This window comes from Hemitrygon akajei, chromosome 2 (genome assembly GCF_048418815.1).
Source record: "Hemitrygon akajei chromosome 2, sHemAka1.3, whole genome shotgun sequence".
NCBI lineage: Eukaryota > Metazoa > Chordata > Chondrichthyes > Myliobatiformes > Dasyatidae > Hemitrygon > Hemitrygon akajei.
Window position 1 is genome coordinate 58259832 of NC_133125.1, and position 144179 is coordinate 58404010.

Sequence of the window (144179 nt, forward strand, 5' to 3'; positions counted from 1 at the left end):
CAGTTACACTCCACGGAGCCCAACGGTCTCGAAACTCCTCTAAGGTTGCCGTGGACTGCGCGTGTTCTTTTTCTATATTTACCTGGGCACGAACATACCCTCTAAACATTGCCAGGCAGTCTGCCCGGGGAGATCCTCCCGCCACCCATTTCCAAGACCCTCGGATGGTGGATTTCGCCAGCCCCAGGAGCAAGTTGACTAGGACATCCTCATCCCTCCATGCCCCCTTCCTTACTGGATGACCATATATAAATAGGGTGGGGCTAAAATGCAGCCAGAAGGCGAGAAGCAGCCCACGCAAATATGCAAAAAGAGGCTGCAGCCTCGTGTACATGTGGTACACAGTCTCCTCCAGCCCGCAGAAGTGGCATGCGGTGGGAGATCCGTATACAAACTAAAAAACTTATTGCAGGGCACCACTCTATGCAGCACCCTCCAGCCGAGATCCCCCAGGTGTCTCCTGTGTCTTAGTAGCATGTAGTGGTAATTATTGTAATATAATAAGTAAGCATCTGGAATATGGGAGCCATGTATCTGTTCTCTATCTGTTTTGTATTCTGTGTTGTTCGTTATAGTAACTAGTCACATTAGTGGGGGCAAGGTAAAAGCAAAGCAAATAAGTTACGTATTCTTGCTTATTTCACGATAGTCTGTGGCCTGGGACTGGTGGAGGTCATATCTTTGCTGACCAATTGATATCGCTTAAAGATTGTATGTTTGCTAATTGCTAATAAAAGATCAAAATAAGGAATTTGACTGTTTGGAACACTTATATCATTGGAGCTGAGGAAGTATCATGCATGTGTAACAAACCCATGGCTGTCGTAGGCTAGCAGCAATAGCTTTGCTTTGATTTTGGATTAGTCACTCATAGCAGCCTGATCAAAAATGTAATGGTGAGTGAGGTGTAAGGAAGTGTTACCATTTTTTTGAGTTTATCGGTAACAGAAGGCTATAACCAGTGGAATTCCACAAAATTCACTCAGCTTTTCAAAATATAAACCAAATATTTACAGTTAAGCTTACAGTTGATAGGGAAATTAGGATGTGGTTGACAGATGGGACGAAAGCTTTTGGCTTCAGAAAGATGTTGAGGGTCTTAGCAGCTGACCAGAAAAATGGCCAATAGAAATTATTCCAGAGAAGTGTGAGGTAATGTAATTGGCAAAAGGCAACAGGCAATAAATGGGATATTATTGACAAGTGTGGAGAAACAAAATGACTTGGGAGCAGTGAAGGTAGATAAAGTGCTTATAACATTATATAGGGTGCTTTCCCTTTATCATATTATAGCATAAGATATACAAGCAAGGAGGTTATGCTTGAATTGTACACAATGCTTGTTAGGTCACAACTTAAGTACAGTATTGTGTATATTGCTGGCTACTACATTTCAACAAAATTATTCCTTCTGTTTAATAATTGATGACTCCTCTGCTGGCCTTTGGTGTCTATTGTGTATTTGCTTTGCCATTGCAAAGATTAGAGGTTGAGATAGTCTGGAAATGACTGCAAAATTTGATTTTGCTTTTGTGAAGGCTCCATTCTGATCACTCTTTCAAGTGCAGGTAATGATGCAAACTCTTTACATGATAGGAAGTTTCTTGCAGGAAAATGGCAATGGTTTGAAAGGGGTTGGTCGCTGTGAGATGTCTTGGCTTGCAGTGACTGGCAGATACAACCATGATTTATAATTGACAATGATACTTCTATATGATTCTGGAACCTCTAATTACCTGGCCACCTCTTTACATCTCAGAGCATATCATAAAACAATACTTTGTCTGGTTCTGTAAAAAGTAAAGCCATAAGAATTGCATTTTATGTTGAAATTTAGAATATGTTTATTTAATACCTAATTTTTGAAAAAGTCTTGTCATACACTTAAATGCAACTCCCACTTTATGTTTTTATTTAAGAGGATCAATACCCCAATGTGACTTCCTATATTGTTTTTAAATATTGGAAATTCCACAGGATCAATGACAGGAATAAAATAATACATTCATACCAAGGGATCGTCCAGCTTCTCAAAGCAACAGTTGCATCGTGCACTAAATTCACATAAACAACAGTCCCCTTCTCACAGGGGAAAGTAAATTAATATCAAATTTATAAGGAGAATTTTAATAGTTTAATTAAAGCTTCATTCAATAGATTGGAACCAGCCTGCTTCTCTGTGCTCCGTGGGGGTGAATAGTGATCTGTGGTAATATGATGATATAAAATGGAAGCGACATGAAGAAGTAGTATAGTGAAAAGATAATAGTTGCTTCTGCAGCAATCAGATGACCAAGACATTAGGAGGGTCCAACAATGAAAAATCATTTGTGCTTTTCACAGATGTGAAATGCTGCCACAATGGAATTTCTGATCATGCATCCCTGCATCATTTCACTAACTGCTGTAATTGATTAATTTATATCTTAAGAGCTTTGTATTGCCTAGCAATAGGTATATGCAAACAGCCATTAACCCTTGAGCTAGTTCCTAAATTCAATTAAGTACATAGTGGTCTATACTTGAGCTTAATTTATCCATGTTCTAGGTCCTTTGGTAACTTGTCATTTTTTCTTAAATTGTGATATGTTGATTTATTTAAATCTCAATTGTTCACATTCTCTTTTGTAAAGGCCATCATATTTTGCCATGTACTTTTAAAACTTTGGTCCAAAACAGCCTACCTTTAATTTTAAGCTTTTCTAAATTGTTCAACTGAGGGAAGAAATGTTCTGTTTCCAAATTAGAGAAAATATTCAAGCTTAAGGCCTTCATTTACAATTAGCCCCCAAACGCTGGATCTATCCAAAACATTGCACTTGCTCAAGTGGCTCACACCCTTGTTAAAGCAATCATCATGACAATTGATTGCATCGGATTACTTGGCTCAAGATTACAACAACAGTTCTCCCAATTAACTTAATCTATGCAATCTGAAAACAATTGTCAGCAGAGTTTTCTTCACTCTAAATAAATATGCTGCAGGTGTGATTAGTGTTTTAGACTGCAGTGACAATATATTGACTGTATCTTGCAGTTTCTAATTTTATGCTTTGCCATGGTGATTTACTAATAAGCAGATGAAATAACCTCAGGTTGATAGCAGCTGTATTTTGTTCTCTTACAGAAGTATGTGGATCTCCAAATGAACCTGTGAAAGGAAAGTTGTGAAGCCAAGCATTTTATTGGAGTTGCTTAATGAATGCCCCCACCCACTCATTCCAACTTCTTCTGTTTCCCTCCTTCTGGATACTAAATTTGAATAGTCAAAGGTTTGTATAGGAAGTCTATGACTACTCTTGTGGAATGTTACCTCAATCTGATTTACCAACACTTTCAATCTGGGCAAGATACATTGGAATCTATATCTAAAACTCCATCATCAAAACATGGATAGAATTATTCCCATCTAATATATCTCAGCAAAGATATGTTCTGTTGCTAACATATTGAATATATGGACCCATATACCCAGTACCTTTTGTTTCACAGGAAAAAATATTTTTTTAATACTATGAAACAGTATAACACTATGATCAAAAATGTGTATCATTACAATGAAGGAAATTATGGGACAAAATCTGAAGGGACAAGCTCTTTCTGGTGGTTAATAGGTGTAGAATAAACTAACAGAAAATAATTGTAATATTGAAGATGGGAGCAGGGGAATCTATTTTACCAAAGATTATGCTATAGAGTATAATTGTTTGACTTAATGTCCATTTGATGGTTAATCAGCATATCTAATCCAAGGACTGTGAAAGAATATAGAATTTTAGGTCAATAGGATTAGGGCTGTGGTTTACACAGAACATTATCTTTAATGCAGACTGAATCAAAAGGACTGTTTTGATTGTATAAATCAATTAAAGAAGCTAAACCCCTGAACAAAAAGTGCAATATATGAATGTTTCCGGAAATGTTAAAATCACATATGCAAGTAAGTAATCATACCCAGATGCAGAAGTTCAAAAGATGAAATTGAAAACAATGATAAGAAGAATACATTTTACTTTAAGTACAATAAGAACTTGTTTTACCTGCATTTTAGGTTAGAAGTAATATTGCATATTTGTCAAAAACAGAATGTATGCTATTTATACACACACAATAGGAATGCCTGTTCAATGTTGATTATACATTTACAAAGGTTGTTTATAATTTTGAGAATATGCAACATTTGAAAATGTTCTGGGTCATGGAAATTCTTGATGTGGGAAGATTCATATGGGGGAGAAAATTTGAACATGGACTGATTTTTTTCAGACTAGAATGAAGATAAAACTAACTAGTTTATCATTTGTTCTCAATACAGCTACAGAATTATTCCGTGCAATATTTACTTGGCCTGGTCCAAAAGGCCAGTAGATTGCTGTAACAGAATGACAGAAAAGTCTTTGTTGAAAGATCAGCATTCATCTTGCATCTGTCGTATTACTTGCTTTGTTGTTGCAGACTTTACTTGGGACAGAATACTTCGGAGAGAATCTGTGGAAAACCAAGGAAAAAAGGTTTGGGTTCTTCCCATTTTTTGGATGTGTACTTGAGATTTAGTGCATAAACTACATAAGTTTGAGACTTATCTGTTTCCCTCACCTGAAATTGAATATCTCTTCTAACATGTCTGAATTTGTATCGACTTATGAAGAGATGGATGAAGACTACCCATCTGTTAATACTTTAGATCATATTCCATTAATGGCTTTCAAATAGCATTTACTGGAAAAGCTAAAATATTGATACAGATAATGGAGAAGCCCACATGTACTTTTAAGCAGGTGCACTTTTGCTTTGCAGTGTTATATTGTGAAAATCCCAGTGTTTTGAAGATGACTCAGACTTTGAATTGGAGCCCACTAAATGAAGTTTGGGAAACACTGCTTACTTAGCACTTGTGAAAATTTGTAATGTATTAGAAATGTTTCATCTATCCTTGAATATGCTAATCTTTAAGAAACATTTTCTTAACATTTATTTCAGAGGTTGACTACGTTGTTTCCTTCCTATCTCCTACAGGAAGTTGGTCTTCGTGACCACTTTCATATCCCAAGGATTGACAAAACCTTCTACTTTGCTTTCTTTATTGAAACTGAATTCACACAAATTTCAAAACCACAAAGTTTTCCCATACCATTAATTCTAAATTTGGTGGCTGCGATGAAGTAACAACATCTCATATAGCAAAGTTCTTTCTTTTATTATCACATAATGAAAAATATTTAATAACTTTTATACAGGTTTTAAAACTATAAAGTTAAAGCAACTTTAAGTCTTTCCTTGGGCTAGAGCCAGATGGGATGAGTAGGCTTTATTATTCTGGCATAGCTATCGGAAATACCCAAATAGATATGTAAGAATTTGAGTTTGTATTTTGGATGCATAATATCTGTTCTCTTCTGGTAAAGTTTCTGCCATATAGTTAATAGGAAAATTATCCCTCAGCTAATATCATTTGAAGTGACCACTGAAATATCAGTCTTTAAAGGCCCAGATTTTATGAGTGAAAGAACATGCAGGCTGAATGCTGCAATCATTTATTGTCACTGGCACTGTCGACCCATGGTGTGAATCGATATCAGGTGAACTTGCATCAGAGCTGATTAAAGAATGATGTTCTCACATTGACCAATAGTCTAAGAGACTTCACTATGGCTAATATCCTCATGGTACAGTTTGTTGACTGAAACACTTATCCAAATTCAATTTAATCCTGGCTGGTCTCCTGTATTTGTGAAATTTTGTAAACTTTATTATCCGAAAGTCTCATCTCAATTCTGAGTCCCTCTTTAAACTATTATTGATTGTTGCCCTACGTTGCAACCCCTGGTTGAATACACCTTAAAATAAACATCACTTATTTAGAAGTCTCTCCATTATTTTGCACTTCCCTATTTAAAAAAAAATTTTCATCTAGTTCAGCAATCTTCAAGGATAGGGGCTTCTGTAAATCTAACCTCATGAGCATGGTAGCATAGCAGTTAGCATAATGCTTTACAACGTTGGTGACATAAATTTAAAACCTCCTCACTTGCTAATGAGGAGTTTGTATTTACTCCCCGTGACAGTGTGGGTTTCCTTTCGCTGCTCCAGTTTCCTCCACGTTCCAAAGGCATATGGGTTAGTAGGTTAATTGAACAGATGGGTATATTGGATGATATGGGCTCATTGCGTCAGAGGGTCCTGTTACTGTGCTATATCTCTAAATAATTTTTTTCTAAATAAAAATTTGATTGTTCCACCGTTGCTCAGCTGCTTATGCCCTGAGTTCTGAAATATAATCTTTCAATCTCACTCTCTACCTCATCTAAAACCTTCTTTGACCAAGCTATTTTGATATCTACTGCAACCTTATTTGATAACATTTGAGAGGAATACCTGTTGGAATGTTTTTCCTGTTAAAGGTGCTCTGTAAATTTGTTTTTATCCCTCAACATACACAAAGCATCATGATCATAAAGAAATCCAGCTTAATAGTCAATCAGCTCCTCAAACTTTGTATCATTAGGGCTATTATCAGAATATCTGAGGATCTGTAGGCCCTGATGCACTCATCATTTGTCAGAATGAGTTCTGATTACATCTATGTAATGAGGCAGTAACAAATCTACCAGTGAATAGACAAAGTGCATGACATGGATTCAATCAAGAGAACTCATTTCTGCCTTGTATTTTAAAGAATCAAAATTCTACTTCATATTAAATGAGCAGTAGAGAAATATTTTGGATATAATTCTGTAACAGAAAAATAAAACAATGTGTTAAATTGGGGAAAACGGAAGAAGCTGAGAATGGACTTAAGTTGCTGAAAGTTGTATGTTGACATCAAATTGATTCACATGGCCTGTTAGATAGATAGATAGATAGATAGATACTTTATTCATCCCCATGGGGAAATTCAACTTTTTTTCCAATGTCCCATACACCCATCCAATAATTGCAATGGTGATTAACTTTAATGACTCAAGAGCAGCTGAAATGACACAAATATAATAAACAAATTAACAATGCCCCACCCCACCCTCGTCAGTTAACGATAAAAAGAGAAATCCTACCAGATTTCTTGCATCTGTGTTTAGCCTGCTAGAAATACATCAGCTATGTATAAGATGCAACTTTTCCATTCTCCGATCCAGGAAATAGGGTGCATACAAGAGAGTAGCTGGAAAGAAAAAAATCAATAAATTATAGAATTGTGATTAAATCATGGAATTGTAGAAACATAAGAACACAGCAGGGTGCTATTCACCCCATTATGCATATATGGCTAAAAAAGACTTCTTTTGTCCAATTCTTCATTCCCAGGACTTCATCTGAAGCCCTACATACCCAAGGAAATATCCATATTTCTGCTTCTAAAACCCTATCAGACAGTAGGCTCCACAACCTTAGTAAGTAGGGGTGGGTGGGGATCTGTTTTCTAATTCAACAATTACTTCAAATCCAAGCCTATTGTTTTTAACCTCTTAAAAGAAAAGTAATCCCCCCCATTGTTTGCATCCTCATCATTTTTTTTCATTAGGTCTCAAGTTCCTCCACAAACTCTTCTATTCTGATCCATTTTTTTCTCTCATTGCTACATTTTTTTAGTACTTCTACACCCTTTCTGGAGGAATCATGTCTTTCTTGCAAAGTGATCAGTCTTCCCTACAATATTTGTATGCATCAACAAATGTTAACATGAGCTTACTGTAGTATCTGGGATAACTCTATTTACATGGACTATTCCCTCCAGTTCTTCCATCACTTATAAATGTGAGTAGGGGTTTTGAACAGAACAGTACCTACCCAAGGAGCAGCTAAATCTGTAAAGGCTATTGATCCTATTAGAAACTAATCATCAAGAATATGAGACAAGTAGAGAAAATGTAATCTAATTTAATGGCTATGTACTAACAATAACAATGGTTCTCACATCTCAAAGGCAACCAATCCTGATCAGTAAAGCAATATATTGTATTGCTATGTACAAGGACAATGGTAATTGATTATTGACTTGTAGGTTAAATGATTGGAAGAATCCTCCCCCTTTGTTATGTTGCATCTTGGTAAATAACTAGGATACCAGAGTAAATGATTGCTTTCTTTAAGGTATATCACTGCATATTCTTACAATGATTCCAATCAGAGTTGTCTAGGATTGTTTTAATCTGACACACTTTTAGTTTATATGTAATGTTTTCATTCCATTGACTTCCGTAGAGCATGTTTCTTCATCCAATCTGTAACAACAGATGAAACATTTTGGATAGTAAGGTGAGAAACGTTTTTCATTTTAATCAAAAAATAACTTCTCACGTCTTGCCACGTATGTCGAATTTCCTGGTTCAGCATCCTGATATCCAGAAGGAGACAGAGGTCAAACAAATTGCTAGCGCTCAGCATTATTTACAAATTAATTCAGCGTGATTTGACTTCACTTTGCCTTTAACCAATCAAATGAAAGAATGTTGTAACTTTGGTGGCACGTTTAATTATTCACAAGAATATTGACTGATTTCTAAATAGAATTTTACACAACTTTTAAAATTTAATATCATACATTCGTGTTTACAATGCTGCTAAATTCTAATTTGAAACGATTAAGTGCAGTATATCCGTGCCAGTTAACGCGGTTTTTACACCGTTGGATTGAGATTTCGTACATTTTGTACAACATTGCAATTGATCATGTTAACGATTTCGACTCTTTGCTGCAGGACAGTGCAGAATTTCCTTGAACTAATTTTTGATGCTGCTCTGAAATTGCAAATTCTGGTATATCATGAGCCTTTGGCAATGAATGTAAAAAGCGCAACTTCCGTGCCTTCGGTCATTTGTATTCACAAGCATATTTGCTTAAAAAGGCCATTGGAGAACTAACATTCTTACTGCGTAATTGTATTGCAATCTAGGCTTTGTTAGCTAGGTGTCAAAACAAACAGCAAAAGCTATGGAATAAATCATTTTTATTGTATTTTAACTGAGAAACAGGTAAGCCAGTCTACAATTCAACTGTGCCCTTTTATGTTGTCAAGAAAGTCTCCTTCTAATCTTCTGCTGCTGTGAAGAGGTGCCAAGAAGGATGTGTAAATCCTTGATTTCTTATTTTATCTGCGCACAGCTAAATCGATCCACCGCGCTTCTGCACCTGCTCCCTCGCTTTTTCCACAAATAATGGTGCCATCCAACTCCCCTCTAATCAGACCATTTAAACCAAGCTATTACAAAGGAAAATGAAATTCCTGCTGTAGAGTGATGTTCGCCCTCTGGAAAGAAAAGCTAATAAATTTCCCAAACATGGCATGTTTAACGGAGAGTCTGTGCCCTTTTTTGCTTTATAACTAACTGCTTTACCCACTGAACTGCTGGATCTGGACTTCACGATGGACTCACTGGCCAGGTCATTGGCTCCATCCGATTACCACGCACATTCAGAGTATTCGAAGGTAGTCACTGTTACTTGAGGTAAATAGTGGCTTGCTGTTGATAGAGTTTAGAACATTTAAAGTTTTTAATTGCTAGTGGAAATTAAAATACTATTAATTACTTCCAAAAGATCTTCAGTTCCACAGAGTATACTAAACTACCTTGCAGAAAGTCGCAGGTACAGATATTCCGTCCATACACAGCGCCTACATCATAGACTAGTTTAGAAGTTGACTCAGTTGGTTTAAATTCTACTGAAAATCTAACATCTGTCTTTAAGTTGATAAGAAATTGTACTGAGAATTCAAAGCAAGGCTTGATTAAATGCATTTCAATAACGCTAACTAATTTTTACGACATGAAAGCTTTCCTAGCGAAAACAAAAATAATGTGAAATGAACCGGACCAAGACTCGAAACGCAATTTTCTGTAATAGCATTGACGTTCTTGGTGTAGCAGTAATGAAAGTCCATTGTATCGCCGCATAAACTTAAAGGGTCATTAGGAAAATGACACTTGTCAGCTGTATCCCGGAGATTGCAAATTATTAGCCATAATCCGCTCGTTTTGCCAGTTTCCATAGATTGACTCTGCTAGCGAGGTGAAAATGGGGCAAAATGTTATTTTAGCACATTTACAAGTTAAACAAGATTTCCACTTGTCTCTGCCAAACAGTTCAGAGGCAAAAAAAAAGGACAGTATGTTTTCAGGGCCTTTTATGACATTAAGGATCGATGTTCTATTTTAATCAGTAATGCAGCTCAACATCGTTAGTTTTTACTCCAGAACTTTTGATGGTATTCTTTAAAAAGTGAACTATTAGCATAAGATTTTGTGAAATATTAATTGTGTAATGGGGATTCACCTTAGGTTAAAGGTTAAATTATTTCTGCATTCTAGTAGTATAAACTGATTAAATTGAACCATAATGATAAATGGCCGCGTTTTTTCTAGTCGCAGTATCATTTTACAATTCAAACGGGAAAATTAACTTTACAGAAAACGTGAATTGTGCATCTTCTGGTTAAACTAACTAGTTGCTAATTATTTCACCCAGCTAGTTTGTACTTAAGGACATGTTAACCATTTGCAGTTAAGCATGATTCTCCAACTTGGTACAACTCTCGTTTTGTTTCAAACATCCCAATGTCTAATGTTCGTTAAAACGATAATCTAAAATCGTTGTCTCGATCTTGGTACAACTCAATTTACAAAAAAGAAATGGAAGCATTGTGGGAGTTGAAGTTTCTGCTTTGTGGTTTTAGGTACAGTGAATGAATAGAAGCATCGGCGTGAGTAGGAAAGGAAATATCCTATCATTTTCGGAACTTCCAAAATAAATTGATTACAAATTGTTTTACATTTAGGCAGGCGAACTTAGATTCTGTAAAACGTTACTTTGTAATTCCATTTTGCGAACGTTAGAACATTATAAACAGAGGGAAATGCGCCAGCAAAATCCTAAACGTGAGCGTACCGAAAACCTTTATATTTCAGTACTATGGACAGCTCCGGTTGAAAGAAGTGACGACTGGTTTTAACTAACAAAGCAACCCCTTAAAATAATTTCAAAATTTAAAACTGCCATCTATTCTATAGAAGAAAATGTACGTATGTTAGAGGTAGTGGGAAACTATCTGTTAAAAGTTCTGCCACCATCAATCATTATAAACTAAAGCTAACACCCCTTTCCAACTATTAAATGCATTTCTCTTCCCTGTGAGGTGACCCCAAAATTGACTGTATTTGACTAAGTGAAATGGTTATAATAGCTAAGTCACATCCTATCCGTCAGATGTTCAAGAAAATATTTTGTTGGCTTAATATCTAAAGCTGCGTTAGCCAAGTGAATGAATACGTTGAGTACTTGGGGCTTTCGAGAGGCAGTTTACAATAATTATTCCCATTATCTCCCATCCGCCAGTCTTCAATCACAGTCTCTTTGGGAAATATTTCAGAACGAGGCTACACATTGCTCAGTGACAGTACTTCAATTGCCAAAATGCAATTTAGATGTGATTGAAATGTGAAAACTTAAACAAAAACAAGAACATGCTAATATCTGAAAACAACTATACTTGACTTTTTGAACTCAATTTCTGTGACACTGTTCTTTAATGGATTTTCTCAATTGTGCCCAGCAAACCTGTACCTTGTAAGCAGAGAATTATCGGAGATTAAATTTCATGGGGGAGCTTGCAATTTTTCCACCTTCTCCCAATAGTTTTGACAGAGGCTGGTGTAACAGTTTCTAATAAGAGTCACGTTTTAGCAGAGGCTCTGGAAGAGCTGCGGTAATCAACGTTGACTACAAATTCATCCAAGCTGAATGTAGTTTCACCATTTTAACACAACAGGTGCTCGAATGATTGTAATTATTGAGGCTTAAGGGCTCCATATAAACGTTGATTGCTGCTTTGTGGAAAACACCAGAACAACATTAAACGAAGCAGTGTATCTGCTTCATTATTTCCATATTCATTAGACTAACATACAACTCGTGCATCCGCTATATGCAGAGTAATTTGTAGTAAATTGCCGAAGTACTTTTAGCCAAGCGCGAAAAGTTAGCAAGCGATATAGGTGTGTCCTTTTTTTTCCATATCCATGTACAAAATATCGCTTAGAAGAAAATCATATGGCATACATTTTGGTTTTATCTAATGTTAATATATTTGAAAATAAACAATTTGCCTATAAATTGTGAAATATGTATTGCAAGTTGAAATGTACAGAAATAGTTTTCATTAAGCTATTTAAATCCGGCAATGATGACAAAGTTCAAATCTAATTTCGAATGACAACGAGACACATTCTGTTTTGAGGTGGCAATGTACACTTGAAAACCGTGATGATAATATTGAATTGTCAGGAAAAAAGATGCGGTAGCAACGAAATAGGACTGGTCCAAGCCCTTGATCACAAAGTGTTCTGCAGCCAGTAGGGCGGTAGTAATAGCCGACCTTGAAAATCTGTGTTATCTAAAGCAAACACGATGGTTGGTTTGTTTTCGTAGACCGCCTGAACAGTTTGCTAGTGCTTCGCGCCCCCTACATCAAATGTCATCGTACAGGTAAAGTAAAATCCATTCTAATTTCTTGAGGAATATGCTGTAACTGGCGACACAAATAAATTCTGCAGATGTTCTTCCGAAGAGAGAGGCAAAGTTTTCAATTCTAACTATTGAAAAGCTGTACATATGTAAAAGTAAACTGCCGTTGCATCAGCGAACAGTGCGTTTCCAAGCATAATATTGAAAGAAACCACGTTAGATGAACTGAAACAGAGTAAAAATACCAGTTATATGCCGACCATATGGTTCCACAACTGTAACACGCGTGTATGAAAACACATGTAAACGCATTGACGAATTGGTGGGGTCATAAGACAAACAACATCTCCCCAACAGTAAGAGACAGTGAATTCTACATAGAGAATTTGTAATGGTACAGGTGAAAAAGAAATTAGTGGCTTTTTGGGGGGATAAAATGTAAAACTGGCGCTGATATCTCGATTATAGCCATCAATTATGAAAGCAATTGTTTCTGTATGTCGTTCCCACCCACTAGAATATCAGTTATATGAACCTAATTCGTTTGTTTCAATACGTTTTTGCGTGTAATTTATTTGGAAATCCTATCCTATTGCCACATGAATTTCAATTCTTTATTTACAGTGGTGATAAAGTAGAAAAGAGCTGGATTGGTGCTGTTGTTACCATGGGCAGGTCTTATCAAGCGTGAAGTTGGGTGCATTGCAAACCTATTTAAGTGATTATCTGTGGAGCACCTCTTGAGTCATCTCCATCGCTGCAGTCTGGTGATAAGACAGCTGCTCCTATGGCTGCTGCCTCTCACTGGACCCTAGTCGGCTTTTGATATAGTGTAGCTTTGTTATTGCACCCCAGCGCTATCACTTGCTCTCTTCTGAAAGCATTTGATCTAAAGACAAAAAGAATGATTGATTGATTGATGGATGCTAAACACTGCACTACAACGAGAGCACATATCTTGCGCGAAAATGTGTTAATCTAAATGCAAAATCGGAAAATTAATTAAATCTGTCGATACCAATCTCTGGGAAGTCAGAAAGACCAGGGCGTTCTACAAAGGTGTAATCAGTCTACAATTGTAAAAGCTTAAAATAGAAATACTAATTTTAGTTATTAAAGTATGTCTCTGAACTGCCATGATCGAGTTTATTTTCCTTATCAACAGGCACGGGAGGAGGGGGGAGGGCGTGGAAAAAATCTTAGACAATTACTTCGTGTATAAAATACACATAACGCTTCCCTTCCTCGGCATGCTGGAACTTTCCACAAAACGTGCATACGTCTCGTCAGACAGTGAAATGTCAAAACTAATGACCCTAAACTGGGAGCAGGTTGAAATGTTTGCAGTATTTATGTAACACACTACAATATTTAACATTTTCTGAACTAATGTGTTGCGTGCATCTCTCTAAGCAATACATATTCATCACGTCTATAAGCAGAACCTACGAACACCGAGATTGCATTTCTCATTGATTCGACGTAGGGCGCTTTTCCACAAACGAAACGCTGGTATTATTACTTAAAGTAAGCATTTAACAGTCGGGCGAAATGTCACGATTGGTAATCAATACATCTTAAATATCTATACGGGTAACAAACAAAGTCAAGTGACAGCCTAAATGCAATTCCTCGGGGTTGCAATTTGTCACGAAGGCAAAACTGTAAACATATCATATTCTTTACAAGATCCCTTATTTTTGTGGCGAGCTGTTAGTGCAGGGAATTACAGCTGGATGTTATGGCCAGGGTTAAACAGCAGAGGCATAAAATCCCACTGATCCCCAAGTACAAGTGGTAAAGTGCATAAACTAAATGTCCAATGCAAGGCTTCTTAGCCGTTGATCGTGGCCTTGAATACTAATCACGTTCGAATCCTACAAATTCTTCGCTGTGCCACATCCTGTATGTATGATTTACGTCTCGAGGCATGTACGTTCTTTTAGAAAACTGATTAGGAGTAAGGTGTTGGCTTGATGCACCGTAAATACGTGTTATGCCATTTACATTAATACAAAATTCTGTTAATATTTTGGTTCAGATATCGGAATAGCTTGCTTCAACCAGGAAGCGCTATGAAGAGTTGTGAATAACTGCTAGAACGTTCGAACAGTCAGTTCTTTTTTTACATTATCTGTCTGTGGGTCGTATTTACTATTCCTAGAGCTTTGACGGCTGCTGATTTAGTTTCGATAACAATTATTTATTATGACTGGAAGTCACAGGACCAGACCGGTGGTTCCATCCTAAATGAAATAGCCTGTTTTTCTAAGCTGCCGCCATTTTACACCAGCTCTAAGCAGATCACAAAAGCTACACAGAGCCAACGAATTGAAAGTTGTTAACCTTGATAATTCGTTATGCATTTATTTATTTGTTTCATCGATTAGCTTGTACTAAATGGAGGTAGAGATTTTTTTTCATACTCAACTGCGTATGTAGTTCCACGATATGACTTTGAAATATGTACCAGTTGTTTAAGCACGTCCTCTCATCCGAGTGTCCTAGGACACATGAATTCACCAGAAGCTACAAAAGTTTATTTAATACTCCTTGAATACTTGAAACTTTAATACAATCCTTTCAGGACCGGATCCATTCTCCAAGTAGTAAAAACCAAGTGATAAATCCATTCAGTTACTGAAAATCCGGTAATGCTTTTAGGAAATGCTTATGGAATTTAATGTGTCTTTAAGGCGAGTTACATATATTGTCAGTATTCCAGCAAAGTAAAATGAAATTAATTGGCATTGGTCACTGAACAGGAGACCCACCTGACAGTAGATGTGATTTCGAAATGGATAATATTCTGGTTATACTAATACACTTGTTGGGACATCCGTGACTGTACAATCACAAATTCTTCAATAAAATTTCCGAGTACAATGATTAATATAGTTCAAGTTGTTCATGGCTTTTAGCTATCCGAGTCACTGTTACTGTTTTCATGTTTTCAACAGTGGAAAAGAAATCCGTTACAAATTGGTAAATTGAGCTATACTGAAGAGTTATCGAAATTTGAAAGTTATCTTGGAGAGTTAGAATTGCACTAAACATATGCGGGGGCGGGGGAGTAATTTCATGTGGACTCGCATCTTGGAGGGATAGAGTTACGTTCATGCATTATCATGTCTTGAAAGTTTGTGTCTTATTTATTGTTCACATTGGAAATGGGAAAAAATGCATTTTGATGAAGTTTTCGTTTCCGTTTCTCATCTCTAGTGATTGGAATCTTTTCGCACAGGCGACAGTTTAAAAAGTTGTAAGATTTCTCTCTCACAACAGAATGACATCTTAAATTGAGATATCATTTGTGTATCAGCTCGTAAGTAGTAGGACGTGGAAAAGGATTCATCCGTCAAATAAATGCTTGAAGCGCACCTACCTTGTCCGATGTTATTAATAGCAATGACTTACCGTTTGAGTGTCATTTTTATGCAGACCATTTTGCTTTGATGAGAGTAAAAGTAGTTCCATTATGGACTGCAAGATAAGAAAACTGTTATAAGTATATCACATTATTATATATTTTTGTTTTGATTACTTCGCAGACGTATTCCCACCAATCTGATACAAGGACTATTCTTTGTCGCTAAAGGCGTTTCTTATATTTTACCTGGATAACTAACCGCTCAATACTAAAATCGGAATATCATTCAAACTCTAGTTGTTAATAATTTCTACTTGAAACAAAGTCAAGCAAGGGCTGCTAATCATGAAGTGATAGCGATAGTGGAAAAGTACAGGATCGCGGGGCTCAGTTGAGGATTTGTGTTTTGTTTAAAGCGCGATTGACGGTGCAATACATATTTTAATTTGACTGGTACTCTCGATCAATTGTAACACATTCAAGGGTTGGTTTTACTCAAGTTCCTCTGCGCTATGGAAGTGAACGTCTGGTTGACAAGCTGTTGTGATTTGGTACCCATGATCAAATGTACTCCTTCAAGCTTGTCCATCTCCTTCTACCTCCATTGTTTCGTATAAGATCCCGCAAATTACCCGTGTTAGCAAGACGTGATTTCCTCCTCCCCCCTCCCCATTTGTTTCGTTATTAATCTAGAACTCCAAATTCGAGAACGCAAACGATCCAGGTCTGTTTAAAACAGCTCGGCGTGTAACGACTGTTTTCTCTGAGCAAATGTAGTATACCATAGTATTACCCAACAGTATTGTTCATTTCCTCTTTATGGCAAGAGCTTATTTCGTCCCAACGTTAGAGGAATAGGCATACCCCACTGATATCAACAGCAGTTAACCAGAAGTCTTTTTCATATCCATCATGATTTAATGGGATTTCTTTGAGATGATCTAACGTACCATAAAAGCAGCGGGAGGACGTTGCTGTGCACCATCAATTAAGAAATAGAATTGTACATGGGCGCGGGGCTGCTTCAATGACCCTGTTAGCATGAGTGCACACAGGAAATGTTGCTTTGTTTGAGGATTTGGGTTCAATTAAATATATATATATATTTAAAAATTCCAGTTACCTGAACACATCTGTCTGCAGTTACATCAATAAAGCCTGAAACTTTTAGTATTTTGTAAAATTACTACCGTGAGGTTATTGGCATCAGTCAAATATGCTTTATCAAATTTACTTAACATTGTTGGCATGAATCTTTTGAAAACGTGCTTTGTCTCCGTCAAAGTATAACCGAGATCGATGCTACTCGCTGGAATGGATTTCAATATTGGTAAGATTACTTCGAGGAAAGAAATTTGTAGTGATAAATTAAGGGAAGCAATTCTCTATAGTATTCTATTGTTTTCGGGCGCTGTCCTCAGGATAGTGCTAATCTTTTTAGATAAATGTAATTACATATTTACCAATAAAACGCATTGCACTTTTTGTTGGTTTCTACATTAACTTAAGCGACAGAAATTATAAGTGACCCAGGAAAGGAATCGGAATCAAAAACAACAGTAACTTACCAACAGTAAATACAGTAAGGCATTTTCCCTTTACAAAACAAAGCTTTAGCTGGAGGAAGGGTGGAAGCTAATTCTGATGCATTAAATTTAGGTGGTTTAACTGGATATTTAAAACAATAAATCTGTTTTGGCTTTTTAAGTGCGACGTTAATCCAAAATCATTTTTTTTCGCTCTTTGTATGCAGTGAGATTGAGGGAAAACGTCGCTTCTTCGGTCGTCTGCCTGGTTATGTTACTCAATGAAAAACCCCAGCTTTCCGCTCAAGCCAACCTGCCTGCGAACAACAGGCTGGGCGGATTCCCCGATGTTCGACCACCACCCCCCACCCCTTCCCTTTGCATCCCCTCGGCTGTGATTGACAGGCCCGCAGGAACACAGGCACGCGCCCGGAACCCACCCCCACCTTCCCCTTTGATGGACGGGGACGCTGGCCAAACAGCCCATCGAAAATCGATGGATCGATGGGGCAGCAGCGCCTCGGCCAATCAGTAAGCGCTCTCCCCCCCCTCCACCACCCCCCCCCCCGAACGGGCTGCGCGCGTGCTGGTGGAGTATACGTCCGCCGCTGCCTGCGTGTCTTTGCAGCGAATGCTGGTGGCGTGCGGGCCCGGCCCTGTGGCGAGTGCGGATGTGGAAAGGTGTACGGATGCGGTGCTATCCGGCTCTATAAAGCTGTGCGCGAACACACCTCCCAGTGACAGAAAAAGCGCCTTCTTATTTCTCATCTGCGTCAGACCTCCTTACAGCGGGATGCAGCTGGTGTTTCTGCTGTAGGGGAAGATTTGAAAGCCGCTTTGATGGTCCTGAATTCTTTTGTTCATTTAAGTTCTTTCTTCTAAGTTTATATTAGCATTATATGCTAATTGAATTAATTAGACTTCCCGTCTGGGTTGTTTTAAAATTTATTTTGGGCATTTTTTTTCCTTTCCTTATTGGACGTGTTTTGGCACACTTTTTCTACCCCAAATTACTTCTATAATCTGCTTTCACGTCAGGGTTTACAGTACTTGAACTATTAATACCTTTTGCGTCACATTTTTCGTAGAAGGACTGCACTCAACTTTCCTACATCCCAAAAAAAAACTAAAAGGTAAGTGACAGCACCATTGGTATTTTTGCTTTTTTTCCCCATTTAGCTGGTTTTAACACTTTGAATGAAAATAACTGGTTTGCGTGAAAGTATCCAGTCCCGTGGAAAAGTGGATTTTCGGCAATTGTAAATAAAGATTAAGCTCATTTTAGTACAGATATGCAATTTAGATATATATACACATATCCGTAGATCCGCACAAACTGTTGGTTTAACGTTTCCTCAGTGACACGTTTCCTTAAATCCATTAGGTGCAGTAGAGTGGTGGGGTTGCGGGAGATAGTTTATCAAATGACAAGGAATGTAAAGTCTATCTTCTGATATAACTGCACACACAATTATGAATGCTTGCTAAACCTCTACACTCAACATTCGTGTTGATTTGACTTTCTTTTGATATTTGTTATCTCCCACATCGGAGGTTGTGAAATGTCGATCGCAAAGCTGTGATCCTGGTATCTAGGTGAGATATTGTTGCCTCCGTTTGCACCAGATTGCTGCAATCGAATGCAGGTTCTTGTATCCCTACCTCAGACTTTTGTTTTAATCGCTCCTGGTTTGTGCAGGTGGGTGGGGAAATTCTCCATTTAGTTGGCTTTGTAAATGATCGCGCGTGATTTTAATATTCGACCATTTCTTCAATTAAATGAGCTGGTTATTCGGAACACAATTGAATCAAATTGGTAAATTTAGCTGGAGTAACTACGATAGGAACTTGTCTAGAATGGTTCACTCGGTTAACTTTGCATCTACAAATAGATATTTATGTCGAATTTGTCAATTGAATCCTTGGGCACGTGGAGCTTGCTTGGGCTGGCTTTTTGGTCGGAAGATCGGCACGTGTCTGGAAAAGGCCCTTCCCCCCCCCCCCCCCCCCCCAACGCTTTCTCGGTGTTATATGATTGAATTAAGAATTTTATTCACAATAATTGAGCACTTCCTATACTTGATAAATTTAGTGTCGTTCAGAAATGTTTCTTCTCCCGGACCTGTAAACCCCCCCCCCCTCCCCACCATCCGTATTTGCGGTTTAGAATAACACTAATAAATTACCCCTCGACTCCTAAATCTTGGGTATGAACAACTATGGTTTGAGGGAGTGCTTGCTGAAATCTTCAACCGAGTAATCAAGGTAGCTCCCAGAAATGGGGTGGATGTAGCGGGAGATCTGGAAATTGTTATTTAACTACTATACAATATTACACCAGTTTCGGGCATTTGCAAGGTTCGCCAGTTCCAGAATATCTGTGCATTAAATTTGGGACCAGGCTCGAGCGTTGGAAATCGAACGATGGAGAGCAAGGAAAAGGTGGAGATAGATTGCACCTGGTGGACTGTTTACTTTGCCTAGACTTCGCGTTGATGATACGCGACGTTTGTGCATTTATAGAACTATAATACCGAATTGGCCTGTGTTTTATTTGTATTTTCAACACGCATTGTGGTGCTTCGTTTGCTAGAGCCAAGCGAAGAGCCAGCTTTCACGTTTTCGGTGGTGGTCGGGCGCCAATCTCCACGTGCAGAGCAACCATTGTAACGAGTAGACGTCGAGATCGTTTCTTTTTCCCGCCAAATTTCTGGGTCGGTTGGTAGCAAAGGAATGGAGGGAAACACGTTTTACTTTGTAGAATGTATGTGGTGTTGGGTGGGCACCTGGAGTATCTGTGTTCTCCCGGCGTTGTTTGCAACTCCCGCCCGGCTTGGAATGACAGGAGCTCCCCGGGGAGAGACAGCCTGGCCGTGTCTCGTGTCTCTCACATCCTGAAGCGGCAGCTCTGGCGACAGGGGGAGTCTTTGGCTTCTGCATTGGTGTGGGTGATAGATTTTATGTGGTGCACAGATTTTGGTTCAGGCGCGACTTTTATTCTTCCAGCATCTGAAGCGAAGTTTGCATCAGTTTCAGCGGGGCTAGGGATGAGAGGAGTGTCTTGTGTGTTTTTAATAAAACAACCAAATGACTTTTCCGCTTACTGGGATAAGTAAAATATGAATTATAGGAAGGGAGCAACTTGCGTTATCCCGGACTAAAATGTTAGAAATGTAATATTTACGTTGTTCAGGAGTGTAGGTTTGCTATTTGCCGGACTAACAATGCAGGCCAGTAGTTTCTGAATGTTTCGGGAATGTCAAGATAGCCAGGATTAAATACTGCAATACAGTAGCTAAAACTGAGAACGTTTTTCAGTATATTGTCTTGTATGGTAGAATATAAAGCCTCATCTGGCAGTGTAGCCATTCTGTTTGGGGGTTGATATTGCAATACATGGAGCAGATTTTCACTATTGGAAGAAAAATGTTGCCTATGCTGCCTAGAAATAACGTTTTGCATATATAATTGTAAATAGATTATGGACATTCTTAAATGCTTCATAATATGTCACCATTGGCTGAAATGACCATTATCATGTTATGCACACTGGAGATTTGACCTTTAAAATGCACTATATCTTTAAATGCTGTTGGTCAAATCCATAGAATTAACTGTTTCTGTAAAATTTCAAGAGGGTTTAATCATTGGCAATTTTTATTGTATTCTAATCTTTGAATATTTTTGTACCATTGCTTAATGGCAGGCTTGGATGGTAGCATTTCAATATCGGTATTGCTGTTATTTTATTAAATATGTTCTTGATGATTACTGAAGGCTTCACTAAGGACTTTCGGGTTGCCATCTAATTTGGGTTCTGTGGGGAGTGGCTGTAGAGCAATTATGGTTGAGATGTTATGGTAATAAGATTTTGCTATTGTTAAACACAGTAACATTATTTTATCTAGAGATGTGCCGAGACTTTGTATTGAAGCATAAACATTTCCGTTGAGCTTTGTGCTGGGTGCAGAAAGGGCTTGTTATCCATCATTTTAAGATATTGACGTCCCACTCCAAATAAAGGATTGTTGGCATGGTTATTATAAACTTTAGACTTGATGAAATGTCAAATTATGGAATGGGAACCTTGTTGGGTTGACACTCAAATGTTTAAGTTAATGGATTTCTACCTTGGAGTTGAAGGTCAAGGAAATCATGGAACCCATATCAAATTTAAAATGCAGTTTATTGAATTATGGGTTTGGGGAGAGATGTGGGGTAAAGTGAATGGTAAAAGTACTTGGTGCAATCCATTATAAAACAACAAATGTGAACTAATTGTTTTAATACTGTAACAGATGTCCATTTTCAGTGTTAGTGCAAATGTATTTGACTTGTATAATTGTCAAAACTTGTAATTTTGTAAATTGATCGCTGGAATATATTTACACTAAGTTTTAAGTCATTAAATTTTAGATTAAAATTAGGTGTACTGTAAATTGCCGTGAAGTTTCCATAAAGAAATGTAATACTCTTGTTGCCAATAGGTCAACGTTAACTGATTTAAAACTTGTGCCTTCAACTAAAACCAGTGCTGTCTGAATGTGTTGACCTAAGTCTGAGACTGAAATTGGGCTGAATATTCAACATGTAGGTTGAGAGAACATTGCTAATTGGTTTGTGCATTGCCATTTTATTTCCACATTGTTGTTCACAATTTATAATGTAGGAATGCCTCTTTAATGCACTCAGTTGTAATGGCCAGTTCAAGCCTAACATGATCCTTCATTTATAATCATAGGAAAGATTTGCTGTACTTTGCCATTAATTTTAAATTTAAATTGTTCTGACCACCTTAGCAGGTTGTTGACTGGCTCAATTTTCTGTCCATTTCTTAATGTGCATTTGATAGTTCAAATGAGTCAATACTTGACAGCTAACATGTTTCTATTTGCATGGAGAGAATGAAAACTCAATATTTGACCAAAACCACATCACCATTTCTTCCCTGCTTGTGCAGTGAGAGTTTTGACTTGCTGCTAGCTTGTGTGTTCAATATTGATCTTTTCCCTACACCCCCTCCACCCTTCCCAGGAGTTTCTTGCCCCCCATGTGAAATGTGAATATCCCTCAGAATAAAATGTTTTCAACAGGTTGTGATACACTCACGCCCTTTGTGTAGAATTGTGTGTGCAAAGTGCCTTTCCCACATTTGCAGAGTATTGAACTTGGAGATGAATGATGGGTCTCCGAATAGTCTTAGCAATATTGTATCACAATCTTCTAATGAAATCATACTTGCGTGTAGATTTAAATTGTATGCCAATCACAGCCCTGAGAAGATATGTGTGTCTGGGTTCTACGTCAGAGGGAAAGTTATTGCGTATCTTTAAAATATGCTGTGATGTTTATTATTCGCTTTTTATTCAAAAAATGTAGGTAATTTTTCCTCGTGTTTCAAGAGGGTGATTAAAAACAGAACTTGACAACTGATTTAAAGTAACCTGAAGCTGGTTAAGTCACAGGTGTTAGAGGTATCTTAATGATACTCAACAGATTGAGCAGTATCTGGAGAGAAAGTTAACTTCAAATTGATGACCTTTTGTCAGAAATGGTACTGAATGAGGTTAGAGAGTTAATTCAAGTTTGGAGACTAGCAGCTCATATCTCCAGTTGATAGAACATTTGAGATGTACAGGATGTTGGAATTGGAGGATTGTAACTTTCTCATTATGGCTGGAGGAACTTGGAAATGGTGACCTGGAGACATTTGGAAACTAGGAAGAGAAATTCAGTGTTTTTTTCAGATGAGATGTTAATGTGGATCTATGTATTTGGGAAGGAACTGATGAAGCCAGCAAAGGTGGGTGGAAGTGAGTCCAAAGTTGAGGGCAACTTTGAGCATAACAAAAAGCATAAAGCAACAGAAGAGCAAGGCAATATGTTAGATTTTTAACCGAAGTGTGGATGTACTGTACTGTGCAAAAGTCTTAGGCACATGTACAGCTGGGGTGCCTAAGACTTGTACAGTATGGTATTTGTCAATGTAGACTGGAGAGCAAGTTTGTAAATCTGGTGGGAATAAAGGACGTTGAGAATAGTGAGGGTGCAGCACTATGGGAGGGCTGTCAGACAGGTGCAGAGGAGGTGCAGTGGTGCGGGTGCAGTCACACTCAACCCTGGGACACCATGCAAGGTCATTTAATTTCAAAATTGATTTGTTGATCATTACAGAATCTCTCTGGTACTTCCCACTTCCTCCCCTCTCCCTTGCCCTTATCCCAACCGTGATTCCCCTCTCCCTGTTCCCTTCACACTCTCGGTTCACAATAGAGACTCCTATCAGAATCAGGTTTATCATCACTCACATGTCATAAAATTTGTTTTTGTGGCATCAGTACTGTACAATACGTAAAATGACTGCAGTACTGTGCAAAAATATTGGGCACCCTAGCTATATATACACGTGCCAAAGACTTCTACACAGAACTGTAATGTCCTGGCTCTTTTGAGGAGAGTGACCATAAAAAGAAGAGCTTAAACTTCACTCAGTGTTGTGTTTGGGTGGTAGATTGCTGTAAGTGCAGACAATGACACGACTGGATGCTGCAGATTCTAACACTAAGGTGGTTGGACACGTGAGGCAGAAGTTCAGCTCATTCAGCAAATTAAACTTTTTTAAGCAAGTGACAAGTAAAAGAATATATCAATATTGATGACATGGCCTGACATTTGAAGTGGATGACCAGGCTGTTTGAGATTTTAATCTTGTGGCCTGAACTCCGTAGCCAGTGGTAAATTACTCTGACCTTAAGCTGTCACACCTCCAGAAGTAATAAAACCAAACAATGCAGAGGGGATGTAGAAACAGAAACAGTTAATGTTTCAGATCAAAGATCTTTTCAAATGCTGGTGATGAAGGAACTGTTCCGTATTTTTCACCATCTGCAGTTTTCATTTTTATGCCCACTAGAGATGTGGATAGCAGGAAGAGCCACTAGAAGGCTCTCTAGTGTAGTGATGCCATCGAGCTGGCTGGGCAGCCATCCACGTTAGACTTGCCATTTGCAGCTGTGAAGTACAAAGTGATTTAAGCTAATTTCAAGTTTACAGAACAAAATCAATTCTGAGCATGCTCATGAAATTAAAGAATAAACCAACTAAGTGCTTGCAATTTTGTAGCTATGTTGAAGAGTTGGCTGAGAAGCCATTATACTTACAGTGACTTATTTATAAAAATAAGGCTTGGTTATACTTCATTCAGCCAAGTGTAACAGTTTCAGTTTTTTGGTAATGTTATTCAGTGAAAAATTCTCTCCATGTTACTGAAATGAAGAGTGCAGGAGCACATCCTGTGAAGAGACAGGGCATTGTCGCAGCTTCAGGGTTTCCACATTTTGTAACAAGTGTGGATGCTTTCACTGTTTCTGTTGTATGTCCTCCTTGTAATTGAGTGCTGATGGCCTTAGCATCTTGGTCCAGAAACTTGAGTAAATGGAATGCTTTTCAGCTAAAAATGGCTCTCATTAATGTAAGGAAAAATCCAAAATGTGCAATGCAGGTTCTCCAATAGGAAGAATGATTGCTTCAGCCAATGAAGGAAAAATGTATGGAATAGCTGATTTCTCAATAATGCATTGCAAGAAGCTGCTGAATTTTGAGAAACCTACAGAGATTGATGTAAATAAAACTTGTCTAATATTCTCTTCTGCCGTTACGCTGCTGATGTTTAGGGTAGTGATGAAGATTGTCCATATCTGGCAGTGTTCAGAGCTTCCTCCATTGTGTCAGTAGCTTGGTTTTCACTGCTGTCAGTTATGTAAGTTCCAGGTGGAGACTCGGTCACACCCGGATGTAGGAGGCTTCTTCATTGCTGTTTCCATTGCAATTTTGTTTTCAGTCAGGGTTGTTGGCCACGAGCTGAAACCTGGAACCTAGAGGATTGGTAGACCACTCTTAGTTTGACCTGTACCCTTTGACCTGTTTGGCGTGGGTGATCCTACCAAGAGCTAAAGCATGGAGCCCTGACTCCAGCTGACATAGCTCTCTGGGTCGTTGAGACACAAATGCCTCCAAACCATGACAGGGTTATAGTCCTTTTGGAGGAGTCTAATAGTTTTGGGTGTAAGAGTGGAACTATTTTACTGAACTCTCCAGCTTGCAGTTTCATTCCAATTATGCTTTTCAGAATTTCAATGGATTGGCTTCGTATAAGAAGGTCTGAACAAAGGAATAGTGGTGAAGTTGATTGATGGCAAAGTTCACCCACCTGCCATTTCACATCATAGATATTTCTGGGCAAAATAAATGGAGTGCTTTGGAAGACAGTGTAGGAGGAGTTGAGGGATCATGAAGAATGGTGCTGTACAGAACCAAATTTTCAATCACCAGGGATCAAAGATGTTTGGGACAAATAAATGTTGAACATGTTAGAGTAAATGGAAGAAAGGTATGAAAGGATATTGGAATAAATGGAACATTGGAAGAACGAGTGAGACATTTTATATAAAAATATAAAAAAAAATTGGTCTGAATTCTTAAAATGTGATGCTCTTGACTGGAAATGGTGCATGGGTATTAAGTTTTCGCTACTGAGACTCGTTTGGGCACCATTTTCCCAGGCTTTTCACCTCAAATTAATTTTCTTGGTAGCTTATGTGCAGATGCTGGGGGTAAGCATCTGGATGAAAATGGAGTTGATGTGTCAAAATCAGTGATCCCTTAGAACATCTATGTCAAACTCAAGGCCCGCGGGCCAAATCCGGCCTGTGGTGGAATTATCTTTGGCCCGCGAGATAATATCTAATTACTATTAAAGCTGGCCCCAGTAATCGAAGCGCCTATGGCGTATGATATGGCTAATGCTGAGTTTATTCAGGTACCAGGTTTTCAGGGTTTTTGGTGTTTATTCGGCAGTCTTCTTCATAAGAAACGGAATTTGTAAAGTGAAACACTTTGTAGTTATAGCAGAGACTGAGACACATGAGAGCAGGCTGAAAAAACGGAGGCAACGAAAGCTGCGTTCGCACGCGTCCGACTGATCCGGCCCGCATGAAGCTGCATTTTGCTCAATCCGGCCCGTGACCTAAAATGAGTTTGACACCCCTGCCTTAGAAGTATTATTGACGTGGCAAAAATGCCAGTATTGGTTGGAAACATTTAGAATGAAAGTAACCATGGACTATTTTGCAAAAGGAAGGTGTTTAAAAAATGGAATAAATAGTTCAGGGCATGAAATTTGCTGAATTAAGTCACATCACCATTTGCAATTCGTTGTTACAGGTTTAATGATTATTTTTTAAATGTAGTTGGTAAAAATTAGAAATAAAAAAAAAAATTCTGGAAACTTAGCAATGAAGTAGCATCTGTAGAAAGAAATGTATTGAAGTTTTGGGTCCCAGATTTTTTTTCATAAAAAAAATTCTGAATAATCTTGGACCTCAGATGTTAACTTCCCTTTTTCACAAATCTTGCCCGAGTGTTTCCAGCATTTCCTGTTTTTAGTATAAGCTTAGTACCTACCTGATAACTATTTCAATTTTGGAAGCAAGGTATAACCTGGAGGATTTTGGTGTCTTCAGGACCACAAACTGATCTATGTTTGGTGGTACCAGCAGTGTCATCTTGACATGCATATGATAGTGCAAGTTGCTCAGGGTTTAGGACTGGAAAATTCAAAGCTTACACTCTCTCTTGTCTGCCTAAATCATTCTCCCAGCTGTACATATCATGGTTAATTTCATCTGCCTGGTGATATTGATTCTGCATTCAGTCTTGGAATTGTATGGCAGAATATTCAGGTTGATCAGTCATGGGTCCTCTGATTTCTTCCCTCATCATACTTGTTGCTGAATTCTGCGTCAGTGTTGGCAAGAATAAGCTTATCTTGAATATCTCTAAGCATCAAAACTAGTTTGTGGCTGTGACTTGTTATGTTGTCCAGGTCTTACTATTAAAACTTTTGTATTTGGAAAGGAAACATCAATATGGTGAAGATTACTTTCTCAATTTGAAATCAAAATATTATGACCAAAAGAAATTCCATGTGTTTTTAAAGCTGGAAGCCAGGGTTGGAAGGTGATTGCTGTCTCTTAACTACTCTGGAAATAGTCAAAGTGGGGCAATATCTTTGTAGAGCCAATAACTTGGTCTTGGGCTTCTGTTGGCATGCAGTGGTGGGGTGGAGAATTGTTAAATGTTTATCAAGCACACTTCAGTGAGGACTTAAGCTCCTCCTTGACCAGGTGAAGAAGCTGGAGCTGGATGTACTTGGGGCCATCTGGATGGCTGAAAACCTCGGATGAAACTTACTGAGGTGAACACACTCAAGAATGCAGCTTTGGATAGAAGATGGGTGACCACTAGGAGAGGCAAGGGGAGTAAACAGTCACTGTAGGAATCCCCTGTGGCCATTCCCCTTGACAACCTTTGGATACAACTGGGGAATGAGCTATCTGGGCACTGCAGCAGCAGCCAGGCCAGTGGCACTGTAGCCGGCTCTGAGGTTCAGCAAGGAAGGATAAGGTCAGGCAGAGCAATAGAGAAAGGAGACTCGGTAGTTTGGAGAACAGATGGGAGATTCTGTGATTGTGACAAAAGCCAGGATAGTGTTTTGTCTGCCAGGTGCTAGAGTCCAGGATGTCTCGGAGCAACTGCAGAATATTCTCAAGTTGGAGGGTAAGCAGCCAGAGGTCGTTGTGCACATTTCACCAGTGATGTGGGTAGAAAGGGGGAAAGAGGTCCTGCACAGTTAGGGAGGCTGGAGTGCCAGACCTCCAAGGTAGCAATCTCTGGATTACTCCTGGCGCCATGTGCTAGTCAGGGCAGAAATAGGATGATAGTACAGATGGAGTGACTGAAGAACTGGTGTGGGGGGAAAAAAGGTTTTAGATTCTTGAATCACCTGAGCTTCTGGGGCAGGTACAAGACAGATGAGTTGCACCTGAACTTGGGGGGGGGGGGGTGGAGAGAGGGAAGAACAACTATACTGGCCAGGAGGTTTGCTAGTACTAAAAGCCATAAACCAGTTTGAGGAGGGAAAGGAAACCAGAGCACTGTGTTAGAAAGTGGAGGAATGGAAAGTAAGGTTATATGGCAGGACCAACCTTTTTTTTTTAAAAAAAAAAAGGCAGAGCAAAATAATATGGGATGAAGTGTGTGTATGTTATGGGTAAAGGTGACAAACTTGCATCATGGATGAGCATCTGGAAATTATGTTGTGGCTGTTACAGACATGGTTGAGAGAGGAACAGGAATGGGTGCTTAATGTACCAGCATTTTGAATTTTTGGAAGATATAGTGGGAGTTTTTTTTTTAAAAAAAAAAGAAGGGGGGTGAGTTGCACTACTAATCAGGGACACTATCACAGCTGAACTCAGAGGGGATATAATGAAGGGCTTGTCCACTGAGTCTATAGGGGTAGAAATCAAAAATAGGAAAGGTACAATCACTGATGGGATTGCACTACGAATCCCCTAATAGCCGCTGGGACATTGAGGGATAGATAAGCAGGCAGATTAAGGAAAGATGTAAAAACAACAGGGTCTTCGTCAACTTCCCTAATGTAAATTAGGACCTTCTGAGTGCAATAGTTGGGGCAGAATGTGTCTGGTGCATGGTGGGGGGGGGGGGGGGGGGGGGAAGCTTCTTCATTCAATATGTAGATTTGTACTGGACCTGGTGTTGGACGAATGGTGTCTGGGAACAGTGACCACAGCTTCTTAAATGTTAAGATAGCTGTAGATAAGTATGGATCTTGCAAGAGTATTAAATTGGAGTAGGGCAAATTGCGAGACAGGAGCTTGGGGGAGTTAATTGGGGACAGCTGTTTTTAGATGAGTCCAAATCTGCTATGTGGAAGGTGTTTAAAGACCAACTACACATAGGTCTGCTTCAGTCTGAAGGAAGGACAAGGATGGCATGGTAAGAGAGCTTTGGTGGTTGAGAAAGGTGACAAATTTAGTCAAAAAGGATGTAAAGCTGCGGAAGCTAGAATCAGACAGCCCTGGAGAGTTATAAAGAAACCTAAACAGAACTGAAGTTAATTAGGAAAGCCAGGAGGGGGCTATGAAAAGTGTTTGGCAAGTAAGATTAAAGTGAAACCCAGGGAATTCTATACATCAGGAGCAAGAGAGTAGCTGGGGAGAGAGGTTAGGGCCACTGAAGGATAAAGGGAGAAGCATTTGCTTGGATGCAGATGGGGGTGATGTTCTTAATGAGAATTTTACATCAGTATTTGACAAGGACATAGAAGATGGTAGTAAGATCAATGCTGAGTGTATTAATATGCTGGGGCATTTCATAGTAAAAGAGGTAGTGTTTCTCTTTTAAAGAGCATTAAGGTAGATAAATCCCTGGGACCTGATGGGATATACCTCCAGGTTATTGAGAGAATCAAGCAAAGACATTGTTGGGGCCTTGACCAATATCCTTCTGTCTTCTCTAGCCTCAAACAGGGTCCTGGAAGACTAATGAGTAGTTAAATAATGGAACAAGATCAAGAGAACTAGGGATGTTCCTGGAAACTATAGACTGGTGAATCTCGTGTCAGTGATAAGGAAGTTACTAGAGAAAATTCTTAGAGATAGGATTTATGCAAAAACCACAGTCTAATTAACGAGAGCCAGCATAGCTTTTTGTGGGGCAAATTGCGTTATACTAACTTGATTGAGTTTTTTTTTGACAAGGTGACGAGGGTAATTGAAGGTAGAACTGTGGATGTTGTCTATTTGGAATTTTAGTAAGGTGTTTTATAAGATTTCCCCTATGGGAGGCTTATTGAGAAGATGCATGGGATCCATGTTGAATTCGTCATTTTGATTCAGAACTGACTTGCCCTTGGAGAGATTAGTGGTCGAAGGGACTTGTTTTAGCTGGAGGTTTGTAATTAACAGTATTCAGCAAGATTCTGTCTGGGACCTCTGCTGCTTTTGATGTATATAAATATCCCGGATGAAAATGTAGCTGGGTGGGTTAGTAAATTTGCAGATGATACAAAGATTGGTGATGTTGTGGATAGTGTGACTGGCAAAGAATACAGGGGAATAGAGATTGGTTGCAGAATAAGGATAGAGAAATGGCATATGGAGTTTAACCCAGCCAAATGCGAATTGTTGCACCTTGGTAAGTCAAATGTAAGGAGACTTTACGTTATGGGTCTTGCCATTGTTCAGAGCTCTCTGAAAGTGGCTGCTTGGGTTGATAGTGTGGTTAAGAAGGCTTTATTCGTTGAGGCATTGAGTTTGAAAGTCAGGAAGTTGTATTGCAGTTTCATAAAACTAGTTGGTCTGTATCAGGAGTATTGCATACAGTTCTGGTCACCCCACTAGAGGAAAGATGTTGAGGCTTTAAAGAGGGTACAAAAGAAGTTTACCACGATGTTGCATTGGAGCACATGCTGTAACAAAGTTGGGCAAACTTGGGGTGTTTTCTCTGCAGCGTCAAAGTCTGAGGGAAGATCTGATAGAGGCTTGTTAGATTATGAGAGGCATAGATGGGCAGTATCTTTTTTCCCAGGGTTGAGGACATGAGTGCCTAATCTCAAAGAGATGAGGGACAAGTTTACAAGTGTTTTTTTTTACAGGGTGGTGGTAGAGGCAGGCGTATTACAGACACATGAATGTGAGGAAAATGGAAGGATGTGGGCAGAGGGGATTAGTTTAGCTAGCTAATTGATTACTAATTTAATTGGTTGAATTAAACTATAATTAAATTGGCAGGCTCGCTCCTGTGCTGTACTGTTCTACATTTTAGTAATCCAGAACTTCTTTTCTAATCAGTCTGTCCCGTTTTTTTTCCCTAACTGAGCAATCAAGGTGAATGTTTTGAGTAATATTATACATTCTCATGGAGCTTACCTCGCAGACCTTTCTGGAAAGGGGTTTGAAAATTTACTGTACCTTTGTACCTAAGAATGAAAAACTTCATTCTGAGTTCAGGCAATCAAATGCTTAAATGATTGAAGATATATAGTCTAGCTTTTTTCCCCTCCTGTGACATATCTCTGAAGTTTCTGATGGCAACTGTTAGGTAATCAAATTATAACCAGCTAACACCAGTTTGGTGCTTTCAGAATCGGGTTCATTATCATGGACATGTCGAAATTTGTTGCTTAGTGTCAGCAGAACAGTGCAATGCATAAAATATTATAAATTACAGTAAGAAATCTGCATGTATAAATGTGTGTGGGTATTTTACTCAAACATTGAGTGTGTCTTCAGGTTCTTGTACCTCTATGGTAGCAATGAGAAAAAGACATGTTCTGTGTATTGGGATCCTTAATGATGGTTGCCACCTTTTTGACGTGTTCCCTCTTGAAGATGTGCTAGATTCTAAGCAGGCTGATACTCATGATGGTGCTGGCTGAGTTTACATCCCTCTGCAGCTTATTTGATTCTGTGCAGAGGTCCCTCCCTCCCCACACCAGATGGTGATGCGACCAGTTTGAATGCTCTCCATGGTTCTTATGTAGAAATTTGCACATTTTATCTTTCTTTTCCTCTCTTGAAGCTGTGGCAAAAATCGTGTTAGGCATATGTAACTTAACTGGAAGCAAGTAGCTTTGTGGTAGAAGATGCTGCAAACTGGGTTATAAAATAATTTGCTTATGTAATCCATCAAGATGCCATTGTACATTTTTTTGGGGGGGGGGGTTGTTGCTTTGACCAGTTGCCAGGACTCGTGTACATTTTAAAAATTAATTCTGTTCTTCAGGATTAGATTTAATGGCTGTTTTTACAGCTAATTAAACAAGGCAGCAATTTTTGGTTGTTCAGAATTGAGCCACGTAATCTGTTCTTTTTTGTCAAGTATTAACACAAATGTTTATAATTCTAGTTTAAACTTCTCAAATGTCTTGACCCTGCAATGTTGAGTTCCAGCTGGTGGAAGTATATTTAAAATATCCTGCATTAAAATGCTCCCACCTTTCTCAACAGAGCTACCATTGGTATACTCTATTGATATCATTCAATCCCTACTGTCCATGTTGCAGAGTATAATAATGGATTGCAGCAGCTCAATAAGCATCTTGTCAAGGGGTCTTTCAGCATACCCATTTTAATGGACTACTTTAACTCAGAAATTGTCTTGGGATGTTAACTTGAGCATCTGACCATTTGTAGTGTGGGTTTTGTATATCACCCCACATTCTCTAAGCATAATCTTGGCGCAAATTGATTAGTTGTCTAAAATTGCTTTTGAATGTAGGAATGTTTGAATGAGGTACTGTTCACTTTCCTGCACAGATTCTTTGACATCCTACATAAAATGGTTAAAATGGGATTTTTGGTGGGTTGTTGGCTTTGACTCTAACATCTCATTGCTATTCACATTCATACACTTGCTAAATAAAAGACAAAATATTGGACATGCTCAGTGGATTTGGTAGTGCCTGTAGAGAGAAACAATTGATATTGAGTTGATGACCTTTTTATAAATTCTTTAATTTGAGATGTTGGCTGTTTTCTCTCAGTACGTGCTACCTAGTCACCTGAGTATTTGCAGAGTCTGAAATTTGGTTTTGAGGTTAAGGGTCAATTTTATTTACCAGATACATTCACATGCATTGCCGTGCTGTGTTGGTGCTACATGTAACTGTAACAGAAACATTCAACAGTTACAAAGAATTATTATATGTGCGTCAATGTGTAAACATGGTGTTTATAATGTAAATGGCATTATTAAAAATGGGTTTAAAATGTTTACTTGTAGTGTGAGCACTCAAGTCGAGTGTGATACTCTCCTGAGGAGTTGTATGTTGGTGGGTGAAGAGCCTAATCTAGGATTTGTATTCTGAGGGACTTCCAGACTGCACATCCAGTCCCCTTTGCCACTTACTGTACCGATCACTGAGGGACTTCATCTGGGATGTTAAGGTGGATTCTCTTGGTGGAGGATGCCTGTATGTGACTTTATTTAATGTGGGGTGGTTGGTGCATGGGCAGCCACCACACCATCTTTGACAGATCAAAGATCCAGTGAGATGGAATGCAAGGCGACAGGGGACCCCTCACTACTGCAGCCTTCCTCTGCCTTCACTGCTATTGGGATGTGTCATCAACCTCTGCCAGTTCCACCATTGATGTCTTTTTTGGATCACTGTGTCTGGAGCTTCCCTCTTGACCTTTCTGCCATTGGTGACCCTGTCAGGAAGTAAGCATCAGAAGGTTAATCTCCAGAGAGCATCCCTCCTGGTTTCTTGAGCTCTCAAGGCTCTCCACCACGACAAGGTGGTAATCCTTGGGGAAGCTGGTATATTTACAGTGTGTGACTGAGGTAAAAGGTGGGGGGGTGGGGGGGGAAGGGTAAGAGGCTAACTAGAATGGTTGCTTAGATTAACTGTTTGGGGGAAGAAATCTTTATGATTTCTAACTTCTGATGCAATGAGCTAATTAATAAACATTACAAAACACCAAAAGTGATATGGCTGTGCATTTAGTGTAAATCTGGAAAGAAAAACTAGCTTGTTTGGAAAAGTTAGGTAGAGCAGTATTACTTTAAAATGCTCAGAATCGTGAATAGTAAATAGAGTCTGAATGATAAAGAAGCATAGATGTGGGTTTATAGAGCTGACCAAGTGGATTGTCCGGGATCTGTTGTGATCTTTACTATTACTTATCCCCATGAGAGAGTTAACTTCTCTAAGAGAATCTTACTGTTGAAACATGTTTTTGGCTTATGTAAACAACTTCTGGTGAATATATCTGTAATATCACTACATTTCTATCAAGATCTTTCTAGATTAGCTGCTAATTAAAAATTCAGATGTGATTGCTTTATTTCTGACTAAGATTAATAATAAGCACTGCATGTATTATCTCCACACTTATTTGCCTAGGTTGTGCAGAGCTGGAATTATTTTTTGAGAAGAGTTTGATCTTGGTTATTCAATCATGATAATTACTGAATTTATTGGACCATTGGTTAAAAATATAAGTCTACAAACAACAGATCAACTAGAAGACCAAATTTGCCCATCTAATGTGGTTTGTTTCAGAAGTTCTTCCATTTTTGTTTGAGCAAAGTTGTAAACCAAGGTTTGCTTTTATTCTACCCCCAGAATTCCAGGTAGGGTGACTGACTGCACATTGGGCTGCAGCTGCTTCACATTTTAACAGGTATTCCTTTGTAAGGTTGTGTGCAAATTGCTGCAATGTTAGTATAAAAGAGTTGGCAGGTTGGGATGGAAAATTGTTGAGGTCCCTTCATGAATGGTGTAATGGGACTTGTGTTAAGTGTAACATCTAAATTGCAAATTTTGAGATTAGAATCTTTGCTTTGAAAAATTGCATTTTGGGGGTGGGGGTATAATTTAAACTGATGTATGTTTGGTTCATCTGGTGGCTAGAATTGTCCTAACACATTCTCTTGGATCTTTTGAGAGTAAATTGAATCTTGATGTCTCAGCCACTTTGTCAGGGATCTGCATTGTTCCCCTTGACTTCAAGAGGCTGACTTTGGTGATTGTTTCCACTTGTGATTTACAACCGTAAAGCTCCCTTCCATTGGGGTGGAAGACTAAAGCTGGACGTGGACCTCTGTTTTATTGTGCAAAATTGGATTCTCGCTTTCCTAGGTGAAAGCTATCAAGAGGTATAAAAGCAAAATGTCTAACATGACAAATTAGTCTGTTCATATTTTGGGGGAATTTGGACTTGGAATTAGTCATTTGTCTTGCTTAATACTGCACAGTTACAGTTGTTTCTGGAAAATTGACTGGGCAACTTTGGTTGTCAAACTTGAGGCAATGTGTTTTTATTGGACAAGGAATAATGGCATTCTTTATGCAGTGCTGCTTTGGATTTTTTGTGTAAAATTCAGTTATGTTTCTGAAACAAACTGTCATTGTGCAAGCACTTTGGCCATGTTTAATGGCTAGGTTTTCCCTAGAATGGGTAAATTTTCAGGTGCTGGCCTGGTACAGGGGATCCAACTACTGTGTTCAATTTATTTACCAGCCTGGTTTGCCTTCAATCTCCCAGGGAGATTGACTAAAAACTAGGAATATATTGGTAGCCCCCACTCTGGGTGGTTCTACATCTGTGTTCATCGCTGAAACAGTCATTGAGATGCACAAGCCCCTGAATTTAAATGCAGGATTATTTGTACCAGAGTGTGATCAAGAACATAGTTGAAAATTTAAACTAAGCTAACTTCTGTACTGAGTATCCAGAACTGTTAGAGGAGCAATTTGAGTTTACAGCATATTTTTTATGTTGAAATCAAATTTGTGCTTTCATTTCTGTTGTACCTTCCATTCTTAATGGAATTAGAGGAATTTTGTAGCCTAAGAGATCATTTGGCACATTGACCTGTCAGGCAAAAATTTGAGAACACTCATTTCCCACCTCTTAGCTCATAGCCTTGTAGGTCAGGGCTCTTTGGTTGCTTAATCAGATACTTATTAAATCTAGTTTGGCATTTTCTTTGCTGCTCTCTCCATTTAAGTCATTCCTTTTGAATTTTATAGTGTCTTGCATCTGGTATAAAGCAGAACTGTTTTGCTGGAGGAACATTATTTTTATGGTATAAATCATTGAGATACAAGAGTGCATCATTATGACTGAATTTTAGATTGCTTGTACTTTAGACTATTTGGATCAGCTGTTTTATTTATAACAACTATGCAGTGTTTCAGGTTGCCTTCAATTTTAAGAGGGTATTTACTGCTTTTAAAAGAAAATTGTATCATTTTCTATATTAGGCAAAGGTGGTTGCTTACATTCAGACAGTGGTTTATTTTTTGTATAGATGTAGTCTGGATTTTATGCTTACTACAAGGAGGTGCATTAGTGTACACTTGGAAATCCAATTTTGCTCATCAAATGCAATTTTCCATTGTTGGAAGATCATCTACATCATACATTCTTTTCATCTGCATAAGCAAGAGGTTTTCAATCCGCATTTAAAAAAAAGACGAAATTCAGTGAATTTTGATGCTTGTTTGTATTTTAAGATGGAAGAATCTTTTGAAATAAGGTGGATAGCAGATGAACTAGCCCGTCTCTTGTGTAACTTAAGTCAGAACTGAATTAAGCATGTTTCATATTTGGGTCTAGTTCAAGTGTACTTAATATCAAAAATAGTATCTATGAACCATCAATCTAGTTTATTTTGCAACAGTGATCTGACTTGAACATTCAAAAGGGATGATTACATTTGAATTTTGAATTACATTTTGAAGCAATAGTATTTTTTTTAAATCTACCACTTAATTTCCTCCGCTTCACCCTCCGGAAGTTTGTTTCTTTCTTGCATTGGATTGGTCTCTCACTGTCTGGAGCAGCAGTTATTACCCATCCATAGTAGTCTTTCAAAGTGGCAGCTCAACATTTCAACAGTTGTGGCAGTTATTCCCCATTGCTGTTTAGAGGTTTCAGGGTTTCTGATCAAGAACTTGTATACAATGGATTCTGGTTAATTGGGACACATCAGAACCCAGTTGGGCTGCCCCTAACTGAGTAGCAAGTTGTGTATTTAAAAGGAATGCATAACAAGTTAGAAGACTACCAATGCTACTACAGTACTATAAAAATGTTCCTAATAGTAATTGATAGAGGAATTCATCCAGTGTACACTACCATTTATCGGGTGTCCAGGGAAGGTGTAGCAACTCTGGTATAGGGGCTTGTGTCCTTTCTGGGGCTTTTCACTCGCCTTTGGTCCCCACCAGACACTTGGCTCTCAGCTGTCACTTCAGTTAACTATTTGCTTTTGACAGTGGTCACAGCTTGGTACACCACTTTGACTGGCACACTAAGCCAGGTGGACTTAGTCGCTGGGCCTTGTACTCCAGTGAAATAGGGACATGCTTTGTCTTTGTACGTGAAGTCAGTTCTGGCAGACTGGGCAGATGAGATCCAATGGATAAGAAGGTGGCTTTGTAACTCTTTGTGAAGAGCATAAGGCACGGAAGAAGTCATGGTCATCCACTGCAACCAAGGAAGATCCCAGTTTGTGATGACTACTCGTACAACTGGATCTAGATTTGCGAGGTCGAGAGAGTGAAACGCTCTCAGTGCAGCAGCTTTTTCCACTGGGTTTTACATGGACTGCTGAGCCAAGTTGTCTGATTCCATTGTGCCTCATCTGTGGCAAACAACTTACTAATGCAGCAATGGCTCCAGCAAAATTGGAAAAAACCTTTTAACTACAAATCAGAGCCACGTGACACACAAAACGTGCTGATTATTTTAAATTACTACTGGAATCTCAAAACAAACAGATTAAAGCTTTTGAAAATAAAAGTCAGTAAAAAGTTTTAGGAAGCAAGTTATTTAGTAGCTTTAAGACCAGTTCACTTGACAATATTAAAAAAAAGACTCTGGAAACCCTGGACAAAGAGCGCACCAATTTCCTACGTATAGAAACCTGGTGGCTTAGTAGAGGAAGAGTTCTATGCAGTGCTGCTTTGGATTTTTTGTGTAAAATTCAGTTATGTTCCTGAAACAAACTGTCATTGTGCAAGCACTTTGGCCATGTTTAATGGCTAGGTTTTCCCTAGAATGGGTAGATTTGTGCAAAAGGGTGAATTGCAGGAGTACTTTTGAGAGATGGTAGGCCAGCTTTCGTGAAGTGCTTTGAAGGTGAAGAATGGCTGCAGAAACTAGCCTACTTAAGACAATTTTCATCATATGAACCAGTTGAATAAGTCTGTAAGGCCCTGGAGAAAGTGTTTTGACTTCAAGTGACGAGACTTAGATTTGAAAGGAAACTGAATCTCTGGAAAAGTAATGCTGCAAAAGGAAATCTTTAATGTTTTCACTACTGCTTGGAATTGAGAGTGAGGAAGGATATGAGAAAGTCTCTGGTCTTACTGAAAACCACCTTGGAAGAACTACAGAACAAAATTGTAGTTTCAAAATTTTAATTACAAAATTGTAATTTTAGTCCTCCCTTTCGACAAAAATGTATGACTGGATGAGGGACGCTTTCTCTGAATCATCTGCTCAGCCCGAGAACTACTTTGAGAGAAGAGGATGAACTTTGTGAGATTCACTCAAGATGAGGTTTATTGACCTGCCATTGGACAAGTTCTGGATTTCTGTGAAAGAAGAGTGTACCATTCATAGGAATGCAGTGAACATTTTGCTGCAGTTTTCAACTCGCATGTGTGAGCAAGTTTTTTTTTTCTTATTGAACAAGCATCAAGAGCAAGGATAGAAATTCTCATTTCAGTCGAAGGTGAAAACCGTGTGTGCTTATCTCAACTTCGACCCAGGAATGAGGAATTTATTATACTTAGTTTTTAAAATTGAAAGAGTAATTTTAACAAAGGTAAGCTAAGCTTAACTATCATTTTTTTCCAAGAAAGATTGGCTAAAAGTTCATTCTCTACTTAAAAGAGCATTAATGAATATTATTGGATTGTTACATCTACAACTTACTAATCATGCCAATGTACTGTGAGTACTTGATAAAATCATTTTATGCAGGGGTTCCCTGAGACCTGAAAATTGTTTCAAGGGTTTCTCCAGGGTAAAAAAAGGTTGAGGAAAGGTACTTCAGATGGTGGAGGTCACACATGTCTGCTGCCCTTTTTCTAGGGATGGAGGTGCCATGCTTTGGAAAGTGTTGTTGAAGAAGCCTTGACAAGTTTCTGCACTTAGCCACAATGTAGCCATGATGTGTTGGCAGTCCAGGGAGCAATTAAATTTAAGCTGGATTAGGCAACAAGCAAGCTAGCAGCAGTGTGAGGGTTGCAAACTGCAGGAAAGTGAGAAGTATTTGAGCATATACCCAACTTGACTACATAATTCTCAACCTCTGATCTGCTCTCGATTGTGGCCAGTGGCTCAACTTTTCTGTTTTCAGTCAATAATGGCACTTACTTTGGATGAAAGCATTTTATGCTGGTTGGTGTCTTGGAATATTTGGAATTTCTTGCAGAAGTGGTTCCTACCTCACTTGTGCAGCACAAACCCAAATTTACTGCTTATGATTATAGCTGAACGGTGACCAGATCTTAATGAATGTAGGCATAATTAGAATTGTACTGTAGAATTAGAATACTTGGTATTGACTGTAACAAATCCACTTATCTCCACTTCTAATTTTTTACAAATATCGAAAGGACGTTGGTACAACAATTGAAGATTGTGTCCAAGATTTTGCAAGGCATTTATGTACTGCATCTGAGATGATATGCTTCCAGCCTCCATGAAGCCTCATTGTCTTCCATTTTATGGTGCTCTTAGCTGCACAAGGATATATCCAATTTTAAACATGTTGAACTTGAACTATGTATGAATGTGAAATTTGACTCGGATGAATCGATCTATCTATTGCCTGTTACACTGCTGACATTTAGCGCAACCATGAAGGTCCTCCATCTCTGGCGGTGTTCAGGGCTTCCTCCAGCGTGTAGGTAGCTCTATTTTCACTATTGTCCTGGGTGGAGACTCAGGAATACCATTGCACTCAGATGTTGAAGGATTCTTCTTTGCTGTTTTCTTAACAGTTTTGTTCTACTAAGTCAGGGTTGTTGGCCTTGAGCTGAGCCCCCCCCCCCCCGAACCTGGATGACCAGTGGGCCACTCTTAGTCTCGCCTTTACCTTTTGACCTGTATGGCATGGGTGATCCTACCAAGAGCCAAAGCATTAAAGCCTTGACTCCAGCCAATATAGTTCTCAGGGTCACTGAGTCACACAAACCTGTAAACCGCGACAAGATTGTAGTATTCTTGGAGGCTCAAATGAATACTTTTTTGTTTTAAATGAGTTGGTGTTATTCTGAGGTTTAGAAGTCCACGGTCCTGTTTTTCTTGTTTCAATACAAATTACGCAAGTTCTTTTTGAGCTGTACTGAAACTATTCTCTAAGTAGAAACTCCGTGCTATCTTAATCCCAAGAAAAGGTCATTGAGATTGTTCAGTGATTCAACTTAGACAAAAAAAAACTCCTGTTTCACAACTGTGGGTTTGTGGAATACTTTTGATTAGTATTGGTTTTGGGGATTTCTGTATAGCCTATGCAAAATGGGTTGTTGATTCAGTGCAGACACAGTGTTGCTGAGCTTCTTGTCTGTACTTGTTTTTGTGGCTGTTTGTGACTGTCTCTCTGAACCAACCAGTCTGACTATGCTGCTAGATTAATCTCTGTGCACTTGTCTTTTGATGTTGTCAGTCATTGTTTCACTGACTTGGGTCTGAAAGGTCAAGTCACCACTTTGGATAAAATCATTTTAGATTATGACATGGTGAAACTCCTTGTGCTAAGTTTCTAAATGTTTTCCTAGGAGACGATGAACAGCCTGAAGTGATTAAACTAGAATGTTTATTTGCTATTGCTTCTACTACGGTAAATATTCTTGGTGTACCAATCAATAGTCTCCAACTTCAGCTGGCATCTTGTTAAATTTCTGGCGTTTTGAGTCTGTTCAAATGTAGAAGTCGTATTTGTCCATCAGTGCTCTGAAGCTTGAGCTGCATCACCCTGCACCCTTGTGATGAATGATTTAATTACTAAGTGAACAATGGTTAGTATTGAGAATTGTCCTGAAATCAGGTTGTCATTTAGTTAAATCAAATTTTCTAAGGTGAAACAGATTTTAACTATAATACTATATGTTCTGCTGTAACACTAGACAACAATTTCTTTTTGGCAGTGTCAGTTCCTCAAATTTATTATGATAAACCGCTTAAAGCTGAACATATAATTTCAGACTACTTGTATCATGTAGGAATTTGGAGAAACAAGAAATTGTATTGAATATAATGTGTTTAATTGCATAACGGTGCTGACGCTTAGTAATAGTTAAAGTAAGCTAAAAATGCTTTGATAATTTTCATTTGTATTCATTGGGTGAGGCTTTTTGCTTAAGTGTCCAACAGTAATCAACCAGGATTGATGGATTCCAGTAGCTCTGATACAGTTTCTCCATAACTGAAATGTCCTGGTGAAGCCTTTCAGCATTCTCGTCACTTGACAGTGCCAAGATCTGCAGAGAAGTCGTCTAATCGTGCATGCAGATAATGAATCTTTGGTGACGTTGTGCACTTCATGACTTTGTATGCTTGAAACATGTTGTCAACCAGCTACACGTAGTTTGGTGCTCTGTAGTTGCCAAGAGAAAAACACCTTGAATGCCTTCCATTCGATTTTTCTCCGGTCCCAATAGCAGTTCTTTTAATCACTGAAGACTGTGAATTGTGGACAAACAAAAATTCCTTAATCTTGGCATCTTACATTTGAAATAACAAATACAGGTGATTTTATATATTTTTTTTAAAAAATGTTTGTTAGGGAAGTGTCATAGTGCAGGCCAAATTCCATAAGATACACCTAACGGTATTTAGGAAGCAAAATGTTTGTTGTCCAGTGTAATTCCAAAGCATAGATTACAACGCAACAGACTGATTTGCTGCTTTCATTGGTTTGTGATCCATTTTGCCCTGATGTTTGCTGTTAGTCTGGTACAAAAGTAATTTTATTGGTGGTAAATAATATGCTTTTTGTGTGACTGACCATTTAAGATGCTGGATGGAGCCCTGAGTGTGTGGAAATATTCACTGGAATGCTCATGTGGTCTTGTATGCGATAACTGCTGAAAACGCTATTTATAGACTTTGACAGAAGGACTAGAATAGCCTAACTATAATTTTAGGAGTAAATATCTTGTAGGTTTCTGAAATCAAATCTCTTAAGCCCATTTCTGCATCACCAAATTGATCTGTTGTTGTTTCAATCAAAATTGTGCTTTTCATTTGTACTAGTTCTAATTTATTGATTTTTTAAATTGCAGAATCTGTCTGCAGTTTTATCAACATCTCTTGCCTATAGTTGATTCTTTACGATTAATATGCATGGGGTAATCATTTTTTTTAAAAAAAAGGATTAGGTTGGAATTGCCTCATTTTCTTGAGCCCAAACTGCATGGACATGCTTTGAATATACATAAGGCATTGTAAACTGATTGTTGCATTATCTTGTTAATCTAACATACGGTACTCTTTTGTGTCCATATTGCAGACGGCAACTCCAAACTAACATGGCAGTCAGACTGTGTGATGTGGCTACTCTGCTTAGAAGTGGTTCGTGGGCTGCAGAGCCTTGGACTGGGGTCTGTGGGACTTTTCTTTAAATTCAGTAGTGACTAAGATATTTTATTATTGAGGCCATACCAAAAAGTATAATATACATGGTTGTCAAAGGTCCTTTGGTCTTGCAAAAATGTAATTGGTTCAGAAACATTTATGGTTCATTTTAGAACAGCAATAGATTTTAATTACAAAATAGCTACATATGTATATTAAGTGAAGCCAATGTAACTATTTTGGTATGGTCTGATTAGAATTTGTATAATATTGAAGTGGATTTGTTGTTTTATGATTTGTGCTGTCGTAGCAGTGCACGTTTTAACTGCTTTTAATCTCCTATCTTGAGCTGTTAATTCCAAATGGCGTTTAAGTGAAATTCTCACTAAAACCCAATTACTTAATCACTTGCTACATGTCCCACGTTAGGAACTGTGGGTATTGTTATATAGTTTAGTGTTACGGAGATTCAAAATGTAAATTTTTGTAAGCAATTTATTTTTTTAAAATCCAAAAATGGTTCTTTGGCTAGAAAGGGTGCATTTCTAGCATGCATTGGTTAACATGGCTGTTCAGTGGGATTCTGATCTTCACTGTTTTGGTACATGTAAAGCAAAATCTGAATTACTTAATAGATGTCATCATTACTGGCCCTTGTTTTTGGAAGTTTTGAGCATTTGTTTTTACTGACTGTTTTGACTGTCTTCAGCTTCTAAAGTTCCAATTCTTTTTCACTATGCTGGTGTGGAATGCTTCCTATGTCTAAATAGCTTCTGTACTCTTTTCAAGGCCTTCATCTTGTAGGGCAGAGGAGTGGCTGGGGGTGGCACGTTTAGTTTTAGTGAATTTATTCAGCAAAAGGGAATTACCTTTACCAAGGTCGATTCTTGTGTTTGCAACTCCGTAATTGTGAACCAGTTGATGCTCCTGGTGATGATGGTGTAGAATTTGTCCCCTAAGCATCTTCAGACTGAAAATGAGCATCTTTTCATGTGCATTTTATCTGCCACTTTACCCTGGATGAAATGGGCACTAAGACAGTTGTCAATCTTGACTCAAATGTCATCCCCAGCATTCCAGTCCTCCAAAGGGCACTATGGATGTCTAAATTCCCCATTCTATACACTCTAAATTTGTGAAATGTGAATTATCATTTGGAATAGTTGTTTTGGAAGTCACCACAACTTGGGCCATAAATACAGTTTGTATTGTGACGCAGGAATTGTAATAGCAGAGTTTAATTTTTCGAAAGATCCTCCTTTTGACAAGGTGGGAGGAGAGGTGGTAGTGTGCAATTCTGGTGTTAGATTGCTGTGAGTGCTGCCCTTGTCTATTTTCCTCAGCACGTTATGTCGGATTATGCTGCTTTAATGAGTCATATAGTTGCAATATAATTGATTGAATATGTCAGCTGAAGATAGTAATTTTAAAATTCAACAGTGCTTGTGAAGGTGATGTTTCAGTAGGCTGTGACCTGTTATCATTTTAACAGACCTTGTATGGAAAGGTTTTGGCTTCCTTTCTGTGACTAAAGTTCGAGCTAGTTGGCGTAATCAAGTGGAATTTTTGTTTTGATACATATAAACAGCATGCATATAAACTGAAATTACCATTCTGTTTTAAGTTCATCTATAAAAAGATTTGGCATCAAAAGATGCCATTATTTTCTTGTGAAGCACCATGCAGCAGTTTTTCACCACCAGATGGCATAGATCTAGCTGTGGTTTTGCATAACCATGCCATCAGTTCAGTCGTTCTGTGGAATATATTTGCAGCATGGGTAAATCGCTGGTGTGTACAGAATATCAAGCTGGTATTTACCCAGATTTATGAAATGTATAAAACTGTTCATGCTCTCATTAGTTTCACTGTTCACATAACCTAGATTTGGTATTTTTTTTAAAGAAAGGTCAGCTTCATGTTACAAAAAGCAATCAAATTCTAATGTAAACTGAAAGACTAAATCACAGAAACTTAATTCTAAGATTCATCTTAAAATTACATAACTTGCTACTTTGCTTTGTATTGTAATTTAAGATTTTTCACTTTTACCATTTAGTTATTGGAAAAATATTTTGGAAATGGTTTGTTCAGCACTTGTATTCAGGTTATTGCTGCTCAAATGTCACAGGTTTTGAAGATGAGTTGTGTTCTTTGTCTAAAATATATCAGATATTCAGTGGTATTTCTTAAGTATGCAGACCAAGACTTGGTCAAACCAACCCTGCCAGTTAATTTAATAATTGGATGCTAGTTGATTGGTACCTTGACTCTACTCCTTTAATTCATATCCTCAACAAAATCCTATTGATCTTTGGACTTTCAGTTTGTCCATCCTCCTGAGGGGGAATGTGTGTGTTGGGGTGGGGGGGGGGGGGAGAAGGTGAAGTGGGGGGTTTTGGGGATATGCTACTGGGCTATCCCACCAAGAAAATTTCTTTATAATCTTTGTCTCATTAAATATCATTGTTACCCCTTGTTCTTAAAAACTGGGAATAGACACATATTAGAATAATGACATAATTTGACCTATTAATGGTATATGTTGAACTTGCATTTTAATCATTGCATTACCGAAATGATATCGATATAATATTAATGTGAACTATAATATTGAAGCAGTCCTGCTTCTCCTCCAAGTTTATGCCAACATTTACATTTGTACCAGTCTACATTTTTAAGTGTAGCTGCCCTTTAAATTTCTTGATCCTCACCAGTGTGAGTTTCTCATCTGAAGAAAATTTGAGTGTGGCAACTCCAGACCAAATGAGTTCATGCTTAAATTTGCCTGTTCAGGTGATCTGATCGCTTGGTCTTATTATTCTGCAGACAAAGATGAGCGTTAGTCATACACACCAATTGCAATGTGCTTTGTTCATTTCTAATTTCCTATTTACCGATTTATAAATGCATTTAGGGAAATTTAGAATTTAAGTTCCAAAGACATACCGGGTGGATTAGTTGGTCATTGTAAATTATCCCGTTTAGGGTTTGTCGGGTGGGGGTGAGTTTACAAGGGTGGAGTGGCTGGAAGGGTCTACTCCGCCCTAAATTGCTAAATACATGATTCAGGTGCCTTTTATATGGTAGTGAATTTTTCCGATGTATCAAAATGAAGTTAAAGTCTTGGCATTATCTTAAATCACAAGGGTAGACTTGTATGTAGGGTATTTCAAGTGTAAATGCTGTATTGCCATTTCAGAAAGGTCTTTGGGCTTTGATAAATTGGATATTCTAAATGAGGTCATAAAGATAATGTTGACTTATCTATTTTTAGCAGGTAATTGCTGCCATGGAAACACAACTGTCCAATGGTCCAACTTGTAATAGTACAACAAATGGTCCTTCAAATGCCAACACTGGTACAAACAACTGCTCATCACCTGTTGACAGTAACACCATGCCAGAAGACAGCAAAACCAACTTAATAGTCAACTACTTGCCTCAAAACATGACACAAGAGGAGCTTAAAAGCCTGTTTGGCAGCATTGGTGAAATAGAATCCTGCAAACTAGTACGGGACAAAATAACAGGTATCTTAGCACTTTAAAATTGTCTGCTTTGTTTGCTTGTAATGTTGAAGACACTAAGAATGTGTAGAGCCTCCATTCTGAGCACTTTAAGTAGTGAAACACTGGTATTTCGATATAGCTTTATCTGAATCTTTTGATGCCATTGACAATATAGCTTCTACAGTGAGTATGATCTGCAATGCAATAAATTGCAGTTTTCATCAGTATGATTTTAAACTATAGAAAAGCTGATCTTTATAATTTAATATTCAGATTTTACTACTTGATCAATATATTGATTTGATTTAGAGTGCCACTTTATAATTCAATTCATGCAACAAAATGGGATATTTTTGACTAGTTTTTCAAATTCCTGTTAACTTGCCTTTGATTGTGATACAGTGGATTCTTCATACATGCTCGATTACTGATGACAACAAGGATTTCTGCTTTAAAGTGGTGCAAAAATTAATCCTGAAGGTGGCAGTTTCTTGAATAACAGTGGTAAACCCACATTTAAAATCCATGTCTTCAATCACTTCTGGCTGTCTAAAGATAAAGATTAGCTTTATTTTTCACATGTACATGGAGACAAACAGTGAAATGCGTTGACTTGCATCAAATCAGCAAGGATAATGCTAGGCATCCTGCAAATGTCACCACCCATCTGGCACCAACATAGATGCCCTCAGCTCACTAATGCTAACCTTGTGTCTTTGGAATGTGAGAGGAGACAGGAACAGCTGAAGGAAACCCATCGGGTCACAGGGATGAAATACAAACTCCTTACAGGCATGGTGGGAATTGAACCCCGGTCTTGCAGCTGACACTGTAATGGAGTTACACTAAACATTACAATAACATGCCGTGCTGCTCCTTTAAAATCTTAATACACTGGTTGTTCTATTAAATCTCCCTTCTACCCTTATGGCATTGATCTCTTTCCTAAAAATACAGTAACCAGAGTTGGATAAATTGTTGCAGCTGAGACATATTTGGTAAGCGTTTTTATACTTCTAGTGCATTCATTCTATTTTAATCCATGACATTTGAGGCCTTTCAAACTAATGATTTTCTATGGGCTTCTGGTTCACTTCTCCGCAACCTCTTCTCTCATAATCCCAACGATTCCACCCTGATTCACCTACCTACGACTGCTCAGGGTAGTTTGCAGTCAGCTTTTAACATAGCACTGGTGTGTTAACATACCACCAGCATGTCCATGGGGTGCTGAAGGAAACTGATTGCACTGCGGAAACCCAGATAATTTCAGAAGGACATGTAACGCCTTATAACACTGGAGGTCAGCATGAAGTCTGTACTGCCGGAACGCCTGCTGCATGATGGTGCTGCCTGGTGTAAATAAAGTTAATGTTTTTCCTTTTCAACTTCATGTCACCTTTAAAAGTTTTAACTGTGCACACTTGGCTTCCTTTGCATCTGGTATGTATTAAAAATACCATTTACTAAAAGTCTTTCATTCTTCCCAAAGAATGTCACTAAATATATTTACATTTTATTTGCCAACTATGCCTACTTTGCTCCATTTCTCTTCCTGAGATTTGTTAAAATTCCTCCATTTACTTCATTATGTTAATTTTGAAATCATGACCAGTGTCCACACTCTCTAAGCCATGGTTTTACTGGAACTTTCAAGTTTGGATCATTTCAAAATAACAAATGGAAATTTGATTTTTACTTGGACATAATCCAAATTAAGCATTGCTTACAGTGAAATCAGACTATTTTGAGACAAGGCTGTAAATTTAGTCCTTGGCTATTAAATCTGTGGTGATAGACCTCTAATCTTCAGTGTATTATTCAATTATCAGTCTAAAACCAAGTCATCTTTGTATTTTTCTCATGATTTAGTTACACCTTGTTCTGATACCATTTTGTGCTCTTGTAATTTATTTTCTAATTTTTAACTTCTTGCTGACAGATTAATTCTAATACTGAATCGTATCATATTTCAGCATAATTTCATCTCCCTTCCTATCAAGTTTTATATCAATTTTACCTAATTCTTACAAGGTTGGAGAACTTGCTACATTTCTATATTTGTCCTTGGGGTTTTGTTCCAAGCTCTGCACAGCATGGCTCTACAGTTCATTAGTTACGACCATTAAAGAAGTTAATTACAATTATCTTGCAAAAATATTTTAATGAAAAGTAAATATCTGCAGAGTAAAGTAGTTTTCATCTATTGACATTTATAATATCAAGAGATTAGTCAACATTTCTATTCTTAATATGCCTGATAGTAGCTCAGCTGATGACTAAATTTGAATTGGCACTGATATTGGAAGAATTTGTGGAACCACCAATGTTGAACGCGAGTCCATTTTGTTATATTTAAGATTTTTTTAAAAAACACTTGGAGGTAATGCTTGAGCAGCTATTGTGGAAAGAAAGCAATTGTTCACATTTAGTCAAGACCCTGCGTCTGGACCCCACAATTACCGTACCTCCAAGAAGCTGCTCGGCCCACTGAATCTTTCAATGTTTGGATATTTTTCCTCCCAATTACATCATCTGTAACCTCCACTTAACCTTGATGTTTTGCATTTTTGTTTGCTTGTGATCCCAATATTCTCTTCCGTCTTTAACAGCCATTTAAAGTAATATGTTGTCCCTTTATTCGTATAGTTTCAAAGCTTGTGTTTGAACTAGTTTCTTAATAGGCTGTGACTGCTGCAGACAAAAGTTCAGACTTCATATTCATCCTGATGCCACTGAGCAGATTCCCAGTGGCATACAAGTGTTACAAGAGATGTCTTTAAATCCTTATGGAAGAATGTGAAATGAGATGTCCTCCTGACTCTTTTTGAGAGGTGTTGTCGAAAAATTTGGTATTTAATTGTCAAGTATTAAAACAAAGTAGTTCTGAATCTGGAGAGAGCACGTAGAGCAGAATGTTTTTCAGACAGAACAAGAATGCACATCATAAAAAGACCAATGAGAACTATTTGACCCAATTAATTTTTATATCTAGTATAGTTTGGCAGGATGATGCAAATGAAGGTACTACATGCATGTCTAGATCTTGTTTCCCACAAGCTTGAGATCCACAAAAGATTATCATGTGTGAAATGTCCAGCTCAAATTTTCAGAAATTTGGTTTGATATTGCAAAGGGTTAAGCTGCACAGTGCTGTGGCAGTGTAAAGAAATCTGAATGTCCTCTTCGAAATATCAAAACATCAACACTCAGCAGTTGACTTGAGGAGAAAAATTGTGTGGGGTGAATGAGCTTATTTTATTGTGTTAAGCTATAAAGGGATTGGGTTGTTTTCTTTGTACAAAGCTACATAAGCTAGAATATAATTAAATCAGTGAAATTATGTAACTTGTGGTTTGTGCTGTGTTAGCATGCTGTGTTTTTTTTCCATTTTTGGCACAGTGGCAAATTTCTAATTTGCTGTAGTGTCTAGTGCATAATGTTAACTGAATATCACATGAAATGTTGTAAGTGATGTAAGTCACCCAGTTTAGTCATTCCATGTTGTTTCAGTTATTGTCAACTTGCCCACAAAATATAGTTTAGTGCAAAAGAAAACCTTCAGCATTTTAAGTCTTTGGAATCCCCAACTAGGACTGTGCTCATTTGAGTATATTCAGGTCTGGATTAATATTGCTAGACATTTAGATGAGTTTACAGGTGGGGGAGTGGACATTAATTTATCGAATTGAATGGTAGAATAGGCTTGAAGACACGTGGTGTACTGTTTTTTTTTGTCTATAAGCAAGCAACATCTGTTAGTGATCCATAAGTTCAAGGGCACTACAAATATTTCCTCTGATTTTTCATCTTGAATAAATTACAGTTTTTAAGAAAATAATACTTGACAAAAGCACTGGAGGTCTAAGAAGTTGTGTAGTTTTGGGGCCTTAGCATGCCTATGCATGTTTGTACCCTTTCAAAATCTGCATGTATTTTGTTCAACATGATCAGAAAATGGATGTTCATTTTTTTTAAAAACAATTGCAATGGTGTGATTTTTTTCTTGAGTCACTGAGTGCTGAAGTTAACTTCATGGAGCATGACTCTTGAATGGTTCAAAGCATTTTGGGAGGAGGCTTGACATTTGCTCTTCAATGAGAATTTTTGTATTGTTTACACTTAGATTCCTTTGGAAGTGGTGAAGCAATTTCCTTTTTAATATATCTCTGGCATTTAACGCATCATATTTTTAAATGTGATGTTATTAACAAAAGTGGAAGACAGAAATGAGCTGTGCATCACCTCCAGAAATATTGCGTTGTAGCACTTAAGACACTTAAATGACTTCTGAAGTACAGCCATTAAGTGAAATAAAAAGCTAAATTGCCCAGCAAAGTCTACTCCTCCAATAAAATGGGTTGCTCAGATTGGGAAGTAATAAGATGAAGAAAATAATTTTGAAGGTTCCCTTGTAAGTATTAATGTCCACTCAACTAACTCACTGGAAAGGGGGGTACTTCCTAATAATACCATGTGCCCCTGTCAGAAATGTTTGATTGCTGCATGAAGACCATATACAGTTTGTATTTATAGGTATCATATGGTTATTAGTTCAGTGTTTTGCCACTTGGATGTGCACCAAGGTGAAGACTAATCAACAGAAATCTGTTTAAGACACCATTAATCTAAAATAGAAGTCAGCAGAATTTCTGAAAACTGTAGCATCTTTTGCATAGTGCAAAGATGATCACTACATTGGTTTTAAATTTTTTTGAAATATTCTGAAATTAATTTTAAAAGATTTCAGAAAGTTGTCCCTTGCTCAGTGAAATTTTGATTCTTTATTGATTTTAAGTTTTTATATTCCTGAACTTGCAGAAGCTTGCAGTTGCAGTCGATGTCTCCTCCATTAGAAAAGGGTATATTGCTCTCAAGTTGGGTAACTGATGTAAATTCCTTTTTGCCTGAAGCCCACTTTGTAATTAAGATGTCTTGCCAAGTGTGTTTAATCGATTCGAGATCCTAGGCATTTTACCAATTTAGTACTGCTGTTTAGAAATGGGCGAATGTGTGGTCTGAAGTGTCACAGCTGAACACTGCATAGTTCTCTTTTGTTCAGAGAAACATTTCTAGACGCTAAATCCAACTTGTGTCCCGCACTTGGAAAAACTAGCATTTTGTACCCTAACCCAAAAGGACTGAAAAGTCATTTGCCTTTGCAACAAACCAATGATTCTTCTGCCCCTAAAATATCAGCACGATGCATTTTAGCATTATTTATGGAATGCTCCAGTTTCACATGAATATCTGTAATGCTGGCCTGTTTTGTCTCGGCAAAACATCTTTTTTGAGAGGTGCCAGCTTGGAAAAACTAACAAACTTCAATTCCTGAATTCAATTCTTGAGACATGAATGCAATGGACCTATTTAATTAGTGGTGTCCTTACGGAATCAAGTTATAAATCTACTGATTAAGAAGAAGCTATATGCATTAAAGACATTGGTTTGCTGCAGATTTAGTATGTAGCATGGTTCATGCTGCCTTTACAAATTGGAGCTACCTCCTTACCAATACAGAATTCTGCAAGGTAGAAATCTTAAAAGGAAATTTGGAAGTGTTCTTACCAAATCTAAGCTTCAACATGACTTTAATACTTCAGCTTATCACTGGAATGGCACAGTTAATTTTAAATTCACTGCTTTTGATTTAATCCATGTCTTCAGATTGTGCGGTTAGTCAGAAGTGGATTTACTGCACATTATTTTTATTTCAAGGAGGTTTCAAAAGAAAAGGAAGCATGATTTGCAATTGGTATTAGGAAGTCAATGTGAACAGATTTGGGGGGGGGGGGTGGAGTGAGAGAACAAAAAAACAGCTGTACAGCAGAAGGCTTCTGATTCTGTTGCTTGGTTGGTCCAGCCAGAAAGCAAGGTTACATTTATTTGCTGCTGTAGTAGCCATTTTGTGGATGCCTTTAAAGCCTGACGCAAGGTGCTATATTGCTATCTAATATGTGCCTTGTGCTGTGAATGACTGTTGGTATTGTGTTTTGTACCTTAGCCCCAGAGGAACACAGTTTCATTTGGTTGTATTCATTGCTGAATGACAATTAAATTTGAGCTTGAACATGGTTGCCAGTGTGTCTGGTCAAGAACTTGCCATCCATTGCCTAGCTTTTGCTGAAGTGCGCATTTACCAGTTACTTCAGTAATGTGAATGGCAGTGATTCATAATTAGACGAGTTGCTACATTAAGGCTTTCATTTGGGGTAAACTTAAAACTTGCAGGTACTGGCAATGGGAATGAAAGACATGGGTCTGTGGGAAGAGAAAAGGAGATAACCAGTACTTTAGAAATGTTGACGTTATTTTCTTCGATCTACCTCTGCCTGACATGAGCACTCCCAGCACTTGCTATTTGGGTTTTTTCACGTTGTTCTTAGTCCTATTGGCACATCTGTCCTCAAGTTCTTGAGCTTCTAAGCTTGGTTTTTATGCTTTTTTTTTCTGGCTCCTAAATAAACTTTTTTCCGAGTGCAGCTGGAACTGTTTTCCTGTTGCAGATTTGAATGTAGTATTTTAAGCTTGTATTTCTTAGAGCCCTTTCAATGTTGATAGCTTTTCAGTGTAATCCGTCTATATTGATATCTTGTTGCTGCCCTTCGGAGGCAAGAGAAATGTTTCTATTATTTCAGCATTTGTGTCGATTAATTTTAGTTGGAATTATATGAAAGCAAGCTGCACTGAATTTTGCACTGACTCCTAGATGCTGCATTTTAAGGATGTATTTGCCCTGGAAAGGTTGTATGGTAACTTCCTCATGAATTATGCTGGTTTAGATGGATGAGATGCTGCCTGAACAGATGTTCCCGTGTGGGGAAATCTGAGGCTAAGATCTTGAAAGGTGCTCAGAAATTTTGTGTACGTGTGGGAATTGTCGATTAGAATAAATGGAACATTTAGATTGAAATGTTTAGGAATGAAAGTGGGAAGTAGTTCATGTAAAGGATGGTACAGCTGTAGAACATTGCCCTTGCTTCTCTCCTCCCAGGGAAAAAAAATGGAGGTGATCTCAGTTTTAATAACTTGATGTTTGAAAGGATGTTGATTCATTGCTGATGGATGTGCTTGAAATATAGGTCTGACGTGGTGTCTAAAGCAGAACAACCTTGATGGTTTAGTTGATCCATCATAATCAACTCAGTTTGGCCTCCTGAACCAGCTGCACAACTTGCTTGGTTGCATCAAAGCTATAGCTTTCCCTCGACTACTTTCAAAACAATCAAGGACAGACATTAGATACTCTCCTGTGCATGAGAAAATCTGCAATGCAGATGCTGGAAATCCAAAGCAACATACAAAATGCTGGAGGAACTCAGCAGGGATATTGGGAGGCCGAGCACCTATGCTTTGTCTGCCGGAAAAAGCGTGTTCTCTCTGTAGCCACCTATTTCAATTCCACTTCCCATTCCTATTCCAACATGTCAGTTCTACTGTTGTGATGAGGCCACACTCTGGTTAGAGGAGCAACATTTTGTATTCTGTCTGGGTAGCCTCCAACCTGATGGCATGAACTTCAATTTCTTGAACTTCCAGTAACTGCGTGACCACTCCTCTCTTCACTATTCCTCATTCCTGCTTTATCCTTACCTTATCTCCTTACTTGCCCATCACCTCCCTCTGGTACTCCTCTCCCTTTTTTTCCATGGTCTTTCATCCTCTCCTATCAGATTTCCCCTCCTCTATCCCATTATCTCCTTCACCAATCAACTTCCCAGCTCTTCACTGTTTCCCCTCTCCAGTTCCATCAACCACCTGTCACCTTGTACTGCTTCCTCCCCTCCTCCATCTTACTGACTTCTCCCCTTCCTTTCCAGTCCTGAAAAAGGGTCTCAGCCCAAAATGTTGACTCTTTAGACCTGCTGAGTTCCTCCAGCATTTCGTGTGAGATGCTTTCCTGTGATGCACCTTGAATGACTTTTAGAGTTTGTCACACTTAACTGTAGAACAGCTGGATTGCAGTAGCAGAAGCAGTAGACATTTCTGTCCCTTGTGCCAACTCTACCGTTTAGTAATACTGTGGCACCTCTTTTAATTCACCCATTTTGCATGTCCCTTGATTTCCGTAGCATCCAAAAATATGCTCATCTGTCTGGTTTTATTTGATGACTGATACCCCATCTGCCTCTTGTTATAAAATTTAAGATTTCTTACCCTCTGTTCAGATATTTCTTCATGTATTTTGACTAATGAAGCCTTTTTTTTTTGCAACAGAGTCCAGTTCTTTAAGACTTAGTAACGAGAAAGCCAGAGGTAAATAAGCCAGTCCTCATTGGAGGATCAGAGGTGGAAAGGATCAGTAACTTTAAATTCCTCTTTTTTAAAAATAAAATGTTGGAGGACCTGTCCTGGGCCTGGCATGTAAGTGCAGTTATGAAGAAAGCACAGTAGTGCTTCTAATTAGGGGTTTGTGAAGATTCAGCATATTTTCTTATGTCAGTATATAGGAGAGAGATTGAAAATCTGAGTGGTGCCATAACAGTTTCTCTTAATGTCAGCAAGGCCAAGGAGCTGATTATTGACTTCAAGAGGAGGAAACCAGAGGTCCATGAACCCGTCCTCATCAGAGGAGCAGAGATGGAGAGGATCAGCAACTTTGAATTCTGTTCAAGGGCATCACTGCCCTTGAATGGAAAATCCTACAAAAAGTAGTGGATACAGCCCAGTCCATCATTGGGTAAAGCCCTCCCTCCCCACCATTGAGCACATCTATACGAAGCGTTGTCGCAGGAAAGCAGTATCCATCATTAGGGAACCACAACAACTAGGATATTAAGAGCAAAAGGATAGTAAGGGATAAAATTGGTCCTCTTGAAGATTAGAATGGCCGGCTATGTATGCAACCAAAAAAAATGGGGGAGGTCTTGAATGGTTTTTTTTGCATCTGTGTTTACTAAGGAAACTGGCATGGAGTCAATGGAAATAAGACAACCAAGTAGTGAGGTCATGGAACTTATACAGATTGAAGAGAAGGAGTCGCTTGCTATCTTAAGGCAAATCAGAGTAGATAAATCCCCAGGACCTGACAGACCTTGAAGGAGACTAGTGTTGAAATTGCAGGGGCTTTGGCAGATGTATTTAAAATGTCCGTATCTACAGGTGAGGTGCTGGAGGATTGGAGGATATATACTGTTGTTCCATTGTTTAAAAAAGGCTCTAAAAGTAATCTGGTAAGTTTGACGTCAGTGTAGGTAAATTTATTGGAAGGAGTACTAAGAGATAAGATCTACAAGTACTTGGATAGACAGGGACTTGTTAGGGGGGATCAACATGGCTTTCTGCGTGGTAGGTCATGTTTAACAAATCTATTAGTTTTTTGAGGAGGTTACCAGGAAAGTGGATGAAGGGAAGGCAGTGGATGTTGTCTACGTGAACTTTAGTAAAGCCGTTGACAAGGTCCTGCACAGGAGGTTAGTTAGGAAGATTCAGTCGCTAGGTGTACATGGTGAGGTAGTAAATTGGATTAGACATTGGCTCAATGGGAGAAGTCAGAGTGGCAGTGGAGGATTGCTTCTCTGAGTGGAGGCCTGTGACTAGTGATGTGCCACAGGGATCAGTGCTGGGTCCAATTATTTGTCATCTATATCAATAATGTGGTAAATTGGATCAGCAAATATGCTGATGATACAAAGATTGGAAGTGTAGTGGACAATGAGGAAGGTCTTCAAAGGTTGCAGAGGGATTTGGACCAGCTGGAAAAATGGGCTGACAAAATGGCAGATGGAGTTTAATACAGACAAGTGTGAGGTATTGCACTTTGGAAGGAAAAACCAAGGTAGAACATACAAGGTAACTGGTAGGGCGCTGAGGAGTGCAGTAGATCTGGGAATACAGATACAAAATTCCCTAAAAGTGGTGTCACAGGTAGAGTTGTAAAGAGAGCTTTTGGTACATTAGCCTTTATAAATCAAAGTATTGAGTATAAGAGTTGGAATGTTATGGTGAGGTTGTATAAGGCATTGAGGCCGAATTTGGAGTATTGTATGCAGTTTTGGTCACTGAATTATAGGAAGGATATTAATATGGTTGAAAGAGTGCAGGGAAGGTTTACAAGGATGTTGCAGGGACTTGAGAAACTGAGTTACAGAGAAAGGTTGAATAGGTTAGGACTTCATTCCCTGGAGTGTAGAAGAATGAGGGGAGATTTGATAGAGGTATATAAAATCATGATGGGTATGGATAGTGAGTGAATGCAAGCAGGCTTTTTCCACTGAGGCTAGGGTAGGAAAAAACCAGAGGACATGGGTTAAGGGTGAAGGGGGAAAAGTTTAAAGGGAACATTGAGGGGGGGGCGACTTCACACAGAGTGGTGGGAGTGTGGAATGAGCTGCCAGATGAAGTGGTAAATGTGGGCTCACTTTTAACATTTAAGAAAAACTTGGAAAGGTACATGGATGAGAGGTGTATGGAGGGATATGGTCCAGGTGCAGGTCACTGGGACTACTAGGCAGAAAAATGGCTCAGCACAGCCAAGAAGGGGCCTGTTTCTGTGCTGTAATGTTCTGTGGTTCTATGGACATGCTCTCTTTTTTGCTGCTACCATCAGGAAGGTGGTACAGGAGCCGCAGGACTCACACCGGCAGATTCAGGAACATTTATTAGCCTTCAACCATCAGGCTCTTGAACTGAAGGGGATAACTTCACTTGCCTCATCATTAAAATGTTCCCAAAGCCTATGGGCTCACTTTCAAGGACTTGTCATCTCCATATTCTTAATATTTACTGCTCATTTATTTATTTTTGTATTCGCACAGTTGGTTGTCTTGTTCATACTGGTTGAACACCCAAGTTGGTGTGGTGTTTCATTGATTCTATTATGGTTGGCATTCTATTATGGATTTATTGAGTATGCCCACAAAGTGAATCTCAGGGTTGTATATGGTAACATATATGTACTGTGATAATAAATTTACTTTGAACTTTGTTCTGGAACATCACAGCCAGGGAAAATGTCTGCTTTTGTATCTAGAGCAACACACACAAGATGTGTTGCAGGTCAGGCAGCATCTTTGGAGAATAAATAGTTGACATTTCATACCAATACTTATAATCAGCCCTCTTTATTCTCCACCATAGATGCTGCCTAACTTGAGTTCCACCAGTAACTGTGTGTGTTGCTCAATATTTCCGGCATCTGTTGAATCTCTTATTTAGCTTTTGTATCTATCCTGTTAAATCCAGTAGGAATTTTGTTTTGTGTGATTATATTTTTAAGCAAGCATGTTTATTTGTATAGCATTTTTCAAACACGACTGTTCAAAGTGCTTTACATAGAATAAGATATAGAAATGAAACATTTATTTCAGACAGTATACAAGAGAATATAATCACCCAAAAACAGATATAATAGAGTTTACAGTGCAGGAGATTCTAATTAAAAGCTATAGTGAAAAGTTTTACGTCTCTTTTAAAGAGAGCTGGAAGTTGGGGCAGACTTCTGATCCTCTGGAAGGTTATTCCAGATATGTGGAGCCTCGTAGCTAAAAGCAGCTTTATCGTGTTTAGTTTTGAACTTGGGGACAGTAAGAAGATCTACCCCAGACGACCTGTGAGCTCGGGAAGATTTGTTATGCAGTAAGAGATGAGATGTATTTTGGCCCTAGATCGTTCAGTCCTTTAAAAACCAATAGTAATGTTTTAAAGTCAATCCTCTGGACAGGAAGCCACTGTAGAGATCTGAGAACTGAAGTGATGTGTTCTATTTTCTCGGTCTTAGTGAGGACTCTAGCAGCAGCGTTCTGAACGAGCTGCGGCTGTCTGAGAGATTTTTTTGTACAGATACCTGTGATAACTCCATTACAGTAGTTAAGCCTAACAAAAGTAAATGCATGGATGAGTTTTTCTAGATCATGCTGACACATAGGCCCTTTAAATCTTGCTATATTTTTAAAATGGTGGTAGGCTGACTTTGTAATCGTCTTGATGTGGCAGTTAAAATTTAAGTCTGAGTCCCATCACAACACAAAGGTTTCTGGCTTGGTTTGTGGTCTGTAACAACGTGGATAGTAAGTGAGCACTGACTGTTAACCATTTTTTTTGGTACCAAAAACAATTATTTGTCCAGCACTCTTTGCCCTATATGCCAGGTGAAATTATGGTGTATTATGGTGAAAGCAATAATTTTGAACAAAGCCAATCTATACCTTTTAACAAAAATCACACAGCTCTTTTCCACTCAAAAGATATAATTCAACCATTAAGCTGTTTTCAAACATCAATGTTTAATATTTCATTCAAAGACAGTGAAATAGCTGGTCATGATAAAAAGAGAAGAGAATGGACTCTTCTTCTGTTCAGAATTCATACTTTATATCTATTGTGATTTTGGAGAATAAAAAGTATTTGATCCAGAGTACTTCTCAAGTACATGGAGAAAAGTATAGAAGGTTGATTTTTAAGATTAATCAGTTTTAAGTTTTTAAAGCTATTCTGGATTGTGTTGGTGTTTATTGCAATGAAGATACAGTGACTGTAACACAATAGTAATATACCTGCTAAGGAAATTGAGAGTTAATATCTTGTTTGAGAATTAATCGTATTTAAGGACAGAAGGATATCTTCCATCTGAAAACATTAATGTCATAAGACAATGTGAAAAGATATCAGAGTTTATGCCAGATCTGTGATCAATCCCATTGTCCTATTTCCCTGTTGTCCATTATCTTATTTAATTTTCCTCCTATGTCAGGAATACAGAAATCAGTTAACACACCGACACTTCTATGGCATGTGAGAAACCTCAGTTGCAGGGCCATTGTGCAAACTCAATGCAGAAGATCAGGATTAAACCTGTGTGCTAGAGCTACCATGTTATCATCAAATCAATGCTTTTTATTTAGGATAATAAAACAAAATTCTGGAAATAATTAGATCAGGCAGAGGCTATTGGAAGTGAGTGAGATTTTTATTCAATGAACATTAGAAATGGTACGATCATCAAATGGTTTTGTAACAGATTTATAACATTTGCAGTTTTTTTAGCAATTAATAGTGAATTCTAATTTACATTTTTATATTGAAATTTTGAATTCGTTCTGAAACATCCTTTAGAATTGGGATTCTGAATCAAAATCAGAACTCTAGATATTAATCCTTTGTGAAAACTGTTTAAATTGCTATAAGCAACTGATGTTTTGGTTAAAAACTTGTCTCAATTTGAGATGCACTTAATGGGTAACTGTTGCCTTCATCCAGGGAAAGTTTAGGGTTGGCAGTAATTGTTAGTGACATCCATGACCCAGCCTTAAAGAAGCAATCAAAGTCCAGTGCAAGAAGAAGCTTTGATATGACCAGCCATTTTCTATAAGACTACAACATTGAATTGGCCATGGATTCATAATTGACTTGTTCTTTCCTCCAGGTCAGAGCCTTGGTTATGGGTTTGTAAACTATGTGGATCCGAAGGATGCTGAAAAAGCCATCAACACGTTAAATGGTTTGAGACTCCAAACCAAAACGATCAAGGTAAATTTGTGAAACTAAGACTTGGCATCTTGTATTGAGTGCTTTACTAAATTAAATTTTCAGTCAACTTAAATCAGGGGTTCTTAGCCTTGTTTTAATGCCATAGACAAATACCATTAAGCAAGGTGTCCATGGCACCTAGGTTGGGAACCCCTGACTTAAATATTTGGGGTATTGATAGGTTTTATATGCATGCTTTTCCTTTGCTATAACCAGTACACAGTATGTTAGTAGTTTCTGAAGCTATTAGCGGAAAGGCACCTTCAAATGATTTCCTCACTAAAATCCTACTTGGTATTAGTGTGTGTATATACAAGTAAAATGTGATTTAACTTTCAACCATCAAATCCTGTCTAACATCCACTCTGTAGTTTAGTATTACAAGATCCATAATATTATGATATAAGATAATACTACGGATCTTGTATGTTTTAGAATAGTGATCGATCATACAATTGCATAATCCCAGAGCTTGTAGCATCGAGGTTTCTGTGAAAGAACTGCTTTGCTCTTTAAAAAGCATTTTGGACTCTCGGGATGTAAGATTAATAAATTAAGGAGCTATCCTGCAGGAAAGGTTAGGATACTGAAATGTGAGGGCTTGCCTGACTATTTGCTATTCTTTCAGGTGACCAGATGACCTTATTGAGCAAACCAATTTGTACTGCAAAGTTGTCTTGTGGCCAGATGGATGACAGGTTGTCTGATAGAGCCAAATTATTATAAACTGGTGCTGACACCGGACTTCATGCTGGACAGACTTTCTCTCCCGGTAGCGAAGAGTGCTGTAGTAGTTTTGTTGCATTGGCCTTGACAAAGGTCACCCCAGTAGATTGAAAATGGAAGCATTTTTAAAAAAAAAAATGCTCAGGTTCATCATTTTGACATAATTTGGGATTCCAAACAGGAATTGTTATCTTGCTATTTGACAAGTCCTGGAGTCTTAATTCTTAAAATTTTGTCCAACCTTTACCTCCATTGCTACAATCTAAAGTTAATTCTGTTCTAGATCTAAATGTACAGTTCAAATGCCTGCTAGTTTCCCTTATTCTCAAGTTTTCTTGTATGGGTCAGATTGTATTGAAATGTGTGGTTATGGCTATTTGAAATGAGAAAGAAAACATTTCCAATACAATTCTAAATTCTCATGGGGAATGCAGTGAGCAGAATAGTAAAACCAGAGAAATATCTACAGTAGAAATAAAATGTTGACATGGTAGACTTGATAAAGGGTCTTGTCCTGAAATATTGACTTTATTAATTCCCATAGATTCTGCCTGACCCGCTGAGTTCTTCCATTTTGTGTGTGTTGCTGTGGATTTCAGCATCTGCAGAATCGCTTGTGTTTAAATGTCTTCAGCGCCTGTTTCTTCTCCTGTCATCAACTGATTCAAATGGTTTATCTCTTAATTCTGAGTCTAGTGTCATCGTTGTACGACACTTATGTTACTCTACGTTATTGATTTCTTTGATTCTGCTAACTAGGTTCTGCACTACATTACTGGAGCATAGATATACTGATTTGTTATCTTTGAAGATGTTGTTGATCCTGCCATCAACTTGAATTGGTTCTCCTTTTTCACCTGCTGATGACTATTGAGAGTAAAGGCTCCTTTTGTTATTGAGTGTACCTGTGCAGGCAGGCAGTGGGCAGCAGTCTCAGCTGCTGACTCTGTCTGCCCAGAATGTTGTCATTTTGGGAGAAGTTATCTTTAGTGTAAAGGTAAGTTGCTTTCTTTGGTGCTAGGGTAGAGGAAATGATTTATAGTGTGTTTTAGGATTAGTAAATGAAATGATAGAAATATCAAAGCCCCCTCCTTGCACAAGCAGCAGCAAAAACATCAGTTTACCCCCCCCCACACACACACACGTGCACGCACACACCATGCAAGCAACAACAGAAGCCCGAAAGAGTCTTTTATCCAGAGTCCATCAGAACTACAGTCCACAAATCAGCACTTTGGTATCTGATCGGCTCTGTCTCCACCAGCGAAGGAGGGAGAGGGTGCTCCTGCGGCAATGAGAGCGGGACCAGTACTTTGCTGCTCCAATGTTACAATCTTCTGCGTCACTTCTCCAAGTCCCCTGAAATTCTGTTCAGAAAGCCAGTTGCCCTATACAGATCTTCGGTTTTGTTTAGTCTTAACTACCTTCAGCATTAGTGATTCAAGTCAAATACAAGGTATTGTAAAATACTGAATATTGTACTATCTAATGTAAAATCATATCACTGCTCAAATGTATCCCTTGAACAGTGAACCTGGTCGAACAGCCATTTGACCGCATGGAAGTTAAATGTGTTAAACGGTAACTAACAAAGCTAAGTACTCTACTGCCCTATTCAACAACATTCACTCACAGCATTTACCAGAATGAAAAGATTGGATTGTACTGTTTAATATAACTCTGCTCCCATTTCCCTCAAGTATAAAACCCAGTTAACATTTAACATTTCAAATGGTTAGTATTTAGAAGAAATTTGTTTTTTGACTATTAGATATAACATCTCCTGCTTCTGTTCCATCTGGGTTTATGCCAGGTTTCCTGTGATTTCCAGCAACTACTGCTGAAAAGAGGGAGGGTTTTGTAAAGTGTGATGGTCTTTATTCTAATCTTCATGTACAGTAAATATTGAAGATGTGACTGTTTTAGAGAGAAAATAAAAATGACACTATTTAAGCACTAAAGCACTGGTACTTACTGTCTGTCATGCCGTTGGCATTTAGGGCAGAAGGAAAGATCCTCCATCTTGGTTGCACACAGATTAGAAGGATCTTTCATTGTTGTTTCCATAACTGTCTTTTTATTAAACCAGTCCAGGTTGTTAGCCCTGAACTGAATCCCCAAGCCAGGAGTATCAGTGGACCACTTTTCGTCTGGCCTTTACTGTTTAGCATTGATGACCCTACCAAGAGTCAAAATGCAGGGTCCTGACTCTAGCCAACATTGCACTCTGGCTCAAAAGTCTTCAAATTTGTGGAGCTCTTGGAGGACCAGTGCTAGGCAAATAATGTAACTTCAGCTGGCTCTCTAGCAATTATCTCAGAGTTGTTACAGCAGTGTGCTGTTACTTGAGACTGTACTGGGATTAGCAGTTTTATATACTCTTAGTCAATGGTTTCCGAGCTAAAACTGGGGTGATATATTTGCTGTAAACAGTTCTGAATGGCCTATTTATCTTAAAATGGACAGATAAGTCTTTGCTATCGATGAGTTTAAGTATTTGTGTAATTTCCCTTTATTTTGTTTAGCCATGTTGAAGTTTGATTGGCATTCAACTATACTCATGAATGCAGCCAAATGAAAGTATTCCTCTCGGGTCCAAGGTGTTAAACACACAGCACATAAAGTACATATTACAATAGTAGAAGAACATGAAGTCACAAAAAAATAATATTTTTAGCTCGTGTCCCCAGTTGTCACTCCTGTAGATTGATGATGTGCTTGAGGCACTATCTTGATGCCACGTTTCTGTGAGAACTAGCACCCAGCAATAATCTGGTGCTAGTGTAGCCACAGTCAAACACCAGTCCAGCTTGTCTTCCACTGAGCAAACCCTGGAGGGCAGCACTGATGGAAGGGGGCCAACCCCCAACCTAGCACTCACTGCATTTCTGCTCTCTAAAACTCCCTGCACCATCTCCTCCCTTGGCGGTGCACCCTGCATCATGGGTGCCCGATCTGCGCAGCAGTCGAGGCTGCACAGCTCCCCCACCATCGGTCTTGCCAGTGAACCAGACCTGCAGTATGCTACATTACCAATATCCAACAGGGTCTTGCGATCACAAGAAAAACATTCAAAGCAATCATGTTGCTGTGAGCAGGCTTACTGGTTTTACACCCTGTGGTTATCAGTGGGCAAAGTTTTTGCCAAACAGTGAAAATGTACTGTAGGTTGGTGTTGAGTCTGTCTTAAATACATAAATGTGTTTACAGATTGAACATACTTTTACCTTGCCTGTGCAATGCTTCAGTGTTCTACTTGAACTTAAAATTTGAGATCTGTTTTTGTAGTGTACTGTATGCATCAAGATTAATTGGGGATTTAATTTCACTTTAGAGAACTAGAATGGCATTTATTGAAGATTCTTTTTTGTGGAAGAGTTGTAGACTAGAGGGGGTGATGAGAGTAAGACCATGATAAGCCAGTAGTGCAGGGTAATGATGAACTAACATTGGTGGTTATTCTAGTTTTAATTCATCAATTTCTGAGATTTTTTTTGGTGGGATGAGGGATGCCGAAACCTGAACACTTAGTAATTTTATTTTGTTTCAATAAGCTGTGATTAGGTAATGTCCTGCCTTGTAACTGCTAATTTTTTTTGTGGGGGGAGGGGGGAATTCTTAAGTAGTTACTGTGTCTCGAGGGAAATATTCAAATAGCAAATAAAGTGGATTCTGATTAATCGGTTAATCAAGGCTGCCACATATATTTGGGAAAATTTATGAACAAAAACTAATTGAGAAAATAGCTGGGATCCTTTTTGTTTGGGACACTGTGCTGCTTAATTGGAGCAGGAGATTGTTGCTAAAGAGTTTCTAACTGATGTTAGTCGCATGTGCTTGTGTGGCTGTTAGACACTACTATGCTTAGAGCAAGCAATTTTTAAATTGTGTCAGTTGCATGTTTGTATTCAAAAAGCAGTGAGTTTCGTCACTTTGTTGTCAAGAAATAGTAAGACAATTCAGAACTGTTGTACTGACTGCGGTTTCAAGTATTCGGATTTGGAGATGTCAGCGACAGCTGGGATTAAAAATGAAACAATTTCACTACTTCAATATGTTAGGAACTATGAAGAATTTGAAGGCATCACCAAACATCTTGAATATTACAATGAAAATGAAAATTTTGTGGATGGAATCATCAAAAGCATTGTATGAAGGCAGTTTATTATTTGCACCAGGTGTGCACTGATTTTGTACATCCAAAATAACATGGCAGTGTTCACTGAACAAATTCTTCAGATAACTGTTAGGAACCAATACAGTTTTACAGAACTTGAAGCATTGATAGTGTTCTAATTTGTTCTTGTGTTTCATTTAAATACATAATTTGTTCCTTAGTTAAATTGTAGTTTGCCTTTATACCTTTTTGACTGTTTCCATGAAAATTCAGCTAATTGGGACAGCTGCTTAATTGGGTCAAAATAGACTAATCCCAATGTGTCCCAATTAAGCAGCTACCCACTGTAGTTAAAAAGGTGTATATATATTAAAAAAATAAACTATTGTTTGAGTGATGAGTTAAGTGTTTGATGCAGAACAAGTTAGAACACTGCCAATAGTGTTAGTTCCTATTAGTTGCCAACAGAGGAATTATCCAGCTTGAGCTGCAGTGTTCCTGTTGATTGACTGTAAATGAACAAAATCAGCCCAGCCGCCCGGTACCTTCATATAATGCTCTTGACGATTGCATCCTCCAAATCTTCTTTGTCATTGTAATGTTCAGAATAATTGTCGATACCTTCAAATTCTTTGTAGTTCTCAACTTAAAGTAGTGAAATTGTAGGAGAGTCAATTTTTCGCTCCTGGCTGTTTCTAGCAATTCGAAGCTTGAAACTACAGCGAGCAAAAGTTTTGAATTGTCTTGTGGCTTATTTCTCGCAAACTAGCTGTAACAAAATCCACTGCTGTTTTGAATGCAAACATCATACAACAGAAGCTGTTTTAAAAATTCTTTGCTCTAAGCACTGTGTAGTAACAGCCACATAAGTACTCATGACAGATGCTAGTGAGAAATTGTTCGACAACAGTCTTCTGGCCCTATTAAGCGGCATGGTGTCCCAACTAAATGAAGGAAATCTCTGTTATTATTTTGATCAGTTTTTGTTCTTAAGAGATGTATCAAATAAGAGACTCTCCCGATTAACCAAGCTCCAATTAACTAGAACCCACTGTCCTTTAGAAAATATTACAGCTGTCTAGTGTGAAACTTAATTTAAACAGTGAGTCACATTCCTATAAATTATTAGACTATTTTCAAGATTCTGATTGGAGTAAATTTTGGGAATTTCATTATTGATTAACTGTCTTTTGTGGAGGAGGGTGGGAAGCATGATGTTCTTTGGTATTGTACTTTCTGATGCAAGCTGAATATCCAAAGATTCTTCAGGCACATCAGAATGATTTGGTGGAAGTTAAGTTGTCCAATAATGGGGGAGGAGAGAAGAAAGAATGAGGAGCCAAAGTACTTGATGTCAAGGTCAGTGGAGTAATGGAGGTAGGCGAATGCAAATATAGTCATAAATTTTACATTAGTGATTGGGGAGAAATTTGGCTATGGCTAGGAATAAAACAGAATATTTTTAAATGAGGTACCAGAACAAACGTTAGTCAGTTCAGCTACCAGAAGAGATGAGGGGTTTTTCTCTGGGTAGCAGACTTTTATGTGAGCTAATTGGAGGGGAAACCTTAGAGGGCAAAGTCTGAGATATTGGAGCAGATGTGTAATGTTGGGGGTGAGGTGGATTTTTATATGAAGGCAATGGTATTTAATCTGAAGCAGTACTCTCGATGCAAAATACCAGATGTCTGTTTCAGGCTGTTGTAATTGCTGGCTCTTTTGGGATGTGGCTAGGTGGGGATGTTTGTGTTGGGTGAGGAATATCGTTTATGCTGAGCACATGGTTGTTTCAGCCAAAGGCTGAAAATGATGGCTTTCTGCAGTTTAGACAGAAAAAATTGTCCAAGGCCAAATGTGAAATGTGCAGTTTGGTCCAAATTAAAGGATCAGACCCGAGCCCTTATAGTAAATTTTAAAAATAATAATTTAGAGTAAGGCTACCTGCTTTATTCAGTTTTTTCCACTTTTTAGATGTAGCTTTTGCCATGAAATTCATAATTCCCATGCAGATTTATTCACTCTTAGAAACGCACAGTTCCTTTTTTATACTTGTACTCAACTTTATTATTAAGCTTTAAAAATAAGTACCAAAGGATGATTTTTTTTCGTGAAGATAGCATTTAAGATGCATATCAAACCTGGCTGCATATACATTGCTTTGAAAAAGTACTCGGCACCCAACCCTTTGTTCACATAAATAAATATTGCAACCAGGGATTTTGATAAATTTAACTGAGATTTTTTTTATTTATGCATCGCATGTTCCTTTTCTTCACCCCCCCACCCCCCACAGCAGAGCCCAAAAACCAAGGAAAGTTGTAAAGCATGAAAAACTAAAATTTCAAAAGCTAATGCGTCAGCAGTTCAAAAGTGTTGATCCCCTTTACCTGTCACTCTGCCTCTCTACCAGAGGACTTTAGGTTCAGACCAAGGGAATAATTGTCATTCGCAGTTTACTTAAAAGTACATACTGTTTATTAGCAAACTTGCGTTTCAGTTGATATTACAGATCCCTGCTCATAGAGCCTGGAAATCTTTAATCAACTGAGCCCCGAGCGATCTCCAGGGCTGCTTGTTAAACATTTGTTATCACATAGTACTCTGATCATTGCCAGGCATCCTTGATAAGTGGTTACATAAAGCAGCTTTCTCATGCAACAAGCACTCCTTTGTTCCTTATCTTGCAACATTATTCTCTCTGCGTGACTATAGTCAAGCTGCAAATGTCAGTCAGATTTTAGCCTTTTTAGCCTCTTAATTTGGTATATAGTTCCTCATACCCATACTTAATTGAACCACCTCTTGCAGCTATTGCAGCCAGTAGCCTTTTTGGATAAGTCTCTTAGCTTTGCACAACATGAAGGTTTGCTCATTCCTGCATACAAAATTATTCAAACTGTGCCAGGTTAGTTGGGGAGTGGCAGTGTACAGCAATCTTGAGGTCTTGCAAGAGATGTTCAGTTGGGTTAATGTCAGGACTCTGGGCCATTCAAGGGCATCAAATTTTCTTCATTTGAAGCCACTCGGTGGTTGCTCTGGCAGTGTGCTTTGGGTCATTGTCCAGCTGAACTTCCTCCCCAGTTTGTTTCCTGGCAGAGGCTAGCAGCTTTTTAATCCTGGATCTCTCTGTATTTAGCAGTGTTCATCTTGCCATCAATCCTGACCAGATTTCCAGACCCTGCTGGTGAAAAGCATCCCCGTAGCATGATGCTACCCCACCATACTTTGCAATAGGGATTGTGCTAACTAGTTTATGTACAGTATTACAGTATTAAATTTATGCCACCTATACCACTGGGTGTTGAGGCCAAAATGTTCCACTGTGGTCTCATTTGACCACAGGCCTTCCACATCTTTCGAGTATCATCTGAGAGACAATTCACATAGTCTTTATGGGCAAACGTGCTTTTTTTTAAAAGCCAGGGCTTTTACCTTGCCACTCTTCCATAAATACCCTCTTTGTTTGAGGCCTTGGGGTTGGTGGAGCCATGAACATCTCCAGTTGCAGCTACTGACATCTGCACCTCACTCAGATTGACTGTTAGTGTCACAGTAGTCTCTCTTACAAGTGCCATTCTTCTCCAGTGATTAAGTTTAGAGGGGTGGTCTGACCTAGGTAGTTTGGCTGTGGTTTCATGTTTTTCAACATTTTCGCAATGGACTGCACTGAGCTCAGAGATGGGTTCAGTGCCTTTTGAGGTGGTCTTGTACCCTTTAGCAAGATTCGTGCTTCGTTGTTATAACATTTCCTTGACTTGTCTTGAATGCCTTTTTGTCTTCATTTTGATTTGTTCTGTTGAAAATCTACCTACAGTTGGACCTTACAGATAGAAGGGTATTTAATCGTATTGATCCTCCAATTTTCTATATCAACAACTTGGGTGAGTTGTTAAGGTAATATACAATATTTTACCTGAGGAAAGTTAGTGTAGTAATTTTTCAGCTTCAATTGTTTTTTTACTAAATTGTTGACATGTCTTAGAATTTTGCTTTTGATTTGACCTAATGCGCAATGGTTTTGTAAATTCACTCAAAAAAAATCCTTTAATATATTTTAAATTTAGAAAATGACACAGTAAAATGTGCAAGTAGTTGTGGGAGCTGAATTTTTCTAGGTACATTTTAAACTTGGCATGCATAACATTAAAAGGTTTGTAGTTCTGTTGGTAATTATTCAAATAAATTGAATCTGCTATTAGAATATGGAGGGTGTGGCAATGATGACTTCGACATGTGAAGGTTCATTTGTCAAACATTTTATTAAAGTGTCATGAATTTCACATGGGCAGAAATGTGTTTAAATGTCTGGACTTTAAAACTCCACCTTCCTAAATCATAGGGAAATGGTCCAATGACTTGATCCAGCCGTTTATCTTTGTTTTCAGAAGTGAGGTGTGTATCTAATTATATACATTTGATTCTTTTCAAAATACTTGATGTGTAGTTTCAAGACTTGCTAACTGACATCTGGCCATTATCAGTCCATAAATTTTCCTATTGTGCACCCTGGTCTACACTTTGCACTTTAATAAACTGGTCAAAGTCATAAGCTATCAAATAATGTCTCCTTGTACTGGAATTTAATGCTCAAAATGCACATTAACTAATGCTTCTGGCTAATTGGCTTTGGTCGTATCAGTGTTCACTAGGTAATTATAAGTCCACCTACTTTAATTGAACTCTTAAGTTCTGTTTTTATCTTGTATGACGTACCTGCTTGAGTGCCTGTCCTTTAGTTATCCCAATTAAATGGGGTGGATCTTATACAAACACTGCGTTGCACGTTAATAGGTTAATGTTATTTTAATCAGTGAAGAGATAAATACGAGATTAAGGATAAGTAAAGGATGGATGAATGTTTAAATGACAGGAAAATTAATTAGTTTCTTTGAAACAATAGAAATGTAGGATTTTACTTTTGAAATTGTCAATTGTTTCCAGAGTTGGGTTATGCTGTTACACAAAATAAAAAATGGAGCATTTCAGAAAGCCAAAGAAATGTGTACCTCCAAGGGAAAGAGCATTGAATGCAAGAAGCAAGTCTTGATGCCTATAACTGCAGAACTATACAACGCAATATCTTTAAGGAAGCATATATTGTTTTTTGTAGAAGCAGATGTTTCCATTTTATGAAATAAGGCAGCTTGATAGGTTAGGCAGTCTGATACCATAAGACATAGTAGAAATAGGCCACTGAGCCCATCAAATTTGCTGGCATTCGATCATGGCTGATTTATTTTCTCTCTTAACCCTATTCTCCTGTCTTTTATAACATCTGAACAGCAGAGATGCATATGCCGGGATGCTCTTCATCAACTACAGCTTGACATTCAATATAATCCCGTTAAAACTAATCAATAAGCTTCAAGGCCTATGCCTCAGTACCTCCTTGTGCAACTGGATCCTCAATTTCCTCACTTGCAGACCCCACTCAGTTTGAATTGGCAGCATCTCCACAATCTCCCATCAGCATAAGTACACCACGAAGCTGTGTGCTTATTCCCCTGCTCTACTTGTTTTATACTTATGCCTGTGTGACTAAGCACAGCTACAATGACATGTTTAAGTTTGCTGAATACACCATTGTTGGCCAAATGAAAGGTGGTGACAAATCACCACAAAGAAGGGAGACTGAAAATCTGGCTGAGTGGTGCGACAACGAACTCTCTCAATGTCAGCAAGACCGTGGAGATGATTATTGACTTCAGGAAGAGGAAACCAGAGGTCCATGAGCAACTTTTAATCAGGGGATCAGAGGTAGAGGGCGTCAAGAACTTTTAAGAGTATATTGACTGATTGCATCACTGCCTGGTATAGAAGTACCAATGCCCTTGTATGGAAAGCCTACAGAAAGTACTAGATACAGCGCCCAGCCATCTCAGGTAAAGTTCTCCCCACTGTTGAGCACTTTTATATGGAGCGCTGTCACAGTAAAGCAGCATCCATCATAAAGGACTTGCACTATTTGGTTTTACTGCTGCCATCTGAAAGAAGATACAAGAGCCTCAAGACCCACACCACCAGGTTCAGAAACAGTTACTACCATTCAGCCATTAGGCTCTTGAATCGGAGAAGATAACTTCATTCAGCTTCACTCACCCCGTTACTGAACTGTTCCCACAACCTATGGACTCTTCATCTCATATTCTTTAAATTTATTGCTTATTTATTTATTATTATTTTTGTTTTGAAAGTCAGTTGTTTTTCTGTCCTGTTGGGTGCAGTCTTTCATTGATCCTATTCCATTTTTTGTGTTTGCTGTGATTGCAAGAAAATGAATCTCAGGATCGTATGTGGTGACATGGATGTACTTTGATAAATTTGAATTTTGGACTTTGACCTTGCTAATCAAGGACCTCTAGACTTCTGCTTTAGATACACCCAATGACTTGGTCTCCACAGCCATTTGTGGCAACAAATTTGCAGGTCCACCACCCTCTGGGTGAAGAAATTGCTCATCTCTGTTCTAAAGGAACGTCCTTCTGTTCTGAGGATGTGCCCTCTAGTCCTAGAATCTCCTACTAGTGGAAACATCCTCTCCATGTCTACTTTATCAAGGCTTTCAGTACGTGAGAGGTTTCACTGAGATCCCCTTCTGCTCGTTCTTCTAAAGTCCAGTAAGTACAAACCCAAAGCCATCAAAAATTACTCGGACATTATTCCTTTCATCCTGGGAGAATTCTTCTCTTGCAGCACATCCTTTCCTACAAATTAGGTCCAGAACTGCTCACAATACTCCAAATGTGGTCTGACTGATGAAAAAACATTTTACAGGTGGCATGAGGATAGAGCAGTTAGCATAACACTATTACAGTGCCAGCTATTTGATCAGCATTCTATTTCCACCACTGTCTGCAAGGAGTTTGTATGTTCTCCCCATAACTGCATGGTTTCCTCCAGATTGTCTGGTTTCCTACCCTATTTCAAAGCCTTAACATTTAGGATTAGTGGGTTGTGGGTATGCTATGTTCACCAGAGGATGGCAATACTTGCGGGCTGCCCATCCTCCTATAATAAGCCTTGCATTCCCAGAATCATTCTCATGAACCTCCTCTGAACTCTCTCCATCCTTTCTTAAGTAAGTTGCCCAAAACTGCTCTCAATACTCCCAAGTGCGATCTGACCAATACCTTATAAAGCCTCAATATTGCATCCTTGCTTTTGTATTCTAGTCTTCGCGAAATAAATGCTAACATTGCATTTGCTTTCCTTATACCAACTCAACCTGCAAGTTAACCTTAAAGGAATCCTACACAAGGACTCAAAGTCCCTTTGCACCTCTGAGTTTTGAATTTTCTCCCTATTTAGAAAGTAATCCATGTCTTTATTCCTTCTCCCAAGTGCATGACCATGCACTTCCCTATTCTTTATTCTGTCACTTCCTCGCTCATTCTCCTAATCTCTCTAAGTCCTTCTGCAGATTCCCTGCTTCCTCAAAACTGCCTGTCCCTCCACCTGTCTTTGCATCATCCGCAAACCTGGTCACAAAGCCATTAATTCCATCATCTTAGGTCATTAATGTGAAAATAGTGGTCCCAACACTGTCCTGTGAGTAGCACCCTTGGTCAACAGCAGCCAGGCAGAGAAGTCCTCCTTTATTCTCGTTCTTTGCCTTCTGCCAGCAAGCCAACTTATGTTCATGCTAGTACTTTTCCTGTAATAGCATAGGCTTTTCTTTAGCAGCCTCGTATGCAACATTTTGTCAAAGACCTTCTGAAACTCAAAAGTAAGCAACACTTGTTGACTATCCTTTGTTTTTCTCCTACCTGCTATTTCCTCAAAGCATTTCAACAAATTTGTCAGACTAGATTTCCCCTTCAGGAAACAATGTTGGCTTTGTCCTGTTTTATCATGTTCCTCCAGGTACTCAGGAGCCTCATCATTAATAATGGACTCTTAACATCTTTCCAACCAGTGAAGTCAGGCTATCTGGCCTATAACTTGCTGTCTTTTGTCTCCCTTCTCAAAGAGAGCTACATTTGTAATTTCCCAGTCTTCTGGGACCATTCATTGAGGTCTTTAATCTCTCACTTCAGCAGTCTGAGGTACCAGTGCCCAGGAACAACATGTAACCTGCCTCGTCCAGTAGCACTTACATCCACAGTGTTGAATTGTCTTGTGGTTGATGATGAAACCTACCAATTCCTGCCTGAAAAATGATTTGGATCGATTCCAATTTGCCCACTGGAGCAACAGGTCCACAGCAGATGCTATCTCATTGGCTCTTCACTCAACCATGGAAAAATCTGGACAGCAAAGCTGCATACATTAGAATGCTCTTTATTAACCCCTCAAAACTATTCAATAAGCTCCAAGACCTTGGCCTCAATACCTCCTTGTGTAATTGGATCCTCTGCTTCTGCACTTGCTGACCCCAGTCAGTTCAGTTGGCAACATCTCCGCAATCTCCATCAGCACAGCACAGATCCACCGCTGTTCTTGCTTTACATTTAATAACTGTGTAGCAAAATACACAGGTGGCAAAGCCATTTTTAAGCTTGCTTACATCACAGGCTGAATCAATCAAAGGTGGTGGTGAAGGAAACAGCATATAGGAGGGAGATTCAAGTTGGCAAGACTAAGGAGCTAATTATTGACATCAGGGGGAGGAAGCTGGAGGTCCATGATCCAGTCCTCATCGGATGATCAGAGGTGGAGAGGGTCAGCAACTACAAATTCCATTCAAGGGCACCAATGCAGCGTCAATCATCAGGGAACCCCATCACCCAGCACAATCTTTCTTCTCACTGCTGCCATCAGGAAGGAGGTACAGGAGCCTCAGGGCTCACGCCACTCGGGCTCTTGAACCAAAGGGGATAACTTCACTCAACTTGCCCAATCATTGAAATGTTCCTGCTACCAATGGACTCACTTTCAAGAGCTCTTCATCACATGTTCTCTATTTATTGCATATTTATTTCGCTGTTTCTTTCTGAATTTGCAGAGTTGTCTTTTGCATGCTGATTAAATGTACAAGTTGATGCAGTGTTTCATTGATTCTGTTATGCTTGTTCTGTATAGTATGCTCACAAGAAAATGAATCTCGGTTGTGTATGGTGACGTATGTGTTTAGATAATAAATTTACTTTGACCATTCCAGAATCTATCATCACTATTAATGCCTCCACAATCTCTTCAGCTACTTTCAGAACTCTGGTGTGTAGTCGATCTGTCCAGGTGATTTACCTACCTTCAGACCTTTCAGCTTCCCAAGCACCACCTTAATAGTAACTGCATTCGCTTCTGGCCCCAAAATTAGAATTTCTGGCATATTGTTGGTGTCTTCCACAGTGAACACTACAAAATACTCACTCAGTTTGTCCATTATTTCTTTGTTTCCCTTATACTACCTCTCCTGCATCATTTTCTAGTGATCTGATATCCACTCTTGCTTCCATAACTCTTTATATATCTAGAAAAGACTTCTATGTTATTAGCTCAATTACCTTCATATTTTATCTTAATGCTTTATCAGTTGCTTGCTGTTTTTTTTTAATCTTCCTAATCATTTAGCTTCCCACTAAGTTTTGCTATATTGTATGGCCTCCCTTTTGCTTTTATGCTCTTTAACTTGTCTGCTAAAATTGCCTCATCCCCCCTTTTAGAATGTTGCTTCTTTGAGAAGAACTGATCCTGGAGTTACTCCCAGAAACCCCAGCCATTTCTGTTCTGCCGTCATCCCTGCTGGGTGTTCCCTTGCAATCAGTTTTGGCCAACTTCTCCCTCATGCCTCTGTAGTTAGCTTTACTCAACTGCAATAAAAAATATATCAGATTTTATTTTCTCCTTGTATTTTGAAATCCCCCTTGACCATACTGACATTGCTCTTTTCACGTGTACTTTGTTTCCTGTTGTAATTTGTATCCCACACCCTGCTTTCTAATTCGGAGGCCTGCATCTAACTCCCATCTCGGTCTTTTTGTCCTTGAAGTTTCTTAACCCTGCCTACAAGGATTCTCATCTTCTGATCTTGTGTTACTTTCTATGGATTTGATTTCATTTTTTACCAACAGAGCTACACCACCCACTCCGCCCAGCTGCCTGTCTTCGACTCAATATGTATCCTTGGATGTTAAACTCCCAGCTGTGATCTTCCTTCACCCAAGACTTGCCCACAATGTCATATCTGCCAAGTTCTAACTGCATTGCAAGGTTACCTACCTTATTTTTTTTATTCTGCCTGCTTTCAAATATAACACCTTCAGTCATGTATTCACTGCCCTTGTCAATTGTCTCCATGTTGCCTGAAGTTAAATTCTTATCCCTTTCTAAATTTTTTGTCTTGTGCTTTATTCGGGAGACTTCAGTGACATCCTTTGCACTCTCCCTCCCTTTTACTTTATCCTTTTGCAAACTCATGATCATACTGTACCTCCCTGCTATTTAGTTTAAAGCCCCATCCAGTCCTAGTTGTGCGATTTAGTTGTACCCTGGTCCCAGCATGATTTAGGCAGAGCCCATCCCATTGGAACATCTCCCTCCTTCCCCAGAACTGATGCCAATGTCCCAAAAGTTCAAACTCACCTCCTATTTACCCCTCTAATCTTATACCCCATGCTAATTTGCGTGTGGCTCAGGTCACAGTCCTGAGATTATTACCTTTTTGGTTCTGCACTTTAATCTCTGACTGCTGTAATTCCTTCAATGGAACCTCTTTCTTCGTTCTTGTGTCGTACCTACATGGACCACGGCAGCTGGATCTTTCTCCTCCCACTCCATACTCCTCTGCAGTTCAGATGAGATGTCTCAAATGCAGACACTAGGCAGACAACACAAACTTTGTGACTACTGATCCTTCTAACAGAAATGTGTCTATTCCCCTGACTATGCCATCCCCAATTACAACTACACTCTTCCCCTCTACTATCAGATTCCTAAGTGGACATTGAACCTATGAACACTAACTCATTTTTTAATATATATTTCTGTTTTTGCACGATTTTTAATCAATTTACATAAACTGTAATTACTATTTTTTCTGTATGTATTGCATTGAACTGATGTTGCTAAGTTAACAAATTTAATGACACATGATGATGATAAACCTCAGTCTGATTCTGATACTATCCTCCATTATCACCAACATTCATCAAAAGTGGGGGACACCACGCAAGGCAGAGAGGCCTTCCCACCTGCCACAGTGATTAGGCACTCAGACTCAGCAAACAAAAGGCAGGCAGTTGGTGCTGAAATTGTCGCTCGCCTTCTGCATTTGCCTTGATGTCTTAGTCTTCCTCGAGGCTTTAAATGGCGAAGCAGTTGAACGTTAGCTAGTGCCCCATCTCGAAGTTTCTTCACATCAAAGCCATCCAAGTACATGCTTACTGGAATCTTCTTGGAGCCAGCCAAGCACTAGATCACTCAAACGATCTCCTAGCTGTAAATCACTTTATTTTGACTCATCCATGTTATTCAATATAATCTGAAATTGGATATAGTAGAAACTTTTAGATTTGGCATCGTCAAGGTAGGCTTGTTTCCTACTAGATATCTTTCAGGATCTGAGCATTGCTGTCAAGGTTAGATTTATTGCATTCTAAGATGGAGGAGTGCTGTTACTTGTGAAACCAGGCACTGTTGGTTGAGCTTGGACCAAGAATTTTATTTCCAGATCTGAGTAGTGCATGATTTGGAGTGGAACCAGCAAGTGGTGGTGTTTGCAAGCACCTACCCTTGCCACTGGCAGAGGCAATATGTGTGGGAGGTGATGTCAGAGTATCCTTGGTCAGTAACTGCACGCACTTTGCTGCTTTTAATCCCTGAAATCTCACTAATATTCCAGTGAGATACTGGGAGGAAACAAAGGCCATTTTGGATATGTAGGATCTTAGTGCTAGCCTCAAATTATTAAATTTATTAGCCTACTTTTCATTTCTTTCAATATTTGTCATTTATTTGCTGTTTGGGGTTCAACTATCATTGTTTATGATTAAAACCATTTTTATCATTCTACTGTTTTACCCATTCATACTTTTTGCACATGATGCACGTGTTTCTCCTCTGGTTCAATTGGACTGAACAATGACTATTTTGTTGTTTCTTTCTGTTGGAAAGATTCTTGATTACCTCCAGAGGTCGAGCACCATCTGCCACAAGTGGTACTTCCCAATTGCCAAACATTTTAACCCAATTCCAATTCCTGATCCAACTTGTGCCATGATGAGACCGCAATTAGGGTGGTGGAGCATCACCTTCTATTCTGTCTCAGTAGCCTCCAACCTGATGACGTGAATATCGATGAACAAATTTCTCCCTTCTCCCTGCCCCCGCCATTCCCAAATTCCCAACTCTGACCTTTCACTTCCTCTTGCCTGCCTGTTACTTACCCCGGGTTCATTTCCTTCCCCCCCCCCCCCCCCCCCCCCAAACTTCTCTTTCTCCTATGATCTGCTCTCCTCTTTCAGATTCTTTCTTTAGCTCTTCTCCCACCCACCTGGCTTCTCCTATCACCTTCTAGCTAGCCTCCTTCCCCTCTTTTATTTTCTCCTCTCCCACCCTTCCCCCACTTTTTTTTAATTCTGGCATCTTCTTCCCCCCCCCCCCCCCCACCCACCCACCCAGTCCTGAAGAAAGGTGTCTCATTGAAACGTTGACTGTTTACTCTAACTGAATGACCTGAGTTTCTCCAGTGTTCCATATCTGTTGCTTCTTGATTGAAAATTGTTTTTAGACAAGATGGAGTCTTATTAATATGCTTTTAGTTTCCTCTTCCTTCCTCCCTCACTGATGTCCTTTTGACGACTTGTACCCTGGAATTTAAGAGACAAGGTAGTTAATCAAGTTCAGGAAATTTTTGACTGTATCCAGTAACTGTTTTGAGGTATTTCAGATATTTAAAATTTGCACAGTATATGTGAAAATGTATTTTGGGTCAGTGACCATTTGGGATTTCTCCGCTGCTCATTACCTCAACATTGCTAGACTTGCCATTTTTAATTGTCGTGTACTATGCTAGGTATTCTGAACTGCATAACTGTTCCCAGTTTTTCTTGTTTCAGCCTCTAAGGAAGCAATTTTTAAATTTTCTGATCTTTGCATATTTGTCAAATCTCAGCTTTTTGGTGGCTTGTTCTTGTTTTCTTTGTCAGTTACTTATTTTTAAAAGTCTAATACTTTGAGCAGGCTGCAGTCTAATGTTATTTGACCATTATTGGAGCAGTTCCCATTGCATTGTTTCCCAAAGTATTTTTGAAATATTTGCTATTCCTTAACCACTGCCACGTTCTAAGTCTAATCTCCTGATCTATTTTGTTTTCAACTTGTTTGTTCATGCCCTCTCTGCAGCACCTTGTCTGTTTCCTCGATGAGCCCTAATAATTTTATCTTTTCCCTGTCCTCTACTGCCTCTTCTCTCTCCTCCCAGCGCTGACTGGATTTCCTTAACCTGGCATCAGGCAGGCATCAAAACCCATAAAGATCTATTAACAAAAGGGATGCGTCTCTTCCCTAATGCACCACAATGTCTGAGCTGACCTGAGCTCAATAACTCAAGCAAAGTTCCTCCACTTGAAGGCTCTTACTGCAGGTGTAGTTCCTTAAGATGGTGTTCTGCAGTTATTGCACATCACCTGTTCCCTAATCTCTATTTAATCTCTTAACTAAGTGAATTAATTACATTATTTAAATTAATTATAAGAACACTTGTCCCTGGTTTAAGGTATTTGATGGCACACCTGTGTGCCCCATATTCCTGGTGCCACTGTTTAGCAAGCATCTTCATACAGATTTGTAGCAGGTATCTCTTTCAATTTGTAATTTCTAACACTGTCCAGGCACGAGCATTAACGCCCTCAAGCATCCACCAACTACTGATTGCTCTATGCTGTCATATTCTATAAAGCAGGGATCTACGGTTTAATTTTGATCAGCACGCTGTAAATTGTTGCCTTCCATATCCATTGATCCCATTCAGCAAACCAAATTTTTGAACCATTTCTCTCAACTCTGCATTCACAACTTGTATTTGGTGTTAAATTGCTGTGTTAAAGTGGTAGAATGCTTCATTAATTTCTTCTGCCCTTCCCCCGACCTCTGCTAAGCTACTGTGACTTTATTGTGATAGCATTGAATTCTCGTTACAAAAGTTTGCTTTGCTTTTCAATGTCCAAAATTAAATCAGAAATCAAATTGAATGCTGTAAATGAGAAGCAGAGACCAGGCAACATCCATAAGGACGCAAACACAAGAGCATCTGCAGATGCCAGAAATCCAAAGCAACATTCACACGCTGTCGGAGGAACTCAGCAGGCCAGGCTGGATCAATGGAAAAGAGTAAATAATAGACGTTTTGGGCTGAGAACCTTCATCAGGACTGGAAAGAAAGAAACCAGTAAGGGGGGGGGGGGGGGAGAAGAGAGGGAGGAAGAAGTTCAAGGTCGCAGATGATAGGTGAAACCAAGGGAGGGGTGAAATAAAGAGCTGGAAAGCTGATTAGTGAAAGAGGTAAAGGGCTGGAGAATCTGATAGAGCAGATCCATAGGGAGCAACTTAACAATTTATGTCATAATCTTTCAGAATGGACTCATTTTTAAACATTTTTCCTCTCGGCAGATGCTGCCTGACTTGAGCATTTCCAGTGTTCTGTTTATATTGCTGTAGTGGGTGTTAATCCTTATCTATTCCTTGTTCCATAAATCTCAGTCTCCTTTGTATCTGGTGATCAATGCGCATTACTAGAAAAACTGCTGCTGATCAAATTCTGCAGCTTGGAACATTATCATGGCCAATGATTTAATATGTGTATGTAAATGCATGGCTTCACAAGATGCTATTTCCATTACCTAAAATATTGCTTTGGCATTGAAGTAAAGAAAATGCACCTTTTTATATTGATCCATTTTAAAATAGTACCTATGATCATTTGCATCATTTTTAACTCTTGCTCAGTTAAATTAAATGGTTAATTTTATTTTTGTTTTTACAGTAGATCTACTAGTGCCAGTGGATTCTAGACATACGGGGTTCCTGCTGTCTTTTTCATGACTAACAATAATACTTCAGTTTATAGAACATAATGTTATTCTTTTAATGTGGTTACCAGCTGTGAACCTGTTAGTCAAAAAAAACTGGAAAAAAAATTGGTTGGACCAGCATTTCAAAAGCTAATTTTATTCTTTAACACAAAAGCTACATGGGGTTACCCTAAGATACTGACCACACTGCATTTCTAGCATTTATTTTCTATCCTTTGTGAAAAATCATGCATGTTGAGACTTGCTGAAACACTGCTTGGTTCATGAAAATTTCAAAATGATTTTTTTTCAGGTTTCTTATGCCCGTCCCAGTTCTGCTTCCATCAGAGATGCAAATTTATATGTCAGTGGGCTCCCAAAAACAATGTCTCAAAAAGAGCTGGAGCAGCTTTTCACTCAATATGGACGTATAATTACCTCAAGGATTCTTGTGGACCAGGTTACTGGTAAGTGTGCACCCATTTCAGCACATCTTATAAACCTCCAAAGTTGTGAAATTCTTCTATTACTGTTAACTTGCCTCTAGAACTTGTCAAAGGTTGAGAGATGTGGGCCAGAAAATGTAATTTTCTGCTGGAATTGTTCATAAATATGCATGGACAGAAATAGATTTAAAAGCTCTCACTGACTTCAGTCATTTCCCACCCTAGAGGTGCAGGCTTGAACTATGCTTTCACGCATGGTGAAGTAATAATCTTTATTTCAAACCTGCTGCAGAGGATGGAGTTCTAATCCTTATTGTGTTGCTAATGTGTTTCTTTTAAATTTAGCAGGAATGTAAAGCAAACATCAATGTTTGGATTTAGCATTTAAACTACTTTAAACCACCTTGAAAACAGAAATGTTTGTTGTAGGAAGTCTGGACAGGGCAGATAGGTAACAGTGTGTGGACTCTCCAGAACATGGATACAATGAGCAGACTGTTACACCCTGCAATGCAGATAGAAGGAAATATTGTATAGCTGAATTTTAGGAGTTCAAGTCTTCTAAATCTGCAGGAAATGGTTTGAACTATAGATTTTTTTTCTGTTTAAAATCTGGTATGTTAATACTGTGTTGTGAACGGATAGTAATGTGGATTCAATTAGTCATTGAATATATTTATACCAGTTGGATTCCCTTTTTATTACTGATATGACATGTGCAGTTAATTTTGAAACCAAATTCCTCCTAATATAGAACAATTCCTTCTGTTCAGTCCACACCTCCCACCCAAAAGTTGTTTACTTGTGGTCATGAATTAGTGTGCAAGTATGGTTTCTATTTCCAGGGGCTTGTGTAATAGCAACTATATTTGCCCTATTCTTGAGTAATACTGCTTTGGAAAGAAACTTTTAAGCACTGTTGATGATTCTTGAATTTGTTCATTGGATATAAATTTTTATGCAAAAAACACATTCCAATGAATTTCTGCATAAAGTTACAGCAAAAAAAAATGTCGGGAAACAGTCTGTTAACCTGACATGGAGAGATGGTGATAAATTGGTGTATTGGGTGAATATTTGAGTTCAAACATCTATGGTGAAGGTTTTTTTTCTGTTTGTTAGATCTGTGACTTTAGACAATAGACAGTAGGTGCAGGAGTAGGCCCTTCTAGCCAGCACCACCATTCACTGTGATCATGGCTGATCATACACAATCAGTACCCCCGTTCCTGCCCTCTGCCCATATCCCTTGACCCCGCTATCTATAAGAGCTCTATCTAACTCTCTCTTGAATGCATCCAGAGACTTGGCCTCCACTGCCTTCTGGGGCAGAGCATTCCGCATATCCACCACTCTCTGGGTGAAAAAGTTTTTCTGCATCTCTGTTCTAAATGGCCTACCCCTGATTCTAAAACTGTGGCCTCTAGTTCTGGACTCACCCATCAGCGGGAACATGCTTCCTGCCTCCAGTGTGTCCAATCCCTTAATAATCTTATATGTTTAAATCAGATCCCCCCTCATCCTTCGAAATTCCAGTGTATACAAGCCCAGTTGCTCCAATCTTTCAACATATGACTGTCCTGCCATTCCGGGAATTAACCTTGTGAACCTTCGCTGCACTCCCTCAATAGCAAGAATGTCCTTCCTCAAACTTGGAGACCAAAACTGCACACAATACTCAAGGTGGGGTCTCACCAGGGCCCTGTACAGCTGCAGAAGGACCTCTTTACTCCTATACTCAATTCCTCTTGTTATAAAGGCCAACATGCCATTAGCTTTCTTCACTGCCTGCTGTACCTGCATGCTTGCTTTCATTGACTGATGTACAAGAACACCTAGATCTCGTTGTACTTCCCCTTTTCCTAACTTGACTCCATTTAGATAGTAATCTACTTTCCTCTTCTTGCCACCAAAGTGGATAACCTCACTTATCCACATTAAACTGCATCTGCCATACATTTGCCCACTCACCCAACCTGTCCAAGTCACCCTGCATTCTCATAACATCCTCTTGACATTTCACACTGCCACCCAGCTTTGTGTCATCAGCAAATTTGCTAATGTTACTTTTAATCCCTTCATCTAAATCATTAATGTATATTGTAAACAGCTGCGGTCCCAACACCGAACCTTGCGGTACCTCACTGGTCACAGCCTGCCATTCCGAAAGGGACCCGTTAATCGCTACTCTTCGTTTCCTCTCAGCCAGCCAATTTTCAATCCATGTCAGTACCATGTGCCCTAATTTTGTCCACTAATCTCCTATGTGGGACTTTATCAAAAGCTTTCTGGAAGTCCAGGTACACTACATCCACTGGCTCTCCCTTGTCCATTTTCAGTTATTTGTCACTGGCACACTTCTATGATTTCCCTGTTAGAAATGCATCTTAAATGTTTGCCAAATTTTGTTATTCTGTGGCTCTCAGGTGCTCATAAATTTTTGTTCAAATTTTAAAGTGTTTAAAGTTGCTACTTTGGTCTTTGTGAGGGATTAGCAGAGGAGTTGAGCAGCATGGTATAATACTAAAGTCTGAAATTTAGTAATGAAATGTGGTTTTGGCTTTCAGTTGCTGTATAAATAATGGTCCAATGATACTGAGATTAAAATTTGTAACTGTTGGTATGCTGTGTGAATAATACGTTGGATGAAATATTTTAAAAATTAATCCATTGTTGGCATTGAAGTGGGTTTTCATAAAAGCAACTTCACATTGCACTTGTACACTAAAAATCACAAAGGCTGCCATATGTTCCTGTAAAAAGGGTTATCAGGATTGGGGAATTAAAAACTCTGAAGCAGAAGGTAGTAAGTCTTTTCAATGATTTCGGCAGGTGATATGCTGGCATGCAGACTTCGGGTATTCTGATAAATTTGATACGCTTAGGTTTTTGGAGTTACACAGTATTTTGACTTTTTCATTGAATTTAGGGGTTGCGGAATACTAGTACTGGGGGAAAGAAGGCTAGAGAAAGTATGGGATACATCAGCTATTGAGGCAGATGCTAAACCTTTGAAATTTCTAAATAGTCCGGTAATGGATTGAATCTACTAACCAACTGCATTTTTTCTTCCGAAACAGAAGATGAGTACAGTTTCAGTAATGTTTAAGTTTTTGACCTACTTCACAAGAGCTCTAGTGAATTTTCCTACTTGTGGAGACAACCTAATGAAACATTTATTGCAGCATCACATGTCACATTATTTTGCAGGGAATATTCTACTTGCTTGGATTGCTGTAATGACCTTTGCTGACTATCCTCAAAGGCCCCAGCAGTCTGAAACTTCAGGCCGTCCCTTTGTATTTGGTTCTCTGGATCTCTGAATGCCAACTACAGTGTTAATAACCTGGGAAGACAATTTTACCCCCCCCCCCCCACCTACATACTGAATGATTTGGGAAATTGTCTTTAATAACATGTAAAGTTTTCTTGGGATTTTTTTGAATTATTATCTTCAGAGGAAGCTCAATGACAGGATTAATTGGAGACAAAAATTGATGCATCAGCTTTGTGGATTCTGAATTATAGTGCAACAACAGTGCCCTTTCTAATATGTTGGATAATGAAATGGATTCCTAAACCATAATGCTTCACTTTTTGGTATAAATGATCTCTTTCATGTGGTGATAAATTATGCAATATAGGTAATACGTACTTGGGAAATGTGGAATGATGATCTGTGCTCCAGACTAGGGAAGAATCAAGATGATGATCAACACATTTAATGCTAATGAAATAATGCAACTAATGTACTATGTCATTTAATTTAATCAGCGTATGTTTAAACTGTAATTATAATAATCTTTTAACATTTGAGAAGTCTGCTTCATGTTAATATATTAAATTAAAATGGATGCTAATTGCAAAGGTAGTTATCGGTAACTCATGGGGGTGCCATGGTAGTGTAGCAGTTGGTGTGATGCTATTACTTCTAGGGACGTCGGAGTTCAGTCCCGATGTCCTTTGTAAGAAATTTTGTATGTTATTCCCTTGTGCGTGCGGAAATCTTCCAGGTGTTCTGGTTTTCCTCCACAGTTCAAAGGCGTATTGGTTAGTACGTTAATTGATCATTGTAAGTTGTCCTGTGATTAGGCTAGGGCTGAATAGGCCGGTTGTGGAGCAGTGTGGTTCTGGAAGGGCCTGTTCTGCACTTGATCTCCAAATAAAAATAAAATTATTCTTAAATAAGAACTGCTCATTTAAGTGTGATTGCAGGTGGCAATTGTTTGAACTGGGGAAATGATGGAAGGTGTGCATGCAGAGAAGGCTCTTGGCCACTTTGTTAATAAGTTGTAAGGCATAAAAGTGTGTTAGTTTTTACAATGAATAGGAAATAGAGCTGTGTGGATTATTTGATAACATTTTTTTAAATGCAGGGGTTGAAATTGACAAAAGTAACTAAATCAAAAATCTGTATTGAAAGGAACTTGAGAATCTCATGGATTAAGCAATTCTCATAGGAAATGCATCTCAGTTGTTAGATACTTAGCTGATTAGTCACTAGACTTTTCAGTTGGTAAATCTACTTGTTTACAGTTATTTTGTTCTTAGATGCGTAGATAATAGCCTTGACTCTGTTGCTGGGTCTACGCACCATTCTTGAGAGAGAAACCTGGAGCCTTGAATGTGCTGTTCTGCCATTGAAGGTCAATTTAGACATTTATTTTTGTGGCTGAGCCATTATAACAGCATTCATTTTTCCATGTATAATTTGAGACCGTAGGCCACAGGTCAAACCACAAATCTGGGATGGCAGGGTAAGCCATTAGAGCAGGGTTGAAATCAGTCATATAGTGCACAAGTGAGTGCTTGTGGCCCACCATTTTCATTTGCATATGTAAGGTACAGTGCACCGAGAAACTTACGGTAGTTGCAGCAGCACCACAGGCACCGAGCATTATATAATCAGCATTCGTAAGCAAATCAAAGCAAATTATACCTATTTTTTAAAAGGAAGTAACACTGTTAGAATAAAGTAATCCACAGATAAGCTCATTAGTACATACCGATCAGTGATCATAGTATACAGGGATTAGGGCTGTGCTGGTTGGTTCACGAACTACATGGTTGAAGTGGGATTCCTTCCTGGTGGCAGCTGCAGGATGGTATGGCCCAGATGGTAGATGTTGCCTTTTCAAAAAGGTGCCTTATATAACAGGCATTGGTGGGGGCCTGGGGGGAGAGGCTGTGTCCACGATGTATTGGGCTGTGTCCACGATGTATTGGGCTGTGTCCACGATGTATTGGGCTGTGTCCATTACTCCCTGTATTTCTGTACGTTTGTATGAAACAACCAGCCAGGATACTTTCGGCGGTAGGTCTGTAGAAGCTTTACCTACTTGGTGACAATCCTTATGATTCCATTTATGTGCTGTGTCCAAGACAGGTCACCCAAAATGTTAATATTGTGAAATTTAAAGCTAACTCCTGTAATTCTCTCTCCCCCCCCCCCCCCATGTCAAGTGCATGTTTGCCACCACCCTCCTTCCTGAAGTCCTCCCTTCAGTTTTAATGATGTCAAGCAAAAAGTGGTTGGTGCCGGCCCACTCAACGAGGTGTCCTGTCTTGTTCCTGTGTGCTGACTTATCACTACCTGCGACTTTTGTCCAGCCTCAGTGGAGTCATTGGTGAATTTATATTTGGCTTTGGAGCTGTGATTAGCTGCACTGTCATGTGTATCGAAAGTAGACACTAAGCGCGCGTAACCTTGAGGTGCACCTTTTGTGAATGCTCAGCTAGGTGATATTACTAATTTGGAGGCCTGCTGAAGAGAAAGTTAAGTAGCTGCAGAAGCAGTTTCCAGCATACTGTTTCCCAGGATCTGCATATTTTTAGACTTGCAAAGAAAATGAGTAACCTGAAGTTGGAGAATTCTATGGAGTCCAGAAAGCTGCGCCTGGAAAGCAGTGCAGCTGCTTTGGTTTAAATGTGCCTTGATGAAACAATGCGGGAGGTCCCAGGCAGATCACAGTGAGATGGACAACTTACAGCGAATGCTGACATGCTCTATAAAAATGATAATCCAAACTGCATTTTAATTTCTACAGTATATAGAAATTTGGGTGACTTCCATACAAGCTTCAGCCTTTCTGATTTTATATTAAATTCTATGACAAAGTCTGTGTCAGAATGGGACAAATTGCTAATAATTATCCACCTGTTCCCCTTGTTTTGGCCTAGCTGGCCTACTGGCAGGGCCCTACAATCTTTTCACCAATTACATCTTCCCATGGGTGTGCTCACTCTAAGTTCCTTCATTACTCAACTTTGATTCATTTTCTCTCTGAACTGCTAACTGTTATTAACCCAGTCATACAATGACCTCTACAATTTTACCTCACAATTTTGGCCTCACTGTGTCAGAATTTTTTTGTTCTATACCATATCCACTAGTTCTCAACTCCTTATGAAGCTGCCCAAAGCTACAGCAAGCAGTAATAAGGAAGCATTCAGCATGGATTGATACCTAACATTTGTGTCATGAAAGTGACCATCACTAAGTAGATACTCTAACATCCCATCCTGGATGTTCAATGAACTGTTTCAGATGCAGCACGTAGATGGAATCACAAGGAAGGCACCCCAGTGTCTTTACTTTTAAGAGTTTGAGGGTTGGCTTGGAACTTCATGTCTCCCATAGATCAGAAGCTCAGCTAGATTAGCCACAAATATAATGGTTACAAAGCAGGTTATTAGTATACTTTTTAAAACTATCTTCTCCAGTTCTGACCATGGATCTTTGACTTGGTGTTAACTCTTGTTTTTCAGACCAGCACTGTTTAGTTCTCCAAAAATTATCACATGCTGCTCTAGAACAATAGGTACAAGTATTTATATTGCTACTACATTGTACTGGCACATTATCATAGAACATGGTGTGCAGTTTTGGTCACCGAATTACAGAAGGGATGTTAATAAGGTTGAAAGAGTGCAGAGAGGTTTACAAGGATGTTGCCGGGACTTGAGAAACTGAGTTACAGAGAAAGGTTGAATAGATTAGGACTTTATTCCCTGGAGTGTAGAAGAATGAGGGGAGATTTATTAAAGATATATAAAATTGGGATGGGTATAGATAGTGAATACAAGCAGGCTTTTTCCACTGAGGCTAGGGGAGGAAAAAACCAGAGGATATTGATGAAGGGGGAACAGTTTAAAGGGAACATTGGGGGGGCTTCTTCACACAGTGGTGGGAGTGTGGAATGAGCTGCCAGATGAAGTGGTAAATGTGGGCTCACTTTTAACATTTAAGAAAAACTTGGACAGGTACATGGATGAGAGGTGTATGGAGGGATATGGTCCAGGTGCAGGTCAGTGGGACTAGACAGAAAAATGGTTCGGCACAGCCAAGAAGGGCCAAAAGGCCTGTTTATGTGCTGTAATGTTTTATGGTTCTAACCAATACTTCATTTTGAGAGACTTCTGATTTAAATATCCATGATGCAGATGTATTCAAAACCACAAGGAAGAATTAGAGCAGGTGACAAGAACTTTACCAGGGAGGTTTTAGAATTGTTAAAGGAGAAAATTACACTTGTGGAAATTCCGATGTTGGAGCCTTGGCAGCTGAAGGCACATACCAGTTTTTGTTTGTTTGTTGAGTGGGGTCTGGGAAGCTAATATTCATTCCCATCCTAATTGCCATTGAGGTTTTGGTGATGGTGAGGTGCTGCAGTTCTGAAAGAATTCCACATTGCTGTTGGCTAAGATTCGGCACCAGTGATACTTCCAAGTCTGAGGGGGACTTCAGATTGTCTCTCAACCACAAGAAAATCTGCAGGTGCTGGAAATCCAAAGCAACACAGCTGGAGGAACTCAGCAGGCCAGACAGCATCTATGGAAAAGAGTAAACAGTTGACACTTTGGGCCAAGACCCTTTGCTAATGTTTGTGTTCATAAGCAATAAAAAGTGAATTGAGTCCCAAATTAATCAAAGCCCAGACAGTTTGGAAATTGCTTCTTGCTAGTAATCTGCTTGTAAGTAGCATCAATGATTGTATTGAGTTATGGTGCATTGCAAAAAGGTTTATTTTAAGCAAACAGTTTAATATTTTCTCTAAATGAGTGTCATAAAACTTGATGCAAATCCAAAATCTGTATCAATTTGAAAGATATTCTGCAAGTGTAGGGGATATCTAAGCACCTTCATCAATTAGATATACTTTTTTCTTCAGACATTGATTTCTTTCTGCTAACTTCAGTTTTAGCTAATCATTATGTATCTGAATAATTTGTGGGTATTTTGATATCTTGAGCTTTATACCTTAATTCTGTTACCATGGAATAATAGTATGGAACTGTAGAAGGTGGACTGAAAGTGGGTGCTCTACATTATACTATAAAAATGCATAGGGTTTGAAAGTCAAGATGTGCAAGGAAGGGCTTTGTAAAATTTTTAATACCTGTATTAAAGTAAATTTGATGCTGGAGCTTGCTGACAGGCACTGTATTGTCATTGTGTATTGTGCACATATACTGTACACTGTTTATATCAAGCTATCAACAATGTGGGCTTGTATTTTTAGGTTTACTACAAATTATTTTCGGTATTTCAAAAGTACATTGTTACATTTCAAAATAATTTTTAAACTCCAACCTTTTTCCCAACAAATCACTTTGTGAATTATTTACATGCTCAGACTCGTGTATAATGCCCAGTGTCACATGGTAATGCACACCAAGAAGCCTGTTTGCAACCTTCAGAATGCATAGCACCCTGCATACGCTGCTTGGCGTTTTCTGGATATTCATGCAGGAAACAAAGCCAATTTCCCACTTTTTAACTATTCATTTTTGTCAAAGCCATGTGTGTTTACCATCATTACCTTCAAGAATGGTAGAGTAGTCCTATGAGGTATCAATCTGCAAAGGTCACCAAAATCTTAATTTTTTCCAGTGCACCACCCAATTCCATAATGTTTGAAAACATTTAGGGCTTGTCTGAAAGAGTTGGACAGAGACGCGAGTTGATGTCAAAACTTAGATTAATAACCTTGTATCCAAGCTATTTTGCTTTGTTCAAACTCAGATGGTGGATCTGTAGGTCAAGGTTTACTCGGTACCTGTGTCCCAAGTGTTCTGAAATACGTGCATTTTTATTTATGTAAGCTCTTTGATTGTGAGGGCAAGCCAGGGAGGTTAAGAGACATCGTGAGATTTCTTTTGTATACCATCCAAATCCTGCACCAGTATATTACAGTAGCGAACAGGTTGATCTAATTTTAAGAGCTAATTGTTAAGTAGATCACAATACATGACGCCACCTTGTGAATAACTTGTAATAAAAGTGCAGCAGTCTGCTTAGAAGTTGGAAAAGCTTAATCATTAAAATTGGAGCTTCAGCAAAAAGTGTAATGTTCTTGTGAAACTACACCTATGCTGAACAAGCAAATGAACTGTAGCTGAATAAGTATGTAGCAGGACACAGTTTCTGGGAGAACTCAGCAGGTCAAATAGCATCCAAGGAAGGAAATGAACAGTGTTTCAGACCGAAATCTTTCCTCAGGATTTATGAACACCTATCTCTTTCAATTTCTCTAACTTCTATTTATCATTTCTAATTGCTTCCAGTGTTTGTTTGATCTCAAGCTTTCAATGCACTTTAAAGAGCAGTACAGCAGTTTGTTCTAAGTTTTCATTTTACTGAGCTATAATGGACAATTAAGGAGCGAATCAAATGTCAATTCTGTAACTGAGCCTGAATTTTGTTTTTAAGGTGTGTCCAGAGGCGTTGGCTTCATTCGGTTTGACAAAAGGGTGGAAGCTGAGGAAGCAATCAAAGGGTTAAATGGGCAGAAGCCTCCGAATGCCACGGAGCCAATCACAGTCAAATTTGCCAATAATCCAAGTCAGAAAACCAACCAGGCAATCCTCTCACAGCTGTACCAATCTCCAAACAGACGATATCCAGGGCCTCTCCATCATCAGGCACAAAGGTTAAGGTATGAAGAATATCCTCACGAGGCATTATTACAATTTAATGTGGATATCTTAACACTTATTGGGAGTAAATGCTTCTTTGATGTTACCTGGATGCTGAATTTGGTATACATGGCAGCTTAATTTTTTTCATTATGCTGAAGTTTGACCTGGATACTTAATGTGCAGAATCAGTGATTTTCATGTTGCAGCTCTAGGCAATGCCAGTTTAAAAATGAATATTTGGCTTCTGTTGTATTTTTTTTAATCTAGTTTGCAGTATTTGTGGTGTTTAGCTTCATATAAAACATAATTCCACCAATGTTTTGCTGTGGATTATGTGAGTCTTTCCCAACACAGACTAAAATGTATCATAACAACCTTTTGTCTGCAGTTCACACCAGACTGATGTAAGTAGCTTGTCATGTTGACACACACTGAACTTGCTGACCCAAGCTATGGTCATAGTTCTTGAATTATATTTGACTTCTATATTTCTACATATCAACAGCAATCATTTGATTAATTCTGGACTAATTTGTTGTTAAATTGAACTTAGCCAATGGATTTCTGGAACACCTTACATACTTTGAAGGTTTAGTAAGCTGTTAGCGGTGAGCTCTGCTTTTTGACCTTTAGTACCTTGTTTAACCAGAATCAGTTGATTAAAGGCAATTGATTTCCCAAGAGGTATAGATCTTGTTTAGCTCGTGCGCAGTTGTTTTCTTAGTACACCTCTTGTGACCTAATCTGTCAGAAAGCAAATACAAATGGCTTAGAGGTTAGTTTACAAATTTGCCTTTAATTCTGCAAAATGGCTCTCAACAGAAATGATTCCAAACAGAAAATGGTACAGCGTAAGCACGAGAGATTCTGTAGATGCCAGAAATCCAGAGCAACATGCAAAATGCTGGAGGAACACAGCAGGTCAGACAGCATCTACAGAGTAATAAACATCAATGTTTCAGGCAGAGATCTTTCATCAGGCTTTGAGAGGAGGGAGGAAGTCGGAGTAAGTTGGTGGGGGCTGTGGGAGAAGAGGTACAGGCTGGCAACTTGAAAGATGAAGATGGGAGAGGAAGGAATGAAGTGAGAAGCTGGGGAGGTGGTAGGTAGAAGAGGTAAAGGGCTGGCGAAGTAGGAATCTGACAGAACACATGGCTGTGATAGCAAGTCTGGATGTGCACCTGTTCGAAGAGTTAGAGAAAAGCAGAGACCGAAGGGGAGATAGCAGTACTGCCAGTGAATATTTTGGGCAGTTTAACTTCTGGGCCAACGTGCTGGTATGTTTTAAACTAATATATTTTAAGGTGTGTTTGAAGGGAAGTGGCAAAGAAAATAGGGCAAAAAATAGTAATTCAGTGGTTTTGTACATGTGCTTTTCATGAAATCAGTGGTTGCATATTTTGATTTAACCACATCTTTCCCGTTAGCGATGTCACTTTCTGAGGTTAATCATTCTGCAATTACTTTTGCAGATTATTCATAATTGGGGATATCTGGGAAATAAGTAGAATTGTATAGGTTCAGACTTAATCCAGTTTGATCTGTCATCGTCTGAAATTGCAAATAGCCACATGATCAATTTAAAAGTTGTAGTACAATCTGAGATTCTGTTTATCGGTTGATACAAGCTCGATCCATTCTTTCTGTATGCAGTATCTGTATTGACTGCGTTGTGTTTCATGTTGGCCTAGATTTGTATTTCTGAAGGTTGCTCGTGGAATTGTCAAAGTCTGAGTGATAGGATTTGGTGGTCTTGGGTGAATTGCATCTGATCTGGTACATGGGTGGTAGAGTTTTATTTTGTTCATTTAGTCTGTGCCAGTCTTTAACTGGAAATTTAAAAATGTGAAGCTACTCAGCATGTCTTTTTGTTAGTGCATACCTGCATTAAATTTTCTGGCTGAACATGAAATTAATGAATCTGAATAGTCAGGAATTCTCCAGAATGGGACTAATGCTATTCTGTATGGCTTTCAGGCATGTGGCTGTAACACTCTTTCCAGAGGCCTATGGCACTGTATAATGTAATGTTAGCACCCCTTCAACAGCAGATGAAGCAGACCCTTCATGGTCGTGTTTTATCCAGTTTAGTTTTGAATACCTTTGAGAAAGTGGAGCACCTTAAATATATAATGATTTAGCCTATTGCTGGCTTTTGGATAGTGTTACACATCAGTTTTTCTTCTTGCTCCATAATCTCAAGTTATTTTTCCCTTGAAGTATTTAATGTCTTTAGAATATTGCATTTCAACTTCATTGTGACAGGTACGATAAGCTAAATAACAGCAAGAACAATCTGTACTGGATTGCTATGTATATACGCACACACTTTATTTGGTTCATTCAGGGAAGAGGATTTATCATGTTTTTAATGTCTGATTTGGCATTGCTATTGATCCTTAACTGCCTCTGAAAGGAAAACTAGGACTGGACAACGGATGTCAGTGACATTCACATTTTATCAGTGAATATGTATGTTTCTACTCACTGTTTTAACAGTATATTTTAGAACATAATAGGCTGCAGAATTTTTAAAGAAAATTTTGGTAAATATATACCTAATTGTTAGTCTGTTAATTTTGTTCACTTCATTTGAATTTCTTGCTATCTGCATATTCACCAAGTCCTGGTTGGACTAATGGTACTAACGCAGAATATTTGTTCTTTGACCTGTGTAATTTCTAGTGGGTCTACTGTTTCTGGGGAAATTTGTCAAGTCTGCAGTTTCTATTACTTGGGTAATTTTATACTTATTTTAATTTAAAGTAAGTTTATAAAATAATACTTCATCAAAAGGATCTCTTGCACTTACCTCACAACCTTCTGTTGAGAAAAATTCATCAAACTGGTTAATACACTTAGTACTCTGTGCTTAGTTGAGTCTAATGTGCAATAAGATAACCTTATTTTACTGGTTAGCTCCAGTCATTATTGGACGGCCTAGACGTGGATGTTCCTTTTACTTTGTGAAGCTGTCTGAAATATCAAAGTAATTTTACATTAAAAACATTTCCTGCGGTTGGCTTCAAGCGTTCTTGGCCAACTAAAGTTAGACTTCCATTCAGTTTTCTTGGTCTTTTCTGGAATTCTTCTAAATACGATATAATTGCTGAGTCATGTTCTTTGGACGCCTTTATCACGCTAATCCAGTGCTGATATTTGTTCTTGAAAGCTCATTAATCAGGATTCATTCTCCTGCCATTAATACCTTGGATGCAATCGAAGAATCCCCACTAACTTTGTGCCTCCCTCAGTATTAATTTTCTGTACAACTTCCATTCCTCCACTTCGGTAATTGGTTATATTTGCGCAGTAATACTAATTCTAAGTGGTCACCAGTAGAAAAGGTGAGCACTTCAAGTTACGGGGCATCAGACTCTCAGAGGATCTATCCTGGGCCCAGTGTATTGTTGCAGTCTTGAAAGCAAGTCAGCAGCTGTACTTCATGAGGAGTTTGAAGAAGTTTTGTACGTCACCAAAAGCTATCTTGGAGTTTTACGGATGTACGATGGAGAACATTCTGATTGCATCACCGTCGGATATGGAGGCTGCAATGCACGGGATAGAAAAAAGCTGCAGAGGGTTATAGACTCAGCTAGTTTCATCATGGGCACCAGCCTCTCCTCCAAGAATATTTTCAAAAGGCAATGCCTCATCCTTCATTAAGGACTCTCACCATCCAGGATATGCCTTCTCATTACTACCATCAGGGTGGATGCAAAGGGAATATAAAGATGCACTCTCAACAGTTATGGAACAGCTTCTTCCCCGCTGTCAAAAGATTTCTCAACGGTCTAAGAACCCATCAGCACCACCTCACTACTTTGCTTTCAGTTTGCACTATTTTATTTCTTATTGTAACGTATAGTAATGATTGTTCTATACTGCTGCTGTGAAACAGATTTCATGACATGTCTGTGATAATAAATCTGCGTCTGAAGTGAAAGATTCTCTAGTGTTCTAATCATATATTTGGTAATGTTGCCTTTTTTCCATTGTTTCATAAACATCTTGATAAAGTCTGCTTATTTGTCCCTTTTTAAGCCAGGTTTCTGTTCTTGTTGCTAATCAGTCCCATATAACAGACTGCCTGCCGCTCACATTTAACCATGCTCCATATTTACCATCAACACTTCAAGCCTGTATTAGACTTGCAGGTTAGTCATTTGTTTAAGCCTGCCATTTTCTGAATTATTTCTAAAACTAATGCACCTTTAATTTCAATATGTAATTATGATATCTGGACTCGCACTTCAAGTTAAACTTCCTGTTGCAACATTGGAGCCTTCCATCTTGAAGCTGCTTCAGTCTCCCGGAATGCAGAGTCCTCCCTTCACCATCTTTGAACTTCTGAGCCGTTGTACCCCAGGTCGTGGCTCTGGCAGTAATATGAATTGTTACTTCCTTGTGTAAGTCATCCCTGAGTAATGCATGGGTTTCAGTTTTACAGACATTCTTCAGTCTATTTGTGTCAAAATGTTCAAAAATGGTTATGGTAACTGTGCCTCCACAATATTGAATGACATAAAAGCACAAGACTGAGAACCAAGGACAATAATGAAAGAGGAGGGAGCAAACTAGGCAACGGCCATTTGTAGGAATGAATGTGTGTGTGTGTGTGTGTATGTACCTCTCGCGTCAATGATTTAACAAATGAGCCAACTATTAGTTTCATAATATCTTCCCTTCATCAATCTTTTTTTTAAAAAAACCCTGCAGCCTCTAGATTTTATTATTGCACTAAGGATGCAATGAATGACATACTTGTAAAAAACCAATGCCCCTCGAGCAGTCTCCCCCCTCCCCCCAAGCTATTGTACTTACCAGATTTAGTTATATACTTGTAAGAATGAAGTTGAAGGTTGTGGCGTAAATGCAAGCTTCTAATGTTTAAAACCTTTCTGTTGGAAGTGAATTAGTGTCTGAGATTTTAGGCTCACTCCATGGAATAATTCAATTAATTATGCTCATAGTCATAACACAGAAATGGACCTGTCAGCCCAGCTCCTCCATGCCTTCCTGAGCCAGTTCCACTTGGCTGTATTTGGCCTATATCTGTTCAAATTATTTTGTGATGCCCGTGATACCAAGCCCATTTTGCCCAATGAACCTGTGTTGCTCCTCAATATTAATCGTTAAGCTCCAAGGCCCATGCCTCAAAACTTTGTGTAACTCAGTCCTCCATGTCCTCACTTACAGATCCCAGTGAGTTTGGATTGGCAACATCTGCTCCACAATCTCCATCAGCACCGGTACACTATAAGGCTGTGGGCTTAGGCCCCTGCTCTCTTTGCTTATATTTAGGATGGATTGAAAGCACAGCTCCAATGCCTTATTCAAGTTTGCTGTCAACACCACCAAAAGTGGGGGCTGCTCAGCATATAGGAGGGAAATTGAAAACTTGACTGAGTGGTGACATACTAGCAACCTCTTACTCAATGTCAGCAGCACCAGGGAGCTGAGTATTGACTTAATGAGGAAACTAAAGGTCCATCAGCCAGTCCTTATCATGAGATCAGAGTGGTGAGGGTTCACAACTTTAAAATCCTTGGTGTTATTTCAGAGGATCTGTCCTGGGTCGAGCATGTAACTGCCATCATGGCCTGGTATAGAAACACCAATGCCCTTCAAATGGAAAAGCCTACAAAAAGTAGTGGCTATGGCCCAGTCCTTCAGGGCTAAAGCCCTTCCCACCATTGAGCTATCTATGTGGAATATGGTTGTAGGAAAGAGGAATCCATCATTAACGTCCTCCACCATCCAGACTGTTCTCTATTCTCACTGCTGCCATTAGGAAGGAGGTATGGAGGTTCAGGTGTCACACCACCAGGTTCAGGAACAGTTAGTTCACCTCAGCCACTAGGCTCTCGAACCAGAGGGGATAGCTTCACTCACCCCAACACCGAACTGTTCCCACAACCTTTCAAGAACTGTACAGCTCACATTCTCAACATTTATTGTTTATTGTGAACATGAGAGATTCTGCTGATACTGGAAATCCAAAGCACAACACACAAAATGCTGGAGGAACTCAACAGGTTAGGCAGCATCTAAGTAAATTAAGCTGCCAAAGTTTTGTCCCGATCCCCTTCTTCAGGACTGGAAAGGAAGAGTAAAGACACCATAATGAAAAGGTGGGGGTAGGGGAAGGAGGACTAGCCGTATCCATAATTTCAATTTTTAAAAATGCAGCAATTGGTATGCCAGCTTTCCAAGAATCCTGTCATTATTTGTTATTCCTTACTGTTTAGTAAACAAGGTTCTAATTCTGGTGTCTAGTTCTGTATGTGATTACAGCTCAGCCTTTAACACAATAGTGCTCTCAGTTCCAATCAGCAAGCTTCAAAACCTGGGCAACTCTAAGGATGGAGGAGCAACACTATATATTCCATCTAGGTAGCCCCCAATGTACATTGATTTCTCCTTCTGGTAACTTTTTCCTCTTCTATCCCCTTCTCTGGCCTCTTACTATTTCTCACTTACCTATCACCTCTTCCTGGAGGAACTCAGCACGTCAGGTAGCTTTGATTTCCCTAACTTCTGGTAATGTCCACCACCCTATCCCTCCTCTTCCATTCCCACTCTGGCTCCCCTCATACCTCCTTTCTCCTCACCTGCCTATCATCTCCCCCGGTGCCCTTCCACCTTTCCTTCCTTTCCATGCTTTGCTCCACTCTCTCCCCCCCCCCCCCCCCCCAAAATCAGATTCCCCTTTCTCCAGTGCTTTACCTTTCCTATGCACCTGTCTTCACCTTTCACATTCTAGCTTGTCTTCCTTCCCTTCCCACCTTTTTATTCTGGCATCTTCCCCCTTTTCCTGATGGTGAATCTTTGCCCAAAACGTCGACTGTTTATTCATTTTCACTGATGCTGCTGTGTTCCTCCAGCATTTTGTGTGTTGCTGTTATTTCATCTGCCATCAGATGTACAAGTAGTGAACATTAACTCATACTTTAGCTATGCAGAGATTGCAGGTGCTTTAGGATGTCATGAGGCAAGTCATTTCTTGCAGGATATCCAGCCTATGACTTGCTGGCCAGTGCTAAATCCCAAAATGTCAGTGGGAGACTTTGGTAACGTTGATATGATCATCACTTGGCATTTTAGAGGTATGAAAGTTCATTGCTACCTATCAACCCATGCTTAAGTACTGTCTGTATGTTGCATACAGTGCTGCAGGTATGGGCTAAATTTTCTGAATTTGCAAATGGAAATTGGCCATCATGCAATTATCAGCACACATCTCCTTTTTCAGACTTTGAGATAGAAAGAAAGTCATAATGATGCATTTGAAGATGGTGGGCTAATAAATAGCCACATTTTATTGACAAAGCACACCTGGGCAATTTTTCATGTTGGGTCTTTTGTCAGTTTTGTAATTATATAGGGACAGCTTGCCTGAAAGTATGGTGGTGCATGTTTTCAGTCTGTCAAACTCAAATCAAATTCACTGAAGATTAGCTACTGCGATGATGAGTATCTGGAAGTTGCAACTGATCATCCACTTGACACCTTTCCCGAAGATGGGAATTCATCTTTTGTGTTCACGTGATGGATCCAGCTAACACAGGCGGTGGGAATGTTCTTGGAACTGCCTCTTTCTGTTAACTTTAATTATTTAATTTAATTCAAAAACAAAAGAAAATCTGCAGGTGCTGGAAATCTGAGCAGCGCACATAAAATACTGGAGGAACTCAGTAGGCCAGGCATATCCTATTCAATTCACTTATCATTCGCCATACATGAATACCGCCAACCGAGACAGTGTTACTCCATGCCAAAGAGCAAAACGCAGTAGCAACAGTCACAGACAGCCCAAAGCACATACAAGATGGCAAACAGAAAGATATCAGTAAGTTACAGCCACGTTAATAGTCCAGACCTGCGGCATGAGTGCCACAAAAATCTGCGGTCGATCGCAGTACAGCTCATCTTTCTCCTGGTGGCTGTAAGCAGGTGACACCACAGCTTGAGCCTGGACCTTGCTATGACCTTCAATGCAAATAGGATTTGGTGTCCATTAGGACTTTTGAGAGTCCATCCTGCTAGAGTACACAGGTGAGAAGCAGACCGGCGATTCATTGACCAACCAACCCCCCCCCCCCCCAAAAAAAATCCCATGCTGGTATTGTGACAGAGGATCTAGGACAGTGTCCCTATGGGGACCGATCACTCTGCTGCTGATAAACCCGCCTATTTGAGTAATCTGGTCTGCGGATATTTGGGAGGAGAACTTTCCAAGGTTGCTTGGGCTGGGAGCTACTTTGCTGTGTGTGAACTCCATATCTGTTTGTCAGTATGGTTTTCTTAGTTGCAGTTTGGAGCTATGACCTATCTGAGTGGCACCTTTGCCATTTTAAAGTCTTTGAGCCTGAAGTAATGATAAGCTTGTATTTTTTGGTAATTGCTAATGACTACCACCATAAGTTAATACATTTTTCAATTTTCACAGCTGGGATTTGAATTCTGATCTCCAGATTGGTTATCCAGGTCTCAATTATTCATTTAGTTACTCAACTGCTGCATCAACACGATCTTGTTGAGAGTTGTTTGGTGTCCAGTGCTGACATCAAACAGGTGTGGGTAGTCCATGCGGTAGATTACTGTCTTTGTGCAAAAGACCTTTCTTAAAGTTGAGCAGCAGATGTTGCCACTGACCACAAAATCTGGCCCCTTTGTTCAGATTAAGGAAAACATGAAAGCTTAAATTAAAACCATGCAGCAAGGAAACAGGCTGCTCAGTCCAACTGATTCATGCGGACCAATATTCCTCTCTTTGCTCATCCCATCTGGCCTGTATCCCTCTAAATCTTTCCTATCCATGTACCTGTCCAGGTTCCTTTTCAATGTCAATGTACCCACCTACAACCAAACTACCAGAGTGACAAATGTAATCTTAACTGCAGTGCCGCAACCTTTACTGTGGTACTTTGTACTTTAAATCTGTCCTTGCAGTCCCAATGGAAATGAAGCATTTTATGATAGATGTCTTCCAGTTCAGTATTTGCCATATTTTTAAAATTATAACATTTTGGTGGTAGATTTGTAACTGCCCTGAATGCTATCTGACTTGAGTGTCTGTTCTGGTGAAGTATTTATGTTGGGGTGGACCAAATTGAAGGACCTATTGTGTTAAATGTAACTTTCATTTGGTAAAGTAGATGTGTGTCATGTACCGGCACATGGAGTGACCACTCCATTGCATATCTTGTCACTTGCTCACTATAGCCAAAGTCATTATTGGAGTCAGTTCTGCTGATGAGCATTGAGCTCTGATTATTACATTGCTGTGCGATTTGATTTTTTTTTCTTCCCCTACAGAGATAATTATAGCTCGCTGAATTATTTCAAAGACTGATCCTATAGCCTGTTCTATCATTTCAGTAATGGCTGTAGCACAATACAGTAGCTACTGGTTAATTGGGACACATTGAGACCGGTACATATTGGCCCAATTAAGTGGCTGCTCCAATTAGCCGAAGTTTCATGGAAGTAGTTTAAAAAAGACAAACTACATTTAACTGAGAACCAAATAATGTATTTAAATGAAATACAGAACAAGTTGGAACACTACCGATGCTACTACAGTACTATAAAACTGTATTAATAGTTATTGGTGGAGGAATTCATCCAGTGAATGCTGCCATGTTCTTTTGACTAAATAAACAAAATCAGAGCAGACACCTAGTGCAGATGATGGACTGCCTTCCTGCATGAAGTAGTGTCAAAAATCCCTGCTTTTTAATTCGGTTCGTCGGGCCAATAAATAACACAAGCATAGTTTCAAATTCTTCATAGTTCCTAATTTGCTGAAGTAGTGAAATTGTTTCTAGTTGTTTCGGGTATCTCCAAGCCTGGATGCTTGAAACCACAGCGAACAGAAGTTTTGAATTGTCTCGCTGCTTATTTCTCATCAAATATCAGTGACAAAAATCATTGCTTTTTACACTATCATATGCAAATAATACCAAGCTCTAAGCATGATGCATTGTCACTAACAGCCACCTCTAAGTGCACGTGACTACTGTTAGAAACTGTTCGCAACAGTCTCTTGTCCCAATTAAGCAGCATAGTGCCCCAAATAAACAAAGGGAGTCCTGTCTACTTGATCAATTGTTTAATAGTAGTCCCAAGTAAGTTGCTGCCCTGTTTAAAAGATAGCTTAATTAACCGGAATCTGGTATGCTATGGTTTGATTACTGGACACTTTTAAGACATTGCTTTCTGCACTAAATATAGTTTTTTGTGTGTATCTTGTGTATTGAATTGCCCAATGTTTGTTTTGCAGGTTGGACAATCTCCTAAATATGGCTTACGGTGTCAAGAGGTAATTGTCTCTACTTTGATCTTTAGCATTTTTCCTTTAGATATGTTGAAATAATCCATTATCTTGAAAGTATGGCATATCTGAGAAAGAAGAGGTGGCATCAGTTTGAATAGATTAGGTTAAATTATTAAAGCTAGAAGCAGAATGCTGAATTTTAAAGATGTCATTCCTATTTTGGGAATAATGCTGCAAGTTAATTTGAATTCTTAAGTGTGAGTCATTTTATTCCATACTGTTGTATAAAATGGTTTGTTAATTCACAATTTTAAAAGTACCCAAATGAGCAAATCATTTCAATACGGCTCTAGCACTTTGTGTACAGTACACATTTTACATCTGTTTTCTGATCTCAAACTTCATTTGTTTGAATGTTAATTGTTTGGTCTCCTATTACTGTGATTGGGGAGGAGGTAATCTTTGAACAATTGCCTTGATGATTCTCTAATTTCCTTAATTTTTCTAAAAATGTAGACTGGCTAGTATTGTCTCATTGAATAAATTAGACTTTTACAGAGCTAACAATATAATGTGTGCTACTGCATATGGATGATTACAATTTGAACATTTTGTATTAAATGGTATAATGTAAATGTGTTTGAATTCCAATATAAAGTGTTCATATTAGTTTGTTTTAATGTGCACTTTCTAGTCATGGATGAGGATCTATTGTAGCTTCTTACTTTTGGCAGGTTTTCACCAATGACCATTGATGGAATGACCAGTTTGGCAGGCATCAATATCCCTGGGCATGCTGGAACAGGCTGGTGTATCTTTGTTTACAATTTAGCACCTGATGCAGATGAGAGTATTCTTTGGCAAATGTTTGGACCATTTGGTGCAGTGACCAATGTGAAAGTCATCCGTGACTTTAACACAAACAAGTGCAAAGGCTTTGGATTTGTGACTATGACCAACTATGATGAAGCAGCCATGGCAATAGCCAGCTTAAATGGATACCGTCTAGGGGACAGAGTACTGCAGGTCTCCTTCAAAACCAACAAAACGCACAAAGCCTAATATGTAACATAACTGTTATATAGCTATTCAAAAAGACATGTTAAAGCAAAACTTTATATACTAGTGCAAAGACTTTGTAAGTCAGTGTTAAGAGAGAAGATTGACTATTTAGCATCCTAAGAATGAGAGGGTTTTATATTGCTGGTAACTTTGCATTAAATCTTCTTTCATAGCTTTTATGTTTTGAAAATAAGACGAGAAGTGCAGGTTTTTTTCTTACCTGTCACAAAACATTCTAGTGCCTCCTTTGAAGGAGGTGGACCTTTTAAAAAGAAACTGTTTCAGCTGAAGGAAGAAAGACTCCTAGATTTTTACACAACTGCCTTGAAACAGAACATAAAGTGAATTTGTGAGGCTTTGTTTCTTTTTCCTTTTTTAAAAGAAAATATATTTTGGTCAAGTATTTGATTTGCCTTTAAATTCATTGCATTTAAGTGATCAGTTTCAAAATGTTGGTTTACATTTTGTTTTCTTTATTTACATGTTAAGTAAAGTTTTATTTTGATAAGATTTTGGATTGGGAAAGGGTGGGCTGCAATTATACCTTATTGTAAGGTTCTTGGAAAATCTCTTTTTTTTCGTAACACAGTACCTTGCCAAAGAGAGAGAGCCTCTTTGCTGAAGTGGATTTAAAAAAAAGCATCTATTTTTATAAAAGAAATTTGGAGAAACTTTTTACAGGACCTGGAACAAATATTTTGACTTGGTTACTTTGGGAATCTCTTCATATGACATCTAGTGAGCTTTTGAAAAATTTAAAAAACCAGGAAATTTCCAGTGGCTGGCATTTATTGGAAAGTCTTGTAATGTAGAGATTATCTTGAAGACCTTTGTATTACCAAGATATAGAACCAGTGGGCACTGTGGGTTTCGTTTGTATAATCAGTGGATCATCCTGGATATTTGTGACAAAACGGCTCACATTTAATTGTGATTTCAAGAATTAAAAAGAGGCTTAACATTGAGACAGTGCATGCAAATATATCAATTATTGAAAATTGGGGGAAATGTGTTCTTCCTGAAAGTATTCCCTTCTGTTAAAGCTCAAGGTGTTTAGTGATGTACACTCTCCTGCTGTATTGTCCGTGCTGGAATTGGGTGGAAAAAAAAATGATTTGGAGTTGCTTTGCGATACAAATTTCAAAGCAATCGGAATAAATTTGGAAAATGCAGAAGTATAATAGACTGCACCTGAGCATTGTGTATTGTAAATAAGTCCTTGTGTTATGGACCTTTTCTGCTTTTTGTTTTTTGACTACATGCCGAGTGCTGTTAAAAGAACCTGAATGCTTTGTATGTTTTTGGTTTCCTGTAGACTGCATTAACATTACTTGAAGTTTACTTGTTTTGTTGTCCTAATGACCAGAATTGCAGTGCATCAGATTTGTTTGTTGTTGGTCTGTAGATAGTCTTGTTGCAGCTCTTTAAAACTATAGTGACACTGCTTTTGTTATATATGCATTTGTGGTACAATGGGTAAAGCCACAGTTTGAACAAATATGCTTACATTTTCATACTAAAAAGGAAGATATCCTGTTGAAATGTTAAAGTAAATTTGCAATTAATGCTTAAATCACTATGGGGAGATATAGCAATTCTTTATCATAACAGGAATAAATTTGAAAAACTCTATTTTCAGAGAAGCATCTAGCTTAACTTATTCTTCTAAGAACAAATTGGTTGTGGAATTGCAGTCCTCGACCAGGTGCACTGATAACTGTAGTTAAATGTCCTGCTTTGTGTAAACGGAAATGCTCATGTGCTCTTCCCCTTAGAACAAGCAATGTGCTATGCATAACATAGTTGTACATTTATCTTTGCTATTGCTTTTGAATACTGTAGTTATAAATTCTCAGCCTAGTTGAAGTACATATACTGTGAAGCACGTGGAAGTGGGCACCCACATTTTCATGCTAACCCACACAATGCTGTCATCTAGAACCAATCTTTTAGGCCGTTGCACAAAAAAAAGGGTTGAGAGCCCAAGTGCAACTTTTCAAATGGACATAAAATGTTGAGGCCTGAGATGAACGTAAATATGAATTATTAAGCTAGACAAGTACAGCAACATATTTGGGAAAGCATGTGAATTGGTCTTCACTTTACGGTGTTTATCATAGCACTTAATAAAATGTAAGTCTGTATTTATTTGAAGTTGTAAAGTATGACTAAATTTACATCGGTTGAATAGAATGTATGTTCTTTTGAGTATTTAAGAGGCTGTACATGTTTATTTCCTTATATTGTGTTTGAATCATTTGTACCTTTTCATGTTCAGTACATCAATAAACAAAAGTTGAAGGGAAAAAAAGCTTGTTTTAAGGTTCAATACACCTGACCACTGGGTTTTTGAACCCAGCTTTCATGTTATGAGGAATTGGGGAAAGGACATTTAGAACTAAAGACTAAAGAAGCAGTTAGTTCCCTAGAGAACAAGGTCCTTAGTTAATTGCTACATTGCTCACTTAAACTATTTTACTAGTTATTGAAATGACAATAAAACAGTACACTGAATTGATAACTCTTGAATGTTGAGATGTGCTTTAAGCCCAAGTCTTAAAGCCTGTTTTTGAATTGCTGACAGGTTCTTAGATTTACTAAAACGATTTGTATTTCTCTAGTGCAAAATCTTAAGCTCATCATAAGTGCATACCAAATAATTTTGTCAACCCTATGAAATACTGGGACTTGATTAAAAGCTTTGTTAAAGTAGCATTTAAGGTGCATTTTAAACAAAACGGTGTGAGAGGAAGTGTGATTTTACAAGCTTACAATTTTAGCCGTCAGAACTACAGCTGCCAATCTAGAAGCATTTAAGTTTGGAGCTGATTATCATCGAGGTTTCAGTAGAGCTAAGAGACATGGATAGGTGTTATGTTCTGGTGGGTGTTGAAGTGAAATCCTGCTTGCATAGCAGTGAACTATAGTTCCACAAGCACTAGTGAGTTGGGTGAAAGGGATTGGGTCAGAATAGGGACATATGCAGCAGTGTTTTGAATAATCAAATGGAAAAACTACCAAGAATCCTCTGCAATTGCAAAATGTTTTGCATTTACTTAACAGAAAACTATTTAAATTTAATTTTACAGAAACCCATTCTCCTTTAATTGCTGTTTCCTCATCTTTTCAATGGGCCAACCTGTCTAATTGCTCAATATACAGTATAGTTTCCTTAAATGGCCAACTTAATCAAGACTTTGGTATTAGCGTAACTGAAATTATGGTATGGGTGTAACTACTGTGGCTAATTCTAGAAGCTTGCAACATTTTTTTTGAAAATGTACCTCATAGAAAGCTGCTATGTGATTATTAGCAGAGAGCATTTAAGGCTCAGTAGTTATTTTCAGAGTAGGTATGGCTGTGTTCTCACCGATTTCCAGAGTTGAATGTAAAATCTGAACTCTGCTTTAATACTCAGGAGGAGTGGGAGGTGCTTTCCTTTAAATGTTAGACTTGAATGTTGACTCGTGTGACAGAGGATGCTGTCTCTTTTTGACCCCTGCTTTAGTTTGATACAAATAAAGGTATATTTGGAAATTGATGACTTGGAACTCTTGAATAAAAAGAAAACGGCACTGGTGATTTCCTATTGTCACAATAAACCATCTAGTTTAGTAATATCCTTCAATGAAGGATATTTGTTGTTGATGCTTGGAATTTGGACTATGTCACTCCAGATCCATTAGTATGATACTTAAATACCCAATGACATAGCCTAGCCAGTGACTGTTCCAGGGCCGTTAGATGGACCGTAAATGCTGGGCATATCAGCAGTGCTCAGTCCCAAAAATAAGTTAGATTTCTGTGTGGTGCAGATATGATTTTCTAAAAATATTTTTGAGTCCTTTCTGTTTGTTAATTGAGTAAATTAGCTTTTCAATGAGAGGTTGTTCCTTTTTGCACCTTGTGCTTCGGGTAGCATTTTAGCCGTTTCCGTAGCATTTGACTTTACGAGGTCGAGTTGGTAACTCGATGCTCAACCCAGCATGGGTGGAGCGTGTGCAAGGAGCAATCGGGAATTGAACCCAGAACCATTCGCCTTGAAATCCAGTGCTGATGCCACTACACCTCCAGCCAGCTAATTTTTCAATTGAGTATACTCTATTTATAAAATCCCCAATTTCAATTCATGCTTTTGCTAAGCCCGTTTTTGTCAGTTGGAGCTACAGCCATTTGTGCTGCTGGTTTAACAATGCTTGAACTCTACTTGAGGGCAAGATAAATAAATTTCAGTGAAGTAGTTTTATTTGTAGTTGGGTAAGTGTGGATCTACTGGACATGTATTGAAAGCTTCCCACAGTGCTCTCGGTAGGACATAAGCAGGAAGTTTTCAGTGAATGTGAAGGCATAAGTTTATTTACAATTCAGGGTGATGTGATTTGGATGGGAGTATGAGCTGTAGCATTCGCTTCAGGTGATGCAGATCACTGATTTGGGATATGCTGTCAAAGGTTTCTGGCGGGTTTCTGTGGTGCATTTGTAGATAAAGCTGAATCCATAGTGTAATGCTGGTGGAGGGTGTGAATGATGAGGTTAGAGGATTGGGTGGTCATTAGATTGATTTTTTTGCTTTATCCATCATGGTGCTAAACTACTTCGAAGCTACATTTATTCAGATGAGATGAGGGAAGAATATTTGGTCACTTTCTTCACTTCTGCTGGGTTAGAAAGCTTTGGGAAGTGGTAGGATTTGTGACATGGTACCTTCGCGCCACCAGGTCCAACAACAGTTAGTACCCCTGAACCATCAGGCTCTTGAACACAAGAGGATAACTGCACTCATTTCTTTTTTATCTAATTATTCATTTATTTATTTATTTATTGAATTTTAGAAATTACAAGGAATAAATGTGATAATAAAATAGTAAGAAAAATGATGTTGACCCTCCCCCTCCCCTTAACCCTTATCTAAAGAAAGGGAAAAAAAAGAAAGAAGAAAAAGATTGCCTGGATATCGGAGGACCCCCACATGCTCCATGGAGTTCAAAATAATTTTGATATTTATTTTTACATTCCCCAATTACTATGATTTTATCTTCAAAGGACCTGTGTATTTAATCCTATCTTTTGTAAGTATGGAAGCCAAATTTTCAAAAATATATCATATTCATTTCTGATTATACGTAATTTTTTCAAATGGAATACAACTATGTATTTCATTATTCCAATGATCCATAGTTAAATATAAATCAGATTTCCAACTAACTGCGATAATGTTAAAATTGATGGAAAAAATTGGTCAAGATTATGTTTTGATAGTATGAGAAATACAATAAATGTTCGACTTAGATTAATACAATATAATTTTTTACATCAATTATATATAACACCACAGAAAATAAATAGATTTAATTTAAATATGTCTGACCAATGTTTTCGATGTAGTCAAGAAATTGGTACTTTTTTACATTCTACCTGGTCCTGTTTTAAAATTCAACCATTTTGGATAAATTTAAGTCTTTTATTGGAACAAATTATTGGAGTACAACTCCCACATAGTCCATTATTATTTTTATTAGGAGACATTGAAGGGACAAGACCGAAACTTGAACAAGTATCAGAAAAAAATTATAAAAATTTCATTAGCTGCACTCATTTCTTGAGATTATCTCACTTTAAGGACTTCTTATCTTGGTATTCCATGCTCTCATCGTTTATTATTTATTTGCACTTGCACTTACAGTTTGTCTTGTGCACTGTGATTGATTTTTCATTGATTTTGTTATAGATGCTATTTTATAGATTTGCTGAGTATGTCCGCAAGGAAAATGAATCTCAGGGTTATATGTGGTGATTACGTATGTACTCTGATAATAAAATTAACATTGAACTTTCTTCCTAGTCAATAGTGAACTTTCATATTCCTGCCTCTAACCCCCATGCTGTGAGAAGGAAAAGAACTATGTAATGTTTACATTTACTGCAAGTTAAGAGGAATTGGTTACACTATTGTTGGAGGTGGATATTGAACCATTTCTTGTATCAACAAGTCAGATAGTTATCTAGGTCACTCTTCATATGAGCATCATTTTAAGAAGTTGCAAACTGAACTGAGACTGCCGTTGTTGTAAAATATCAATCTTCAGTCTTAGTGGGAGAAGGGGGATGTTTAAATCAGCTGAAGAAAGATCTTGCCCAAAGGACTTCAGTAATATTCTGGAGATGACTTTTTAAAAACATAGTCATCTATCTTATTCTGGGTATAACTCCAGACACCAGATTAGCATGGAAGTTTTACCATAGCACCTTGATGCCATATTCAAAAAAAAATGTTTCCAGCACTCTTACTCATTCTCGGATCACGGTTGTAATAATGTGTGGAGCTGCTTTATTAATGGCAGACACGCAGACTGAACGCTGGTGAACAAGTGAACTTGATAGCACAGTTGCCAACCTGTTTTCCTACTCTGCTGAGGGTAGAATGGGTCAAGAATTGGGTCTTTTGGCCTTGTCCTCCTGCATTTTGTGGACAGGATGTGCCTGTACTGTTTTCCATTTAATGTAAATGTTATTTGTGGTAGCAGTTCTGAACCACCTTGATGTGTAGCTGGTTCTGGGGCATAGGTCCTTGGAGCTAATAATTGGATGTTTTTGAGCTTCAAACATGAATTGGTTGACTGGCTTCGTGGGGGTGGGGGGGGGGGTGGAATCTCAGCAGATGTCTTGTTGACTCCAGCTTCCTAGCTGAAATTTGCTGAATATGCTTCAGCTTTGACATTTGTATGCCTTTGGGCTCTGTATAGATGTATGTTGTGCTAATGTGGTTTTATTTTTCATTTGCTGCTTAAAGCACCACCACTGACAACTAGATGTTGGAATGCTGCCAACTTTAACTTTGACATTGGCTTGCTTGGCTGTACACACGGCAGGCTGCTAATATAGCCTCACTAGATTATTACATGTCTGCTTAGTGTTTCTTCCGGTGTATTCTTCTTCACTTGCTGCCAGTGGACGAGCATTGGTTCAGAATACAATGTTATGTTGTGATGGTGCGCCATGTCTTCATGTCCTACAGTGCCTTTTCAGTGTCTTGTATTAAGCTTCTGGCTTTCACTTTCTGCTTAGTGGAATAATAGTCTCAAAGTAGGAATGAGGACAACTAAGTTTTTTTTTCTTGATATCTTGATCAGCAAGTAGCTGTTCTGTTGGAATTAGCAGGTAGTGTTGCTGCCGAGTATTTTTCCCCAGTTCTTAAATGGTTTGGACCAAACGTGCAATGGGATCTGGAGCCAAGTGGTCCAGCAGAACTCTAATGTGGTGTTGTCAGTCTTTAGGTCATGTCATAACACAAGAAGTGAGGAAAAGGTATAATAGAACAAGCAATACAAACATTTTTTTAAAAAATAGCTTGAGAACAATAAACAGGGATGCATTCTACAGCAGTTGTTTGGGCTTTTTGTCAAGATCTTGACATTTGCATACCTTTTCACTCAGTTAAAGTTTAACTCATAGACCATTGCCCATGCTATGCTGACTTGCATTCAGATTGTAAATATGGGAAATCTTAAACTATTAAATCTGTGCAGTGACATTTTATTCCATGAAGTTTATTTTCCAATATCTATTTGTTCTGCACTTTTAGTGATTGCAGTTGCATCTTCCTTGGTATTCCTCATCTCTTTGAACAAATTTCTGAAACTTACAAAATACTTTAGGGTAAATCCTAGCTTAGTTTTCGCCTTAGTGTTCATCAGTTTGCAGAATGCCAAAGATTGAATGCTATCTACCTCACCTAGAGTAATTGGATTTCCATGTTGCCGTATTAAAGTCTATGATCTAGAGTTAATGCTATCTAACTTTTTAATAAATGTCCACTTAATGCAAAATAGATTATGGATCATCACAACTTGGGCTTCTCCCAGTCCATTAAACTGATGGCAAAAGGGTTCATTTGTAAATAATTTAAAATAGTAGCATATCTGAGGACTGGACAGCACAGACAGACATACTTTATTGATCCCGAGGTAAATTGGGTTTTGTTAGAGTGGCACCAACCAAGAATAGTGTAGAAATATAGCAATATAAAACCATAAATAAGTTAATTATGCTAAGTGGAAATAAGTCCAGGACCAGCCTATTGGCTCAGGGTGTCTGACACTCCGAGGGAGGAGTTGTAAAGTTTGATGGCCACAGGTAGGAATGACTTCCTATGATGCTCAGTTACATCTCAGTGGAAATAAGTCTTTGCCTGAATGTACTCCTGTGCCTAACCAGTACATTATGGAGTGGATGGGGAGACATTGTCCAAGATGGCATGCAACTTGGACAGCATCCTCTTTTCAGATACCACCACAGTCCCACCCCCACAACATCACTGGCCTTACGAATGAGTTTGTTGATTCTGTTGGTGTCTGCTACCCTCAGCCTGCTGCCCCAGCACACAACAGCAAACATGATAGCACTGGCCACCACAGACTCGTAGAACATGCTCAGCATCGTCCGGCAGATGTTAAAGGATCTCGGTCTCCTCAGGAAATAGAGACGGCTCTGACCCTTCTTGTAGACAGCCTCAGTGTTCTTTGACCAGTCCAGTTTATTGTCAATTTGTATCCCCAGGTATTTGTAATCCTCCACCATGTCCACACTGACCCCTTGGATGGAAACAGGTCACCAGTGCCTTAGCCGCCCTCAGGTCCACCACCAGCTCCTTAGTGTTTTTCACATTAAGCTGCAGATGATTCTGCTCGCGCCATGTGACAGAAGTTTCCCACCGTAGCCCTGTACTCTGCCTCATCCCCCTTGCTGATGCATCCAACTATGGCAGAGTCATAAGAAAACTTCTGAAGATGACTATTGCTATTCAGCACAATAGCAAAGCTACTAGATGTGCTGAATTGTATGTCTAGCCACCCATTTTCAATCTTGACTTTCACTGCTGTCTGTGTGGCATTTTGCATGCTGTATCTGTGAACCAGTATGTTTTCTTCAGCTGCTTCCACTTTTCCAAAATAGAATTTGTAAGCTAATTGATCATTGTAAATTGGCCCAAGAGTAGATGGATGTTAGAATTGTGAAGGGTGGTAACTGGGGTGTGATGTCAACCACGTTACAAGGAATATTAGTTGGAGATGAGAGCACCCTCTGTACACACTTGTAACCTATTCTGGGATGAATGGCTTCCTTTTATGCTATTAGGAAATGTATGGGGACTGGGGAGAGAGAAAGCTGAACAAGCTCTTTGAAGATTTACATTGCTCTTGGTGGACCTCAGCTAGCTTTAGTGATGAAGCTTAATCCCAGATGTCGAAGGTGCAACCAAACATTTACAGCTAGGATTTGACTATGAACTGACTCTTCAAAATATTATCAGTACTATTGTATGATTTGAGAGAGGAACGTGTGTTGGCCCAACTGAAAACTGGTTTCTCTCACAGGTGTGAAATCTAGTAGATTTTTCCATTCACTAGTCCAACTGCTGGATATTTTTGATGCTGTAAATTGCACCACAAGTTAGGATTGTTTTCCAAACAACCTACATTTTTGAAATGCTAAAAAGCACTTAATCCATATCATTCATGATTTTTGAAAACCAAGGGTTGCTGAAGTTGCAACTATCCAAAGTGAACTGGAGAGCTCTTCTGTTAGGAGTCAGAATCAGATTTAATATCACTGACTTAAGTCATGAAATTTGTTAACTTTACGGCAGCAGTACAATGAAATACTTAATAAATTTAGAGGGAAAAACCTGTATTACATTTGCCTATTAAACAATTAAGCTAAAATAAGCAATGCAAAATAATAGAAATAAGTAGTGAGGTAGTGTTCAGGGTTTCAAAGTCCATTTAGAAATTGGATGGCAGAGAAAAAGAACCTATTGCTGAGTGTTTGCCTTCAGTCTTCTGTACCTCCTTTCCGACGACAAGTGTGAAGAGGGTATGTCTTGGGTGGAGGAGATCCTGAATGATGGACGCTGCCTTCCTGAAGTACTCCTTGATGTCTTGGATGCCACAGTGGCTACTACACATGACAGAGCTGACTAATTTTACAAGTTTCTGTAACTTACTTCGATCTTGTGTAATAGCCCCCCCACCACACACACCAAATGGTGATGCAGCTGTCAGAGAAGCCATCAGCCCCTAAGAGGGAATTTTCTGACATTATAAAATTTATTTTCTTGACTTTAATTTCAAATCTTTTGTGCTCAAAGCTGCTGGGAGTGAGTAATAACCGTGGAGACCTTGGTGAAAGATGGAACCAGCTCTGGCTCCGTAGCCAACATGATTGCTGATAATGAAAGAAATGAATGTGAGTAAATTGGTCAAATTAGGAACAGAAAGAAAGCATTGAAGAAAAGCTGTTAATGATCCACTACAGTTTGATTTAGTCCTGCCTGATTCATTAGCTATTTCCTCCTGAATGAAAGTAAACCTGCTGGAGCACGAGATTTGCCATGGTTAAGTTGATCAGGTTTTATTCTTCCAAATCAATCTCTAAGATGTTTAAAAGCTACATACAAGTTGTGTTGAAAGGCCTTTAAACTGGAGCACCAGCTCTCCACAGATGCAGCCTTACTTGTTGAATACCGTATGAAAATTTGCTGCTCCTTCAGTTGTATGAGCAATCATTTAGATAGTTGTGAAACTAAGCTGAGTTGACATCTATTTTTTCCAACTTTGAAAATGTGCACATGGCTAAAATTTGTAGATTTTCCCTTGATTTTGACATTCTCCTAAGTCCTTCAATGTCCATTCCTAAAGGCTCCAAAGCTTCCATCTTGATTTTCATTCAAATTTTGAAAACTACATTTTCTTCGAGCTACTATTTTCCTGGCCTCTGTTTCCTTAGTACTGCTTATTCTTACCACTGTCATTTCAGAACTATGGAGTCCCTGTCTTCATTCATAAATGTTACTTTTGCTGCACTTCTAGTGAAGTTGCAAAAGAACACCTTCCTGGCCTCTAGTTTTGTGTAGAGTGTGTGTGTGTACACGTTAAAATACAAGGATGCAGTGATCTAATCCAAGTTGCTATTTCATCGTCTACGGATGTCTACCTTCATCACATTCAGCAACATTATAATGTAGGTTCTTTGGCCCACCACTTCAAATTTATTCGTAGTTATCCACCATTTCTTCAACATTTACTGCTTCACTGTGGTTCAGTTGTAATTGGGTAAACTCATGAGAGGGTGTGAGAGAAATCATGCCATGAGAATTTCTGCAGGAAATGAAATCTAAACACATTTTTTCATTTTCCTAAATGCATCAGTATACAGAACCTATTGAGTAATCTCCACCTTTTACCACCACCCTCTGCAAATGGTTCCTTCCCACCATTCTCCCCCGCCTATATTTGATAAGCTCCTAAGGATCTTCATGCCATATTTTCTGTGAAATTGGCATTAGCCAGTAAGTATAATAGGAGCCACTTCTGACAAAGTGCCCATCAGCTTTCTGCCCCCTGCCTCCATAGTTCTGGCTTTCATCTGTCTTCTGCATTTTCTGCCTTCCCCTCCCTGCCCCCAGCCAAATGTACATTTTTTTAATCAGTGACAAATCTTAAATAGCCAAACGTCTCCCAGAAATAAACCAGTGACTACTCAGATTACCACACTGCATTGATCTCAGAGCTTCTCTGGGCAAGTATAGTGTTTATGGAAAATCACCAGAGTGGATGAACTCCTACACTGCGATTAGCTTTTCTTCCAGGTCTGCTTTCAACATTTACTTGATTAGAACAGGGAGCAGAGACCCTTATCTTCAGCTTCCAATGCTAGCACTTCTGCAGCAACAGTTTGCCTATCATTAAATGTCGTTTTAATTTCTAATCTTAATGGCCCATGAAAGCAAAAACCCTCTAGCCTCTGCAGTACACACTTGTACAGGTCTCTCAATACCATGGCAGAACTAGGTTTCTCTCTCTGTTTTTCCTGTTTACTCTTACCAGTATTTTATGCTTTTGATACCATTCATTATGGTATTGTGCAGGTTGGTTACCATGTTTTGTTGTGCATCTTTCAGCTTGCAGACAAAATCAACATTGGCTTGAAGAGCTATGCAGAATTAACATTTAAGTTACTTTTAATTTTGATTCATTAACACATTCAGTGTTTATTTTCAAGTTTATAATTTGGAGTAAATTTCCATGAAAACTGGATGAGTATAATATTACGCTAATATAGCCTGGAGTGAACATGCACTGAGCAGAGTAAGAAATTGTCAGCAAGTCGTGGGTCTTGAGCACCGGTGGGTTCAGGGTGCTTTGCAATCAATCAATTTAGCCATTTTGGCTGCTATACAAAAAAAAATTGCTGCTAACCAGATGCCCAGGAAGCCAAATGTTGATTCTTGCAATCAGTTTCTCTTCAATTTAAAGTTAGAATTACTCATCAGTTTTCTGCTTTGTTTGGTAGATTTTTTTCAAATATAAGTGTTTTCAATGTATCAACAGATTGATCAAATGAGGGGGAAAAACATTCAATCAAGATGCATCAAAATTTGTAACAGATTATTTGGTTCATTATATCTGCATCAGTGGACTAATGTCAATTTAAACCTCTGGTCATAGCTTTGTAATTTACAGCATACTAATTGCTAATTGGGAACTGTTTGATGGTTTCTGCCTTAAATATCCTTCAGGGGTTCTGGACCTCGGGTCCTTGGGCCCCTTGCTTAATAGTGTTGGGCCATTGCATAAGAAAGGTTGGGAACCCCTGCCTCAACCAAATCCACAAGGCCTGCATAACCCTTTCAGTGTCGGTGACAGGTTCAGTTTCTGCCACTGAGGAGTTTGTATGTACTTCATGTGACTGCATGACTTTCCTCCAGGTGCTTTGGTTTCCTCCCACAATCCAAATGCGTGTAGATTAGTAACTTGTGGGCATGCTATGTTGGTGCTTGAAGCATGGAGATGCATGCGGGCTGCCCCAGCACATCCTTGGATTGTGTTGATCGTAGACCTGATTGACACACTTCACTGTGTGATTCAATGTCTCTACATCTGTCAGGTAAAGCAGATCTTCACAGAAAAAGAAAACAACCCAGCCAAACTAGTCTTGCCTCAAACATTTTACTGGCAAATCCTTTGTCATACAATTTGTAGCTTGTTCCCCTTAAATCAATTCTCTGACCTAAACAGGGGCTTGCCTAGTTGCGTGACTTTGTTGTTTTGACAAAAGGACAAAGTAACACTTGTTATTTTGTCATGCTCTCTTCAATGATCTATGTGCACCTGCTCCCAGCAATTTTGGTCCCACCTTTTTATTATGCAATTCTTTGTACTCTCTCAATGAACTCCTCACACTTCTCCAGATTGACTTCCATTACTGTTTTTCAGTGCAGAAGCTAAACTTCAAAATAAATTTTTATCAAAGTACATGTATGTCATCACATACAATCCTAAGATTTATTTTCTTGTGTTGCATACTTAATAAATTCATAATAGGGTCAATGAAAGTCCTTACCAACTTGTGTGTTCGTCCAATGTGAAAAAGGCAAAAAACCTGCAAAAATAAAAAAAAAGATAATATCGAGAACACAAGATGAAAAGTCCTTGAAAATGGGCCCATAGGTTGTGGGAACAATTTGGTGAAGGGCAAGTGAAGTTGAGTAAAGTTATCCTCTTTGGTTCAAGAGGCTGATGGTTGAGGGGTAATAACTGTTCCTGAACCTGGTGCTGAGTCCTATAGATTCTGTACCACCTTCCTGACGACGGCAGTGGCAAGAAGAGAGCATGAGCTTGGGTGGTGGGGGTCCCTGATGATGGATGCTGCTCCGTGTAGATGTACTCAGTGAGGGGAGTGTTTTTAACCTGTGATGGACTAGGCTGTATTCACTACTACTTGTAGGATTTCCCATACCAACTTGTGATGCAGCTAGTCAATATGCTCTCCACCACACATCTACAGAACTTTGTCAGAGTTTTGATGTCATGCAGAATCTTTGCAAACTCCTAAGGAAGTAGAGGCTCTGCCATGCTTTATTCATAATTGCACTTGTGTGCTGGGCCCAGGATGGTCAGATGAAATGCTAATGCTAAGAAATTTTAAATTGCTGACCCTCTCGAACTCTGGTCCTCCGAGGACTGGCTCTAGTTCACAGATAACTTCCTACATTGTTAATTTCTTTGCTATCAACCTGAAATTTTAAATTTTGTGTTTTGCAATAAATGATAAACTTGTGATTAATTAATACACCAGTTAGTATGGTCTTATTTCTTATAAGGCATAGGAGCAGAATTAGGCCATTTGGCCCATCGAGTCTGCTCCACCACTCAATCATCGCTGATTCTCCTCAGCCCCACTCCTGGCCTTCTCCCTATAACCTTTGATAACGTGGCCAATCAAGAACTCTGCCTTAAATAATCCAACGGCTTAGCCTCCACAACCCTCTGGCTAAAGACTTGTTTTAAGTCGACACCTGTTTACCTTGAGGCAGTGCCTCTTGTCCTAGGCTCCCTCACCATGGGAAACATTCTTTCCACATCTACTCCATCTAGGCCTTTCAACTTTCAAAATGTTTCAATGAAATTTCCCCCATGTCCTCCTAAATTCCAGTGAGTAGAGGCTGAGAGCCATCAAACATTCCTCTTCTGGGTAACCCTTGCATTCCTAGAATCATCCTTGTGAATCTCCTCTGAACTCTCTTGAATACCAGCACGTCTATTAGATAAGGAGCCCAAAACTGTTATAATACCCAAGATGAGGTCTCACCAGTGTCTTTTAAAAGCCTCAGCATCACATCACTGTTTGTATATTCTAGACCTCTTGAAATGAATGCTAACATTGCATTTGCCTTCCTTACCACCGACTCTACCTGCAAGGTAACCTTAAGGATGTTCTGCACAAGGACTTCCAAGTCCCTTTACATGTCAAATATTTGTTTTTCTCCTTTTAAAAAATAATCTGCACATGTATTTCTTCTACCCGTGCATGACCATGCATTTTCCAACATTGTATTTCATTTGCACTTTCCTTGCCCACTCCCCTTGTCTAAGTCCTTCTGCAGCCTATCTGTTTCCTCAACACTACCTGCCCCTCCACCAAAATTGGCAACAAAGCCATCTATTGCATCATCTAAATACACAACATAGAGGTAGCTAGAAAATGAGGCTGGAGAAATAGTAACAGGTAACAAGGAGATGGCAGATATGGAAGATGTTAGCAGTCTGCCAGATGTTGGAGTGTGAGGGAAGAGAAGTGGGTGCAGTTACTATTACAAGGAGAAGGTGCTCAAAAAGCTGTAAGATCTGAAGGCATACAAGTCATCCAGACTAGATGAACTGCACCCTAGAGTCCTGAAAGATTGTTTAGGTATTAGTCATGATCTTTTGAAAATTATTGGACTCTGGCATGATTCTGGAGGACTGGGAAATTGCAAATGTCACTCCACTCTTAAGGGGTGACACACCATACCTCCCCCAGAAGAGATCCCAATGACCTGATGCCCTGCCCCCTACACCAGCTTCTCAGCCATGCATTTAACTGCCAAATCATCCTGTTTCTACCCTCACTTGTGCATGACACTGGTAGCAATCCAGAAATTACTACCCTGGAGGTCCTGCTTCTCAGCTTTCTGCCTAGATCTTTGAATTCTCTATTCAATCCTCTTGCCTTTTCCTTCCTACATATTGGTGTATATTGATACCAATGACATCTGGCTGTGCCCCCTCCCCGTCCAAAATGCTGTGGATGCGATCTGAGATGTCCCTGCCGCTGGCATCTGGGAGGCAACATACCACCCGGGTGTCCTGTTCACATCCACAGAATCTCCTGTCCCTGACAACTGAGCCTCTTATCACTACCACTCCCCACTTCTCCCTCTTTCCCTTCTGCACCACAGACCCATGCTCAGTGCCAGTAACCTGATCTTCATGGAATTTTGGAATTCCCCTGGGAAGTCCGCCTCCACACCAGTGCCCAAAAATGATATATTTATTACTGAATGGAATTGCCACGGGGTGCTCTGCCTATTCACCATCCCTTTTTTTTTCCTCCTGACAGTTACCCAGCTATCCACCACCTGCAACTTGGGGGTGATTACTTCCCTGTAACTCCAATTGATGATCTCCTCACTCCTCCCGTACAAGTCGAGGGTCATCCAGCTGTCGCTCCAGATCCTTGCTACTGTCTTCAAGGAGCTGCAGCTGGATGCATTTCATGCAGATGTTGTTCCCTGGGAGATGTAGTTTGCTGCTCCTGCCATTGATTGGACTACTGAAAATATTCCGAAGAATTTTTAGCCTGTTTAAAAAAAAAATGGCACAATTTTGTTCCATTGTTATAGATTGCCAGCATCTGTGGCTTTCATTTTGTCTCTGTAGATATTCTGCCTATGATGAAAGAAACTGCTGTTGGCTCTTACTCCTGTTGTTTTTGTGCTACAGTGGCTCTGAATTTTATCGATGAAGTAAGTTCCTGAAAGTGTCAAAATCATGATGCCAAATAAAAGCATATGAAAATTTATTTGTTGGCTTTCTGTGCTAAAGTACTTGTTCCATCAATATGATACAAATGTGGAAATATTTCTGTTCACTGTTTTGAATATTTCCTACTTTTTCTTGTATGACTACAGTTAATAATTTCCATGCATGAGAGAATAAGTTTTTTTCCCTGCCATAGAGAACAGTATCCAATCTGCAAGCGCATTGGTTTGTGAACCTTCCACTCCCAGCTTGAAAGGTACTGAAGCTGAGAATTCACTGTTACCACAGTAAAAAGATATGCACATCCTTGCTAAGAATTGTATTCTGATGCTGTAATCAGTACTTTTAAACAGAGAAATGCACAACAATGAGCAATAATAAATCATAACCATGACAAGTTGTAGAATGGGAGAGGAAAAAGTGTTTTTATTAGCAAAGGATGATTTGGAGTTGGGTCTCAAACACAAGATTTTAGATGTGATGAATGAGAGGTTGAAGGAGCTATGACTGAAGTATATAGTTATAGTTCTGCTAAAACACGTATACATAATATAAATTGATTCTAACACGATTGATGGATTAGAGAACACTATGCATTGTGGTCCATGTTTGATTATCATGTAAACCTGGTTAAATGTACTTTTGAAGGACAATCTGCTACAACGTGGCTTCCCATAACACTGCATAACAATTTTTTCTGCAAAAATGTTACTTCCTCAGAATTTTTTTTTTGTTTACGATAGATTGCTTGAAGCTGAATATAAATAGAATTTCAGACTACTTGTATCACAAAGGAATTTGGAGAAACATTGACATTTATTGACTATAATGTGTTTAATTGCATAACAGTACTGGCACTTAGCAAGAGTTCAACTAAGCTAAGAAATGTTGATTTTTCGTTTGCAATTGGTGTTTGAGGCTTCTTGCTTAAGCCTCCATTGATGAATTCCAGTTGCCCTGATACAGTTTCTCCATAACCGCAATGTCCTGGTGAAACCTTTCACCATGCTCGCTACTGACAGCGCCAAGATTTGCAGGGAAGAAGTCTAAAAGGGAAAGTAGGAAATGAATCTTTAGTGACATATTGCATTTAATTGTTCATATGCTTGAAGCATGTTGTCAACCAGCTGCATGTAGCTTGGTGCTTTGTAGTTGCCAAGAAGACATCCTTGAATGCCTTCTATGCATTTTTTCTCTCTCTGGTCCTACTAGAAGTTCTTTGAATTGCCTGCCATTAATGACCTATTTGATTTGTGGACCAACAAATGCATCCTTTATCTTGGCATCAGTTATTCTGACTTGAAATTATGAATTGAAATAAATATAGGTGATTTCAAAGGAAGAATGGTGCATGATGGAGAAATTTCACGGAGATTTTGATGATCCACAGCCAAATATCCATAAGATGCTGCCAGAAGTATTGAGGAGGCAAAACCTTTGTTGTCCACCGTGACATGAGGTTTCTTAGGAATTGTGTTCCGGCAGAATGGCCTGTACTATCACTGAGACAGATGTCTTCACGTGCTGGAAACCAAACAATGTATTTGATTCAGGTAGTCTCGCTGAAACAGCAGAAGATTGTTGCATGGGTTTGTGCATTCTTGATGAGGTGCTCTCCCTCACCAGTAAGCTGTCGTCGTGGCCAGAATTTGATAACTACATGGATTTCTTGTGTTTCACTGACCAAGAGTAACTCTTTAGATTTGGAAAATTAGACATTGCATCAAGCCTGCAGTGCAGAAATGTAAAACCTTAGGATTAAATACAGTGTACAATTCATTATGCACTTGATCTGTAGAAACAGTGGCTAATCATTTGTTCTGGCATATTCTGAAAAATTCTTACTGGAGTCCCAATTAACTTAATATCACTTACCAAGTTATAAACAGTTAATCTTTAGTTTCCTTTAATATTTTGCCTTGTGCTTATTTTTCCTAATTGCATCCACTCTGCTTAAGTGTATTTGGTTAAATGATATGATTTGTGTAACAGCCACTATTTACTTCAGGGATGCCAATAACTGCCTATTCCCCTCAAAAGTGAGGTGCTGCTTGTTATTGACCGAAACAAACACAAAACCAAAGGCTCTCCACTAGTGCTGGGTGGTTTAAAATGGAAGGACAGGTTTGTTTTCTTCTATTGATCATTTAAAGATTTCTTGTTTTTTGCCAGCTGTGCATTCCATTTGATGTTCCTTACCCGTCAATAATATAGTCCCCTAATTTTGTGTCAAATAATGTACATTTATAAACTGTGAAGACAAGCAACTTGAAGGCATATGTTGCATATCAACAAGTGGGCAACTTTGGTGGATTAATCGGTGGAAGTCATTTTGTACATATTGGCGTTGAGGATAGAAACTAAAAATGTACAATAGGAATATAAATTAAAAATGAGGCTATGAGGTCCACTTACAAGTGGCTTGCTATGAAGTTGTATCTTCTGAAAGGCTTTCAGCTACAACCATGGATAATAAAGTAGCTAATTAATCATCATTAAAGAAGATTCTTCCAGTTATCTCAAAAGCAACTTGATAGGTACTGCCTGGTGCCAGGCTTCACTTTAAAAATCGACCTGCATAAAAATTCTTTTTAAAAAGTCAATATGAGGAATATTTTGTGAACTATCTATTAGTTGTGAATATACCTACTATTTTCCAGATTTTTCTGGACTGAGTGAATTTTTTATTCTAAATTATAAATGGAAGATACTGGAAGTATTTGGGGTAGCATTTGATGAAAGAAAAACAATGGTTTAGGTTTTAGACCTCATTCTCTTTCCAATTCTTAATATTTCCAATATTTTTATTTCTGATTTGCAGCATCTGCAGTTTTGTTTTTTTCTTTATTTCTGGCATTTCTCTTATGTAAAAGAAAACAGCAAACGAAAGACTTTTTCTCTTGCATTTTATTATTTTTTTATAAATATTCTGTTAAGATTGCACATTGAAAAGGTTATTATTTCTCTGTGGCATGACCTGTTTTAATTATTTTGGAAATTGGCCCAGTCATTCTGCATTGTCCCAAATAAATGTTTGTATATTACATTGGTAGCTTGTGAAATTGAACTGTGGTGTTTGATATTTGCATTCTGTCCACTTGTAACCAATGAAAGTTCACTTTATAGTAATAATTAAGTAACTATGCACTTTAAAAACAAATTGATCATGCATTTTAACTCAGATGCATGAATTCAAAGTTCAGATTTTTGCATAATGGGCAGAATGAATTTGCATCTTTTCAGAACACGAATAGGTTGATCAAAATAATCAATTACAGTGCTGATTGCAGAATGTATTTACTAATTTGTTTCTAAAAGATAACTTTACTATTTCAACAATCAAAGATGTAGACGAAGGGAAAAAATATCACCTATACACAATGCTTGCAGGAAAGCAGCAATGAAATGTATCACTGGCTTCTGCGCAACTTTATATTTAAGGTCACTGTTATTCCCTTTGAATTGCCAAGTCTAAATTGTAAACATAGACCAATGGCAGCTTGTAGGACTGACAGAAATGTCGGTCTCCCAAACCTTGGAGTTATTAACAATGGGTAAACTGCAGTCGATGGCACTATAACAGTAGCTATGAATCATGTACTTTGGAGGCGTCTTCTGTTACTTTTGCAATTACTTTTGGGACCAAATACACAAAAAAAAACTTATTGCAGCTATGACATTTTTGTTATTAACATCTTCAGGGCATTTGTCCTTCAATTGGTTTGGAATATAAGGTTTTCAACAAAACCCGGCTGTTGAAAAATTCATTAATGTATTTGGCTGGCAAACAATTCTAAGCACACACTGAATGTGTTATTCCCTTAGTGACTGTGAGCAATTAACCATACCAATCGCATCATAGTCACAGCTGGTAGGTATTATAGGCTTCAATGCAGAATATAAAAGGGCTCATCTCCATATGTAAGATCAGTTTGCATTAGGTCATCAATCTAATTTGAAAATTAAGTCAGTTTTGTATTTTTACTAAACACCCTCAACCTATTATTATTTTAAGCATCGCTTTAGACACTGATGCACATTTATGATAATCTTTATTGTGGTGGTAAAAAGCTTACTAAACTTTATCACTTTGGGCCAAATCAAAATTTAAATTGTGGATGTTATTTGAATACAGATTTTTAGATTTTCAAATCCAGAAGTTCTTAAAATTTAGATGACTGACTAGAATTTTTCAAAGTTCATCAACACCTCCCTCATTATGTACCTTGCATCATTTATTTTTGTAACTTCTATTTTTTTCTTACATTGTAATGCTGTTGCAAAGAAATAAATTTCACGACATGTCTGTAATAAGTCTGATTCTGATTCATTTACCTCTTTGCCATACCCAATTGGAATAAATTGTTCAAAATCAAAACTGATAATTATGGAAAATTTTGTAAATTCATGTTACCTATTCATACATTGTTGAGAAATATAATCAGGTACTGGACAACTATTTTTGTTCTGATTATCATTAAACATATAACTGACCTTGTTCAATTTTTAAAAATTCTGAATTGGAGTGTCATTGTTCATCTGTGACGAAGGTTGTCACGGCAAGAGAAAATGAAACTATCCCAATGGCAATGGTGGTTGCCCATCCTGTCCGACGATGACAGGAAACCTGTGTGGGAGAGTTTTTAAAGTGGAAAAGCCGTTGAACTGGGCCAGTTCCACTCTCCCGACCTCAGAAGTCGAGAGTTCAGTGGTACGAACAAGCGTCACAAACTGGGGTCTTCCTTGGTTGTAATGGATGACCATGTTGTTTTCTGTTCCTTGCCTTGCCCTTCACTCTCCACAGAGCGTTGCAGTGTTACCACCTTAGCCCTTGGATCTCAATGCAGATCTCGTCCACCCAATCCGCCGGCGATGACTTCGCATGCTAGGACAGGCATGTCCTTGTCTCCCTATGAAGCCGCCAACAATCCTCAACTGGTTTAGTCTGCCCGTCAAAGTGCTGTACCGGGGTGTGGCCTCTGTCACATGCAAACAGCTACTTGGAGCCACAGGTGAGTGCTGACTGTCTGGTGGGGACAAAAGGTGAGTGAGCTACCCTTGAATGGACAGACAAGCCCCTTCACCCGAGCTGCTACCCCTCTCTGGACACTCCATAATGTAGTATTCAGTAACATTCTATAACCGTTTATCATACTTGAACAAGTTCTACACTTAAGATACCATGATGGACTTCACAGAAAATACGCATATAAAGAAATTCAGTAGGAATCAGATTGGGAAATTCAGTAATGCCATGACTAATCTCAATAATTACCTTGAAAATGAAATTTTACAGTAATTCAGTGTGCCAATCAATTAAATTGTGACATTACTGTTTATTTGGTGGGGAAGGTTGGTGAAGAATTTTAATTTTGGCATCAGGAGCATTGAGAAGGAATATAGTTAATGCACTTTAAAACCTGTTCTAGGTTAGTCAATTTGCTTACTACCTTGAACTATGAAAGTCATGCCTTGTATCATTTGAGTATGGGAAAGGTTCAACAGGTGTATTGGAAATACTGCTTGGCTGAAAACAGCAACACTGTCCTGAGACTGGACAGGTTGGTAGCATCATTACCGACCGTCATTGAAAGAGTGAGCCAAGAAGTTTAATGACTAAGGCAATGAGCATACACATTTGCAATTCACATTATAATAAAACATTAGCTATATTATATCTCTTCATCATGTCATCTTGGACCTCCCCTTCTTTTAAAAAGTATACATAGAGGCAAGTTGTTTCCCAGGTTATCAATGTCTGCTTCAGAGCTGCCAATGGTCTCAGCAGCTGCAATGATTGTGTTTCATGCTGATGTTCCCAAGATACAGCAGTATGATCCAGGATACACTTCTCCCACTGTTATTTAATTTGATATTTCTTTTCTGGCCTGCCACACTTTTTTCTTCAAAAGCAAAACTGAAGTTGTTTAAAATGAAATGAATACCACTTGAAATATGTAGCTTTTCTGGCAGTGTCTATGTAGGGATAAATTGATTTAACATTTCAGCTTGATAACTATTGACATTCATCAGTGTCACCTACTGCCCATTGCCACCTTGACATCATTATGAGTTGGAAGGTTGAACTTGCTGCTTGCCCAGATACTTTGTAACCATTTTGGGTCCTGTCACCTAGGCTGTAACATATGCCATTAATGACCTATCCAGTTAATATCTGCAATGACAAAGGCATACAACAGAAAAGCCAATTAACTTGTCTTTTGACAGTGGACAGAGTAAAGCAGTGCTACTTTTCCTCCTTTCTCCAAAGTGTTTCGTGCAACTGAAAGCACCAGTGCTACCCACTTCCAGTTACTATCTTGATGTCATTATGAATATGAAAGGGATTCCAGTGCCTCATGTCCAACTACTTTGCAACCATAATCCATCAAGGCAGGGCTCTACTCAATTTGTAGATGTCCATTCTTTCATGCTGAACAAGTTTAAGTCCATTCCGGCCATTGGGTAACATAGTACTGCTGCATCTCAAGATAACTCCCTGCATTTTCAGACCTCTTGGAATCTACTGTATGTGTCCTGTGAACTAACCAACTCACCTAGCTACAGACTGCTTTTCAGAGTTATCCTCACTGAATCCATGATGTCCTCGCAGCCCAAAATCTCGTTGCAAGCATTAGTTTGTTATAACCATGCGGTGTAAGGAGCGCACTTGTATATATTTCAGTGGCTCCAGGTGAGAATGAGGTAAATCTTGCATTTTGAAAAGCTCTGCAAATGCTTGCTGTCATCAGTGACTATGCCCATGGTAGTAAAGTGAGCTGCATTGGGGGAAGACAGGCTGCTTAGTGCACTAGGGATAGTTTCTTCAAATTCCTCAATGGCTCACAACCAAAAATGGATATATGGGATATAAATACTGTGGTGGTATAGAACATTTTTCTGGCAAAATGACCTAATCATTAATTTTACCCTGAAAGCATCACAACATGGCATTACTGTACCTGAATGCCTCGATGGTCTGTAACTCCGAGTTGCCGTCATTCCATGATTTCAAATACATGATTAGCATAACGATAAAGGAGTGGCGATAAATCATGAATGTGGTCTTCTCTATGGCATAATTGTTGATTGGTTTATTATTGTCAGCTGTACTGAAATAGTGAAAAATTAGTTTTGCATATCATCCATACAGATCATTTCAAAGCAAACACATCGAGGTAATACAAAGGGAAAAGCAATAACAAAATGCAGAATATAGACGCTAGGTAAACTTGCTCATTAATGCAAAGATCAATCATGTGGCATCAACTCAATGCATAAAAACATGCAGATATGGTTAAGAGTTTGTGTTCAGACCAAATATCAGAAAGAAGAAGAAATGTGATCTAATCTCAGAAACCGCTGATGATCTGGGATTTTTGCACAACAGTCTCTAAAGTTTACAGAGAATAATGCAAGAAACAAAAAGAAAGTATCCAGTGAGCAGCAATTCTGTGTTTAATGACAGAAGTCAAATGAGAATGGCCAGACAAGCTGACAGAAAGGTGACAGCAATTCAAATGACCATGCATTACGACAGTGGTGTGCAGAAGAGCATCTCTTGAATGCACATGTCAAACCTCGAAGTGGATGGGTTACAGCAGCAGAAAACACAAATGTACACTCAGTGAACACAGGAGGTACCTAACAAAGTGACCACTGAGTATAGAATTACAGTTAACAGAAAATGCAGTGCAGGTAGATGAATAAGGTGCAAGGGCCACGACAAGAAATGATCATTGATTCTTTAGGCCAATGAATGTGCATATATTGGTTCAGATGTTATTCTAAAGGAGCTTTGATGTCCTCTGCAAATGTCGGGTGGGAGTTATATAATGGGAATTTGTTGGAGGATAACTGGCCCTGACATCTTGATAGGATATATAAATTCAAATTATAGTGCAATGTTTCTTTCTTCTCTTATGAAGTAATAGACAAATTATAACTCTGTGCTTCATGTTAGCGGTAGAGTTATGTTGTTCTAAGAATCAATCTGAAAAAAATCCAATTCACTGCTTCTGGCAAATGTTACTTCAAATTATTTCAAAGTCATTGTCTGTGAGAACCCTTCTCTCCCCAGGAGCACCCTTCAATTTCTAATGACCAGCTGGGAGAGATCTGCAGACGGATTAAACATTGGTGGAGCTACTTAATGGCCAAAATTTTCAATTAGTGGTGAATTCATGTTTGGAAACCTACGAACTTTTCCTTTACTTTATCATTGGGCCTCGCTGCATTCATTACCATATTGTATCCATCTTTTATAAGAGAACTTCTTTGGATACATGGCCTTCATTAACTTGTGGTAGGAAATCAAATACTAGCCCAACAATTGCTATGATAATATTGATCTTTGGTAATTTTGTGAATTCAGCTTTGGCCAAACTTAGCACATTTCCCCCACGCACCTTGCAGTCATTGTTGTGTCCATGTTAGAGCCGATTAGTCGAGTACTCAAGATATTCTTTATAATCATGGATCTTGTTATTGCTGCATAATTGTCTATTAAGGGCCCAGCATAGTACATTATAATAATAATTGGTTTCCATGCTAATTCTCTGGGGATTAGCCTCGTACACAGGATATAATCTATAACCTAGGTTCCTTAGTTAAAGAGATGCTGTGCATTTATTTATTTTTTCTTACAATCAGGACTACAGTCGATTTATCATTGAAGTTGGTAAAAGTAAGCACTGGGCTGCCCATACACCTTACAATTAGATTATACTGCTGTGTCATTGTTGAATAGTTTCAAATTTGTATTTGATAGTGAATAACAGCCAACATTGTACACTGAACTCAATTTTCCTTTGTTTGACTTTGGTTTTCATTGTTAACTGCTGTTTACTTTAGATGATTTGGTTTGGTTTAAACTTGAAGAATATAATTTGATCTGCAAGTAAAATTTAATTATGCGTAGCCATATGGCACTATTATTACTACACATCACTCTTTAAATACTCCTTCAGTACCATGGACAGCTCATACAGGAGTCAAAATGCAGATTTCTACATTACATGGTTTAGAATTTAGCATATGTCAATGAGTACCCTACTTCCCTCTAATACCACAATGTATTATATTACACAAAGCTATTTTAAGTCAACATTCTGGGACATCTTGAATTTGTTAAATCAATGAAAGCTTTTCCACGTGCATTCTCTATACTAGCAAAAGCTAAATGAAATCAGATTCTCCCTCAGTTTCTATTCTGCAATGGACTAAAAATCAGACAAATTCTCCAATGAATGATCTCATCATTGGCCATGCAGAGAAGGCGTAAAGTTACTTGGGATGGGGTTTGGGATTAAGACAAAGATCTCTAGTTTGTTGGATAGCAGTATGGACTGTCACAAGTTTTATATAGATCAGTAGAGAACAGGGCCAAGTCCTTTGGCCTGCAGTGTGCCAAACCAATTTAACTAATAACTAAACTAATCCTTGATGCCTACACAATGTCCATATCTTTCTATGTAATGTTAATTTTAACCTACATTAGCAGTGTGTTTGAGTTGTGTGGGAGCCTAGCAAGTTTATAAATTGAACTGGGGCTTCTAACCTATCTAGCACCCCACCCACTCCCACTTTAAATGAGGTGCCACAGGAGAATATAATCAATTCTCTAAGGGCAACTAGACTCCTAGAAAGTTTCCACGACTAGATCCTTTTTATGACGATGTTCACGTGTCAGCAGTATTTTAACATTTATGATTATAACTGCAGATGGTTTCACATGCCTTAAAAAATTTAAAGCTAAAGGCAAGCTAGAAATCACTGCTTGTGGCTCAGGTGGACCACAAATGTTTCCTCTTGCCCTTGGTGCTATCCTGGATGGCCTTGGATATATTGGGGAAAATTAGTGGAAGTGGCCATATCAACACAGCCGCAGATGGGCTAATAATTAATGTCACTACCAAATGGACCTTTTAAATGGGACAATAGTGCAGGAGCTGCATTGCCCATCTCTGTTTGGCTGCATTTACCGACAGCGCCTTTTAATGCTTGGTGCGGCAAGATGTGCATTCCCCAAACAGCACAACAAACCCCTATTTAGCATTCAAGCATATTATACTATAGGATAAGAGTAAGTAATTACCATATATTTGTTCAAGTAGGCTTAATGGTTGCAGATGGGATTATCTTGGCTGCTGATTATTGATCTTATCTTAACATCTGTTAGTCAATTGGAAGCCTGCCAGATGCTTAAAGTAAAAGTGTATTTTATTTTTCTTCCAAATTTATTTCTCAATACTATTGAGGTTTATAAATAAAAGTCCACAATTTTAATCTGCATGCCCTCCAACTGTAGCAAGTGTTCAGTGGATTTCTGTCACTGCAGCTATCATTACTTCTGCTGTGGTAAAGCAGAGCATGGGGAAGTTACTTGGAACTCGATGAGGCAGTAAGAACAAACATTGTCCTTTTACCTTTGGGACCTGTATTTGAGTCCAGACAGACAGATGGCAGAAAAGTTTCCTTTCTCTGCTGGCTGTTAATTATCTTAAATGAGTTTCAGCTTAGTTCCCAGTGGACTTGTGTCCTATGCAGAGAACTGCCCTTTAATTTCAAAGAGCTGGCATGTGATTAGCAATTTTATTCGGAGGTTGTGAGGATATGAACTGCAGGAGTCTTAAGTCCCTCATGTGCAGGGGATCTTCCTATGAGTGTTAAGGCTCTTTTATCAATGTAATGTAGAGGGACATTAAATGTGGGCCAGGATTGCTGAATATTGTATTTTAATGCAAAGTGGGAAATTGTCATTCAATAAACTGACATCACTTCATTGATGCCTGAGATTCACATTATAGACCTGCAGAGAGAGAACAATTTGTAGGCAAAATTTAATAACAGAAGTATTTTCATCCAGTTAATTTTGTGTATTGTCTGTCTGAGTTGTAAGGAAAATCTAATTGTGGAATGGGCAAAGTTTGGTGAGCATATGCTCAAATGCTGGCTGCTTATCTCCTCTCCTAATATGTTTGCTTCTCTTCCAAGGTCAAGGTTGTCCATTGGGAATCATTTACCAGTTCCTGTGGGTTTGGGTGGGTGAAGAAAAGGTGGGAAGGACCCAAAATATCCTAGGAACAATCTGAAATGACATTTGTACTGGGGTGCTAAACATCAGTTCCAGCAACATGAATCACTGTTGGGAAAAACCAAGCATTTCTAGGTTATTTTGAGAAGTTTCAAGCTTTCCTTTCTATTTAGCCTTCTGAGCATATTAACTGCAATTGAAGCCATTTATAGCCCAGATCAGGGACCGGTGATGTAATCATTTCTCTGAAGAATGTTATTGTAGGGTTGCACTAGCTGCTGTAATGAAGTTTTAACTTGTGGCCAGTGTTACTGATCAATAAGCTTCTTTTGTGTCCTTCCCAGTTCTGAAGCATTGACTCTGTTTGCTCTTCCATTGATGCTGCCTCTTCTGTTGAGTGTTTCCAGCATGTTCAGTTTTATTATTAGTTCAGGACCATAATTGCCATTCCCTGTACTGGCAATCTGCCTACTTTGACTACTGTTTATGCTTCCTCTAGTGGTAGCATGAATGCGTTGTGATTGCATTGTATAGAATGGAAGGTGCCCGAATCTTTTGGCCTGAGCATATCCTATATGGATCAATTAAGTAGTTCTTCTGTAACCTGACCAGAACCCTATGTGTGAAAACAGCTAGATCATAATTCCAAACTTAACAACAAGCATGCGTGTTTCTACAGCTATTTAGTGTGGATCCAGCTGTTATGAAAATTTCTGTGGAAGAGAGTAGTTTCTATAGCAACTAGAATAGCTTCAAAGAAATGTTCAACACCAGATGCAGCATTAGACACCTCTGGTATCGCCAATCCTTTTAAATACAAGTCATTTTTTTTAGAAGCTCTTCCCTACCCCCCCCCCTTTGTTAGTCCACTCCTGTTGCACATTGCTGTATTAGAACTGCAGTCTAAATCCATAAAATTAGAACATAGAAAACCTACAACACAATACAGGCCCTTTGGCCCACAATGCTGTACCAAACATGTATGTACATTAGAAATTACCTAGGATTACCCGCAGCCTTTTATCTTTCTAAGCTGCATGTACCTATCCAGGAGTCCCTTAAAAGACCCTATCGTATCCGCCTCCACCACCATCACAGGCAGCCCATTCCATGCACTCGCCACTCTGCATAAAGAAAAAAAACAAACAACAACAACTACTTACCCCTGACATCTCCTCTGTACCTGCTTCCAAGCACCTTAAAACTGTGCCCTCTCATGCTAATCATTTCAGCCCTGGGAAAAGCCTCTAACTGTCCACACAATCAATGTCTCTCTTCATCTTATACACCTCTATCAGGTCACCTCTCGCCCTCTGCCGCTCCAAGGAGAAAAGGCTGAGTTCACTCAATAGGTTTTGATATCTTTACAAATCCAAAATGTGTTTCTTAATAATGAGAAACCTGCAAAAAAAAAGACCAATCTCTCTGAATCTAACTGTGTGCTTGAACAGCCGGCCATTCCACATCCTGGCTGTTGTGTGAGGAAAGTGCTTTATGCACATCTGTGAGCACAGTTAATAGTAGGGCCATTCATCTGTACTTGACAAGCTATTCCCCAAGCAGCACAAGGGTGACAGAAGCTGTAATTCATCTTAACTTTTTCTGCTATCTTAATCCAGAAGCTGGCAGGAATTGCAACACAAAGTTCTGTTAAATCAAGGAAGATGATGCTAAAATGGCTGCTTACTCAGCTACCAAGCTCACAATTGAGTGCTGGCGGGCTATAGTATAGTCCTTATTTGCACATTTGCTTTGGCACAGTGCTAAACATACAGGACTGTGAAGTAACATAAAAATAACAAATGCCATTCACTACTGTACGTATCAATTTTACATATCATATCATACAGATCTACAGGAATATTTTAGTTCTGTCCTGTTCTATATAAAAGTGGGTGTTGAGTTGCCAAATAGGATAGCAGGGGAAGAGATGCAGAGTAATCAATGCTTTCATAATTATATAAAATAAATTTACAATTTAAAATAGTTGCTTCATCAACACCTTTATAAATGTGATCCAGATGCTATTGAATTTAATTTTACCACTGATAGAGAACATTACTATGAATCTTGAATTGTTAATTTTTGAAATTGTATTTTAATCTCATTTTACACAGACAAAATTCAGTTCTAGCTTTAGCTCAGTATTATCCATTTTACCATCTCAATGACCTGCAGAGAATTCAGCCATAGCAACTGGAGCAATGATTGATCGTGTGGTTGATGCTGGGGAAGAAAAGCTTCACTGCAGGAAGATAAAGTTTGTCTGATAAGTCGAGCTGATGGCATCAAATGGAATTAAATACCGAAGTCAGGGTAACATATTTCTGAAAGTTCAACAATGCAAGAGCATATTGCAGTGAATAGGATGATATGTGGGGATATGGGGAACAAACAAGACCATGGAATGTACATCACAGATTCTCAGAGATACCAAGACAAGACATTAACATTGTTAAAGAGACATCCAAGATGATTTCCTTAATTAACAGGGGCAAAACGTATAAGGCATTATATTAGAACTTGTGCTTTGATTGAACAAGTGTACTGTAAAGACTGCTGCCAGTTCTAGGAAGCTGTGATTGCATTAGAGAGGATGCAGAAGTCATTTACATGGATATTGCCGGAAAGGAAATTGTTCTAAGTAGCAATGGTGTGACAAACTGCGGTTATTTTCTGTTGAATGGGAAGGGCTGAGGGTAAAACTTAATTGAGGTGCATAAAAATGACTGGGGGCCTAAATGAGGCCAAGTCCATAGCTCTCTGAAAATGTCAATACAAGTAGAGTGGTAAAGAAGGAAGATGGTATTCTTACCTTTATCAGCCAGACCAGAGTGTAAGGATCAGGGAGCCATGTTGCTGCTGTGGTTAGGTCACATGGTATGGCAGGAATTTCTATTCACACTATTACAGAAGGGTGGAGGCTGAGAACAGAGTGGCTGGTGCTGTTATAGCTTTGCTGTTTATTCTCAAGCAGCTTATTCACAAGGGATGGGAAATGGGAGGCAGTCAAAAAATATATATAACTTGTCTATATTGATTTTCCCTTTGGTTCTAATGGGAAACAAAATAGAGAAAGATTAGAAACGGACACCCAGCTGGATGGATCGATAGTCATGCAAAGCGAGGTGGTGTTGGGTGTGGTCAAATCGCGGAACAATCTGGCAATAGGTGGTAATAACTCTGGGAACTCTGGATTTTTAAACTGTACTTCACAACTAGTTTCCAGCTAACCTCGGAGCCCTGCGAGGGTCATCAAAAATACTTTGGTGACGGAATACCCAGGACTGTGGGTTCAGGGCCTCGCAACTTGAGACGACAGGAGTTGAGCCAGACACCAATTCGTGCCGGCGGGCAGAGGGGCATGAGCGGCAGCAGCCGTGGCAATTCACCAGGATGGGGGAAACGAGGTGGACGGCCCGAGTCTGGGAACGCTTCCTGTTCAATGTGCAGGCTCGCATTCCTGATACAACGACCGGGAGATCCCCGAGCCAGCGACGACATAACTGGAAAGTTTCACAAATGTCCTCTATTATATCGCTCTATATATTATATCGCTTTAAATAGCTCTAAAAGAGCTAGTTAAAATTCAGATTGCTACCTCTGCGCTGCTGTACAAAGTCAAAAACTTGCCCCAAACGCGCGCACATTATTAGGACAGTGCCAATTAAATGTAGCTTTTATTGTTAAAATAGTTTGGGTGTTGCTTGTCGCTAGCAGACGTGTTTGTTTTTGTTTGCTGTTTGTTATCCTCCTCTCTTCACCTTGAGAAATGATTGGTGACGTTCAAGGTTTCAGTTGTGAACTTTTCTGCTGGTAATTAGAATACTGCTTAGCAAAATAGTTGCCAGAGTTTCATTAAAACCGTTTGCTGTTTGTTGGGGTGCCATGTTCTTGTTCTGTGTTTGTTTTATTTTTCTCACTAGCAGTCATCATGGGGACTGGTTCAGCAGGCTTGCGGTCAGCAGGAGCCAAATCTGTGCCATCTGCTAGAGTGGCATTTGCAGCCAAACGGTATTGTAGAGACAGCACTACCAGTGGCAGTGTAAGTCACCTCCCGTCTCATCTGCTTTTCTTGATCAGAAAGGAGTCGTGAGTGCTATCGGCTAATGTGCTCGATATATTACCCTAGCCTCTGTCGGACAGGGCGTTTAGCAGCAATGATGCTCTCTCGCCGAGTGATCATTCACTCAGTGTCAATTTCACCGGACTGCTGCGGTTAACCAAGAGCAGCTCATCGAGGACACGGATGAAACCATCCATGGTGTAATAGGGAATGCCCATGGATCATGTTCCTGCAGTCATTCAAGGCGTGGAGGGTGCCAGATGCAGTTAGCAGCAGGGATGCATAGGCTGTCCTACTAATGCACACGATGAAAAAAAATGTAAGAATGCAGGTGGGGTTGGAAGTACGTTGTGGCAAAGCCAGGCAGATTAATAAACATTTGATTCATTAAAATTTATATTAAACTTGGCCAATGCAACTCCTCCTTTCTTTGTGCCAGGTAATATCCCTCCTTGATTGTTGCCAGTTTCTTTTTAACCAGTTTTATTGGTTCTGATACAATTTCATGTAACAACGCTTCCCCACAGGCAACCTGAATTTAAGCAACGAGTAGAAACAGAGTGATCCACACGCTCAGAGCGGGCGGCCCAGCCTGTTGTTTCTCCCAGCTGTCGGAGATTGAATCAATGACCCTTTCTTTACCAAGATCCGATAGCCACTACCCTTGTGGTAAACTATGTATACCTGTCTGGCCATGCCCCTCTGCTGACTGCTCCTGTGGCTCCTCCCACAGACCCTTGTATAAAGGTGATTGGGGCACTGCTCCTCCCTCAGTCTCCCAGATGTTGTGCTCCCTTTTGCTGCCAATAAAAGCCTATCGTTCACTTCCCGTCTCCGAGAGTTATTGATGGTGCATCAACCCCTATAAAGCAAATGCCCTCACGGAACTGGGTGGATTAAACAACAAGTTGTGTTCGGCACTCCTAATCGAACGCTGGGCCCTCTGTTTCGCCTTGCTGACCAGGTGCGGGCAGTTTGGGCATTACAGGTCTGGAGACCCAGCAGTCACCCTGGGTAAGCGATTGGGTTGGACTCCTGAGAAGTAGGGGAACAGTTCAGAGATCACAAGACAAAGGAGCAGAACTAGGCCATTTGGCCCATCGAGTCTGCTGTGCCACTCCCCCATGAGCTAAACTATTCTCCCATCTAGTTCCAATTTCTGGCTTTTTCCCCATATCCCTTGATACCCTGACTAATTAGATATCTATCAACCTAGCTCTGAAGGTGGTCGGCTGAGAGCTGGCGATGAAGAGCGGTAGATTCTGGTGGCCAACAGCAGGGATTGGCAAGGGCGAGTGTTCCAGTTTGAAGAATAGGAGAGTAAATTTTAAACTCTTGATATCTCATTTAAATCAGGCGTTTTCCCAAGTACAGTTCAGGCCCAGTGTTTTGGACAAAGCAATGATGGACAAGGTGAAGGAAAATGCCAATTAATTCTGAGTATATGAAATTCTGATAATTATAAGAGGGCAGCAGGGGAAAGAGTCAGACCAAGCATGGGTCTAATCTTATATAAATGCATCTTATTACCTTATTGGAATGTTCATAATATTTAAGAACAATTTGGATGAGCATTTTAAAAGCAATTGCAGAAGAGACTACAGGCTAAGTGCTAGAAAATGGGCAGTACAATTGGTATTTGATGTCTGTCATGAACATGATGGGCTGGAAGGCCTCCATGGGCATCCCTCAGCAGCATTGTCTTAACAGGTATGAGGTCCTTTCCTTCCACATAAAGGAAAAAAGACTTTCAGGATACATATTGTATACATTTCTCTGACATAAAATGTACCTATTGAAAAAGCCCATTTCAGGTTTGTGCTAAAAAGGAATTATCTTTTAAATTCTGTGAATGATTTTACACATTTCAGGCTGGAGGATAGCTTTCAAAAGGAAGCTTATTTCCCAGACACCAAGAGTACAAAGATGTTTACCGTTATGTAATAACATTCAACCTGGTTCTTATGTTTTTTGCAGAGGTGAGGAAAGGGAGCTGGCTTCTGTATGTGTCTGACGTCTGTCTGCTCTGAGTTTACTAACTGTTGGAAGGACCCTCCCCCACCATGATTTGTTCTACCAAGCTCCAGATTTTTTTTCCTTTTAGTCAGGTCACATAATACTGACCAAATGATCAGACTTTGCCTTAATATGTGACAGAGGAACAGGAAACATCTCAGGCACATTCCACTCATTTTCCTTTACCATAACTAAAATTGACATTCACTCCTGTTAACCACACATCCATTCGTCATGCTCTCTGAGATCCCGCAAGACTCTGTCAAAGCTCCAACACTTTACTAAATGGTTCTCACTGTGCTATCACTGATTTCCAGGATCAGTAGAACCTACATTCCATCCAGTCTACAAGTAAGGCATGTTAACCTTAATGAGTAAGCTGCAATACAGATACAACACATTAAGAGAGAACTCCAAGCCACCGTCGATCCGTTCACTGGAGAATACAAGAGAATGGGCTTATTTTAAATATAACAATATGTTCCTCTATCAACCTGTCCCATAACACAATATCACCCTAGAACAACAAAGGTCTATAACAAGAGCTCAGGAACCATCCACTGCTTACCATATAGAGAAAGTTACATAAGTAGATAGAGTGGTAAAGAAGGCCTGTGCGTGCTTGCCTTCATTGCGAGGACAAGAGAGGATAAGATCCCGGAAGTCAGGATGCAGTTCCATAGAGCTTTGGTTCGGCCGCACTTGGGAGTACATTGTGTATTTCTGGTTGCCCGTTTACAAGGAGTATGTGGAGGCTTTGGAAAGGGGGTAGAAGAGGTTTGCTAGGATGTTGCCTGGACAGGCTATAAGGAGAGGTTGGACAATCTTAGATTGTCTATTCTGAAGTGTCAGAGGCTGAGGGAAGAGTAGATAGATGTTTATAAATTTGAGTGCCATAGATGGGGTAGACGGCCAGAATTTTTTTCTCCAGAGTAGGAATGTCAAATACTAATGGTCAATAGCTTCAAGGTAAGAGGCAAAAAGTTTAGAGGGGATTGCAGGGCAAGATTTTTTTTTACACAGAGTAATCGAAACATAGAAAACCTACAGCACAATACAGGCTCTTAGGCCCACAAAGCTGTGCCGAAAATGTCCTTACCTTAGAACTACCTAGGCTTACCCATTGCCCTCTATTTTTCTAACTTCCATGTACCTATCCAGGAGTCTCTTAAAAGACCCTATCGTATCTGCCTCTACCACCACCGCTGGCAGCCCATTCCACGCACTCATCACTCTCTGCGTTTTAAAAAAAAAACCAAACTTACCCCTGACATCTCCTCTGTACCTACTTCCAAGCACCTTCAAACTGTGCCCTCTCGTGCTAGCCATTTCAGCCCTGGGAAGAAGCCTCTTGACTATCCACACAATCAATGCCTCTCATTATCTTGTACATCTCTATCAGGTCACCTCTCATTCTCCATCATTCGAAGGAGGAAAGTCTGAGTTCACTCAACCTATTCTCACAAGGCATGCTCCCCAATCCAAGCAACATCCTTGTAAATCTCCTCTGCCCCCTTTCTATGGTTTCCACATCCTCCTTGTAGTGAGGCGACCAGAATTGAGCACAGTACTCCAAGTGGGGTCTGACCAGGGTCCGATATAGCTGCAACATTACCTTTCGGCTCCTAAATTCAGTTCCACGATTGATGAAGGCCAATACACCGTATGCCTCCTTAACCACAGAGTCAACCTGCGTAGCTGTTTAGAGCGTCCTATGGACTCAGACCCAAGATCCCTCTGATCTTCCACACTGCCAAGAGTCTTACCATTAATACCATATTCTGCCATCATATTTGACCTACCATAATGAATCACTTAGCACTTATCTGGGTTGAACTCCATCTGCTTCTTCTTAGCCCAGTTTTGCATCCTATCAATGTCCCACTGTAACCTCTGACAATCTTCCACACTATCCACAACACCTCCAACCTTTGTGTCATCAAATAGATGACTGGAATCCACTGCTAAGGGTGCTGGAGGAAATGGATACGATAGTGGCATTCAAGAGGCTTTTAGGTTGGCACATGAATATACAGGGAATGATAGTGATCAAGTACAGAGTGAAGGGATTAGTTTAAATAACATTGTTCTTAATGCAGTTATTGTGGGCCAGAGGGCTTGTTCCTGTGCTGTACTGTTCTACATTCTTCTGATCTATCTTTTTTTTAAAATAGCGAACACCCTCAGAGCACTAGCACAACTTTTGCATACTTTGAGCCCTCAAACCTGCACAAATTGATGGGCTGTTCCAAAGGTTCATTTATTATCAAAGCGTGCATGTGGTATACAGCTCTGAGGTTCGTCTTCTCCAGACAGCCACGAAGCAAAGAAAAAGTATGGAAGTTGTTCAAAGAAAAACATTAAACTCGCCCTTCCCCTGCATAAAAAATCTTAGAAGTCACCCCAAATTTAAGTGGTAATGGCAAAAAGATGTCCCTTAAGGGAAAAAAACAAATTTGCAAATTGCGAGAGCACCCCACCCCCATGCACAAACAGAAAACTTGCAAATCACCCCCAAATTTAAATTACACAATGGCAGAAAGAGCATCAATACATATGGTGATCTGCAAGAATATCAAGCCCCAAATCTCAACTCCCCTGCCCCAAAATTAAATTGCTCAGTTGGCAACTAGAAAGAACTGGCAAAAACACAATGTAGAGGATATAAAACTGGAAAAGGGTACAGTGCAATCCATAAATTGCAGAACTTTAGTAACATCCTCTGGCCTTGAGGAGATCACTCAAGCGCAGAAGCAGAGCAGCGAGGGAGATAGGCTATCAGCCACAGACTCCTTTTCTGACAACGGCGAGTGATAAGCAGCCACACACAGACACCTTATCTGGCAACAGTGCGTGATAGGCGGTCACACACAGACGCCGTATCCTGCAGAGATCCATCACAGCATGCTGAGAGGCAGATAACTGGTGCTGAACCCTTCCTCACCTTCTGCATTCACCTCAGTGCTTTAATCACTGTAATGGAGTTGATCACGGTCTCTACATTCCTCCATGAGGCCCAGACTCGTCTCCTGGAATACTCTGAGATAGCAGATAGTCAATCTCTAAACTGTAATTTGTAGACCTCTAACAGTTCCAGAAACATATTTAAGATGAAGAGGTGTACAAGAAGTGAAATAAACAGTTTTATGGACTATCTGGGAGACGTTGCCTAAGGAAATGTTGTTTGCTGGTGCCATCTTGACCCATCACTGTATGCTTTAGAAATATTGGTTATCTATAACACCGAGGTACTAGTAGCACTATCTGCCCAAGATTATTGAGGTAAGGGAATTAAATCTGTATCTTTCCCGGAGCCAGATCCCCAATAATTGGCTCTAATTACACTCAGCAGACTCCAGTGAGTAGATGTTCCCATTTGTATGGTTGACACCTGACTCTCAAACAGCCATTTTGCTGTGAGCTCCATCTCATCAAAAAATTACCGAGACCACAGAGAAAGCTGTACAAAGCCCCCTCGAAAAACTAACTTCATAACCAGGTCCTAGGAATCCCTATCCTCTGACAGAAGAAGTAGGGAAGGAGTGTCTGGCATAATACCAAAAATTCTGAGAACTTGGGTGAGGAATACTTGAATGCTCAGCAAAAAGACCACGTCGCCTCCCACGGTGTCCCCTTCATCAGCTGTATAGAGCGCAGAGAACTGGAGAAGAAGCAGGTCATCTTCGATCCTGGGGAATTGCCTAAAAAGGAGGTTCCTACCTATTCTAACTTGACAAGGTTTTGGGATGTTAACACCTTTAAAAGGCTGACTGCTGAAATCTGAGTATATTTTAATTACAACAGGATAATAAGCTGGCTTTTGGCTTTTTTGGATGTGAAGCTTTAAAGCTTTACATGTTTTGGGGTAGCACAGAACAACCACCCCCCCCCCAGAAAAAAAGCACACCAAAGCCAAATTTCTAGGTCAAAATCTTAAATCCTCTGTACTTGATTTTCTTGTATTATATTAAAGTCAGAGTAATTGTAAATGCAGGACTAAAAATAGCACAAGACCTGCCAACACAGGTTCCTAATTATGCTGACAGGACTGAGACCTCCACAAGATGGTAGTCTAGTGATGAATTAATGGTCTGACAGCTCCAAGAATAATACAAAAAGTTGACAGGCTGTTCTGAAATCCACTCCTAATTCTTAAATCACAATTTATATGTCTACCTCTTTTCAGCTTATTGCATGTTGGTAGCGAACTATTAAGCTGTCATCTTAATGATATTCATGCAAGCCAATTGCCTTGCGTTCTTCTGACTCTCCTTGTGACATTGTGGGCACCACTGCACGTGAGGTATGAATTGCTGCATTCTGTGTATGGTTTATGGTGTAAGGATCTGCCTGAGTTGTGCAATGCAGTTCTGTGCTGATGGAAGTTAACTTGGGATATTTAGGCACCAACAATGCCTGATTTATGTTAAGGTCATCAAAAAAGGTAATTCATGAGCTTACACTACCAGCAGGAAGATTCATTTTCTGGCAGATCGCTGGGATATCAAACTGCCTGCACATGATTTCTGTCCATTAAAATGAATGGTTACAAATTCTGGATGATAAGAACACAATTTCCAGACATATACAGTGAACTGAAGGGGCTCCTTTCAGTAGAACAAGCTGGGAAGATGGTCTCCAAGGAAACAAACTTCACGGCACAGTATAAGAATGAGAGCTGAATAAGAAGCCATTTCATGTGCAGACTTTCAATCATGTAAACTCCTCAGTAAATTAGACTATCTTTACAACACATTTATTCCCAGAGCAATGTCCCAATAAATCATTTTCTCAGGCTTGGTCCTCTGGGCTCAATGAACAGAGATGCTTCATAAAAGTTAGAAGGTCACAAGTTCAGTCCGTTCTGTGGAGCTGCTGGTTGATCGCATCAGCATCAGGGTCGGTCATTCTTTGGCTGGCTGTAATACTAAGTACACTACACCCATCTTTAGTAGAGGCCTATCAGTGTGCAGGAGAGATTGTGGAGAAATTGAAGGGGGTAAAAATTCATTAACAGGAAGTAGCTGAGGCTTACAGCCATCAATCCAGGTAAGTCCATTAGACCATGCAGAATGCATTTTCACACACACACAGAACTGGGCAAGTTGGGCAGCATCTATGACGGGAAATAAACAGCCGACATTTCGGGTTGGGACCCTACATCAGGATGCCACGCAAATTACTTATTCCACTCCATGTTGCTTAGAGTTTCCCTATCTGCAGAACCTCTTGTGTTTGGGAATGCATTTTGACTATTTTTATTGAGATCTTTGATGAATAACAGAACTTTAATGAAACTAGTGTATTTCATATATATGGAGCTTCAAATAACATTTGATAAGTTACCAAATAATCGACTTGTTCACTAAATTAAAGGGGTTTAGAAACCAAAATGACTTAAGAATAGAAAACAAAGAAATGGTGATTGGTTCTATCTTGCTGGATAAATAAGGTCCCACTAATGCTCAGTATTAGCTTAACTGCTCTTTTTTCTGGTATTTTAAATGATCTAGTCCTTACAAAACTAAGCAAAGCTTCAAAATCTGCTTCAAATTCAGTCTGGTCAGGAACAAGTGGGAGTGACTGCAAGTGAGGCAGGTAGGGGATCGAAGAGGCAGTGCTGGAGGAGTTCAGCCCTTGAGCTTGCCCAGTAGTCCTTGTGGTGGGTATTGGGACAGCTTCTTTTCATGTTATGTTATCGGTAATTCTATTGGTGGAATTGATGGCTTTACGGTGAAGGGGAAGGTAGTGTTGAGGAAGCAGGGAGTCTGCAGAAGGACCTAGATTAGACAAATAGGCAAAGAAGTGACAGATGGAATACAATGTAGGGAAGTGTATGGTCATGCACTTTGGTAGAAGGAATAAAGGCATTGACATATTCTCTAAACAAGAGCAAATTCAGAAATTGAAGGTTGAAAGGGACTTGAGAGATTTAGTGTGGGACTCCCTAAATGTTAAATTACAGGATGAGTTGGTAGTGAGGAAGTCAATACATTGTTGGCACTCATTTAGAGAAGAATTTGAAAGCAACGATTTATTGCTGAGGCTTTATAAGGTTTTGGTCAGACCACATTTGGAGTACTGTGAGCCCCTTATCTAAGGAAGGATATGCTGGCATTAGAGAGGCTCCAGAGAAGGTTCATGGGAATGATCCTGGAAATGAAAGGAGTCTTTGATGTCTTTGTGCCTGTATTCACTGGAGTTTAGAAGAATGAGGGGGGGATCTCATTTAAACCTACAGAATATTAAAAGGTGGACATGTGGCAGACATTTTATTTATTTATTTAGAGGTACGTTGCAGAACAGGCACTTCTGGGCCAACGAGGCAGCAACCCACCTGTATAACCCTAGCCTAATCACAGGAAAATTTACAATGATCAATTAGCCAACTAACAATATGTCAGACATGATCAATTGGCCTAATTTTTCTCCTGTGTCTTGTGGTCTCAAAACATTCAGCTCGGAAATGTGCAATGTGCTGTGGTTGGTAACAGCCGTCAGGATGTCGGAAGTCGGCAGTGGTGGTCAGATGAAAGTTAAGTTCTAAGTGATTCAGTTCACAGATAGGAAATGCAAAGTAAGTGCAGGAACAGAGAACCATAAAGACAAGTCAACATAAATCTTTAAATCTGCCTGCCAAATTGAACAAACTGTCAAAGTGAATGAGAGATTTTGGTTTATATAATTTTAAAAAGGCATAAATTACAAAAGACTGGATCTTCATTAAATACTGGTCAAGCCCAAGATGACATACTATAGACCTTGTAAACACAGCACTTTATCTTCCGAAGGATATGGGAGCACAAATGGGTTATTTATAAGTTCATGGGAAATAGAGGCATTTGCCAGGAAGCCCTGATCTACTAGTCAGTAAGATCGTGGTTGATCTCATCTAGTCCTCAGATCCACTTTAATTATTACACTGTGCATTGAGGTAGTACAAATAGCAGAATAAAGTGCAACTGCAACAGAGAAAGTGCAGTGCTGGGAAACAAGATGCAAGATCACATCAAGGTAGATTGTGATGTTAAGAGTCCATTATATTGTACTAGGGAACTAGGAACTAGCAGGGTAGAAGCTGTCCTTACGTATGGTAGTACATGATTTTGTGCTTTTCTATCTTCTGCCTGATGGGAGAGGAGAGAAGAGAATGTTTGGAGTGAGTGGGACCTTTGGCTATGCTGGCTGCTTTTCTGAGGCAGCGAGAAGTACAGGCAGTCCATGGAAAGAAGGCAAGTTCTGTGTTGTACTGAGCTGTGTCCTCAATTCTCTACAGTTTCTTGCAATCATGGACAGAGCAGTTACTAGACAAAGCCATGATTTATCCAGATAGGATCCTTTCTATGATGTATCGCTAAAAGTTGGTAAGGGTCAATGGAGACATGCCAATCTTCTATAGCCTTCTGAGGAAATAGAGATGCTAGTGAGGTTTCATGAAGTCTACATGGTTTGACCAGGACAATCTATTGGTGATGTTGTCACCTAGGAATTGAAGCTCTCAATCCCCTCAACCTCAACACTGTTGATATAGATAGGACCATGTGTGCAACCATCTGTTTCAGGTTGTTGCCTTTTGGATTATACTTTGTCGTGTCTCCTTAATCTTCTCAAGGTCAGCTCTCATCCATCTAAAGACCACTTTCTGTAGGTCCAGCCTCTTCAACCATTCCTCATGAGGAACCCCTTCATCCCAAGAATCAATGAACCTTCTGAGACCTGTTCCCAATACGAATATATCCTCCTTAAATAAGCAGATGAAATGAGCATGCCATGCTCATCAATGACTTGGTTAATGGTATACTCAATTTCCTTCCTTATTGAACCTACATGCCAACTTTTTGTTTCATATGCAAGGACATACAGGCTGACTGTATGTTATAATTTTGGCATCTTCCACTATTATACACTATTCTGTTTTTCTATGCAAAATGCTGGAGGAACTAAGCAGATCAGGTAGCGTTAATTTCTCTTACATCTGGTAATTTCCACCACCCCTCCACCTTGTTTCATTCCTGCTCTGGTTCCTCTCTTGCATCTTCTCACCCGCCTATCAACTCTCCCTGGTGGCCCTCCTCCTTCCTTTTCTCCCATGATCCACTCTCTTCTCTGATCAGATTCCTGTATTGTAGAGCATGCCTTATGAGAATAGGTTGAGTGAACTCAGCCTTTTCTCCTTGGAGCAGCGGAGGATGAGAGGTGACCTGATAGAGGTGTATAAGGTAACAAGAGGCATTGATTGTGTGGATAGTCAGAGGCTTTATACCAGGGCTGAAATGACTGCCACAAGAGGGCACAGATTTAAGGTGCTGGGGAGTAGGTACGGAGGAGATGTCAGGCGTAAGATTTTTACGCAGAGAGCGGTGAGTGTGTGGAATGGGCTGCCAGCAACTGTGGTGGAGGCAGATACAATAGGGTCTTTTAAGAGACTCTTGGATAGGTACATGAGCTTAATAAAATAGAGGGCTAGGTGATTTCTAAAGTAAGGACTTGTTCAGCACAGCTTTGTGGGCCGAAGGGTCTGTATTGTGCTATAGGTTTTCTATGTTTCTGTCTTTTCTCCTTCAGCCCTTTACCTTTTTCAACTATTACTCTCCATCTTCTTACATCTTCCTCCCTCATCTCCCCCACCCACCTGGCTTCACCTATCACCTTAGAGTGTATTCCCTCCCCTCCCCCACCCACCTGGCTTCACCTATCACCTTAGACTGTATTCCCTCCCCTCCCCCACCCACCTGGCTTCACCTATCACCTTAGACTGTATTCCCTCCCCTCCCCCACCCACCTGGCTTCACCTATCACCTTAGACTGTATTCCCTCCCCTCCCCCACCCACCTGGCTTCACCTATCACCTTAGACTGTATTCCCTCCCCTCCCCCACCCACCTGGCTTCACCTATCACCTTAGAGTGTATTCCCTCCCCTCCCCCACCCACCTGGCTTCACCTATCACCTTAGAGTGTATTCCGTCATCTCCCCCACCTTCCAGCACCTGCAGAATCTCGTGCTTCTGTTTTTCTATTCTTCTGACCATATCCCCACACAATGCTACATTACTTCAATGTGTGCATTTTGGTATTCCCATTCGCTAAACCTATTCATCATCCTTTCTGCTGTCTGAGTACTTTCCCATCTTGAATCGCAATGATGCATTTAGTCCATCTGCATCATTAATGAAGATTGTCATAGAGTCATAGTACATGGAAAAAACCCTTCAGCCCAACTTGCCCAACAAGCTAGTCCCATGTGCCCCCATTTGGTTCATAGCCCTTTAAACCTCTGGAATTGATGGACTTAACTAGATGGCTATTTTTATGTTGACCTCACACCACTCAACCACTATTTCTCATTTCAAATACCCTCTCAACTCTGATCGTAAACCTATGCCTCACACGCAAGACACTGGAGGAACTCAGCAGGCCAGGCAACATCTATGGAACAAAGTACAGTCAATGTTTCTGACCGAGACCTTTCAGCAGACTGGAGAAACAACAATGAGTAGAGTTAAAAGGTGGGGGAGGAGAGGGAGAAGCACAAGGTGATAGGTGAAACCATGAGGGGGTGGGTTGAAGTAGAGAACTGGAAAGTTTATTGGCAAAAGATGCTGGGCTGGAGAAGGGGGAGTCTAATAGGAGAGGACAGAAGGCCATGGAAGAAAGAAATGGGGGGAGGAGCACTAGAGGGAGGTGATGGGCAGGCAAAGAGATAAGGTGAGAGAGGGAAAAGAGGATGGGGAATGGTGAAGGGGGGGGGGCATTACCAATAGTTCAAGAAATTGATGTTCATGCCATCAGGTTGGAGGCTACCCAGACGGAATATAAGGTGTTGCTCCTCCAACCCAAGTGTAACCTCATTGTGATAGTAGAGGAGGCCATGGATTGACATTAACCTACC

The 144179-nt window shown here is 39.2% G+C and overlaps 1 protein-coding gene and 1 long non-coding RNA gene across 6 annotated transcripts; one reads left to right on the top strand and one right to left on the bottom strand.

The window, feature by feature from the left end:
* Positions 1–3994: 3994 nt before the first annotated feature.
* LOC140741987 (uncharacterized) lies at positions 3995–17748 on the bottom strand. The gene is made up of 4 exons (XR_012102182.1): positions 17396–17748; positions 15875–15940; positions 7053–7159; positions 3995–4488 (listed from the first exon to the last, which is right to left on the bottom strand). It is a non-coding gene; the product is annotated as an uncharacterized lncRNA (long non-coding RNA).
* Positions 17749–18058: 310 nt separating this feature from the next.
* On the top strand, positions 18059–103139 carry elavl2 (ELAV like neuron-specific RNA binding protein 2). Of its 5 annotated transcripts, none has more exons than XM_073072602.1 (8): positions 18059–18486; positions 42263–42353; positions 45608–45860; positions 59203–59306; positions 79414–79567; positions 89259–89484; positions 99756–99794; positions 100484–103139. In XM_073072602.1, exons 2-8 carry the CDS (start codon positions 42282–42284, stop codon positions 100809–100811), a joined length of 1176 nt encoding a protein of 391 aa, XP_072928703.1. In that variant the 5' UTR covers positions 18059–18486; positions 42263–42281; the 3' UTR covers positions 100812–103139. The 5 variants fall into 5 exon arrangements, with proteins under 5 accessions (XP_072928703.1, XP_072928694.1, XP_072928712.1 ...); XM_073072593.1 differs by having other exon boundaries at positions 18060–18486; positions 45605–45860; XM_073072611.1 differs by lacking the exon at positions 42263–42353 and having other exon boundaries at positions 18061–18486; positions 45605–45860.
* The last annotated feature ends 41040 nt before the right edge of the window (positions 103140–144179 follow it).

Bases quoted from the DNA above. Each gene is read 5' to 3' on its own strand.
- elavl2 (XM_073072593.1), top strand. From the start codon at position 42,282: ATGGCAGTCAGACTGTGTGATGTGGCTACTCTGCTTAGAAGTGGTTCG. The intron at 79,568-89,258 runs GTAAGTGTGCAC...TTTGTTTTTAAG, and splicing joins TCTTGTGGACCAGGTTACTG to GTGTGTCCAGAGGCGTTGGC. The intron at 99,795-100,483 runs GTAATTGTCTCT...TACTTTTGGCAG, and splicing joins ATGGCTTACGGTGTCAAGAG to GTTTTCACCAATGACCATTG.